Source organism: Eschscholzia californica, unplaced genomic scaffold, assembly GCF_041429995.1.
Source record: "Eschscholzia californica isolate CP2 unplaced genomic scaffold, dmEscCali1.0.p SCAF_1, whole genome shotgun sequence".
NCBI lineage: Eukaryota > Viridiplantae > Streptophyta > Magnoliopsida > Ranunculales > Papaveraceae > Eschscholzia > Eschscholzia californica.
This window is the reverse complement of record NW_028238198.1, coordinates 71841434-71984309: the sequence shown is the minus strand read 5'-3', so window position 1 is coordinate 71984309 and position 142876 is coordinate 71841434. Positions and strand designations below refer to the sequence as shown.

The 142876-nt window shown below is 35.6% G+C and overlaps 12 protein-coding genes across 34 annotated transcripts in view; 5 read left to right on the top strand and 7 right to left on the bottom strand.

The window, feature by feature from the left end:
• Positions 1–2863, top strand: part of LOC147568866 (hydroxyacylglutathione hydrolase 2, mitochondrial-like) — a 5927-nt gene extending 3064 nt beyond the window's left edge. The window contains exons 5-8 of one of the 2 annotated variants that reach the window (XM_086655284.1): positions 939–1039; positions 1352–1426; positions 1541–1639; positions 2573–2863. In XM_086655284.1, the coding sequence (XP_086511410.1) occupies positions 939–1039; positions 1352–1426; positions 1541–1639; positions 2573–2719 (422 nt within the window). In that variant the 3' untranslated portion in view covers positions 2720–2863. Of the gene's footprint in view, positions 1–935; positions 1040–1351; positions 1427–1540; positions 1640–2572 lie in introns of both variants that reach the window. The other variant, XM_086655282.1, reaches the window with a different exon arrangement.
• Positions 2864–7990: 5127 nt separating this feature from the next.
• Positions 7991–13141, top strand: LOC147568865 (Basic-leucine zipper (bZIP) transcription factor family protein). The gene is made up of 4 exons (XM_086655281.1): positions 7991–9052; positions 10874–11006; positions 11434–11518; positions 12500–13141. The coding sequence occupies exons 1-4, from the start codon at positions 8400–8402 to the stop codon at positions 12889–12891; spliced, it is 1263 nt and encodes a 420-aa protein (XP_086511407.1). The 5' UTR covers positions 7991–8399; the 3' UTR covers positions 12892–13141.
• A 38883-nt stretch (positions 13142–52024) lies between these two features.
• On the bottom strand, positions 52025–56451 carry LOC147568864 (cell cycle control-like protein (DUF572)). 2 transcript variants are annotated; one of them, XR_015231130.1, is made up of 5 exons: positions 56293–56451; positions 55367–55910; positions 53344–55267; positions 52832–52911; positions 52025–52557 (listed from the first exon to the last, which is right to left on the bottom strand). XR_015231130.1 is itself a non-coding variant. In XM_086655280.1 (4 exons), the coding sequence occupies exon 1, from the start codon at positions 56218–56220 to the stop codon at positions 55387–55389; it is 834 nt and encodes a 277-aa protein (XP_086511406.1). In that variant the 5' UTR covers positions 56221–56330; the 3' UTR covers positions 52025–52557; positions 52832–52911; positions 53344–55267; positions 55367–55386. The 2 variants fall into 2 exon arrangements, 1 of the variants encoding a protein (XP_086511406.1); XM_086655280.1 differs by having other exon boundaries at positions 55367–56330.
• Positions 56452–78819: 22368 nt separating this feature from the next.
• Positions 78820–87864, bottom strand: ETFQO (electron-transfer flavoprotein:ubiquinone oxidoreductase). The gene is made up of 18 exons (XM_086655277.1): positions 87134–87864; positions 86021–86097; positions 85339–85445; positions 84459–84540; positions 84242–84350; positions 83808–83854; positions 83627–83701; positions 83133–83249; positions 82841–82909; positions 82186–82278; positions 81988–82090; positions 81678–81802; positions 80739–80788; positions 80574–80640; positions 80043–80122; positions 79607–79735; positions 79447–79513; positions 78820–79038 (listed from the first exon to the last, which is right to left on the bottom strand). The coding sequence occupies exons 1-18, from the start codon at positions 87543–87545 to the stop codon at positions 78955–78957; spliced, it is 1893 nt and encodes a 630-aa protein (XP_086511403.1). The 5' UTR covers positions 87546–87864; the 3' UTR covers positions 78820–78954.
• Positions 87865–88510: 646 nt separating this feature from the next.
• On the top strand, positions 88511–92315 carry LOC147568862 (ENHANCED DISEASE RESISTANCE-like protein (DUF1336)). Of its 2 annotated transcripts, none has more exons than XM_086655279.1 (4): positions 88511–88668; positions 89718–89765; positions 90527–91506; positions 92042–92315. In XM_086655279.1, coding segments are annotated over exons 3-4 (966 nt in total). In that variant the 5' UTR covers positions 88511–88668; positions 89718–89765; positions 90527–90541; the 3' UTR covers positions 92043–92315. The 2 variants fall into 2 exon arrangements, with proteins under 2 accessions (XP_086511405.1, XP_086511404.1); XM_086655278.1 differs by having other exon boundaries at positions 88567–88668; positions 89718–89886.
• Positions 92316–94866: 2551 nt separating this feature from the next.
• On the bottom strand, positions 94867–96041 carry RBL13 (RHOMBOID-like protein 13). Its single transcript, XM_086655276.1, has one exon. It carries the CDS (start codon positions 95889–95891, stop codon positions 95079–95081), a length of 813 nt encoding a protein of 270 aa, XP_086511402.1. The 5' UTR covers positions 95892–96041; the 3' UTR covers positions 94867–95078.
• Positions 96042–98635: 2594 nt separating this feature from the next.
• Positions 98636–101176, bottom strand: LOC147568860 (Cytochrome b561/ferric reductase transmembrane with DOMON related domain-containing protein). Its single transcript, XM_086655275.1, has 4 exons — positions 100555–101176; positions 100045–100450; positions 99192–99484; positions 98636–99035 (listed from the first exon to the last, which is right to left on the bottom strand). The coding sequence occupies exons 1-4, from the start codon at positions 100729–100731 to the stop codon at positions 98805–98807; spliced, it is 1107 nt and encodes a 368-aa protein (XP_086511401.1). The 5' UTR covers positions 100732–101176; the 3' UTR covers positions 98636–98804.
• Positions 101177–103287: 2111 nt separating this feature from the next.
• On the bottom strand, positions 103288–108676 carry LOC147568859 (RNA-binding ASCH domain protein). 2 transcript variants are annotated; one of them, XM_086655273.1, is made up of 13 exons: positions 108172–108676; positions 107653–107920; positions 107334–107539; positions 107188–107248; positions 106920–106968; positions 106703–106757; positions 106540–106627; positions 105583–105701; positions 105025–105150; positions 104606–104699; positions 103884–104038; positions 103490–103715; positions 103288–103388 (listed from the first exon to the last, which is right to left on the bottom strand). In XM_086655273.1, exons 2-12 carry the CDS (start codon positions 107861–107863, stop codon positions 103656–103658), a joined length of 1224 nt encoding a protein of 407 aa, XP_086511399.1. In that variant the 5' UTR covers positions 107864–107920; positions 108172–108676; the 3' UTR covers positions 103288–103388; positions 103490–103655. The 2 variants fall into 2 exon arrangements, with proteins under 2 accessions (XP_086511399.1, XP_086511400.1); XM_086655274.1 differs by lacking the exon at positions 108172–108676 and having other exon boundaries at positions 107653–107949.
• A 1207-nt stretch (positions 108677–109883) lies between these two features.
• LOC147568858 (fanconi anemia group D2 protein) lies at positions 109884–111481 on the top strand. Its single transcript, XM_086655272.1, has 3 exons — positions 109884–110035; positions 110141–110221; positions 111161–111481. Exons 1-3 carry the CDS (start codon positions 109922–109924, stop codon positions 111170–111172), a joined length of 207 nt encoding a protein of 68 aa, XP_086511398.1. The 5' UTR covers positions 109884–109921; the 3' UTR covers positions 111173–111481.
• Positions 111482–111505: 24 nt separating this feature from the next.
• On the bottom strand, positions 111506–116988 carry LOC147568857 (uncharacterized). 2 transcript variants are annotated; one of them, XM_086655270.1, is made up of 11 exons: positions 116586–116988; positions 115900–116069; positions 115145–115278; positions 114314–114507; positions 113922–114203; positions 113733–113791; positions 113605–113641; positions 113426–113497; positions 113152–113302; positions 112924–113067; positions 111506–112479 (listed from the first exon to the last, which is right to left on the bottom strand). In XM_086655270.1, the coding sequence occupies exons 2-11, from the start codon at positions 116060–116062 to the stop codon at positions 112060–112062; spliced, it is 1656 nt and encodes a 551-aa protein (XP_086511396.1). In that variant the 5' UTR covers positions 116063–116069; positions 116586–116988; the 3' UTR covers positions 111506–112059. The 2 variants fall into 2 exon arrangements, with proteins under 2 accessions (XP_086511396.1, XP_086511397.1); XM_086655271.1 differs by lacking the exon at positions 116586–116988 and adding an exon at positions 116275–116302.
• A 3943-nt stretch (positions 116989–120931) lies between these two features.
• On the bottom strand, positions 120932–131589 carry LOC147568856 (uncharacterized). 18 transcript variants are annotated; one of them, XM_086655256.1, is made up of 12 exons: positions 130815–131589; positions 130423–130571; positions 128336–128434; positions 127170–127273; positions 125886–126814; positions 125694–125816; positions 125495–125583; positions 125200–125400; positions 124009–124410; positions 123570–123650; positions 121713–121979; positions 120932–121201 (listed from the first exon to the last, which is right to left on the bottom strand). In XM_086655256.1, exons 2-11 carry the CDS (start codon positions 130543–130545, stop codon positions 121935–121937), a joined length of 2196 nt encoding a protein of 731 aa, XP_086511382.1. In that variant the 5' UTR covers positions 130546–130571; positions 130815–131589; the 3' UTR covers positions 120932–121201; positions 121713–121934. The 18 variants fall into 18 exon arrangements, with proteins under 18 accessions (XP_086511382.1, XP_086511384.1, XP_086511379.1 ...); XM_086655258.1 differs by having other exon boundaries at positions 130423–130562; positions 130815–131575; XM_086655253.1 differs by having other exon boundaries at positions 128321–128434; positions 130423–130562; positions 130815–131001.
• A 5406-nt stretch (positions 131590–136995) lies between these two features.
• PEX13 (peroxin 13) lies at positions 136996–139934 on the top strand. Its single transcript, XM_086655249.1, has 5 exons — positions 136996–137191; positions 137787–137993; positions 138410–138546; positions 139133–139225; positions 139337–139934. The coding sequence occupies exons 1-5, from the start codon at positions 137182–137184 to the stop codon at positions 139559–139561; spliced, it is 672 nt and encodes a 223-aa protein (XP_086511375.1). The 5' UTR covers positions 136996–137181; the 3' UTR covers positions 139562–139934.
• The last annotated feature ends 2942 nt before the right edge of the window (positions 139935–142876 follow it).

Genomic DNA, 142876 nt, shown 5'->3' with positions numbered 1-142876 from the left:
ACGTAATGAAACTAGGAATTAAAAATTAACAATAAATAGAACCCTTAAAAGTTTTTTATTACTAGAATGAAGCTATAAAAACAGAAACAAGTACTTTCTTGCTCCCCTCTGGGTTTGGGGAGGCAATATCCCTTGGACGAGTGACATCACTTAGTCTTCTCTTCATTGATATCGAAATTAATGGATCCTTGCCTTGACACCCTTGGCCTGCACAAAGAGGTGGTTCATGAGAACAACTTTGTACGAGAAGACTCTGTATGTTCTCATGATTTCAGAGGCTAATAATGACCCTGTGTACGATTAAATATCTTAATAACCACATTCTAACCGGATTTAGCATGTTATATAAAGATGGCCATGCTATTTAAGGGCTTATATTAAACATTTTGATATGTTGATAAACTGTCATGTCGTGTCACTGATTGGTGTACTTATCTGTTCCGATGATCACTGTTAAAGCACTTCTTTGTTGGTTTTTCTTATAACAAGAGAAAGAATAACTATATTTAAAATGAGGGAATTCACAAGTTGAAGAATAAAAGACCAAGAGGCCACACCTCAAAATTAAGAAATCACAAAGTTGCAAGTATGGCCTCCCAATTATGAGTGAAGTCCCTAACTGCCTAAGTGTCATATATAGTGTCCAATTCTTTCTCTTAGCCCAAAAGAAGATTACCAAAAGAATCACCATCTTGATGTTGTCCAAGTTCACCCTATGTCCTATCACCCTTTAGAATTAGTAGTATTTTAACCTTTGAAATACCTCACATCACCGCATGAGTAATGAAGTTCCAAACTTCCAAAGCTCCTTGTGTTTGATTGTTGCTTTGGTTATATATGTAATTCTTGTAATATTGATAAGTGGTAAGAAGCATCAGATCTGATTATATTGCACTTACTTGCTATAGTGTCTTCTAATATTTCATTTTCCAAAGCAGGCCATGTTAGCTACTATTTTCCTGGGAGTGGAGCAATATTTACAGGAGACACTTTATTCAGCTTATCATGTGGAAAACTTTTTGAAGGAACCCCTGAGCAGGTTAAACTTTCTATTAAAAATATGCAAAAATATTATTTTGTGGTCCCGAGTCCCCGGAAGCCTGAACAAATTTTCCCAAATGTGTGAGATGCTGACAGTCTAACCTATTGTTCTCCCAAAACAACCATTGCAAGTAATCCTTGATATAAATACTTTTTTGCAGTCGTTCCCAGCGTCCACTGTTCCTGATCTGAGTGGATATGTTCTTAGTAATTTTCTTTTTGATATGGAAAATATGAAGTAGATATCTCTACGTACACGCGTATCATCAGGTTGCCTACTTCTATCGTAACATCTGGTCTTGTTTTGTAGATGCTAACTTCTCTTGAAAAAATCACATCATTGCCTGACAACACAAATATATACTGTGGCCATGAATACACATTGGTATGTACTTCTTTAATTTTTATTGAGCTCTTCTCTCCTCAGTTATTCTAAGTCACACAATTCTCTAACTACAAACAATTGTGAAGCTTGACTGAAAGACATCCCTTTTGACAGAGTAACTCAAAGTTCGCGCTGTCCATAGAGCCAAAGAACATGGTACTTCAAACGTATGCTAAACAAGTGACTAATCTCCGGACTAAAGGCTTGCCTACGGTAATAACCTAGGACCTCTTCAATTGGTATTTTGACATATTTTGGTTGGCAGTAACATAACCAGAAAAAAAGAATTAAACTCTTTAATAAGTTACAAATACAATAAATGATGTTCCCTGGCTCAGGGCCCAGGACTCAGAATTTCCTATTTTATATTTAAAGCTATCACTTATGTTTGTAGAATATAAAAGCATCTACTTCAGCAGGATTACTAGTTACTGATATCATATCATTTGATTTCCTTTTCTTGATATTCGGTCTGCATCTGGATGAGTTATATGGTTTCCCACAAAATTTTGTTCCTTCCCTACAGTCTAGCATTTATAGAAGATAGTAGATATGTAACATGAATTTTTCTTTCTAGAATTTTTGCTATACCGGAACTCTGATACTTGGGTGTCTCGCATTCTTTTTTGGGTTAGTCCGTTACTGCAGTCATGGCAGTCTTCTGTGAATACTAGCAATGAGCAAGAAATTGCCCAAGCAGAGCAACTTTAGGACCATAAAATATACTCTAGGTTAATGCATCTTGTATATAATGTGATAGGGGTGGTCGATTAATAGAAAGATGAACCTTACTAATTAACGCAATAGTGTGTGTATCATATATATATATATATATATGATACATCCAGTTGTCGTATCTGACATCTTGTACTTGTCAGATAGTGATACCCATCTAGTGTCCATGTTACATAGGAGATAGGTGTAAAGAAATAGCCAAAATAGTCACCTTAGAGGATGCCAGGTCAATATTAAAGAGACCAAAGTCAATCAGCATGATGACCTGCTTTGGTTGGGTTGCACTGGGTTCTGCATACTCACCCCTTTTACGGTTTAAACATATTAATCTTGGGTTTGTTTACTTGGAACACCACCTCTCATTTTGATTAGTTTTACACTTTTACGTGACTCTCGGGTTTGCTTTCTCAGGTTCCGACTACTCTGAAGATAGAAAGGTCATGTAATCCATTCCTACGCACAACAAGCATGGAAATCCGACAGGCTTTAAAAATTCCATCTACTGCAACTGATGCCGAAGCATTGGGGATCATCCGCAGTGCAAAGGATAAGTTTTGACCTAGTAACAGCTTCGTGTTTAACTTTCATGGATTCAGCTTATTTGCGTAACAAAAAAAATCACCATTGATACATCCTGTACAAAGGTAATGTTACAATGGCATAAAAGCCAATGGCAATAACAACTTAAATATTTGAACAAAATGATTCGCTTGTTTATATTTATTTTTTTGCGTACGTGCGGTCATAACCTTTTGGAACTCTCCGTTGTATCTCCATTTTTTCCTGACTAGTGGAGTATACTAGGTGCAACTTGGGCAGGTTTAAGTCGAGTTCAGTGTTCCTTCAGTTATTCTTTATGTTGATGAAGTAGATAGGCAACTTTGGACGATCTTTTATGACAAATGATGTGTTCATTTTGAGTCGGTCAACCTTAACTAGACCACTGAGTAAGATCTAAAGCAATCTATTTTATTTTCTCTTACAATTCGGTAAATTTTACTCAAGAAAATGTTGGATTTTGGTTATTTTAGGTTCAATTAGATCTAACTGATTTTAACTGTGAGGTTGCTGGATATTTGACTCCAGTCAGGTTGAGACAATGGGAAAGAAAGGAACACTGGAGAGAATTCCGTGCTTATACATGTATGAAATATTTTCACAAACTGATTCGTCGTGAGAGCATTTTCGACTGGGCATTCAACAAAAATTCTAAAACTTTTAGTGTTTAATTAAGATTCTCTTTTCTGAATGCCAAAGGAGATTCTCTTAATTTTTTTGCCTCTAACAGATATCTCTAACAAAAAATTTCATTTTCTGAATGCCAAAGAAGATTCTCTTAATTTTCTTGCTAACAGGTATCTCTAACAAAAAATTTCATTTTCTGAATGCCAAAGAAGATTCTCTTAATTTTCTTGCTAACAGATATCTCTAACAAAAAATTTCATTTTCTGAATGCCAAAGAAGATTCTCTTAATTTTCTTGCTAACAAAATTTCATTTTCTGAATGCCAAAGAAGATTCTCTTAATTTTCTTGCTAACAGATATCTCTATCAAAAAATTTCATTTTATAGAAAGGTCGATTCTGAATTTTTTTTAGTTGACCAGTACATAAATACACTAAAAAATACACTTTACATTTAGAATGTTTTTAGGATTAGGACAATCATTACAAGATATTGATACGTAATAAATAGATAATACAAAGGTATATCATGATTTATGAATTGAACAAAATAATGTAACCACGGGATCTAAGTCCCTTAAAGGCCATCCTAAATAATCTAAAATCAATTACTTTATTTATATTTAATTTCAATAAATTTAGAATTCATATTTCCGTAAAATCGAACAGGGAACCTATATATTGTAGAGTTTGTATACAACCACTAAATGAAGAGGTGGTGGAATTAAAATGTCCTATTGAAGATGATGTGTGTTCTTCTGTTGCAACAGAGATGATGTCAGTTTTTAATAAAACTTGGCTAGATTCCATTCTTGAAAGCTATTAAAAGTTATTTTGCAATAGGAGAACAAATAAGTATCTCGTGTAAGTTTAGGAACATAACTTATTATTATTATTATTATTATTATTTTGCGAAAAAAATATTGACTAACTTTTAATTTTGTATTCATTTATTTTTTGGGATTGTAAAGTGGGAGTTTAGAGAGTTATATTAGCTACTAACCAGTTTTAATTTCGAATAAAAATTTCTTTCTTTGTTCATTAGTGACGGTGCCCGACCGACCGATACCCAGGTTGCACGACTATCAAAACGGTCACGAACGGGTACTTTGTTAGAGAAAAATCCGAAATGTCCACTCGTTTTGTTCGGAATTTCGGATGTCCGAGTGGACACTTAGAACTTGTGCCCGTTCCGTCTGAACTGGTTGAGTTATTGTTTGTTTTCCGTCCGTCTGGACCGGTTCCTACCCCTACCGGAGCTTGACCTTTAGGAATAATGAAATATATGATTCTTAATTTCTTTTATATTGATATTAACAGGTGTGATTTCTTTTTGCAATAATATTTTTTGTTGCTTCGCCTTCATTAGTGTGTGAAGTGGCAAAATAAATTTTATTTTAGTTGCAAAATTTGGAATTTCAACTTATTAATGTAATAATGGAGTTTCACTTTCGAGGTCTTTGAAGGAACGTGATATTTGGAAACCCTTTCTTTTCCCCCGAAGTTCTTTTTATCAAAATTTTCTCTCTAAATTCCTCTTTTTTTTTTAAAAAAAAAAACTCTTGATTCCTCTTAATCCACTGAAACCCTTACTTGAAAGATGTCTTGATTTTTCCCTATGAAATCTCGGTGTATAATTGGAAACCCTTTCATTTTTTAATGAAGTCTTGAAACGGTGGTGAATCGGCAATAAAAAACGTGTCGAACTCACTATGTAAAGTTGATTCGAGGTAATTAAAATATTCCATTTTACAATTTCAACTTTTCCCTATCCAATTGATTTCTTTCTTTGCTGTGATTCTTTGTTTTTTTTTGGGACGAAAGGGAAAGAAAGGGTTTAATTTAGCAAGGATTTTGGAGAAAGTTTCCATCTTTAATTTTCCCTCACAAATCTCAAGTATTTATGGTGACGATGGTGTTTGAAGTCGACAATAAAAGGAGTTGATCAATTGGACTACAATTGAATCAAATCTACTCAGATTTCAATTCAATGACACTTTAAGATTTCAGGGTTTTAGCTTAACTCTTCACTTTCTCATCCGTTGAACTTCAATTGAATCAATTCTACTCAGTTTTCTTGTGAGTACTCAATACTTGCTTTGATTCTTCTTCTTATTCTTTTTTTTCTTAAAGTTGATGGTGAAATTATTCTCACCGATTTTTCCTGTGTTTTTATAGTACTATAAAGATTGACAAAATATCAGTTCATTACTTGAAGAAACAACAACCATTAATGACTAAATTTCATCCAATATATTTCTTAATGTTCAAAGAATCTGTATATGACAATTTGATGTTCAACTTGATTTCTTCATAATTTCGTTGAATGTAACTGATTGATCGCATAGTAAGAAAATAATATGTAAGAATATAATATAATAAAAATAAATATCATAATAAAATCTAAGAATATACAAAAATAAATTTTACACTTTAGTTACAATAACGTAATGCAACCAGGGAAAACTAATAAAAGATATAAGTTATAGGAAATCACAAAATATTATAAGAATCTGAAAATTACAAAATAATTCGATTTCGCAACTTGAAATGATCTCGCTAATAAATACAACACGAAAATAGATGAAAGTCAAATGTAAAAAATGATAAGGATTAATTGATCAAACAAACAGAAGAAAAACTTTTTTTTCGAGGAATAAACTCTAAATTTGATGTTTTTCTTTTTTTTGATACTTGGATTTGTTCATTTTAGATAAAAAATATAATTATCCTCGACTTTCTTGTAATTAAATTTAACAAGGATTAACTCTATTTTGTCCCTAATTTGTGACCAACTCGTCGTTTGCATGGCCTCCACAAGTGTACCGCAATTTGATTTGGCACCTAAAGGCAAGAAAATTTTAATATTTTCCCTAAATACCTTGGGGGCCAAAATGAAAATATCCTAAAAAACGTTGAGGCTGCCTCATCTCTTTCTATCTCTATCTTCGATTTCATCACTTATCTCTTCCATTTCATCTCTCTTGCCACCTCATCACCTTGGCCGACGAAGGAGAAGGAGAAGAAGAAGAAGAAGGAAGGAGAAGGAAGAATAGAGAGAAAGAAGAAATGTATTATTTATGTTGGAAGATCGACGAAAAATTTGACTACGACGACCTTCGTCGGAGAAGTTAGTGAGGTGACGAGATAGATGAATTGGAAGAGAACGGGAGAGATCAGATGACTTTAACGTCTATAAAGTTTTTGAGAACTAATTCCATTAAATAATTTAAAATTGTTTTCTCCGTATTTGACAAAATTGGATTAATAACTTTCGACTATATATTGCTAGCCAAAATGTTACCAAAATTGCGTAAAAGAATTCACCTAAGGTGCTGTTTGTTTTTTTATTTTTTCAGATCTGAAATCTGAATTGGGACTCAATTTAGATTTCAGATTTTGTTTTTCAATTTAAGCAAATCTGAAAATTTGGCTGAATTTGACCAAGGTCTGAATTGGCTGAAAAACCCCCCAAATATTTCAGACTTCAAAACAAGTCTGAAAAAGTGGAATAATTTCTGAAATATGTCAAATGACATTTCTGCCCCTTTCATTTTAGAATTTATTTCTCAACCCACCAAAGCCACCACCCACAGACGACATCACCACGCACCACCGGCAAACCCACCACCACCACCACCACAGATTATATCACCACCACCACCACCACCACCAACCGAACCACCACAAACCACAGTACATCACCACCAACCAAACCACCACAAACCACAATACATCACCACCACCACCAACCAAACCACCACAAACCACAGTACATCACCACCACCACCAACCAAACCACCATAAACCACAGTACATCACCACCACCAACCAAACCACCTCAGAGACACCACCACCAACCGATCTCGTAGTTCTTCAACTGATCTTACTCACGCAATTTAGGGTTTATACGAATCTCCCACTTGATTTTGGTCAAGATGAAGAACTTAAAACTTTATTCCGAGATCACGTCTGAGCTTGATTCGGAGTTCAAAGAAGATGAACTTCTCTTGCTTTCCGCAATCGATATTGAGCGAAATCGTTTGTTCTTTGTTTCTTCTTCAAATATCATCTATACTTGTCAAATTCCTTCCTTTAAGGGAAGTTTTTCAAATCCATCACTGAAAAATTGTATTTTTAATAGTAACCTTGTACTAATTTGTGGAACTTGTTTATACCAGAAAGAAGAGACATGGGAGAATAAGCCATTTGTAACTGAAATGGAGATAATTGATTAAGAACTAGGTGATTCAATTACTGCTATTGATTATCTAATGGAAAAAGAAGATGTTAATGAAGTTGTTGGTAGAGTTGATGGTGGTGTTGAGAGAGGAGGCATGAATTAGGGTTTCCTTAGGAGGCAGGAAATAGGGTTTTCTAGAGAAAGGAATTGGGGTGAGAAAGACGGACAGAGAGATAGGGTTTTAAGTCTAGGTTCTGTTTGTTTAAAATATGAGGTAAGGGTATTAGTGTCAAAGTATAAATTCAGACATAATGATTCAGATAGGGAAAACAAACATACTAACTTGTGAAACAATTAAGCCAATTCAGATTCAGCCAAATTCAGTTCAGCTAATTCAGATTCAGACATTAAAAAAAAAAAAAACAGCACCTAGTATCATGTATTCTGCATGATCTTCACCAATGAATAATCTCGAGATTTGTGTAACTAATCTCTAGAGTAGATTGTTGATGATCCTGAGACACACAGTAACATTTGTTCTTCCTTGGAAAACTCGGAGAAGCTTCATTCTCTCGCTTCAAATCTTCTCTCTGAAATATTTTTCTATATATATATATAGAGAGAGAGAGAGAGAGTTTGGGAATTATTCTAGGGTTTGACACTCGTCCTAAACCAATCTTGCTTACCTTTCAAAAGATTTGTACGCGGGAAGAGTTCATATCCTCGTTGATTCTCCAAAAGTTTTCGACTTTGGTGTTTTATTCAAGGTGTGTGCATTTCCAATGAGTTTTGATCTGTTCGATTATCTAGGGTTTTGTATCTGAACTTCTGATTTGGAGGGGTGTATAGCAAGAAATTTGTTGTCTTTTTTAATGGAGAAAGATAAATCCCCAAATCAACATCATCATGGAGGTGGTTTACCACCTCCATCATCATCATCTTCAAATCGTTACTCTTCATTTGCTTCATCTTCAAACAACTTTGGAACGAAAAATGAAACTTCTTCACCTTCATTACCACCTCCATCTCCATCAACTACACGAGAATTAGGTCATTTCAGTCATGATATTAGTGGAATGTCAGATTTGCCAAGGAAAAATTTAGGGCATCGAAGAGCTCATTCAGAAATCATTAGTCTTCCTGATGATATCAGTTTTGATAGTGATTTAGGTGTTGTGGGTTCTGGTGATGGTGATGGTCCTTCTTTATCAGATGATACTGAGGAAGATCTTGTTTTCAAGTACATTGATATGGATAAATTTGGGTCTTCTTCTGCTACATCAGGTGAACCATCTGGTGCATTAGGTCAAACATCAAATACTCAATCAAATGAAATTTTGGGAGTTGGGTCTAGTGAGAGACCAAGGATTAGGCATCAGCATAGCCTTTCAATGGATGGGTCGACTTCAATGAAGCCGGAGATGCTAATGTCAGGCTCTGAAGGTGCTTCTTTAGCAGATAAGAAAGCTATTTCTGCTGCTAAGCTTGCTGATCTTGCTCTAGTTGACCCTAAGCGAGCTAAGAGGTAATCTTTGTCAATTTTCTTTTTATGATCTTGTGTTTAAGGTATAATAATTTGTTGTATACTTGGTTCCACTTGGTAGAGTAGAAAGATGGACTATTGTCACATGTACTAATTAGTTTTGTTGAATTATGGAAAAAAAACATCACATTAGTTTGTTGGCATATTAAAATATCACCATTGGTTTACTATTAGAGTATTAAATGTTCGTATGCATGCGGACACCCGGTGAACCGCCAATTTTCGCATTTATGAATTTTCAACATACCAAGTGGAGCGCTGGTTTATCAATACATTTTACAGTATAGTGACAGTTTCTGACGTCTTATGTACTTTAATTAACTGAAGAGGAGAATCTACTAGGTAGCAGGTTATAGCATTTATAAGTCGGATACTGCTAGATTGATAGGGAGTACATTGCTACATACTCTTAAGTATTATGTAGATGCGGAAATCTTTTGAGTATTAAATGTTCGTATGCGGACACCCGGTGAACCGCCAATTTTCGCATTTATGAATTTCCAATATACCAAGTGGAGCCCTGGTTTATCAATACATTTTACAGTATAATGACAGTTTCTGACGTCTTATGTACTTTAATTAACTGAAGAGGAGAATCTACTAGGTAGCAGGTTATAGCATTTATAAGTCGGATACTGCTAGATTGATAGGGAGTACATTGCTACGTACTCTAAGTATTATGTAGATGCGGAAATTTTTTGAGAAAAAAAATGTAGGATCCATTATGTGGAACTGGAACCTATGCTTTAAAAGTCCCCGCCTAGGCATCGCCTGGGCCCCGATCACACGCTAGTCCCCATGTGGCCGCTCGACTAGGGTCAAAAGTTCTAGTCCTTTTAGAGAAGCGAGTAATGCGGCGCCTGAAGCCGACTAGAGCCGACTAGCCGACTTGGCTAGGCCCCGAGTTACTCGTTTATGGGTCAGGTAGGTTTTTTTTTAGAAACGAGATTTTCCTAGATCTAGGTTTCAAGGGTTTTCCCTTCACTCCTTTAACAAGAACTAGCTCCAATCCTCCATTGCAAGTAAAGTTTCCCTCTCTATCATTATGTTTTCTTCTCTTTCTCTCTCTAACTCTCTAAGTATGTTCGACCTTGTTTATTATCTCTCTTTCTCTCTCTATACTCTAATTGTTTCTACATCTTGTTCTTATTTCTTTCTCTAAGTAAGTTCTTACTTCTAACTGGATAAAATTAGTTGATTTATTTTAGAACTTCCATAATTAGTTGATTTTATTTATAATTTTGTATTTCTAATGTATAAACCATATTTATAATGGTAATAATTTATAGTAGTATAATAATATATGCAATTATATACATACATATATATATATATATATATTATATGTATTTATATTTTAAGTTTAACCGATGAAACCCGACTGGTCCCGTTGTCATCCCGCCTAGTAGCTAGGCCCGGGTCGACCGACTAGTCCCGATTTCCGACTTTTTGAGCATAGACTGGAACATTGGTTGGTCAGGTTGAAATGACATAGTTTGATTTGAGCAAGATATTACCCCTGGTAGACCTCTTATTTAGGTATGTGTCTGTGGGCATCGGTTTCCGAACTTATTTCACTTCTACATGAGATTAAACTTTAACATCTGTGTGTTAAGCGTTAAACGTTATATTTCTAATTTGATCTCTACTAACCTTCTCAAGGAAGAAAATGGATGTTTTCTTTTCCTTCCTGGTTTTAATTCTGCCAACCTTCCATGACCATAAGGATACAATACCTTAATTTTGGTTGTATGTCTTAAACTACTAGTCCTAACCATCTATGTGTTCATTATCATGTAACAGAATTTGGGCAAACAGACAATCAGCTGCTAGATCAAAGGAAAGAAAGATGCGTTACATTGCTGAGCTTGAGCGCAAGGTGCAAACTCTTCAGACAGAAGCGACTACACTATCTGCTCAGTTGACTATGTTGCAGGTATCTCTTATCCTTGGTTTTGCAGCACAAGAACTCTGCAAAACAGTTTCCGTCTTGAAACTTGAAAGATGCTTTAGTTAGTCCTTTCTTAAATAGCAGGGCTCCTCTTTGTATCTAGGGAAGATATGCAAATTGATACCCCCATTTATGCGTTAATGTTGTTCTGCCGTAGCCCGTAGGCTAGCCACATGAATTTGGCAAAATAGTGTGAAAATTTGTGGTCTGAACATTGTTGCTAGTATTCAACTTTATTTTGCCATATGAATGTAGGCTAACTAGAATTTTGTTCATATGGGGGCACTTCAATGTAACCCACCTAAGCATAAATAGGGCGTGAATCTTTGCAAAAATTGTCAAGATACTAAGCAGGAGCCTTAACTTAGTTCTTGTAATGATGAATGCTTTTTCAATGGCCTCTCATGGACAGAGAGATACAACTGGACTAACTGCTGAAAACAGTGAGCTAAAATTGCGTTTACAAACAACAGAGCAGCAGGTTAACTTACAAGATGGTAAGCTTCTTCATGTTACCCTTACAAGGTTCAATTAAATTAGGGGGCGGCACTCACTATAGTTTTTTTTAGATTTCTTCTTCATGTCCTACATCAGTTCAAACCAAGACTGATTTTCCTGTTTCTAATTCGTCATGTTTAAATACCGGAAATTAACAGACCCATTATAATATGGTTCCATTACTGATAACTTCGATAGTAAAACAGAATCTGGATATGGGTACAAGGCTACAAGCTTTGGTTATTTCATTGGTTCCTTTTACTTTTAAGTTGTTACTGTGATTTACATTTCTTTTAGGATGTATTAAGTTGTATATTTTTGCTAAAAATTATAGGTGCTAGTTGGTTTTGATCTTCCGTTGTAACATGGACACTGGTGTGGTATTTGGTATCTGACACCAGACCGAGATGTTCTATATATTAGTGAAAAAAGGCTAATATGGGTATAAGTTGGTACGCATATGTATACTCTTTGTCATCATTCATCAAGTCCTTACTTTTTTTACTTACAATTTGGTATATTGTGGTCTGTTTAGGATTCTGTACAAGTATGTACAAGATTTACTCACAAGTCTTACTTATACGCACCAAAGTAACCACAAGTATCCGACTTAAGTGTTACCAGAGTGTCTTCAGTGTCTGAAAGATGAAACTTTAACTTAAATTTTCAAAATTAGCTGCATCTAGACAGCATAGAAATAGAGATATCAGCTTCCGAGCCCATACTCCATCCAATTTGAAAAACATTCAGAGTAGTGCCTCTTTGGATCCGGATAAAGAACCAAACATAAAAAAGAAGCTCAATTGTGACGTGACTAGGTGATGGAAAATCCTTTGGCTGAAGCTTCAAAACAGGCTTACATAGTGACCGATATAAGGAGTGCAACTGCTTGGAAGAAATTCCTAGCTGTGAGTGTGACCTTGCAGAACTCTTCTAACGTCACTAACCCTTTTATTGCTGTTATTTCTTTTCTCTGATAGCATTAAATGATACACTGAGAGAGGAAGTGCAGCGTCTGAAGATAATGACTGGGCAAGCAATCCCCCCGAATGGTGGAGGGCCGATGATGAACTTTGGGGGATCATCCTCTTTTGGAGGAAACAACCAGCAACAATTTTATAATAACAATCACGCCATGCAAACTCTGTTAGCTGCTCACCAGTTCCAACAGCTCCAACTTCATTCTCAGCAGCAGCAACAACATCCCATTCAACTGCAGCAACACCAACTTCAACAACTCCAACAACAACAAAGTGGTGGTGGGGGAGATCTGAAAATGAGAGGGGGTGGTGTATCTTCTAGTCAGAGAGACGGTGGCAGCACATCCTTCTCCGATATCAACAACAACAACAATGCTTCGTCAAAAGACTAGGGAGAGGCAAATCAAGTGAAAGGATATATGAAAGGTAAGTTTCCAACTAGAATCTTTAGCTTGTGTCACGGGTCCATCTTTTGTTGTTAGAACTTAGAAATGTAGTGAACTTTGTTTATTATTTTTAGCTAAGTATGTTGGTTTTGAATCGTACAAGACATATTTATATGTTTATTAATAGTTATAGGTATTGAATTAAGGAAGAAACCCATCCTGGGTAGTTGGATTACTTAAAGTTTTTTTTTACAAAGATCCAGTCCAAGTTGATATTTGAGCATAGAGTAGTTTGGACTTTTGAGGTTAATCGAAGAATTTGCTCATATCAGCAAACCCTGAATGTGGACAAGTCATTGTTTACTCCGTGTTATAAGTTCAAACAATTGTGCCGAAGCAAAAGATAGCTATAATCCTGCCTGATTGTATAGATGACTGGTTCATTGGCACTGCAGGATTATGTCATCCATATTTTCTGACAATACAGAGCATGCCCTACTGTTAGTTAGGGGGGAAAGAGCCAATGCGGGCTTGTGATTGGTGACGATCTTCCAAAAATAAAGTTCCAAAAATTAGGATAAAGCGAATGGTTGGTCTAAAAGAATTTAGATTGAACTAAAAGAATTATTAGAGGTGAAAAAACTGAAGTATCTTCGCATAACATAGTAAAATTCCCAAAATATTTGGGAAGCAAATTATTTGGACCTTTATTGTTTCTTGCAATAGTGGCACAAGAAGAACCCCGGTGGAGAATGATCTGTTCATGTTATGTTATAATCCCTTTTGATATAGTTTGGTATGTTATGATACCTCTTGATATGGTTAATAGTGCAAGTAAATTTTTCTCTACATAAAAAGTAAGAGAAGAATGGGTATTTATACCCAAAGCAAAGTTATAGAACAATTCCACGTTGCATGGTGAGGTGTTGTTATCATAATCCATTAAATACACCTCATGAAGAAAATGACTTGGTAATTAAGGGTATCTCCAATGCAACATTCAACCTTAGAAATTCTAAGTGACACGTGTGATTTTTAAAGTTTTTTTCTTAAAAACTCTCTCTGACGCAGCACTTTATTTGGTTCTCTAAGATGACGTGTCGACGGTGGAATACAGATATCTCAACATGACACTTTATTTTTAGAGTGTCTTCTTGAGATATTTCTAATTGTCCAACTCATCAATATCTGGATTTCGACTAATAGAAGTCGAGTCTTCTGTATTTTCGAAATAACTAATTATTTCTTTACAAAAATAACTATGCCACGTAAGTAAATAAGCTAGGGTTGGATTTTTGCATTGGAGGCAAAAAAAAAAAAGATTGAGGATCTATATTTTCGCTACCTAAGAGTGAGAATTTCCAAAGGAACTTGACACAAAGGATAACTAGAGAGTTTTTTGAGTTTTGCTTTGGAGATGCTCTAAGTAAACCATTCATCTTTGTGCATCTTGATTAGCCAAACATGGTCAACCACACCATCATATAATACTCTCTTTTGGATGACCAGCGATCTCAGAAGTGCTTCAATGAGAATAATAAGAGAAAGATACATCTACGAAATCTCAGGGTGGAAATTGATATATACAGACTGCCTCATCAAAACCTTCTTAGAAAAGCCTAGTGCGACAAAAACTGGACAAAGGAAAAGGAATACAACATGTAGATATCTGGTATCTTTGATGTAAAAGAAACTTCACTATATAATATACTCCATATGAAAATATCATCTTTATATCGTCTGATTACCCATACATCGCATTCGGATGCCATGAACAAATTTTTTGAAGGCGGTAGGAACTTAGTGAATAAGTCTGCATAATTATATCGTCTGATTACCCATACATCGCATTCGGATGCCATGAACAAATTTTTTGAAGTAGGTAGGAACTTAGTGAATAAGTCTGCATAATTATCACATGATTGTATCTTTTGAATATCAATTTCACCATTTTCTGTAGATGACTTGAGAAAAATAACTTAAGCGAAATGTGTTTCATTATGTCACCTTTAATCTTTCCTTCCTTGATTTGAGCAACATAAGCCGCATTGTCTTCATATGTTAAAGTGACTGATTTTGTAATCGAATGAAGATCACATGAGCTTCTAATGTGATTAACAATAGATCGTACCCAAACACATCCCCTAGTAGTTTCATGGAGAGCAATAATTCTGAATGATTAGAAGACGTAGTTGGCATACTCTGTTTTCTTGATCGGCATGAGAAAGTTGTGCCCCACTAGTAAAAACATAACCAGTTTATGAATTCCTTTATGTGGATCAGAAAGATATCCAACATCAGTGTATCCTATTATTTGTGAATCATTTGATTTAGTCTTTGAGTAAAGTAACCCCATTTCGTCAAAGGTACTAAAGAATTTGTTTCACACCCATCCAGTGTTTTGTTGGCGCCGAGCTGAACCTAGCTAGTAAATTTACTGCAAAAGGAATATCGGGTGTAGTACATTAAGCCAAATATAATAAGACACCAATTTCACTTAAATATGGTACTTATGGACCAAGGAGTGGTTCACCTTCTTCCTTGAGACGGAATGTGTCTTTCATAATATCAAGTGTTTTAACCACCATAGGAGTACTAAGGGGATATGCATTGTCCATGTTAAATCATTTCAAAACTTTTTGAGTAAACAACTTCTGACGGATAAATATACGATTACTATTTCTTTCAATTTGTAAAATAATGAAAATTTTTGTTTTTCCAAGATCTTTCATCTCGAATTCTTTCTTTAAGGATTTTTTAGTTAACATACCAAAAAGGAGGGTGTTAATGTGAGTAAGACCCATGCTAATTTGGAAATAAGTTCCCGGTCCAACGCGTCAGATTTTGGTGGGTCCGAGATAAAAAAAAGTACAGCAGGAATTGGGGGGAATTGTGCCAACTATTTTAATACCCCTAATCCCCTTTTTATCTTTATCTTCTTTATATCACATCTACATATCTCTCTAAGAAATTTATACAACTCTCTCTTCTTTGTCTCTCTCATCACACTCTCTCTTAGTAAAGCAAAGAAGTTCTGAGTTGTTGGGGTCCCTCCTTATATAAAAAAGAATCCTAGTTGAAATAAGATTTCCCTTAATCCTTATTTGGGGAAAAAATACAAACTTCTATTTTTTCAAGCCTAAAAAGGAATTCCTATTTCTATTGATAAACCTCCTTATTTGTCATTATAAATAGGGAATGAATGGGATGAAATTATTCATACTTTCAAGTCAGAAAGTATCCTCCCAGTTGGGAGAGTTAGTAGAGAATCCTTTCGAATCATATCCTCTCAGATTAGAGAGAGATAGAGAGGTTGGGTGAAGAATTGTGTAACCCATTATTTAATTATAGTGGAAGATTTCTGGATCAGGTCCCGTGGTTTTTTACCTTCTATCTTGGAGGGGTTTTTTGCCACGTTAAATAATCTTGGTGTCTCTGCTTTTATATTCGCGTCGTTTATATTCATATTCCTGAACAAGCTAATTAGGTTATTTTTCCTAACATGAGTTTCGATTAAGTTCAGATAAGATGATTTTTTGTGTAACGGTGAAAAATTTTAATCGGTGATTTCAAAGCAACATATCTAAATGGGAAGATGCAAAGAGACTCATCATCTCCTTTTTTCTCTTTCAAACTTGCTCCCAATCAAATGGTGTATGATTTTGCAGTGATTGGAATATGATATGGTTCTTAAGATCAAGGATCGTTTATAATCTATAATCAATTTCATATGGTTAATTTTTTATTCAGCTTCCGGACTTGAATAAGGAGGTATAAAAGTATCACATCCTTCACCTTCATCATCATCATCATCATCATCATCATCATCATCATCATCATCATCATCATCATCATCATCATCATCATCATCATCACCATTAATGAGATTAGCAAATAAAGAGCTAGGGGCAGATCGACACCTCATTAACCCAGAGTTTAATTGTTGCTGATTTTGATTTTGAAATTGTTGATTTTGTTGACGCCTATGAAAAAGATTAAGGTCCATGGAAACTTCTCCTCCTCCTCCTCTATTACTATTGTTTCTTTGAAAATCTCTTCCTCCTTCTGATGGATTTTTGAAAGTTGATGACTGAAACAAAAGGTTCATGTCCTTTGATGAAGTTTGAGAACCACTATACATCACCCCCCATTTGAAAAAAATTTGGGGATCTTCGCTTTTACCCGCTATTTTCTTTTTATTTTTTGACCCATATCGAATCAAATCTTATATATCTAAAAGCTTAATAAAAAGTAAAACAGTACAAAACCCTAGATCCCAATCCAAATTTTAACATCAACCCTAGATAAGGTCACGAATAAACAAAGAAGAACAACAACATAAACAATTAAAATTCGAGTATATTATGCACCGAATGTTCGTAAATGTCTACGTCTACTGAATATCATAACCAAATGACAAGTACATAAAATAATACCCAGTACATAACAAAATTCTCAGAAAATTATCAATACAAAAGTGTCGAGTACATAATCATATGACCAGTACATAAAGCAATTCCCGGTACAGAAGAAAATTCCTGGTACATAACCAAATTTCAATTTGTGCAAAATTAGATCTGAGATTGCTTAAAAGATTTTTAGGTTCTAATTAATTTGTCTTGATTTTCAGGTAATTTTGATTTTCTGCTAATTTCAGTCGGTTTAGTTGGTTGAGGTTTTAGCAATGGTTGATTGCCGAAGTTTAATTGAATTCTGCAAAGCTTTTGAACAACATTTTTTCCAAATGTAATGTTCATGTTTCAGTTTCTTCTACAATTTTTTATTTCTGTCCCGCGTAGCTGTATATTGTACATTAGTCCGTTCCAGTTATAACTCTTTTCTATTTGGAGAAAAAAATATATGTTTAAAAGGAAATAAAAAAGTAAAAAAGAGAACATATGAAGAGTGAAAAATCTAGAGAGTTAGGGAAAATGAACAAAATTTAGAAGGAATGTTTGATACATTTTTAGTAAAATAGTTTACGTTTTGAAAGCAATGTTTAGGACAATTTAGAAGGGAAAATAAATTATTTTATGTGTAGTACATTCGCACATCCCGTACATTTCAAATTTCCTGCTGCATGGTAAGAAGGCAAAGTATAGAAAAAAGTTATATTATGCATCGTGCATTCGTAAATGACCAGTAAATATCATATGTATTCGCATGTTTAGATGATTATGTTATAGTACATTGGCAAACATCCCGTACATTTCGAAATTCCCGATTCATGTTAAGAAGGCAAAGTATAGAAAAAAGCTATATTATGCATCGTATATTCGTAAGTATCGTGTACATTCACAAATGTCCCGTACATTCAAAAATGTCCCGTACATTCACAAATGTCCTGTACGTTTCAAAATTCCTGGTTCATGTTAAGAAAGCAGAGTACATAAAAAGTTATACTATGCATCGTAAATTCGTAAATGTCCAGTAAATATCATTTATATTACCACATTTAGATGATTATATGAAATATAATTATTTTTTTTATAGTACATTCGTAAATATCCAGTACATTTCAAATTTTTCTTGTGCATGTTACGAAAGCATAGTATAGAAAAAAGTTACATTATTCACCGTACATTCGTAAATGTCCAGTAAATATCATATATATTCCCGCATTTAAATAATTATGAGAAAATTATTTTATTTACAGTACATTTCAAAATTTCCCGTACATTCGCAAATGTCCAGTAAATTTCAAAATTTTCTATTCATGTTAAAAAGGCAATATATAGAAAAAATATCATATTATGCACCGTACATTCGTAAATGTCCAATAAATATCATGTATATATTCCCGCATTTAAATGATTATATGAAAGAAAAATTGTTTTATTTGTAATACATTCTCTAATGTCTAATACATTTCAAAATTCATTTGCATGTTAAGAAGAGAAAGCATGGAAAAAAAGCTATATTAAGCACTGAACAATCGTCAATGTCTAGTAAATATCATATATATTCCCGCATTTAAATGATTATGTAAAAAAAAAATATTTTAGTTATAAATATTCCTGACTGTACAAAAAATTACTTTATATGAAAAAAAAGTTATATTATGGGCATGTATGTTTACACGAGGAACCTTTTTAAATGTACAACAAATATCTCTAATAACTACTTTCCTATTAAGTAGTAACAGAAAGAGAATTTGTGAGAGAAATTAGGTGAGGGAGAACGAGTTTTATGAGAGAGAACTTAGGTGAGAGAAAATTTGAGAGATAAAGTAGAGAGAGAATTTATGAGAGAGAAATTGGAGAGAGAGAAGAAAAGACGTGAAAAAGTAAAAAAAAAGAGAAAAGTTAAGAGAGAATGTACATGTGTTGCGTTAGAAATGAGAGAACGTGATGGAGAACCAGTTTTGTGGGAGGGGCACTTTTCCGTAATTTCGAAAGAACAATACCCAAAATGGTATTTTCACCCCTTCTGACTTTATTGGACCTGCATCTTATTTGTTCTTAGCAGTGGAACTGCATCATATTTTGAGACAAAAATTGGGCCTTTTGCCCAAACCCTCTTTCTTTAAATACTCTGCAGCCTTACAGACATGTTTAACTGTCTTAATAATATTGATGTCGTCGACATATATTACAATTATAGCAAATCCAATATATGATATCTTAATTAAGACACATGGGAAGATAAAATCATTTACATTTTCTTCTTTGATTAAGTTTTCACTTAGGCGAATGTTACCACATTTGCCTAGATTACTTTAACCCATACCAAGCACGATTTAATTTAAGTGAATACATGGCGCGTGGTTTTTCGGCAGGTAATTTAAAGCCACCCACAACTTTCAAGTAAATATCAGTATCGAGATTGCCATACAAATATGTAGTAACTGAAGGATATATCCGTTCGGTCTGAAGGAGATGCCCTTCTAAAAGAGTGTCGTTCGACCAAGATAACAATGGGTCCAATTTGTCGTTAAGATAACGATGAACTTATCCGAAAGATTATCAGTCCGTTCCAATTAGGGGTCGTAATGTTTAGCTAAAAGCCGCTTACAATCGTCGGATCACTTCGGTGATTCACAACTAACATAGATCGGATCCTACAACGGGTTACACCAAAGAGCGGTGGCTTAATCGGAGAGAGTTGACTAGTGGGAGTGTGGCTATAAATGGATATGATCCAGTTTATTTGACGCAAAAAGATATAAAGAAACAAACTCGAAAGGGAAGCCCGAAAAAGTGTAAAACCCACTTTTGGGCCGATCGGATCAATCCCAATAATAGGTTGATGATAACTGACCAAAAGAAAGGAGTGGGCCAGACAGACTAAGCCCATTAAGGGGCTAACTCTGGCCGACCATACTATTAAGGGAATTCCTAATGGGAATCCTAGGGTTTCCAATCAAATGGGACTATGGTGTTTATCTTTTCTGGGATTCTTATTGAAACCTAATTCGACTGGAATTCTAATTAGGGTTTCTCTATATAAGGGTCATTAGAGAATAAAAAAAGGTGTAGAATTTTCTCAAAGAGAAAATCATCTCTCTCACACATCTTCGAGAGAGTGTTTTAGAGGAAAAGCTCCCATTCTATCTACCTAGTCAAAAGAAGATCAGTTCTTCTTCTCAACCTTCAAGAAGGTCCTAGCTGATAGTCAAGGAGGGAGATTAAGTCAACTTGCTCGGGTGTCTCAAGTAATGGAGCGACAATTGGAGCTCTCATCTTCTGGATAAAAGCATCGGAATCAAATTCGAGGCAAAACGAATTCAGGTATTCATCTTTCACATTCTAGTTCATAGTTAGTATATGCATGTGATCTTGGTAGCTAGAGTTAAACATATGATGTTCGAGATCTCGCTTACAACGTTAGTTAGGTGAATAGGTAACACCATAACCGGATGTTCGAATGTCAGAAGTTGCGATTCCCGTCTATCCAGAGCCGATAGAAAAGGAAAAGGAGGTAGAGATGGAAGATCTCGAACAACCTCCCGCGCTAAGCGAACAGGATTCTCAAGAAAGCCCTCAAGAAGTTGAGAATGTCGCACCTGTTGTTCGAGCCCCTCGTAGGTCCCCAATGAACCTCGCACCTACAAAAAGCTATGACGAGCCCAGACTCTGAAAAATGGCTTAGAGCCATGAAATCCGAAATGGAATCCATGTCTGAAAATCAAGTCTGGAACTTGGTTGATTTGCCCGATGGAGTAACGCCTATTGGATGCAAATGGATTTTCAAGATGAAAACAGACAAAGATGGAAACGTTAGCGTTTTCAAAGCTAGACTCGTGGCAAAAGGTCACACACAGGTTCATGGAATAGACTATGACGAAACCTTTTCACCTGTTGCAATGCCTAAATCCATTAGGATTATTCTAGCAACTGCCGCTCATTACGATTATGAGATTTGGCAAATGGATGTTAAAACCGCTTTTCTAAATGGAAATTTAGAAGAAGATGTGTACATGACACAACCTGAAGGTTTTATGGACAGGAAAAACGCTGGAAAAGTTTGCAAACTTCGAAGATCCATTTATGGATTGAAGCAAGCAAGCAGGAGCTGGAAACTTCCTTTCGACGAGAAGATCAAAGAGTTTGACTTCTGGAAAAATGAAAATGAGTCTTGTGTATACAAGAAGGTTAGTGGGAGTGACCTAGTTTTCTTGGTCCTGTATGTAGATGAGATACTTTTTATTGGAAACAACATCCCGATGCTGGTATCAGTTAAAGACGGCCTACGAAAGTGTTTTTCGATGAAAGACTTAGAAGATGCAGAATATATTTTGGGCATCAAGATCTATTGAGATAGATCGAGGAAGATAATTGAACTCAGTCAAGAAACTTATATAGATAAGATTCTTGAGAGTTTCAAGATGAAAGACTCTAAGAGAAGATTCCTACCCATGACATATGGCACGACGCTTAGCAAGACTCCAAGTCCAAAAGACCCAAATGAGCAAGCACCCATGAACAAGATACCTTATGCTTCGGCAATAGGATCCATCATGTATGCCATGATTTACACTCGCTCAGATGTCTCATATGTCCTAAGCATGTGTAGTCGTTACCAATCAAATCCAGGTGAGACACACTGGACCGCAACCAAGAACATCCTGAAGTAATTGAACAAGACAAAGGATCACTTTTTGGTCTATGACGAAGAAAATGAACTAATAGTGGACGACCATGTGAATGCGAGCTTCCAGGCAGACAAAGATGATTTCCTGTCGCAGTCGGGCTATGTCTTTTGATTAAATGGAGGAGCAGTGAGCTGGAAAAACTTTAAACAGACCACTGTGACATACTCTACCAAAGAAGCAGAATACTTAGTCGCTTCGAAAGCAGCCAAGGTAGGAGTTTGGATCAAGAAGTTCATCATAGAACTAGGTATCGTTCCTAGCATTGAAAAGGGAATAACTTTATATTGTGACAACAATGGAGCGATGGCCCAAGCCAAGGAACCGAGGGCACACCAGAATCTAAACATATCCAAAGAAAATACCACGTGATAAGCGAGATCACAGAGAGACAAAATGTGGTAATTTGCAAAGTATATACAGATGACAACTTAGCAAATTCGTTAACTAAACCACTACCTCAACCCAAACATGAGAAACATAGAAGCGACATGGGTATAAAGCGTATCGGAGAATGACTTTAATCGTGTAACCGGTTAATAGAAAGTCTATGTAATCAGTTACCTGCATTCAGTAAATGAAATTTTAAATTCCGTCATTAAATGATTTAGTATTTAATTGACAGTCCAAAATAATGAAGCACCTTAAGTAAGATTATCAGATACGTGATCTGGTAAATGTAACCCTACTAAGTGAACTTAGAGTATATTCATTATCAAGTCCTTAGTATAGGTCATTACATGGACAACAATGATTCATGAAGACTAGCATGTGAGATTGTCTGACCAGCGCAGTTTCATGGGCTTTAGGAATATGATATTCAAGTCAACTATATGGGTGTGTGATTGGGAATATACACTGGATAACCCAAACATGAGAGTTCTTAAAGTTAAAGATAAACATCATGAACTCTCATAGGCAAGATTGGAAAGATTCCTTAAACATGAGTACTCCACTCATCTTATGTAAGGAACGTCGAAACTCTAGTGCTGTCAAACGTCGCGCCGTAAAAGGAGGTTATAAAAGCAATCACTGGGCTAGACATAATAGACATGAAGTTAAGTGGGAGTACAAGATTGGATAATGTCCCCCTAACAGAGTTATAGGGAAAGTGTCTCTAGGCCACTTAAGGAGAAGCAACTGAAAATTGCGTGGCCACGCTCAAATGGATTAACAGGCTTAATCATTTGTTTTGACAGTTGCTTTCCAGATCAAGAAAGTCTGAAAAGGTATGACGTACCAGATGAGATGCGACGCGACGTGGGAATCTAGCATTGCACTTGTTCTAAGGACAAGTAGGAGACTGAAGGATATATCCGTTCGGTCTAGAGGAGATGTCCTTCGACCAAAGTTACAATGCGCCCAAATTTTCAGTTACGATAATGATGAACTTATCAGGAAGATCATCTAGTCCATTCCAATTAAAGGTCGTAATGCTTAGCTAGAAGCTGCTTACGATTGTCGGGTCACTACGGTGATTCGCAGCTAACATAGATCGGATCTTACAACGGGTTACACCAAAGAGTGGTGGCTTAATAGGAGAGAGTTGACTAGTGGGAGTGTGGCTATAAATGGATATGATCTAGTTTGATAGACACAAAAAGATAGAAAGAAACGGGCTCGAAAGGGAAGCCCGAAAAAGTGTAAAACCCACTTTTGTGCCAATCGGATCAAGCCCAATAATGGGTTGATTATAACCGGCCAAAAAGAAGGAGTGGGTCAGACAGAGTAAGCCCATTAAGGGGCTACTCTGGCCAACCACTCTATTAGGGTAAATCCTAATGGGAATCCCAGGGTTTCCAATCAAATGAGACTCTAGTGTTTATCTTTTCTGAGGACTCTTATTGAAACCTAACTGGACTGTGATTCTAATTAGGGTTTCTCTATATAAGGGTCATTAGAGAACAGAAAAGGTGTGAAATTTTCTCAAAGAGAAAATAATCTCTCTCACACATCTTAGAGAGAGAGAGAGTTTTAGAGAAAAAACTCTCATTCTATCTACCTAGTCAAAAGAAGATGAGTTCATCTTCTCAACCTTCAAGAAGGCTCACATTCAAGGAGGAAGATTAAGTCAACTTGCTCAGATGTCTCAAGTAGAGGAGCAACAATTGGAACTCTTATCTTCGAGATAAAAGCATCGGAATCAAGTTCGAGGGAAAGCGAATTCAGGTATTCATCTTTCACATTCTAGTTCATAGTTAGTATGTGCATGTGATCCTGGTAGCTAGCGTTAAACATATGATGTTTGAGATTCCGCTTACAACGTTAGTTAGGTGAATAGGTAAACACCATAACCAAACAGTAACCATGTCCATTAGATATGCCATATAGATATGCATTGCGAGTTCTTCTAGAACTACAAGACTTATCAGATACTTAAATGTAATTGCATCCATGACAGGAAAATATGTTTGCTCATAGTCGATTCTAGGTATTGGTAACAAACCTTGTGTTACAAGTCTCGCTTTATAACGAACGACTTCATTATTTTCATGGCGTTTTCTGACAAACACCCATTTATAGCCAACAGGGTTGACATCTTTGGGTGTCAGGACTACGGGTCTGAAAACACTTTGTTTACTAAGAGAATTCAATTTTTCCTGAATTACGTCTCTCTATTTTGGCTAATTAGATCTTTGTCGACATTCCTCAATAAAATGTAGTTCAAAACCATTAGTCTCTTCGAGAATCTCAGTAGCCACTGCAAATAAAAATATATCATCGACAACTGTATCATGTTTATTCCACACAACTCTCGTTCTTGCTTAATTTATAGAAATCTCCTCATGATTAGGTTCTTCAACCTTTATAAGAGTTTCACCTTCTTTAAGGGTGTCATCCTCTTCAAAGTCTTTACTCTCTTCAAGAGATATTTGTTCAGAGAGTGTAGATCTTTTATTAATAGTCTCTTCCGGAGTACTATTATTTTGTAACATACTCTTTATTTTTCTAGGAGTAGTATCTTTGGAGTTAATAGGTCGTACACGCTTCTAATGTGTCTTAGATGATTCATTTGCTATAGAATTTTCATATGTTTTCTTATGAATATCAATTTGTGCACGAGCATTTGCAGCAGGTATATATGATTCAGTTATCATTGCTGCATCATTAAATGCATCTAGTAATTTATTTGCAATGCCTTGGAAATGTATTATTCTTTTTTTTTTACTTCTAGATCAGATTGATTTGTATAAGGATCAAGATGAGATAAACTGGAGTCTTTTGAATGCCAGTTTGAGATTTGGATCAAGTATGTCTTGACTTTACTTTTTACGTTCATGTCGTCAACATAACGCTACATCTTTTTGCCGATATGTTCTTCGAAGAGTTTGTTTACTAGTCCTTTATATGTGGTTTCGGTGTTCTTTAGACCGAAAGACATCTGCCCTTAACAATATAAGTCTCGATTGGTTCGAAAAACAGTATGTTCTTGATCTAACCAGTGCATGGCTATCTAGTGATATCCTGCGAATGCGTCCATGAACCTAAGCAACGCGTGGCCTAATGTAGAATCGACTAATTGATCAACGAAGGGCAATGGAAAATTGTCCTTAGGGAAAGATTTGTTGAGATCTGTATAGTCGATGCACATTTTCCACATATCATTGTTCTTGGGCACGAGCACGACATTGGCCAACCAATCTAGGTATTGAACTTTCCGTATTACCCCGGGCGCCATCAACTTATCTACTTTCTTTTTTGGTGTGAAGTTCATTTTCTTCTGTTTAATTGGTCGGTAATCCGCCTTGATGTTCAACTTATGAGTAATAATCGATGGGTCGATTCCTAGAACCTCGTGGGACCCAAAAACGAATACTTGTCGATCTTCCTTTAAGAATTTACTCAATCCCCCCTCAGTGTGTTGTCGATGTAAGTGATCTCCGTAGGAAAGTCTCCAATCTGTACGGGAACAATTATGTCTGTCGTCCTGTCCACTTTTCTACGAGGATTGAGCTTTATCGGTTTTTGAGTTTTCTTGGTGTTTTCTCTTTGAAGACCTACCTCTACTCTGTTCGAGTCAAATTCTATGTTGGTTGGACCCTCTTGGTCGGTCGATTCAATGGTAGCTTTGAGCTCATTAACTGTATATTCTTGTAGAGACATCTCAAGTTTTTGAAATAAGGTTTAAAGTAAATAAAGGGTGATTCTGTGAAGAATCTAGTTAAGGTTCGAGTTACCGAACGTTGGTTAGTTTGCTGGAGTCGGACCTTGTTCTAGCGTCAATTTGTTGATGTCAAAATTGGTCAATCTAGTATCAGTTAGAATGATGAGAGTGTGATGCTGGATCCCGCTTGATTGATTGAGACTGCTTCCTTGAATCTCGCCTTCCTTCAATGAACTTGGGGCGAAAACCTACAAAAAACTCGAAAATCCTCTGACGCTCAAGACATTCAGAATGCCTTGGAGTTAAAATATGGAGTATTGAGCGAACCTCTGTGATGTAGAAATCATTCTTCGAGGCGATTTGAATACCTTTTATAGGTTGTTTTTACCAACTGTTGATAGGCGGTGTGGTTGAGGCGGTTGAGATCCACTGTGTTGGATTAAAACTACAATTTCGCAGTCCTGAGATATCAGGATATCCCATATCTTGGATATTTAGAAGTTACCTTTGTTCAAGGATTCCCTATAGATTAGGTTTCCCAAATGATAGATTCTTTAGGAGATGTTTCCTCCTTATGGACTCTTGAAGCCCAAGTTAATTAAATATTTAGATCGACTAGATCTTTGGTCAGATCTGGGATTAAATCGGTAAGCTTAAGGCATGCTTCTACCTCCCCATTTTTCATGATTAAGGTATTCACCTTCCTGGCGTGGATCCCCTAGTCTTCTCGTAAATCCTAGAACACACCTGATTATATTTGAGGTAGGACATGGCTGAGGCGTCTAACACGATCGTGTCAGCCTCACTATTCTGGCTTAGGTGGCGGACCTCTTAAGCCTCAAGAAGCATGTTGACTTGATACGAGTTGACCCGTTAGATTTTTGGTATTTTCTTGACGTTTTGACTTTATTCAATTGAGAACCATTTTTTAGATCATCAAAATCAACAAAAATAAATCAAACAAAATGTCTAGACAAATAAGCAATAGAGTGGAATCATATAACAAGAACTAGTATAAGATCAGAATATGCCATTTTCTCGTTAATGTTCTGAGGTGGAATTTCCACTTCCATAAGAATACTGGTCAAAACTAGTCATGAAATTATATTAAAAATGAGATTAGGATTCGCTGACAAAATTTTCAGTAATGTATTTTTTAAGTTTATATAGATTTTCAGTCAAGAATTATGTCAAGTAGGTTGTAGAGGCGCCCTCTCAATAGTGGTTCAGTTAGAAAAGTTTTTTCTAAAGAACATCTCACCGATAAGAGCATCTTTAAGCGTCATGTCTCTACATTGACATATTCTGGGTATTTTTATTCAAAATTACTGCTCAAGTTTTTATATTTAGATCTTTATTATTCTGTTAGATTTATATCTTCTAATTTCTATTAGTTTTATACCTATTAACTTACCATTTTTATTTAAGAACTTCTAAAGTTACTAATTTCAATTTTAGGTATAATACAAAATAACTAACAATGCAAATATATCATAATAATGATATTACAATACACTACGCCAAATTAAGAATATTTCAATCAAAACTATTAAATGTACTTCTCTGGTAAAATCTTAAGTATATTGTTATATTTATTTTTATCGTTGTTCTAAATTTTTTTATTTATGTTAATTTATAGTAAGTTAAATTATTAATTAAATAATATTAATTATTAGTTAAATAATACCGATTACTAGTCAAATATTATTCTTTATTAATTCAAAGACTAATCAATAGTTTTATTTATTAATTATTTTAGTTATCTTACAAACTAATATTATTAATTAGATTCTTTTGTTGATTAAATGAATAATATTAATTAGTTTTTATATAAACTTCTAACAATCGATAACATTATTAATTAGAATGGAATAATATTATTAGTTAGAATGAAATTTTATTTTTTTGAATTATCAAATTAATATTATTTATTAATTAAATAACAAAATAATTTTTTAAATTAAGTAATAAAAGAATTAAGTAGAATTGGTTGCCTCAATGTCAAAATTTAGGGTGAATAAAGGGAATGGAGAAGCGCATTCTTTTAAAAACACGTAAGTACACCATTAACGATAATAGTAGCAACATCCCACTTGACCAAAGCGAAACATCTACTATAGGTAAAATTAGACTCTTTTATTGAATGAATAAATAATATTAATTAGTTCTGAAATAATATTATTAGTTAGAATGAAATTTTATTTCTTTTCAATTATAAAATTAAATAATATTTATTAGTTAAATAATAAAATATTTTTTAAAATCAAGTAATAAAAGAATTGGTTACCTTAATATCAAATTTCGGGATGAATGAAAGGACTCGAAACGCGCATTCGTTTAACATTTTGCAAGTACACGATATAGATATAATAAAAACAAAATCTAGCTTAACAAATATAGACTCTACTACCCTAGATAAAACCTCTATTATAGATATAATTAGACTCTTCTATTGGTTAAATAAATAATATTTATTAATTTTCAAATAAACTTCTAATAATAGATAACATTATTAATTAGAATGGAATAATAGTATTAGTTAGAAAGAAAATTTATTTTTTTTGAATTATAAAATTAATATTATTTATTAATTAAATAATCAAATAATTTTTTCAAATCAAGTAATAAAAGAATTAAGTAGAATTGGTTATCTTAATGTCAAAATTCGGGATGAATTAGTACTCAAGAAGCACATTCGTTTAACATCTCGTAAGTACACGAGATAGATATAATAGAAGCAACATCAAGATTAACCAATACAAACTCTGCTACCTCAGGTAAAACCTCTATTATATTGACATTCATCTTATTAATCAAATACTACGATGATCAGAATATGACTCTAAAAGTTAAACCCCAACTTATCATTAAAATGACAAATAAGTTAATGTCTGATTGTCAATAGTTTTATCTAGTAATAAACAATAACTAATAGCTTATAATGTAATTAACATCGAAACGTTAGTAAAACCTCCATAAAAGCTAGTCAATTATTTATCTACATGACTAATTTATAAATGATGTGGGAGCGCTACACACATAAAATATTTTTATATAATTTTTTACTTGTTGACTCAATTTTATTAAAAGATATTAAAGTATGAATATAATATGTATCATTTTTAATCTGAGTGAGTTATCAAGTCACAAATTAAGTTAAAATCTTTTGTGCAGTTAACATTGATAAGAATCATATCAATATCATATTCTTTAAAAAGATTTTTTTTGCTTCATAACTTTTAATATATTAATAAGTTTATAACATAAAATTTTACGGCTACGAAACTACTCAACATTTTGTACTCCAACCCTTTGAATTTGAGTAACCTGGCCTCCAAGTCTCCAGCTACACGTAGGAGTGTAAATGAAGTGTAAATTTAAGGGTTATTTTCCAAATGGCCCCTTAGTTTATGACCAGCTTCCTGCGCAGCCCTTAGTTTATCGAAAATACCTAGGCGACCCTCTTTTACTGTTACCATCCATTGACTATTCACTTTTTTTAAGAGCTCTCACAAATACCCTCATTTTAATTCTTTCACATAAACTCGCTCTCTCTAAAAATCCTTAACCCCAAAAGCTACAACTATCACTCCCACCCAATATCCAGATAGCACTAATTCTTCTAATAATATGATGATTATGATTAATAACCCTTGTACATCATTGTTATCTTCTTTTTCTTCATTTGTCCCAAAACATTTAATCGTGATGAAATAAAAAGATTAACCATGAATTTATCATCATTTTCTTCATTCATCAAATTCAACTTTTTGGGCTCTTTAGATTCATTTAATTAACCTCTTTGGTTACTGTGATGAAAGAGGTAAATTGAAATTCTTTATTTTTTGTCAATGGGTTGACATTATTTATGATTTCTATGGTTCCCATTATCGTTTTTTTTTGGGGTTTCAATTGAATATCTTCGTATGAATGTAAACCTCGAATCATTCTTGGTGATATAAAATCATCAACTATACTTCTCCATGATCAAGTAAACCGTAAACTTTATGATTTGGGGTTTTCAAAAATAGGGATTTCTTCAATAATCATGTCATCTTCAATGAATCGATTAATGGTTCTCGTGGTTACATGGATCCATTATAATTTTGGAGATGATGGCTGGCATTGAAATTTTTTTTTGTTAAAAAAAAAGATTTTGACTTCAATTGTTGGTCCAATATTTAAAGATACAAATAGGGTTAATGAACTGGCTGATGAAGAACCCCAAATGTGGGAGATTTTGATATTATTAAATGATGGGGTCTTTGTGTTTTTCTTTGATGGTGATTAGTGAACAAAGATAATTTTTATATTATTTGTTGTTATGACAAATGTTGATGATGAATTAATTTTTGGCGATTGTTGAAGATTGCAACAGATTCACAAGATGATAATTGCACAAAGATAACAACAAAAGCAACAAAAAACAGTAGGAAATAACAGGACACAAGATTTACGTGGTTCGGCGTTAAAACCTACTCCACGGGGCAGCAACAATCAATCTTCTTCTTCACTAAACAGGAACAGTTTTACAGGGTTACTCTTAAAGCAGAGAATAATTCAGAACATGAAAATAAACCACTAGTAATTACATATATATAAGCACTTGGTAGTTTTCACAAAACAGTTTCTAAACTGCACAAAACTACCACCCACTCCAACAAGGCTTCACACATTGCCTTAAAAATAGGATATTTCTCAACATTCTCCCACTTGAAGACTTGTTCTCTTTTAGTGCGACGAACGATTCTTCAAGTTGCTGTCCAAACGTTACATCTCATCAAGTAACAACAAGCCCGAGAGGTTTCATGCACCTCTCAGACTTCTCTCTTGCAACCGGCTTCGTAAAGATATCTGCAAGATTATCATTGGTACTGATTTTCTCTAAGGAGACCTCTCCATCATCAACAACTTCACGAACAAAATGATATTGAACATGTATGTGTTTAGTCCGAGCATGGAAAGTTGGATTTTTAGCCAAGTGCAAAGCACTTTGACTGTCACAATATACTGTCACCATATTCTGCCCAAATTTCAATTCACCAAGCAACCTCTTCAGCCATATAGCTTCTTTACATGCTTGTGTTGCTGACATATATTCAGCTTCTGTGGTGGATAAAGCAACTGTTGACTGCAACTTTGATTGCCAACTAATTGCTCCACCACCAAGAGCAAAACCATAACCTGTAGTTGATCGAGCTCTATCCTTATCACCACCAAAATCTGCATCTACAAAACCAACCAATTTCAAATTTTTCCCACCATAGGAAATAACACAATCAGAAGTGCCCTTCAAGAAACGAAGAATCCACTTCACGGCATCCCAATGTTCTCTACCCGGGTTTGCCATGTACCTACTAACTGCTCCCACTGCTTGGGCAATATCTGGCCTAGTACATACCATGGCAAACATCAAACTCCCTACTGCTGATGAATAAGGTACACGAGACATCGCTGCCTTCTCCGCTTCCGTGCTAGGAGATTGCCTAGAAGACAACTTATAGTTAACAGGAAATGGAGTACTGACTGGTTTAGCATTCTCCATATTGAAACGACGGAGAACCTTCTCAACATAACTCTTTTGAGTTATCCAGACTTTCCTGTTCTTTCTATCTCTATGTACTGTCATCCCAAGTATCCGATTCACAGCCCCCAAATCCTTCATCTCAAATTCCCTAGCCAAACGAGCTTTTAAGTTAGCAATGCTACTTTTGTTAGCACCTGCAATCAACATATCATCTACGTATAATAACAAGATAATGAAGCTACCATTGTCAATATCACAAACATAAGCACAATGATCAGCTTCACACCGACGAAATCCCAAGCTCACAATGAAGGAGTCAAATCTCTTATACCAACACCTCGGCGCCTGTTTTAAACCGTACAGAGACTTGTTCAACTGACAAACCAGATTCCCTTTATCTTCTTCTACAAAACCTTCGGGTTGAGTCATATATATTTCTTCATCCAAGTTGCCATGCAAGAAAGCAGTTTTTACATCTAACTGCTCAAGTTCTAAATCAAAAACAGCTGCCATACTTAACACTATTCGAATAGTAGTCATACGAACAACTGGAGCAAATATTTCGTTGAAATCAATACCTGATTTTTGAGCATACCCTTTGGCAACTAAACGGGCTCTGTATCTTTCTACATTCCCGTTAGCGTCTTTCTTTAGTTTGAAAACCCACCTGCAACCAATTGCTTTTCTACCCGGTGGTAATGTTACCAATGTCCATGTATTATTTTTATACAAGGCTTCCATCTCCTCTTCCATGGATGCTCTCCAAGAGCTAGCATCAACAGACTCACATGCTTCTTGATAGGAATTAGGTTCACGATCATCAGCAACACATGCATAAGTCGTGTCGTAGTCTTTTAACCATGTAGGAGAATGACGAGGTCGATCTTGTGTTTCTTGCATTTGAGCAAGTGGTTCTTCTACCTGCTCTTCACCAACATCATCTTCATGATTTTCAACAGGTTGGTTGTTTGAATCAGCACCCAATTGTTTCTCATCTCTTTTTGCAAATTCAACTTCAACACTATCTATCTCATGTACATCAGCAACTTTCTGTTTTTGCATAGCATCTTCATTAAAAATGACATCTCGGCTAATCACCAACTTGCGGGCAGTAGGATCCCACAATCTGTACCCCTTTACTCCATCTGCATAGCCAAGAAAAATACACTTTTTGGACCTCACGTCCAATTTAGTTCTCTTCTCTTTTGGAACCCACACATAGGCATCACAACCAAAAATCCGAAGGAAAGAATAATTTACAGACTTACCAGACCATATCTCTTCCGGAACCTTGTAACCAAGTGCTGTTGTAGGAGATCTATTTACTAAATAACACGATGTAAGAACCGCTTCTGCCCAAAAACAATGCTCCAAACCAGCAGCACTTAGCATGCTTCTAGCACGATCCATAAGAGTACGGTTCATACGTTCAGCCACACCATTTTGTTGTGGTGTGGCAGCAACAGTCCATTGCCTGTAAATCCCATGCTCACTGCAAAAATCCTGAAAATCTCCAAGATACTCTTTTCCATTATCAGTTCTCAAGCATTTTATTTTCTTTCCTTTCTGATTTTCAACCAAAGCCTTAAACTTTTTAAAACATGCAAATGTGTCAGATTTCCTTTTAAGCATATAAACCCAAACTTTTCTAGAATGGTCGTCTATGAAAGAAACAAAGTATAGTGCACCTCCAAGTGACTCAACAGTGGCTTCCCATGTATCTGAATGTATTAGTTCTAAAACATCCTTACTTCTAGAGTTAGACTTTGAAAATTTAACACGATGTTGTTTACCAAATAAGCAGTCTTCACATAAATCTAACTTAGAAGATTTCAGACCAGGAAGTGAGTTATTATCAAGGAGTACCTTTAAACCACGCTCGCTCATATGACCCAAGCGTTTGTGCCATGTTGTTGCCAATTCAGATTCTGCATCTGCAACAATTGCTTCACCGGCTACGGTATCTCCAATAAGACGATACAAACCACTGATTAATTCCCCTTTCATGACCACAAGTGCCCCTTTACTTACTTTTAGTCGTCCATTTTCTCCAGAAAATTTGTAACCAGCTTTATCCAAGACCCCCAAAGATATGAGACTCTTTCCTAGTGCAGGAACATGTCGAACATTAGAAACTGTACGAGTACTTCCATCAAACATCCGGACTCGGACATCTCCAATTCCAGCTATTTTACATGGATTATCGTCACCCATGTAAACAGTACCTCTATTACACACCGCATAGGAGTAAAACCACTCTTTATGTGGTGTCATATGAAACGAAGCACCTGAATCAAGAATCCATTGATGTATCAACTCGCCACATCCTATTGCTGACAACACAACACCATCTTCAGAAGAAGTTCCATCTTCAACTATATTTCCTTGTGAAGTTTTTGGTTCTGTTTTTTGTCCTCGCAAATCAGCTTTTGAATTTTCCTGATTTGCTTTCCGTAGTCGACAATCTCTTCGTAAGTGCCCAGATTTTTCACATGACCAACACTTTACTTTCTTATGTCCTTTAGATTTGGATCTGGATCTATCCCCATAATTTTTTTCAGTCGATCTACCTCTTACCAACATTGCATCGCCTGAAGAACCTTGGCCTGATTTTCGCCTAGACTCTTCGGTGAGTAATGCTGACACAAGTGCATCCATACTGAGAGATGTACTGCCACTTAAGTTCATAATCAAACCATCCCATGAATCAGGCATTGAACATAACAAAAGGCTGGATTTTTCCTCTTCTTCAATCTTCACGTCAACTGCTGCAAGTTTATTAATCAGAGTATTGAAGTCGTTCATGTGTTCTTGCAATGAAGCTCCTTCCTTCATCCTTAGATTATATAATTGTCTACGGAGAAAAACTTTATTTGGTAAAGATTTTCCTTCATACATGTTTGTCAATTTGTCCCAAATGCCCTGTGCAGTTGTTTCTCCAGACACATTGAACAAAACAACATCATCTAAAGCAAGTAGAATATCTGCCATTGCTAAACTATCCTTTTCTTCAAATACATCTTCCTTCATTTCAGGAGGTTTTCTCTCTTTTCCCTTAATCGCAACTTCACAACCATCTTTCACCAACATAGCTTGCATCTTCAATTTCCACAATGTAAAATTTGAACCATTGAATTTAGGGATTTCAAATTTTGAAGACATTGTGTAGATTAAATCACAACCAAAGCTCTGATACCAAATGTTGAAGATTGCAACAGATTCACAAGATGATAATTGCACAAAGATAACAACAAAAGCAACAAAAAACAGTAGGAAATAACAGGACACAAGATTTACGTGGTTCGGCGTTAAAACCTACTCCACGGGGCAGCAACAATCAATCTTCTTCTTCACTAAACAGGAACAGTTTTACAGGGTTACTCTTAAAGCAGAGAATAATTCAGAACATGAAAATAAACCACTAGTAATTACATATATATAAGCACTTGGTAGTTTTCACAAAACAGTTTCTAAACTGCACAAAACTACCACCCACTCCAACAAGGCTTCACACATTGCCTTAAAAATAGGATATTTCTCAACAGCGATGATGATGGAGAATTTGTGATGATGAACATCTAGGGTCATTCTGATGATGATGAATTTTAGGATTCAATCCTTAATGTTGATGATGAACATTTCGGTTCATCTCTGCAAACTGACAAATTCATAGCAAAATAGAAAAAAACCAACATCAAACTCTGACTTTTTTTAAATAATTTTAGAGAGAGGAAGAGAGAGATTCGGACATGAAATTACAGTTGTACGAAGAGCTCTACAACCACCACAACTAGGAGAAAAGAACTCAAGAAGATATAAATGGCTTTACGGAGAGAAAATCTAGGAAAAGAAATAATGGGAGTGAAGAGAATGAGAGTTTACTATTTGGTAATAAATAGAGGGTATTTCTGGAAAGTTTTAGAAGAAGTAAACAATCAATCAACAGTAACAAAAAAAAATTGGGTCATTTAGATATTTTCGATAAACTAAGGGGCTACGCAGGAAGCTAGTCATAAACTATGGGACATTTGGAAAATAACTCTAAATTTAATAGGTAGGCGAAAAACTAAGTTTACATATGTCGAAGAAAATCTTTATTTGTTAACAAAATTGAATCTTGTTGAAGTAATGAAGAAAAGGTCTAGGCAAAAAGTTTTCATATCTCACTCAAGAAAAAAATTCTACAGTTTTTCGAGAAAAAGATGTTCTAAGGTGTTATTTAGAGATAGGTCGACGTTTTGGGGAAATAAGAATGTTTTCCGGGATGCATAGACTTGGTCAAAAATTGGTCAGCGTTAGTTGACCAACTTATTCTTTAATTGCTAAGGGAAATAATTTAGAGTGGAATCTTTAGGTTTTTTTGTTGTTCCCTCAACTTCACCAACATTTTTTCTTGACTCCGGTTATGGTCGCTGGCAAACAACCATTACCGACGACCTTTAGTTTATCCGAATATCATCCACCATTACTACTATTAGTTTTCCTTATCTTCTTTCGGTTCTCTCTTTTTCCTCCCTATCTCTCTATCTTCTCCCCCCTTTTATACTCTCTCTAGTTTTTCCTTCTATGTTTTGGAGGGGTAGGACAGGTTGGGGAAAATCTCCAACCACTTCATACTGGTTTGGGATCCCCCAAACCGGCTCGGTGTTGGAGGGATTCCCCCAAATCCCCCAACTTGCGTATTGGTTTGGGATCTTTCAACCCCAGTCACTGGTGTGGGTGATCCCCAAATCGATTTTCCGGCGAAGGGACCATCTATTCGTCGGATTAGATAGAGAGAAGGGAAGATGTGGAGGGAGGAGTAGAGAGAGAAAGGGAGAAGGGGGAGTAGAGAATAAAGATAAATGGATGTTGTAGTTTTATTGGAAGGAGAGAAGAAGAAGATGAAAAAAAGAAAAGAAATCATGGTGGTCAGAGTTAGAGGTGGTGACCGGAGTTAGTGGTGGCTGGAGTTGGTGGTAAGGATGAGGAAGAAGAAGATGATTTGTTTTCCTTTAAAATTTTGCACCTTGAGAATTCGTCAAAATTCACATCTTCCGTTTAAAATTTTCTACCCCGAAAAATATTCTTATTTCTCAAAACCCCGACCATTCAAAATAAGATGTTAGAGCATCTCCAATGTAACACTCAAACTCTAAATCTTAGAGTATCACATAGGAGATTTTAGAGTTTCTCTTTAAAATCCATCTCCAATGCAAAACCCAACATGAATCTCTAAAAATGATGTGTCAAAATTTATTTTAGAGATCCTCAAGAGGACACTCTAAATTTAGAGTGCCCTCTTGAGGATCTCTAAGTGCCACATAAACAAATCAGTTAATTTTATACCAAAATATAGGTTTTCAGAGTTTCTCTTGAGTGTTGCACTAGTAAAAGCTTTCCAACAGAGTATCTCTAAATCAGAAGCGAAACCAGGATTTAGAGCAGGGACAGGCTGAAGGTCGAAGTCTAGAAAAATCACCTAAATCATTCGAATTAGATAAACTTAATGAATACATTAGATAGTTGTCGTTGTTAGAAGTGCCTTGATCCAAATATATCCATAGTAAGGGAACTTTTTAAATTCATTAGAGCAGGGACGGGCTGAAAGTCGAAGTCTAGAAAAATCACCTACATCATTCAAATTAGATAAACTTAATGAATACATTAGATAGTTCGTTGTTAGAAGTGTCTTGATCCAAATATATCCATAGTAAGGGCACTTTTTAAATTCAGTATAAGAAAAATTGAAATTAAGATTTTATTTTCGAAAATCTCATTTTCGCGCAAAGAAACTGCATATAAATAATTGTGTTTGATATGTGGGAGAAAAAGAAATAGCAAAGAAAAGATTTGTATTAGCTTAAAAGAATTTTTGTTTTATAAGAGAAAAGAATATATATAATCCATGTATAAACACCCCCTTAAACTAAAAAAAAGTATTAATTAAGAGCATCTCCAATGCAAGACTTAAACTCTAAATGTTAGAGTGTCACATAAGATTTTTTAGAGTTTTTCTTCAAAATCCATCTCCAATGCAACACTTAACTTAGATCTCTAAAATGAGGCAGCGGTAGTTATTTTAGAGATCCTTAAGAAGACACTCTAAATTTAGAGTGTCCTCTTGAGGATCTCTAAGTGCCACATAAGCAAATAAATTAATTTTACACTAAAATATAAATTTTTAGAGTTTCTCTTGAGTATTGCATTGGAGAAGGCTTTCAAATAGAGAATCTCTAAATAGCCAAATAGGAAAGAGACCATTTAGAGATCCATTTTTTACACTTGACACATAAGATTTTTAGAGTTTTTCTTAAGTCTTGCGTTGGAGATGCTCTAAGTTCCCTCTTCAAAAGGCATATATAGATAAAAAATAAAATCATGGGAGGGAGTTGAACCTGTGTCTGCACAGTTGGAACCATTGAAACTTTACCAAGTGGCTAAATAACATCAAGCAAATAAAACAGGTTTGCTCATAACTATCACTGGATTTACAATTTTTTCACACTTAAAACATAAGATTTTTAGAGTTCCACTTATAGCTCCGCCCCTGTTCTAAATGGCCAAATAGGAAATAGACCATTTAGAGATCCACTTTTCACACTCGACACATAAGATTTTTAGAGTTTTTCTTGAATTTTGCATTGGAGATGCTCTTGATAAGCGTAAAAAGTAGTTTCAACATCACCTTCTCATTGATAGAAGGTTTCGAACATTTTTTAACAACTTCTGAACTCAGTTTTGTTGGTTTACAATTTTTTAACAACTTCAAAACTCAGTTATTGGTTTAGAATTTTCTTATACAAAGGGTGCTGGTAAATGCACCCGCCCCAAATGTTCTAAGCGGGTGGGGCTATTAGCAGACGACCCAACAACTCGAAAGTATATAGGCGTCGGAGATTTTTAAGCACCCAGCTTTAACCGTTCAATCCCTAACGCCGTTTGGATTGGAGTTCGGTTCTGACTCATTTTTCTCTCTAATAGATCCCAAAACCTCTCACTCATCTTCTTTCTTGAATCTTGCATAAATTTTACTTCTCTTACATAAAAACTCTTACAAGTTGAGAAGATGATACATATGGTGGTGGAGTTGAAGGTGATATGGTTGGGGAAATCAGAGTTGGTGATTTTGCAGGAGATATGAGTTTTGTTGAAGGGGATTTCATTGGAGGGGTGAGTTGTGGTTTTGATGAAGAAGGTGATTTGGAAGGGGAAATGGGGTTCGAGGAATTCCTAGAGGCAGAGGGAGAGAAAATGGCTGTTTGTGGGGTAAGAGAATAGAGATTAGGATAAGCTTGGTGGTTTGGCTGCCAATCACAACTGATGAGAGAGAAAGATAAGAGAAAATGAGTTCTTGAGGTTTTTGGTGAAAGACACTGTGACGTGAGAGAGTGTTGATGGAGGCTTTTGGTTGCCATTACAGAGGGGCAGACATTATTATTCAAACGAACTAGAGGGAAAGGATTTTTTTTTTCTTCAGATTGGACTCCAAGAGTCATTACATTTGGTCGCGGCTTTGGGGAATAAATTTTATAAGGAATAAATTCTCTAGAGAATCCATGTTTTTTTTACATTCTCGTGGGAATATTTTATTTTAGTCCAAAAATTCACTCGATCAAACATTGCTCCCTAATCTTCATTTTCTTTATCACATTCACCACCACTATCCTAACCACCACTATTTCGGCCACTATTGCCGCCTCTTCTCTTTCCCCTCTAATTCACTGCTACTTTCTCTCTTCTTAGAGGGTGTTTGACTTTTTAGCACTTATAACTGCTAGCACTTACTAAGTGATTATCATCACTTAGTAAGTGATATCACTTGTAAGTGCTATGGCGTTTGTTTTCCATCATTTCTAAGTGTTTGATTTTTATTTTTATATTAATTTTAAATGTCATAAAAATGAGAAATTGTCTATTTTGACCTTGAAATAGTTACATTTTAGCATTTCATGCTAATTCATTATGGTCGCGAGTTGGATACAAGATAATTACGATTTATAAATACTTTGTGTTGAAAATATTAACCTCAAATAATTAAGAATTATGAACGAGAAAAAATTTACGTTGCGTCATGGAGTTTGGGTGGTTCCGTGATTAATGAAGGAAGAGATACGAAAAAAATTAGGAGAAAAGCTTAGGTGAAGGATGAGTGAAGAAGGAAAAGAGTCATCGCTAAAGTCATAAAAATTTTTTTTACTTATCAATTGTTTAAGATTTTCTTTTTAGTTATAATTATATTGGTAATTATTATATTCGGAGAAGGATAAAAATGTCTTTTTTAGCACTTAGAAAGTAAGTGCAAAAAAATAAGCTCCAAGTTGGAGCTTACTATTTTGCACTTACTTTGACCCCACTTACAAGTGATATTCACTTATTAAGTGAAAAATCAAACAGCCTAAAATTGCCGGCCCGCACTTATTAAGTGAAAATCACTTAATAAGTGCGAAAATCAAACACCCTCTTAGTTTCCGCCTTCGATAGAAATTAGATTGTGGACGAGACTCCTAGTCCCCCATTGTAGTTCTACGTACTACTCTTCTTCTCTCACTAAAATTCTTTTCTCTCTCTACAGCAGAAGAGAAAGTGGAGGTGTATCCAGTGATGGAGAGACAGGTTCAACAATAGCTTCTTCAAACATTTCAGAAGCATGATCTCCATTAGGGCTTCCATTAACTTCTGACAAATTCAAATCACTTTTCTTCTCTACACTCTCGTCCCCATTAACAATAGCCTCATGTAAATCGTTTTTCTCTGACGGTCTTCTTCATGAGGCGTGCCTTCAGGATTACCATTAATGGCTTCCTCAAAAACATCATCACCTTCAGAAACACTTCGTCTCTGAAACACCTGAACAATGTCATCAAGCAATTTCAATTGAGATATTCCACCATCAACTGTCAAAGTTTGTACTTCAGAAAGAGGTCTACCAACGCTATCTACCCCATTTTCCATATAAACCTTCTTCACTTGGAAACCCTAAAAGAAAAAAAAAACACCTAAATCCACAACCATCAATAACTAAGATCTGAACGAACCCCTAATAAACTAAACAATAATAAGTCAAATTTAATCAATAACCCATTAACCCCAGAAACAACAAAGGGTATATAACAGTTATAGAAATGATAAAACCCTAAAAATGCATATGAAAGATAGACTGAATCTTAAGAGATTAAAAATAAATTATTAGTTCACGGATCTGAAAAATCCAATCACCTTATCAAATTTAGGGTTTTGAGATATCATTTAAAAGGTTTATGCCATAAGTAAACAAATAAGATTGACATGAAAATCAAGAAACTAAAGAAATAATGATAAGAAGAATTCGCTTTTTAATTTCTCTTTTTTCTTCTTCATATTTCCGTTCAGCTAATAATGCTCTGATGTCAGGTATCTCTTCAATCTCTACCTCAATTAACCCCCTTTAGTTCTCTTTATAGCTTTTTCTTTTCTTCTGCTTCTAATTTGCCGATTTTTGTATCTAAAACTATCTAAACTACCTTATCTATATGTTGGAAAACTTATTCTAGTTCTGATTCTAGGGTTGGTTATGATCATTTTCTAATATGGATTTTTATTTTCTTGTTGAATATAGTTTTAGTTATAAAGAAAAAATAATAAGAGAATACGAGAGATGGTGAGGGAGAGATAGAGAGATAGGGAGAGAAGATGAAGATTAAGGGGTAATGTTTGATCAAGTCAATTTTTGGACTAAAAAAAATGGTTATTTCCCAAATGGCCCCCAACTTTGTGACCAGCTTCCCGCCTGGCCCCTTCGATTAGCAAAAATACCCATATGACCTCCTTTTTTCTGACACCGTTAACTTTCCGTTAATCTCTCTCCTCCATCTCATTTTCTCTCTCTGCCACATCATTTCACAAGCCACATCATCGTCTTCCCCGCTGGGTTCGCCGGCCAGAAATTCGGCCGGCCGGCGATCTTAAATTTTTTTCTCTCTCTAAAGAATGTTTATTTCTCTCCTCTCTCTAAGAACTCCGACGAAGGGTTCCTTCGCCGGAGTTCTTAGAGAGAGAGAGGAGAGAAATAAAAAAAAAAAAAATTTAGTTTGAAGGTCGCCGGTCGGAAATTTGGCCGGCCGGCGACCTCTGTCGGAGAAGATGATGAGGTGGCGTAACAGATGATGTGGCGTGAGTTGGCAGAGAGAGAAAACATGAAGGAGGAGAGAGTGTGACGGTGTTATAACGGAAGGGGGCCATATGGGTATTTCTCGTAAAGTAAGGGGCCAGGCGGGAAGCTGGTCACAAAGTTGGGGGCCATTAGGGAAATAACCCAAAAAAAAAATATATGCCCATGAGCCAATATTTTTTGACAAAATTTTTATTCCCTAGAGAATTTTTTTTATTCCCCGGAGAAATTTTATCCCCCAAAGCCGCGGCCTTACATTTTAATGGCATTGATACATCATGAATATAATATGCAATACATCATGAATTTGGATAAGCACTATAACCGTCAATAAGACATCTTAGGCCCTAAAGGCCATATAAAGACTCTTAAGACCATTCTAGGGGGTCTGAATGACCCATCTACTCGTACCTCTACTTTGTTTAGTGCCTAAATTATATGAGATAAATCTTGATGGCGAACTGCTTCCACTGAGATTCGATCTCAGGACCTCATGAACTTAAGAAGGAGGTTTCCAACCACTGCACGGGTAGTGGACAGAGAAAGATAGAATTAAGTAAGAGAGAGAAGGTTGTTTTGGAAGAAATACAAGGATGAAGGTGAACTTTACCCACTGGGTGCTTATAGATACCTTCCGCCAATGATCATTGACCCCAGACAAGAAAAACTCTACCATGTTATAATATTTTGGTGTGGTGCTTTGAGCATCATCCTTTTAGAAACTCTAAGACGAGTTTTTTTTTTATGAAAAATCTTGTAATTTGAATTTAAAATCTAAATTTTGGAGATCATTTTACTCCCAACTATGACAACTTACCCAACTCAATAATCCGAATTCAAGAGCACGTTAAGGGCGCACATCATAACCCGCATCTTGTATTTTTCGGTCACCACAAAGGAATGTAATTTTTCGGATTTGTACTACAAGTTTGTCTTAAGAAAACACTACAAACTCTTTCAAATTTTTCGGATTTGTACTACAAGTTCGGTCACCACAAAGGAATGTAATTTTTTGGATCTTGTAAAGAAAAAGAATTTGGATGTATCCGATTAAGGAAAACGAAGAAGCCATCATTCCATTCTAGCATGATTAGAGCAAACAATAGCACTTAGAAGGCTCAGAACATGTTCTTGTAGATTTTTCATATGAATATATATATACAGGAAAAACTGGGGGAAGAAATCTACATGAAAGAGTATCGGGGGACCAGCACCGCCTTCTGCCTTCGGGAACTGTCCACTGGATGTTTTGATTAGGGTCTTTGATGTCACAGGCCTGAAAAATTCAATGGGGGAAGAAATCTACATGAAAGAGTATCGGGGGGCCAGCACCGCTTTCGGCCTTCGGGAACTGTCCACTGGATGTTTTGATTAGGGTCTTTGATGTCACAGGACTGAAAAGTTCAATAGTAGTAACTATTGTTTGCTCTAAATGTCACCAAATGCCCAGATATCATAAAATAGAGCAAAGAGTAACTTTAAAACATGACAGGAAGGCATAACCAAAGGTAGCTCATGGTCCCCTCTTAGGAAGGATAATATGTATAAATTTTGTGTTGTTACTCGAATATCTTCGGCCCGAGGATGCTTGTTCGAAGAGAAAGTGTGTTTTACCTTGCAGTAGGGCAGTTTTGGGCATCATTAATGATGCTATGCCCGGCCAATCTCCTGACCGGGGTACTTGGACGGGCATGATCTAGTGAGAGAAAGTCAAACACTTTCTCTCACTAGATCCGAACCGGCCAAGTACTCCATCCGGGATTCCGACAGGGCATAGCATCACGGTTCGGTGGGCATTTATTTGGATCTTTTGCTGGCCTTCGTCATCCGAGACATACCTTATTGAAAGGCAAAAATAACACAAATGTAAACCATATGGGGAGAGACGTGATAACTCAAAATGAGAGTCTGAGATATGATGTAAAATTACTCTTATACACGTGGAGCGGTGCGGGTCAGTATCGTGATTCGGGTCCGTCATATTTTGGGAGATTCATAAGTTCAGGTATTTTCGGACAGGGGCGGAGCCAAGAATATGAGTAGGGACGAGTTGAATATATCAAGCATTCACAAGATTTTTCAATTTCTATACAATACATATTGATTCAGTAACTACAAATATTCATGTACTTGAAAAATGTCGTTCAAAAAAAGAATTATATAAACGATCACAATCATAGTGCAAAATGGGCATTATTTGATCTATATCTATCTTTTGGTATAAAATAGACATTAGTTGTGTTTAATACTAATAGGAATCTTTGTACGAAAAAAATAAAAATATAAAAAATTTCAGTACAACCCTATGAGAGGAGAAACATACAAAAGAATTAAACCTTAAAATAATGAAGAATTGTATTTAAGTCATTGATGTTAATAAAAGAACTTATGGTGCGTTTAGATGACGGAATCATGAATCTGCAGATTCATGAGTCCTTCGGATTCATGAATCCCAGTAATATTTTTTGGTTTGTTTGACAACTTAAGAATCATGTGATTCATTATTATTTGAGTATTTTTAAACACTTCTTTTAAAAAATATTGAAGAAACGTTGTTCTCGAAACAATCTTTGTCAAATATCAATTCATTCGAGAACCCTTTTTTTTCTTCACAATTTTTTTTCGAAACTTGTTTTTAATTCTTTTTTCGAAAAACCCTTTTTCCTGAAAATAAATTTTCTCCCGAAATTATTAGTTTTCGAGATCCAGTTATTTCGGCAACCGAGGTTTTATGAAACCTTTTTTTCCCGAAAACCGACATTTTCGAAAAAGAAAAAATGATTTTCGAGAAAGAAAAATATGTTTCGATAAAAAAACGGAGTTGGAGAAAAAACAGTTTTCAACGGAAAATTTGTTTTCGGAGGAAAAAAATAGATTTTCAGAAAAAAAAATATTTGGGGAAGAATCCATTTTCGAGAGAAAATTCGGATTTTGGGGAAGAAAAATGATTTTCGGGAAAAACACTTTTTGAAAAAAAAAATGATTTTTGAAAAAAAAATTTAATAATTATTTGGAGAAGGAAATGTTTTTTTTATTGATTTTTAAGTTTGAAATATAGGTTTATTAATCCAAATCCTAAGGGGTAGGGTGAGATTTTGGTCAAATACAAATTTTAAAATTAGGAATCCTTAGGATTCTTGGTAGAAAAACAGACCAAGAATTCTAGATTCCTAATCCTGCAACCAAACACACGATTAAGTTATAGTCATTGATGTTTACTAAAAGAATACATTGGTGGTGAGGCGAGTCGAACACTGGATCTCCCAGGCAGAATCCTCGCGATTTGCCAATTGAGCTGCTAAAGTCTTCTGTTAGTAAGTTCAACACAAAATACAAGTTACTGGTAGGAAGACCCGGGCTCAGCCCACCAGTAGCTCCGTCCCTGTTTTCGGGTCCCTCAGTCGGGCACGAGTGTTCATGTTCGTGTTGCTCCTACAAAATGCGGGAGAGATATTGTGATGTAGTAGAAACTAAACTAGCACAACTTCACAAAAAAAGACTTTTTTGTTATGAACAATACTTCTCATTACTAATTAAGAGTGCCATTACAATAAAATTGAACCAAAATACAAGGGACATTAGTCCAAGACTTAGATCTATCCTTTTTCCGAGCCCCATTTAGCAAGCTTGCGACGTGCGAGTTTAGAGTTCTTTTGGTATGGCTGAAAGTGGCGCTTTCCAACTTGCTTACGATCTTCCTTAATTATTTTGCTAATATGAATCAACGATTGCCAGTGAATATTGTGACGACGATTTTTGAGATGCCGGATTAGGTGGATATTGTCGCTTTCTAGGATTATCTTTCTGTGGTTATGTTCTTCCGCCCAGGAGAGGCCATTAAGGATTACTATAGCTTCACTTTCTTCAATATTCATTGCTCGAGCATATGTAACTGATGCTGCTATGAATTTAGATTCTGCATTGTGGACTATAAGACTAGTACCAATGTCCGAGGCTATGTAAGAAAATAGCCTAAAATCCACTTTCTTTTTTGGGAAATTAGTATGATCCCTTCACCTCTAATGTCCAATTAGGTATGACTCATTTTTTTATTGGAAAGGAGTAAAATCCCATTTTTCGCACCTAAAAAGTACGAAAATAACCCCACCCTTATGATATTTTCTACTCTTCCTCTTACATCCCTACCATCGCCATAATACTCTAATTTTAATCTTCCCGTGAATTTTTATCTAATTTGTAAGCCCAATTAATATGTTCTTTTCTAACATTTTGATTTTTCGTTACAGTGGGAAACATCAACTTTAACATAAAACAAAGAACTATTGAGAAGTTAAATTTTTGTTTAGAATTTTAGGATTTTTATTTGTCGAATTTTTGTTGTTTATTAATTTTAAGTGATAGGTAAATGTTGCTAGTAAAGTAGAAGAAGGGATATAAGATAAAAAAAAAAAAATAGATATGAGAAATGAAGTTTCGTCGGCAGAACATCGACGATGTTAGCATAAGAACAAAGAGACATAAGAAATTAAAGAAAAAAAATAGAAAAACAATAAGGATGTGGCTGTTTTCGTACTTTTATGCGTAGAAAAGGGGGTTTTGATATTTTCCAGTTAAAAGACGGGTTAATAGGACATTAGTAGTGAGGGGGTAATGCTAAATCCTTCCTTTTTAATTATAATTAAACGAAATGGCTCTACCTTAAAAATCAACTCCAACCATGAAGGAACTTAGGCCTAAATATTGTGCATGTGCGAAGCACATGTGTGGTATTTTGTAAGTGTGCGAAAAACGTGTGATCTGGTGCATGTGCGAAACACGTGTGTGAACTTTTTTTCATTTTTTTTTTCAATTCACATTTTTGTCACATCTAACCAACCACTTTTAATTACATCTACCCAACTAAAATTTAATTACATCTATGAAATTAAAATTTTATTACATTTATCAATCCAACAACCCTTTTAACTGATTAACTTTCTCTTTATCTGTAAATACAACCACCTTTCACTACATACTCATCCAACTTCTACTCTTATCTTTGTTTCCATCTCCCGCTTTTATCTTCTTCATTTGTTTACAATGAATAACGATTTTACGTTTAGGGTTTATCTCGCTGAAACGAGATTTACAACTCCTTAAGGGTTGTTCTCGACCGCCTTTGCATTATAGTCATCGGTAATTTTTTTCCAAAAAACTTTAAACTTTTGATTTATTCCGGTCACCGCATCATATATGAGTTTCAAATAAAAATTAACAAGTAAAACATCTTCTTCTTGTCTCTACGTCACTCGTAGAGCTTTTCTGGTTCTAGTCGGGACATAAGTATAATCACAAGATTCATTGGAGGTTATTTGTGGGCACATTTGATGGGTATCATCATTCCCTAATTCAACATTCGAGAAGTTAGAAGATATCATTTCCAAAAACACCTTTCGTTGGACATTTGTTGCACGTTTTGAGGATCCATTATATGAAGAAATAGATAAATTGAGAGACAACGAGAAAATTATGTAAGAGATTAAAGAAAATGAGAGAAAATAAGAGACAAAGAGGCGTGTGTAAGTTATGTATGGGTAGATCCCTATAAATAGGAAACCAACCCACATTTGGACCGTTGGATGAGCCTCAACAGTCCAAATTTACAAGATTTGGTCGGTGGAACAGATCCAACGACCACATCTGGCCCATCATATGACCATTGGGCTCCCAACAACCATATCCTGACCGACCCGAAATGAGCACAATCGACTGAGATTCTCTTTGGGCTTGAGCTAAGCTCAGCCGAAGAGAAGTCGGTCTAACGACTGGAGGCTGAAATTTGAAGTTATTAGCCTCAACCCAATAAGATTGGACTTGCTCTAACAAATGTACTGCTATTGGAGTCTAAATAAAAAAGAGTGATTGACAAAAGGTCCAAAAATATATGGTCAATAACAGAAAAGTCCAAGTAAAATATATCAGGTCTAAATTGACAAAAAATGTGATGTCAACATATTTCCGCCCCCAAAAAAAGTTATCTGTTTGGTACCTAGAAAATTGTACAGTAACATATTTGTCTTTGATTCATCACACAACTTATAGCTGAAAACGTCAGATTTCTCCAATGCACAGTACACTCAAAATGTGATTATTTCAACTAGTAGTTTGCCTGACATAACTCATGTGCGCCTGATATAATCCATGTTATCTCATCTCTGCACCTGACATAACCTATGTGAACCTAACAGTAACCCATATAAGTACATGTAATTTACATTTTACCTAACATAACCTATGCGACAATCAGACACAAATAGGACACCTGATATAACCCCTTGTTGGCACCTAGATCTAACATTTCAATACCAAACTTGACGTGTAAGACCGATTTCTTTTTTCTTTTCTTTTTTTTACGTGAACCTTATTTTCTTACTAAAGAGTTCCTTTTTTGGAGCAATGGCTAATAATAAATGCCAAAAAAATGGCTCATACTTCCATATAATGAACTGTAATTCACGAGAAAAGTGAACACTAGTCAAATATGTTTTGAATGACTAAAAGGAGCTAGTTGGTTAAAGGGACTGGTTGGTTGTTAGATCTACAATGTGTGATGAGTAATCTGGGCCATCTATTTTATCCAATTGTATCTATAAATACATTGGAGTTATTCATTTGTAGCTATCATCACTTTTGAGTAAAACAATTTCCCGAGGGTGTCATCTAAAAAGAAATTTGAGTATTTTATAAAAGTGAAACAGAAATCCTTAATTGAGTTAAAGAAATGTACCAATATATTATACATACATAGAATGGGTGGGATTTTGGAGAAAACTAATCAAAATGGATTCACCCACCAACATCTAAGCATCCACATACTTAGCGCCATCACGTGAACCGAATCGCTGGCTCGAGTGGGATCCAACTAATCCCGATTACTTATTCAATTAAACCCTTTCACCCAGAGTCAGTTTTGTCTTGTGGGCAGTAGTTTTGAACAAGCTCCCAACGTTAAACATGCTTCGTGATAATGACATGTAGCTAACTAACTGGTATGCTAGGTGCAAGAAACAAGGGGAGTCCATAAGACACCTATTCATCCATTGCGAGGAAGCATGGAAGTTGTGGTCTTATTTCATTCGGGTTGTGGGTTTCAACTGGTGTTACCCAAACTCAATCAAAAGTCTTTTGGATCAATGGGATGAAGCGAAAGTGAAGAAGTCAAGAAGGGACTTATGACGTCTAATCCCATTTGCGATCTGCTCGTCGATTTGGAAGGCCAGGAATGATGGTATTTTTAATGACTGTGAGAGGTTTTGTGGTGAAGGTAGAAGACGTTTTAGGGCTTTTGAACCCAGGGTGGGCGATAAGCTTTTCATATTTAGACGTTTTAATGGGTTTGAATATAGTAGATGCAGTTCAAACTAAGATGTTAACAAGAGTAAAAAGTTTTGAAGGTTTTTTTCATCTACGAAAACTTACAGTTATTACTTGAGATTTCTTTAAAAGAATTATGAAATTTATGGTTACTAGTTTTGACCATTTTTTAATGTTTTTGGTTTACAAAATATAGTAGATGCAGTAGAGACATATTTATGTATTCGTTTATGGTTGAGACCTGTCTAGAATCAAAAGTCATATGATCTGTAGCACCAGAATCAATTATCCAAGTACTATTCGAAAATTGTGTAGACATACTTAAAGTTTTGCCTACATTACCTGTAGTGGCTATCGTCGATGAAGCTTGCTTAACAGTTGGATCTACAAGGGTCTTCTTAGAGTTTTTCTTTCGATTATGATCCCACCATTCTGGATAGCCTAATAGTTCATAACAATGACTTTTGGTATGACCAATTTTGTTGCAGTGTGTACACTTATAAGTAATTTTGTCAGATTGACCAACAACTTTAGCAAAATTTGAATTTGCCTTATTGAGAGTCATTATTGCGGAAGCATCAGTTGCCCTTCACTTTAGCTAAACCGGAAAAACAAGATGAAGATGAAAGGCTCTTCTCTTTCAATCAATATAAATTCCCAAACACAAATTTAAGACTTTTGGCTCTGATACCAAGTTGAAATTGATCAAAGAAATTGTTTTATTCCTTGATGGATTACAAAAGAAATATAAGACTCTATTTATAGAGTTACAATACTACTAGTTTCTAATATTTTACTAGTTTCTTAATAGTTTATACTAATATATTTACTAGTTCCTAATTCTTACTAGTTTCTAATATTTGATATTTCCTAATATCTATTATATGGGATATCTTAATATATAGAAAGATATTTCAACAGTGTTATTAGTTTTTTAGCGAGAAATCTTGTAATTGGAACCTAAAAGTCATTTTAATCGCAGTTTAAAATTTTCACAAGTTTAACAAGGAACATTGAAGTTCAAACTTTATACTAGAGTCAGCATAAAAAGTTTTTTCCTTTCAAACAACCGAACTCCCTTTTGATCTCCATATAGAAAAATGACTAATTTTTTATCCATCCACCCAAATCGTTCATTTAGACATGATTAAAGCAAACCATAGCACTTAGAAGGCTCAGAACATCTTGTAGATTTTTCATTTGAATAGATCAACATCAGCTGATGCTCAAGTTTGATTGATTTTTGATACCTATTTAAATTGATAAGGGGTATATAGCGATACCCCCTCATCCCTAATGTCTAGTTAGCAATACCCTTTTTTTATCAGATACTAGTGAAATTCTTTTTTTTACACTTAGAAGTACAAAAATACCCTTATCCTTATTGTTTTATCTGTTTTTTTCTTCGATCTCTTATATCTCTTTGATGTTATGCTTACCAACGTATTTTCATTTCTCATACCTTCTTTTTTTTCCTCTTATCCATTTTTTTCTAATTTACCAATAATATTTGTCAAAAATTTAGAATTAATAAAAGGGGCGGTAATTATAAGGCCCAAAATAGGAAAGTTAAAGAGAATCAGACCCAATATTAAATAATAATGAGGAAAAAACCCAGTAGGTAAAAATACAATTTTACCCTTTAAAATGAAATTTTCCGACCAAATCAACGTCAAAAACAATTTTGAACATTTCTGAACAATTATTGGTTTGCTCTCAACAATTTTTGTAAATTTCTGAACAAATCTTAGTTTGTCTCAACAATTTGAAAATTTCTGAACAAATTCGTTTTTTGCTTAGACATTGTTTTGCCAAAATATTTCACATAGACAAACTGACACAAACATTTTGGCTACAACATTTTTCGATTTGTCTTGTGAAAAATAATAGTTTTCGCATTTTTTGTTTTGCTTTCGACATAAATATTAAGACTAAAGCATTTTTTATTTGTCCTTTACAAAAATTAAAATGTTATGCATATTATCCTTTGTATTTAACAAATCCGTTAACGAACAAATAGTATTTTGACTAATACATTATATATGTTGTTAAGAACATAATTACATATGTCGCCAACATTTTATAATAAGTCGGGACATTATTATAGATATTGTCAACATTTTATAACAACACAATGATATATGTTGTCAACATATAAGGGTAAAAATGGAATTATGAAAAAAATATGTTGTCTTGTTAACAACATAATTATATACGTTGTCAACATTTTGAAAAATGTTTAAAAAATTGATTTTTTTTTTCACATTGTTATTTTTGAGTGGGTTTTTTTTCCTATTAGGGTCTAGATTTTTGGTTTTTCACTCATTCTTTCTTGATAAAACACAGCAATTCAAAAAAAAAATCGTCTAAGAAAAAACTTTTATCTTCTCATTTGTTTTTTTTTGTTTTACGTTAAAATTGATGTTTCCAAGTGCAACCAATTTTACGTCAAAATTAATGGTTTTTTAAGATTTGTTGTTCTTTCTATTAATTATAACTCGTATACATTCCAAAAATACAAATGGAAATCAAATTTATGAATTGGTACGAAAAATTTAAAAGTTAAAATGAAATACTAATTGAACCTGCAAATGAGATTAAATTTTTTTTAGAAAGACCGAAATTAGAGTATTATGTTAGTCATGAACTTACAAGCTAGATAGAAAAATTCATGGGAAGACCGAAGTTATAGTTTTATGTCGTTCGTAGTGATATGAGAATGAAAAAAAGAAAACATACTGTGTGTTGGATTATTTTTGTACTTTTAAGTGCAAAAACATTGGGTTTCACTAATATCCAATTAAAAAAAGAGGTGTCGCTAATTGGACATTAGGGACGAGGGGTATCGCTAAATTCCCCAAATAGGTATACAGGAAAAAGGGGGGGGGGGGGGGGGGGGGGGGTCAAAGGCCTGAAAAATTCAATAGTATTAACTAAGTTAACATATACCCAATGGCCAGAGATCATAAAATAGAGCAAAAGAGTAATTTCAAAATGGACAGTGAGGCATACCCAAGGCAAGGCAGCTCATGGTCCCTCTTACAAAGAATAAAATGTGTTGTTACTCAAAAATCTTCTGGCACAGGGATGCTTGTTCAGGGGAGCAAGTGCATTCTAGATGGTGTCTTAGAACTTGCATAAACAATATTTACATAATTGAATCTTCAAACTTGAAAAAATTACACGCAACCTCAAATAAATCGATAGGGTTACCTTGCAGTGGAGGCAGTTTTGGGCGTTCATTTGGATCTTTTGTTGGCCTTCGTCATCAGGGGCATACCTTAATTGAAAGGCAAAACTAGTGCAAATGTAAACAATATAATATCGACAGATGCATGATAATTCGAATTGGGAGCCTATGATACGATGTAAAATTACTCGTATATACGTGCAGGGCAGTATCGTGATTGAGGTCCGGCATATTTTGGGAGATTCACAAGTTCAGGTATTTTCGGATCCCTCAGATGGAGATGACAGACTGACCATGCTCCTGATTCGTGTTGCTCCTACAAGAAACGAAAGAGATGTTGTGATATCAGAAACTAAGCAAGTATAAGAAAAGACTTAAACACGGACATGTATGCCGACCTTTACGAAAAAACACAGATATGTAAGTGACTACGAAGGCAAGAAAAGACTTAAACATGGACATGTGTGTGACTACAAAGACAAGAATTCACGTTACACGGGTTTGGAGTGGTGATTTCTTGATCAGACTACTAAATTATATACAAAAGATTGATAATACGGACAAGAGAGATTCCAAGATATTGTGTGTACCTATATAGAGAAATAGGTGCATCAAAAGACACCAACCAATCTGTCTTTGAGTACGGAATTGGGTTGTGCGAAACCGCAGGCTGCAAATGCGCGAGGATACCAATTTACTAACTATCCGCAGAAAAAAAAATTATGTAATCTAATTCAAGCTACAAATGTCGAATGGACAATTACTAAGTTCGAGTTGGACAAATTATTGAATTACGCTGTTACCTATCTAAGTTCGAAAAGCAAAATTTTCAAATACAATCAACAGTGAATTACAACTGATTGGATCTGTGGTCCCAAACGAAGATCTTAGTAAGTCGGATGAGCTAATGGTATATGTTTTTTTAGTAGACCCACATAATTGGATACCTCAATCATCTGATGGCGTAATCTCTGTGAGATGACGGCGAACTTGAATATTGGTACTACAGTAATAAAAAAACACAAGACCCGTCGTCACAAACAATAAATCCCACAAAACTGGTCAATAATTTCCGAATGTGTATCATATAAAAAGTTCTTACGTCTGTTGCTTCATGATCAGGTTTTCCATGATTCACTGTTAGTGGAGATCTTCCCTTGAACATGTAGCTTCCAAAGAGAACACTGTCATTAGAGAAAAGAAAGCAAAGGGAAATATAGATTAGTTAAGACTGACTTATAATATACTGCTGCATCGTGAGATCTTAATGTTTTAATGCCGATAAAGCTAATCCTGAAATCAAACCATATTCAAATGCCAGCAGGAAAAGGCAAAACAAATAGAACATGAAAACGACAAATGAAAGCTAGATCTCACAATACCAGTCCTTTTCTCATGACAGAGGTTACAAATCAGGAAAAAGAAATTGCCTACCCAAGAATGGGCAAAAAGAAGATGTGGGTTTCTTGAAGGAAGAAAATTATATCAGGATATTGATCCTTTTACCAAGTTCATTAATTGTGATTTCCTTCTAAAGGAAATTATTCGTTCAGATTTTAGTTCATTATTGATGAATAGCAATGCTAAAAGAAAATGAAAAAAAAATATATAGGGTATGCTAGCTGCAGAATCTGCATTTGGGGGGTACTACATGAAGGCTCCAGTACAGGAACATATTCGGACAACTTACAGAAGTTGTTGGTGTTCTGCAGATTCATTTAGCAGTGATTATTGCATGATAAATGGTTTATTTATAGGAAAAAAAATAAACTCCATTTGCTGAAATAAATACTGAAGATAATAAGAACTTTGTGATCTAACATTCTAACCTGATAACAAAATCATGTACAAAGCATTGCCCAAATGTACATAATTTATTTTTTTTTGAAAATGAATGACCTTACATCTTTCTGGTGTGTGTTCCCAACCGAATGGAATCCGACAATGGGAAATATATTTCAAAAGAATTGAAATATGTCTGATCCAAACTACAAACAAGAACGGCACAAATAAAGCATGCATTGTGAATTGCGAACATCAACTAAAACGATGAACTTAAAGCACGAATTTCGACCATTACATATGGGGGAAGAACTTATATTCCAAATTTGAATGACCACTAAAAGAATTCAAATATACTAAGTAAAAACTGTAAAGGCATAAAGTATGAATTAGATTAAGTAAACCATAAAATAAAAAAATTTAAACAATAAGATTAAATTAAAGGAGAACAAAAAAGGGTACTTTACATACAAATAGCGGGTCCTAATTGTGCAGACCATGTCTGCCGAACTTATGAATCAAAGCTCCCCAATAAGCTGAGGAACCTACAAAGGGTAACTTCTTAAGTGGAAGAGAATCGTCTGTACACTAAGGATGGTTGTTTCACAATTGGCTCTTTTGTTTTTGAAAATAATATTGTTCCTGTCCTTCCAGATTGCTTACAACAAAGGATTATTTTCCTTTTCTGAGGTAGTCTTAAGGGACTCCATTGGGTGATGACTGAATGAACACGGAACGGGCGAAAAACAGCCAAATAGAATAAGCTTCCTTGCAGTGGAGCAAAAGACTGTTATTGGTCTCTCCACCCTCTTTGCATCAAACACACCCATCAGGGCCTATCCGGGCAGCTCATGGGTCTCTACAAGGCATCTTAATTTGTTAATTGGAAGTATAAACTTCTGGTGTTACTCATAGACAGTAAATCAACAGTAACGGATAACATTGAAGACATCAAAAATGTCTTTTGACCCAAGGGTACTATTTTGAGGAGCGGGTGCATTTGTAGATGCTGTTGTAGCACTTGCATATATTTATGACACTTCAAATTAAAAAAAAAAAAACATGAGTCCGACCTCATGTAAATTTGTCAGAGTTACCTTGCAATGGAGGCAGTTTGAGCATTTATTTGGAACATCTGGTATTGGCATCAGTCATCATAAAAAACTACCCAGACAACAAAGGAAGAAATATAACACAAAAAAGAACATCAAGAAATGCTGAATAAAGCTACCATAAAAAACATACTAAAATCTTTATAATAAAGTTCAAATTTAGAATGTATGAAAAGTCAAATAGAAATACTTGAATGTGTACAGCTTACATGAATAAATTCCATTTCCTACTGGAGAAAAGATGGTTCACTTTAATCGGAATCGTAGTTTTGTAGTAAGGATTCTAGTCCTCCTAAACTCACTGATACATTTGGAGTATTCTCTACTTCGCTACATACTGTGTGGGATTTTTTTCTAATTGAGACCTGAATAGATGTAACAGGCTTATTTGAATTCCTACTTGTTGTCATAGCATCTACCGAATTTTGAGAAAGCTTACGCCTTTTAGATGACGTTTCACCTATTTCTGTCGAAAACTCATCATTAATCCGACGACCTTTACCAAAGAAAATACTTCTTACAAGTGCTTCATCTAGAGACTCTAGTTCCTGCTTTTCCTCATCTGTTCTTGGCCCCTTCAAGTTCTGAAGCATTGAGTCGAAGCTAACTGAAGAATGTCTCGATTTCATTGACTTGAGTTCATCAAGTACACCAACTATATCCATCTCCCTCTTGGAAACAAGACTCCTCTTCTCTAAACATTTCAATCCATCTTCATACCTCTCTTCCTTTCCTACTTCCTCATCTTCTTCTTCTTCATAATTTCTAGTAGCACCTGATTCAACAACATAACTTGAGGTTTTAGGGTCAGTTTTCATTATCAATTCAGCTAAGCAATTTCTACATCTAAAATAAAATCGAAAAATTTGAATCATCCCCAGATATTTTTCCCCAATTATATCTTCCTTCCTACAGTTAAATTTTGTTCCTTTATTTATGTAATCTCCGCATGTTTTGCAGCGGATACTAATGGGGAGCATGAATCGAACTTTAATCTGATTGTTAGGGTTTCTTCTCTTACGTCCGAGTTCTGATGGAACGAAATTGGGCGGGTAGTACTTGTTCAAAACTTTTCGTTCTGACATTGTTTCTCTAGGGTTTTTCGAAGAAAATCGAAATTGCAAGAGGAAGGAGGAGAGAGAGAGATAGACTATTACCTCTGAAGAAAATCGAAATTGTGCTGGTTCGTTTTTGTTGTTTCGATCGATTGATCACGGGGGTTTCAACTTTATATTAGAAACTTATCGCTGCCCCTTTCAGAAAATAGAAACTTCCTCATATTAAAATTTAGGGTGATTTTTCTTCTCTTGGGCCCTTTTCAGAAAATAGAAACTTCCTAATATTAAAAAAGAAATTTCTAGATGTAAAGTTTTGGGTGGAAAAATATTTTGTTTTTTCAACCCCTGCCACCACAATAAGTTCCAAATGACAAGAAACTTAGAAACAGTAAATCACGAAAAGAAATGAAACCTTAAACAATCGGTAGAACATTGGAGTAGTTGGAGAAGGGAAATGTATTTTTATTCTTATATCAGCCATCCCTATAAGAAATTTGAAACATTATTAACAATCAGAAAACGAATGTTCATATTGTAATTGTACCCAAGAGAGAGAGAATTTAAATAGTAAAAGGAACACTTAATTAACCAAACTTAGTTATAAATTCATGAGTATATTATTCTCAACTCAACTTACATGCAAAAATTAATGAGAGGAATGGTGTATTTATAGCAAAAGATGTTGGCAACGTGGAGCATAAAGATGGTAAGTCCTACATGATGTAGGCACCTCATGCTTGTCATCCTAGTGACTCACCCAACAAGTAGGCACCTCATGCTTGTCATCCTAGTGACTCACCCAACAACACCACCTCATGTTTTCTCCCATCTTATCCTTGAGAAGCTTTAGGGGACCTGCATGGGCCACACTACCAAAGTCCCATAGCAACATTGATCTCTAATATCCTTATGGGCAGCCACATGTAGTATAACACTCCCCCTTGGATGCCCATCACTTGGAATAATTGTCTCATTAAAAACCTTGTCAGAAAAACCCGGTGGGGCAAAATCTGATGAAGGAAAAGAGTACAAATAATAGATTCCGAGTGACGTTGGATACGCTAAATACTGCCTCGTTAAAACCTTGCCAGAAAAACCCATTGGGACAAAAACTGGACGAAGGAAAAAGAGTACAGAGCGTAGATAGAGATACATGAACCTGCACATGATAATAGACTCCCCCTGATGAATATCATATCTTGGAACGATGTAGTCTTACATCATCAGGCTATTCAAGCTTCGCATTCCGATGCCATCTACCAGTTTTCTGAACGTCGTAGTAGGCAGAGACTTGGTGAACAAGTCAGCATAATTCTCACACGATTGTATCTTTTGAATATCAATCTCATTATTCTTCTGGAGATGATGTGAGTAAAACAACTTACGGGATATGTGCTTAGTCCTATCTCCTTTGATGTATCCTTCTCTGATCTGAGCGATGCAAGCCGAATTATCTTCGTGAATGACTGTGGGAGATTTTGTGATTGAATCAAGACCACTTGAGCTTCTAATGTGTTCAATAATGGATCTACGCCATACACATTCTCTTGTTGCTTCATGGAGAGCAATAATTTCTGCATGGTTAGATGAGGTAGCGGGCATACTTTGTTTACTTGATCGCCAAGAGAAAGTTGTACCACCACTAGTAAAAACATAACCTGTTTGTGAAACTCCCTTATGTGGATCAGAGAGATATCCTGCGTCAGTATATCCTGTTACTTGTGACTATCGGATGAATTTTTCGAATAGAATAACCCCATGTCAGTAGTTCCCCGATGGTATCGAAGGATATGTTTTATTCCCATCCAATGTCGCTTTGTTGGTGCCGAACTGAACCTGGCTAATAAATTTACTGCAAAAGAGATGTCAGGTCTAGTACATTGAGCCAAATATAATAAAGCACCGATTGCACTTAAATATGGTACTTCAGAACCAAGTAGTGCTTCATTATCTTCTTTAGGACGATAAGGATTTTTTATAGTATCTAGAGATCTGACAACCATTGGAGTACTAAGAGGATATGAAGTGTCCATGTGAAATCTTTTCAAGACTTTTTCAGTATATAAATTTTGATGAATAAGTATGCCACTTGTGCTCCTCTCAATTTGTAAACCAATGCAGAATTTTGTTTTTCCAAGATCTTTCATCTCAAATTCTTTCTTCAAATATTCTGCAGCTTTTGAGACATCTTCAACTGTCCCAATTAAGTTTATATCATCAACGTATATTGCAATGATAGCAAATCCAATATTTGATTTCTTGATGAACACACATGGACAAATCGGATCATTTACATAACCTTCCTTGGTCAAGTATTCACTGAGACGATTGTACCACATTCGCCCTGATTGCTTTAAACCATATAAAGCTCTATTAAGTTTAAGTGAATACATGACACGTGGTTTTCCTTCAGGTAACTTGAATCCTTCAGGTACCTTCATATAAATATCAGTATCTAGATTGCCATATAGATATGCAGTAACAACATCTAGTAGATGCATATCGAGTCCTTCTTGAGCGGTTAGACTGATTAAATATCTAAATGTAATGGAATCCATAACAGGAGAATATGTTTCCTCATAATCTATCCCAAGTTTTTGTAGAAAACCCTGTGCCACAAGTCGTGCTTTGTAGCGAACGATTTCATTATTTTCATTTCGTTTTCTTAGAAAAACCCATTTGAACCCAACTGGATTTACATCCTTGGGTGTAAGGACCACTGGTCCAAAAACACTACACTTATTGAGTGAATCTAGTTCTGCCTGAATTGCATCTTTCCATTTCGACCAATCAGGTCTTTGTCGACATTCCTCAATAGAGCGTGGTTCATAATCATCATTCTCTTTCAGAATTGAGGTTGCCACTCCAAAAGAGAATACCTCGTCGATAATTGTTTCATTTCGGTCCCATACTTCCTTTGACCATTCATAATTTATAGAGACTTCCTCATTGTTTTGTAACAGTGCCTCATCAAGGGCTTTACCCTCTTCAAGGGGTATTTGTTCAGAAAGTGTTGGTGTATCATTTATAGTCTCTTCTAGAGAACTATTATTTTGTGATTGGTTCTTCCTCTTTCTGGAAATTGTATCTTTAGAACCAATTGGTCGTCCACGTTTCTGACGTGGCTTAGACGACTCATTTGCTATAGCAGTTTATCCTGGTCCTTCAGGAATATTAATTCGTGCACGAGCATTAGCAGCAGGGATATATGATTCAGTTACCCTTGCAACATCATTAAATGCATCCGATAGTTTATTTGCAATGCTTTGCAAATGTATTATCCTTTCTACTTCTAGTTCTGACTGACTAGTTCGAGGGTCTAGATAAGACAAACTCTCTGTATGCCAACATAAATCATTTTGTTTATTATCCGATGTAGACGGATTTTCTCCCCTTAATGGTGGGAAAATTGTCTCATCAAAATGACAATTTTCAAAACGTGCGGTAAAAGTATCACCTGTCATAGGTTCGAGATATCTTATAATAGATGGTGAGTCAAAACCAACATATATACCTAGCCGCTGCTGAGGTCCAAATTTAGTACGTTTTGGAGGTGAAATAGGGATATGCACCGCACACCCAAACACACGTAAATGTGTAATATTTGGTTGATGACCCAAAACATGTGTAACGGAAAATAACCATTTGCTCTAGGCCGAAGACGGATCAAAGCTGCAGCATGTAATATTGCAGATCCCCATGCCGAAATAGGCAATTTAGTTTTCATCAACATTGGTCTTGCAATTAGTTGTAGATGTTTTATGAATGATTCTGCTAGACCATTCTGGGTATGAACATATGCTACAGGATGTTCAAGATTAATACCAGCTGCCTGACAGTAAGCATCAAATGCTTTTGATGTAAATTCTCCTGCCCCATCAAGACGTATCTTTTTGATAGGAAAATGAGGAAAATGAACACATAGTCTAATAATCTGAGCTAGTAATCGTGCAAAAGCATTATTACGTGTTGATAAAAGATTAACGTAAGACCATTTGGTAGATGCATCAATTAATACCATAAAATATCTAAATGGTCCACATGATGGGTGAATAGGACCACAAATATCTCCTTGAATCCTTTCCAAAAATTTAGGAGATTCTATATGAACTTTTGTGAAAGATGGTTTTACAATCAATTTACCAAGAGAGCAGGATTTACAATTAAAATTCTTAGTTATCAGAAACTTCTGGTTCTGTAATGGGTGTCCTTGAGAATTTTGGATTATTCTACTCATCATGGTAGATCCAGGATGTCCCAAACGATCATGCCAAAGTGTCACCACACTAGGGTCGTAAAGCTTCTGGTTTACGACAACATATGATTCAATCGTTTTTATCCTTACAAGATACAATCCAGATGAAATAGTCGACAGTCTCTCTAAATCATGCTTCTTGCCAGAAGTATTTGAAGTAATATATAAATATTCTTCATTATTTTCATCTCTAGTCTCGATGTGGTAACCATTTCGACGAATGTCTTTAAAGCTTAATAAATTTTTCAAAGACTTGGTTGAAAACAATGCGTCATTAATGGTTATTTTCGTACCATGTGGTAATATTATAGTTGCTCTACCAGAGCCTTCAATGAGACTAGATGAACCAGCGATTGTTATCGCATTAGCCTTGTATAACTTCAAGGTCTCAAAATATTTATTGTTTCGAAAGATAGAGTTTGTAGTTCCGCTATCAACTACACATATATCCTCATCATCCTTTGATATTGTCTTTCTGTAATCCATACCTTATGTACACAAAAATAAGACATAAGATTATAACATATTTGTATTATATGAACATGACAATATATTACACTAATTATTTAAGAAACAAAGTAACATATACAAATTTAACACTATTCTGGGAAAATTTTGTCAAACTCTTCATCAAGTAGTTTGTCAAATTCAGCGGGAGGTAGATGATCAAAGCTACCATCGTATATATCTCTTTCGACTGCTAGGACACAATCTTTTGGAATTTCAAGATTACTGCCGTAATCAACAGGAAATAACTCGATTTCTGATTCAGTATGATGAATTTCAACTTCATCAACTAGAAAATCAGACACATCCATTCCAGTGTTATAGGATGAACCACCTATCTCCATCTGGTTCATTTCTGTACTGGACGTTGATTTCTTTAACGACGCTTGATAAAGATCTACCAGATGTTTTGCAGTTTTACAGGTCCTTTGCCAATGACCTGTCATGCCACATCTATAACATGATTTAGTTTGCATTTCAGATGGTTCATTTAATGCCCTATTTCCTTTGTCTTGTCGACTAAATGGATGAGGTCTAGTATTCGAGTTATTGTAACGTCCTTGACGACCACGACCGTAACCACGACCACGTCCACCAGAGTGGCAGCCACCATCTCTGTTATTCCAATTTTGACAATTCCCACGTCCGCGCCCTCCAGAGTGGTAGCCACCATCTCTGGTATCTATTTGGTGATCGTTGCCACGATCCACAGAGTGGTAACCACCATCTCTGGTATTTAATTGACTTGACGATTGTTGCCACGATCGCCAAAAGGTGGTAGCCACCACTTCTATTATTTCTACTGCGATCGTTGCCACGATCACTTTCTGCCAGAACGGTTACCACCGTCTTTAGCTAGTATTTTTACCGTGATTCTACAACGATCACGTGATTTAACCGGTTGTTGGGAAATTGTTGTTACAATACTAACTTGTTAAAGAGACAGTGGGAAAATATAAAATATATTAGATAAAGTACTACAAAACAAACCTTATTAATTTATTCTTCCTTTATTAGAATTCATGATATTACAAGAACTATGAACTTTCCATAATCTTCTTGAGAGATCTGCAAATTTGATATTGGTTAGATTTGACATTATGAAAATTAATAAGACAACTTACCTCAATCTTCAGATAGCCTTCAATACAATCCTTCGTCTATACCCTTAAATCTCTTTACTCGAATCAAGAGACTATCGTGCTGATAACGTATTGTAATTGTACCCAAGAGAGAGAGAATTTAAATAGTAAAAGGAACACTTAATTAACCAAACTTAGTTATAAATTCATGAGTATATTATTCTCAACTCAACTTACATGCAAAAATTAATGAGAGGAATGGTGTATTTATAGCAAAAGATGTTGGCAACGTGGAGCATAAAGATGGTAAGTCCTACATGATGTAGGCACCTCATGCTTGTCATCCTAGTGACTCACCCAACAAGTAGGCACCTCATGCTTGTCATCCTAGTGACTCACCCAACAACACCACCTCATGTTTTCTCCCATCTTATCCTTGAGAAGCTTTAGGGGACCTGCATGGGCCACACTACCAAAGTCCCATAGCAACATTGATCTCTAATATCCTTATGGGCAGCCACATGTAGTATAACAGTTCAAGATTTGTTGCACTAAGAATTTAAAAATGACAAAAGTAAGAATATATGATAACGGCCTTGGGAGAGGTCCCAACTAATTTGTTAGGATTTTCATTTTTACCTTATTTATATTTTACGTCCATTGGTTTCCAATAGAGAAGGCTATGCATAATCGTTTTAGCTAGAGAGAGAGATCGGAAGAGATCTTCGTTTTTCTCCGACGAAGGATCCTTCTGTCGTCGGGATTCCTAATACCATCTAAGTAAAATTCGTTTTCGTTTTCGTTTCTTGACTTAGTTTTATATTTTTTACCACCCCCGGTTAGAGATGATGGGGAGAATGTTAGTATGGGAAGAAGATTCATCTTCCATTCTTGACAAATCTTCATCAGATTCACCATTATCATTGAATATTTTCTGATGACTATGACTTTTTCTGCGTTTCTTCCATCATATCGGCATATTAAAAAAGGATCAACTGCCAATTTATTCATTCAATTGTATTATCATTTTCCTCATATAAAATGATTTAAAGATGTTCTATTATCATTTTCCTCATATAAAACGATTTAAAGATGGTGTGTGGTTTCCATGAAGTGATAAGATTGAGATCAAATAACCAAAAGTGAACAAAATTGTGATATTATCAAGATGAAGGTTGGTTTTCTTGGAGATTACAGGTTGATTTCATCACTGTCCGCAAATTATTCAGGAAGTACAACCTTTGAACTATGCAGAAAAGTAAAATTAATCTGTATTACTGAGATACTTTTCAATATTGTGTTTGATAATCTTAATGACACATCAAAGAGGGCATCGCGAGAAAAGTTGTTGTATTCGATCAACTGCCTCGGCTTGACAATCTCTAGACCTCCCCATATTAAGTAGATGTATAGTATTCTCTGATATCCCAGAGGTCACAAATTTGACTCATGAAAGAGATTTTCGTCGCTCTCATGTAAAACATTTGTAGATATATGGTATAAATAAAGTAGATAACCTTGTTGGTCTTATTATGGCATTTAAAGGTCTTTTTATGGCCATTAGGGCATCGCTATGTCCTTTAAAGGTCCAAGTATCTATATAGCAATAAAGAGCTACTTCAATCATGATGTCGTAATTTTGATTTTGGACTCACTTAATGTAATCAATGAAGGATTTATCCGTTCGGTCTGAAGGAGATGTCCTTCCGAAGGAGTGTCCTTCGACCAAGGTGGCAATGCGATCAATTTGTCAGTTAGGATAACGATGACCACACGTAAAGATCATCCAGTCCGGTTCAATTAGGGGTCGTAATGCTTTGCTAGAAGCCAACTACGATCGTCGGATCAAGGAGTTGATTCGCGGCTAACATAGACCGGATCCTACAACGGGTTACACATAAGAGTGGTAGCTTGATCGGAGAGAATTGACTAGACGGGAACTGGCTAAAGTTGGATGGGATTCAACTGGAAAGGCCGAAAGGGTCCGAATGGAGATTCGGGACAAGATAGAAGGAAGGCTCTTTGGGCCGGCCATGAGATGGCCGACCAGAGTAAGTGGGCCGGCCACATAAGGCCCATGGTGGGCTGCCCTGGCCGGCCACACTTAAGGGGATTATCAAAATACCCCAAAAAGGGTATTTTGGTAATTATCTTTTCTGTGACCCAGAAAATAGAAAACCTAATCTGAATGAGATTCTAATTAGGGTTGGTCTATATATTGGGTCAGTTGAGAACAGAAAAGGTGTGGATTTTTCTCTAAGGAAAAATATACAGCTCTCTCTCTCTGAATATACAGCTATTGGAGAGAGAGGAATATAGAAAAAAAAGCTCCCGTTCTATCAATCTAGTCAAGAAGAAGAGTTTTTCTCAACCTTCTAGTAAGTCCTAGCAGTCTGAAAGGAAGGGAGATCAAGTCTATTCACTCGGTGTCTCAAGTAGAGGAGCTACAATTGGAGCTCTCGATCTTTGTATGCGATTGGAATGGTTCGAGGGAAAAACGCGTTAAGGTATTTATCCCTCTCTAGTTCATTGATTAGTTTGTGCATGTCGATCCTGGGCAATCTAGTGTTAAACATGAGATGTTTGAGATTCCGCTTACAACACTAGTTAGTGGCTAGGCCATTCAAGGAAACTACCCTGAGTACCTGGAAGAGAAAAGAAAAGGAATTATGAATTCCGATTCTTGTATCTTTGTTGACTAAGTTAATCTAGCAAGTTTTGTAGATTTCCTTTGTGGAAATAACATACTTGACTAAAAGAAGTGAGGATCCAAGAGGGAGCAGAAGCAAGATGGCTAAGGATGCTGAAAGGGATCAAAGTCTTCTTTTAGACACTAATCTAGGTAGAACTTAATAAGAGTTATTATGTTCTGCTAGAAACATCAGATGTTTTAAAATAGTGCTAAATTAACGAAAGGTTCTTAGAGAACCAAGAGCATTAACAATGATACGATAGGCTATAATCAAAGGATTCGGAGAGGTCAACTCATGTTTTGTCATTGGTCAAATTGACATAAAACACATGAAGAAGATCCAATGGTATGGATTTCTGAGTCTAATGATTTTGAATCATACGACACATGTGAATTTTGTTCAACGTGGCCATTTGACAAAATCGCCTTTTAGAAAGGAAGAAAGGGCTAGTAAACTAATAGTTTTTGTACATACAGATATACGTAAAACTATTGGTACACTAACTAGAGTCAACCTGAATCCACTTGACGAAAATATAAGTCATTCGATTGGATCGAGATGATGAATATTTGAATCAGAAATTTGATGACCATCAAAAGAAGTTGAGAAATAGTTTTTCACCTTGCTCCACAAACACATCATATGGATGATGAGTCTAGTGGGAGTAATCGAACATGTGAGACATGAGTCGATATATGATGGGTTAAGGCCAATCTTCCTAACACTTTCTAGGATATATTCTCAAACACGGTCGTTCTTCCTAGCTAACCATATTCCGTCAAAAGCTGAAAAGACACCATAAGAGTATGGGTTTGGAAGGGTTCCAAAAGTGGTCTTTTCTGAAGGTCTATAGATATGAAATGTAAATGGTTTCCGAGAACCAAGTTTGCATATCAAGAAAGAATATTTATTTATGGGATAAATAAATATTGGGGATTCTTCCACAAGCAATCAGAGAACAAGGTGGTTGTTGCTCGTGGTGGTGTCTTCCTTGAAATAAGAGTTATTTCAAGAAGACAAGTGGGAGAAATATTAGATATCGAAGAAATTCGATCTGAGCAACAAACTGACACCGTTGTACCGATGTCAGAAGTCGTAATTCCTAACTATTCTGAGCCGATAGAAAAGGAAAGAGAGGAAGAGATGGTAGATCTCGGAGATCCTCCAGCGCAGGGCGAATGTGATTCGCAGGAGAACTTTCAAGGAGTTGAGAGTATCTCAAAGTTGCTCACACCCCTTATAGACCTTGAAAGCTCATAAATCTGTCTCAGAGGATGGAGATCCGGCTGAAGAAGAAAATGAGCTAGCTACACAGAAGCTGTGACGGAATCGCTCCGAAACATGGCTTGGAGCCATATGATCAGAATGGTATCCATGTCTGAAATCAAGTTTGGAACTTGGTCTATTTTGCTTAAAGGAAGGGTTCCTGTTAAGTCCAAATAGGTTTTTCAAAGTGAAAAATAGACAAGGATGGAAACATTGGTGTTTCCCAGAGCATGACTAAAGATCTAGGAGTTGAAATCTTCGATTCAGCAAAGAATACAAGAGTTGTTTTCTTTGGGAATGAAGAGAAATCTTGAATTTAAGAAGTTCAAGAAGGTTAGTGGGAGTGACCCAGTTTTCTTTGGTCCGGTATGTAGACGACATACTAGAGATTGAGAACAACATTCTGATGTTGAAAACAGTTTAGAACTGACTCAATAAAAGGACCACATAAAGGTGAAATGCTTTTGGGCACCAAAGATCTATGGAGATGGATCGAGAAGGTGATAAGACTTGTTCAAGAAAAGGTCTTGAAAAGTCCAATGTGAAACACTCAAACGGAGTATTTCTACCCAAGTCTCATGGCACACAACTTAGCAAGATTTAGAATCTGAAAGATTCTGATGAGCAAGCACGCATGAGAAAGATGCTAGATCGGTCATGTGGGACATGATTAGCATTCGCCTCGACGTCGCAAAGTACTTGGAGTATTTATGGTCGTCACCAATCAAATCCAGATGAGTTGATCTGGATCACACAATGTACTTGAGAAGAACTTGTGAGATCTCGGTATGAAAATAAAAGGTTGAAAAGTCATATGTTGCGAACTTCCAGAATAAGATGACAATCTTGACTTGGAAGAACAGTGAGCTGGAAGGGTTCCAGGCAGAGACTGTTGCAAACTTTACAAATAAAAGAAAAATAGTTAAAACTTGGGAAGTTTTAATTCAGTATGGCGATACTGGAGATTATCATTGGATGATAACAAGCAAAATCCATATAGATTTGATCTATTAACTAAACTGTCACCTTGACTAAGTATGGTGGTAATACTAAGGTCATAGGCATTAAGCTTTCCTGAAAAAGCTTAGACTAGTAAACTTGGGGGTGTAAGGAGTTACACGGGAAGGCTCAAGATTTACAAACTCTTATTATCAGAAATAATTTAATTATTTCGTCGTTAAATCGTGGTTTAGTATTTAATCGACAGTCCAAAATAATGAGGAATTCCAGGTAGGTTTATCAGATACGTGATCTGGTAAATGGAACCCTACTAAGTGAACATGGAATAGATTCATTATTTAGTCCCTAGTCCAGGTCATTGCATGGACAACAATGACTCAAGAAGACTAGCATGGGAATTGACTGATAGCGCAGTTCCATGGGCTATAGGAATATGGTATTTAAGTCAATTACATGGATGTAGATTGGGGAATCTACATTGGATTAACCCAAAGATGAGAGTTTTTTTCAAGGAGTTGAAAAAGGCGTCACAAACTCTCATAGGCAAGATTGGAGAGATTCCGTAAACATGAGTGTTCCACTCATCTTATGTAAGGAATGTCGAACTTTGGTACTGTCAAACGCCGCGCCGTAAAAGGAGGTTATAAAAGCAGCATACTGGGGGAGACAGGATAGACATGAAGTTAAGTGGGAGTACAAGACTGGATGTTGTCCTCCTATTAAGTTAGGTATAAGTATCTCCGGGCCACTTGAGGAGAAGCAACTGGAAAATGTGTGGCCGCACTCAAATGGATTAAGAGTTAATCATTTGAATTGACAGTTGTTCTCTGGATCAAGAAAGTCTGAACGGTGTGACGTATCAGATGAGATACTAAGCGACATGGGAATCGAGCATTGCACTTGTTCTAAGTACAAGTGGGAGACTGAAGGATTTATCCGTTCGGTCTGAAGGAGATGTCCTTCCGAAGGAGTGTCCTTCGACCAAAGTGGCAATGCGATCAATTTTTCAGTTAGGATAACGATGACCACACGTAAAGATCATCCAGTCCGGTCCAATTAGGGGTCGTAATGCTTTGCTAGAAGCCAACTACGATCGTCGGATCAAGGAGTTGATTCGCGGCTAACATAGACCAGATCCTACAACGGGTTACACATAAGAGTGGTAGCTTGATCGGAGAGAATTGACTAGACGGGAACTGGCTAAAGTTGGATGGGATTCAACTGGAAAGGCCGAAAGGGTCCGAATGGAGATTCGGGACAAGATAGAAGGAAGGCTCTTTGGGCCGGCCATGAGATGGCCGACCAGAGTAAGTGGGCCGGCCACATAAGGCCCATGGTGGGCTGCCCTGGCCGGCCACACTTAAGGGGATTATCAAAATACCCCAAAAAGGGTATTTTGGTAATTATCTTTTCTGTGACCCAGAAAATAGAAAACCTAATCTGAATGAGATTCTAATTAGGGTTGGTCTATATATTGGGTCAGTTGAGAACAGAAAAGGTGTGGATTTTTCTCTAAGGAAAAATATACAGCTCTCTCTCTCTCTGAATATACAGCTATTGGAGAGAGAGGAATATAGAAAAAAAGCTCCCGTTCTATCAATCTAGTCAAGAAGAAGAGTTCTTCTCAACCTTCTAGTAAGTCCTAGCAGTCTGAAAGGAAGGGAAATCAAGTCTATTCACTCGGTGTCTCAAGTAGAGGAGCTACAATTGGAGTTCTCGATCTTTGCATGCGATTGGAATGGTTCGAGGGAAAAACGCGTTAAGGTATTTATCCCTCTCTAGTTCATTGATTAGTTTATGCATGTCGATCCTGGGCAATCTAGTGTTAAACATGAGATGTTTGAGATTCCGCTTACAACACTAGTTAGTGTATAGGATACACAAAACCCTACAATCAAAGTCATGTAAGATGTTTTGATTTATTTTACTATTAATGAAATATAAGTTTCTTCTGAGAAAAAGAATTTATCTTATTTATAGGGTATCAATACAAATTGTGGTTGTTGAATAAGAAATAATATTGAAAATTATTTGGGCTAATGTTACTAAAAATAAATTAATCCTCAAAATTGTGGAGTAATGTCTTTGATAAATACGACATGCTTTCGAATATGGATTCTTTTTTAATCATTAGAGTGAAGAGATAAGTTTTTTTTTTCTTGAAAGAGCCAACAAATAAGTTAGTTGTGCATCTACTTTAAAAATCTAGAGGTCATAGATCTGATAATCGATATGGAGTAAATCTATCATTTATTGGTTTGTGTTAAAAAATGGGCACAGGTCAAATATGTTTTGAATGACTAAAAGAAACTAGTAGGTTGTTAGATCTACCATTTATGATATATATATAATGAGGGTCATCTATTTTTTTTTGTAATTATATCTACAAATACATTGGTGGTGTGTTTGGACGACGGAATCATGAATCCGTGGATTCATGAGTCCTTCATATTCATGATTTCACGGATTCATTAATCCAAGTAATACTTTTTGGTTTGTTTGGCAACTAATAAGAATCCTATGATTTATTATTATTTAATTATTTTTAAACGCTTTTTTAAACAAAGAATTGAAGAAACCTTTTTCTCGAAACTCGTTTTTTCAAATATCGTTTCATTCAAGAATTCGCCGTTTTCTTCCTAAACTTTTTTTTTCCCGAGAACAGCTTTTCCAATTTTTTTTTCGTAAATAACTTTTTTTTTTCAAAAATAGTTTTTCCTCAAAAACCCTTTTTCGTGAAAAAAAAATTCCCCAAAATCTTTTGTTTTCGAAAACCATTTTTCGGTAACCGAGATTTCACGAGACGGTTTTTTTCCACGAAAATCATTTCTTTTCCCGAAAACCGTTTTTCCCAGGAAAAAAGATCTTCATGAAGCAAAAACTTTCTAGGAAATTTCAATTATCGAAAAGGTGGTTTTCGAGAAAAGAAAAAATATTTTTCGAGAAAAAAACGGGTTGGAGAAAAACAGTTTTGAAGGGAAAATCTGCTTCCGGGAAAAAACCGGATTTCAGGTAAAAAAAAATTTAGGGAAGAATTAGCTTTCGGTGGAAAAAACAGTTGTCGTAAAAATCAAGTTTTGGAACAAAAAATAATAATTTTCAGGAAAAACAATTTTAATTTATAGTTATTATTTTGTGAAGAAAATATTTTTTTGTTGATTTTAAATTTGAAATCTTGGTTTATTAGTCCAAAATCCTAGCAAATCCTGGGGTAGGGGGAGGGGGTTGGTCTACTACAAATTTTAGAATTAGGAATCCTTAGGATTCTTGGTAGCCAAATAGACCAAGGATTCTTGATTCCTACCAAATCCCACTTTTGATAAGAATCTTACTTAGTAATCCTGCAACCAAACACTCCATGAAGTTTTTCGATTGTAACTATCACCACTTTTTAGTAAAACAATTGCCAACAGACATCACTGTACAAATTTAGTATTTTATACACGTGCAATAGAAGTAGGGCTGGGAAAACGGTCCGGGAACCCGGGGTCCGGCCCGTTCGGCCCGGACCGTTTTTACCCGCAGCCCGAGTCCTACCCGAGCCGGGCATACCCGGCCCGATGGCTCGGGCTTATTGGGTCGGGACTCGGACATACCCTCAATTCCGAGTCCCGGCCCGTTAGGTCCGTCCGCCACCCGCCTGCGTCAACCCGCCCGCGTCAACCCGCCCAAATCTATTATAAAAACCCTCCTCTCTTCAACAAAGAAACCCTAATATCAACCTAACTTTCTCTCTCTGCCTCTCTCTCTTAGCCGCCTCCTCTCTCTACTCTCTCTCCCCTTCTCATCTATTCAACACCATTTAGTGATGTTGGTTGATGAAGTTGATAAAATCCATGAAACCCTTGTTCTTGTTGATGAAGGTGAAGATGTGGGTGTTGATGAGTTAGATCTTCTTCTTCTTCTTCGTTTTCTTCTTGATGGGGATGGGTCTGATGATGATGATGATGAAGCTGATGATGATATTGATGGGGAATGACTTATTCATCACCTTTCCGAGTATCTTGAAATGTCCGATCTCTTTAGGCGTGATGATATCTTCTGTTTTTTTTTTTGTTGAACATGATGATATCTTCTGTTAGTCTCTGTAATGGAGTTGCTTATGATCAATCTAGTATTCAAAAATGGCTTGATAGTGGTAATAATATAATACATTTTTCTAGGGGTGGGATCTAGGGTTTCAGAAATAGTTAGGTTAATTAATAAAAAAATCTTCCCAAAAAAAAAAGAAAGGAAAAAAAAAGAAAGAAAGAAAAAAAGAAATCTCAAAAACCCGAGCCCGTCCGACCCGAGCCCGTTGGAACCCGCTCGGGCAGCCGGGCTCGGACGGGCTACGGGCACTTCAATTCCATGATTCGCCCGGCCCGATCCGCCCGACTCACTACCTCGGGCTCGGCTTGTCCGAGCCCGATTCGTCCGAGCCCGGCATTTTGTAGCCCGAGCCCGACCGCGCCCGCCCGATTCGCACCCCTAAATAGAAGTCTTTAATTTAGTTAAAGAACTGTCAAAATATATACCTAAAAGAACGGGTAATATTTTGGAGAAAACAAATGAAATTAATTTACGAATAGTCATTCCTTTATCTTTTAGTAGTAACTACTCAGTAATTATAGATAGAAGAAAACAACCAAATAATATATCCCATGTTTAGAGCATCTCCAATGCAAAACTCAAAAAAAATCTCTATTTTTGTAAATAAATAATTAGTTATTTAGAAAATGTAGAATACTCCAATTCTATTGGTTGAAAATCAAATATTGATGAGTTGGACAATTAGAGATATCTCAAGAGGACACTCTAGAAATAGTGTCCTTTTGAGATATCTTTATTCCACCCTCGACACGTCATCTTGAAGATCCAAATAGAGTGTTGCATTGGAGAGAGAGGTTTTAACAAAAAAACTCTAAAAATTATGTCGCACTCAGAGTTTCTAGGATTGAGTGTTGGATTGGAGATGCCCAATTCATAACTTTTTCAGTTCAAACAACTAAAACCCCCTTTACCTCTATATAAAAATGACCAATTTTTTCTCCCTCCATCCAAACATTATACTCAACTTCTTCCATTGTTTAAAGTCGTATTTCTTCTCAACTCTCGTCGAATTTTCTTTCTTCCTCTCACCAGACTCAAGACCGTCAGATGTATTTCTCTATGTTCCATCACGTCTTATGTTTACACTATCGTATAACCCATATCTCTAGCACAGTAGAATTTCTTAGCCACGTTACTTAAATGAGCACACACTACCATCGTATAACAAAAAGAAGGCCCGATAAAATTCTCCTAAACTAATCTAACATCAACTTGTACATTCATAAAAGATCACTGTAAAAAAATGTCTCAAAATTAAAATGAAGAAAAGTGATTTAAGGAGATAAACAATGGATAGTTATCTTAAGAAGATTTAAGGAGAGAATAGTGGGTAGATATTTCACTTGCTTAACCATAAAAGTGATTCTGTGGTGGTGTTTTAGGATGGGGATGGTGATGGAACGATGGTGGTGGCGATGTGATGGTGATGGCGGTGCGACTGGATCGGGTTCAATAGGGTGGGGCTCAGTGATGGTGGAGTGGTGGTGGGTTCTGTGGTGTTTTAAGGAAGGGGGTGGTGTGGTGGTGGTGGTGGTATGGTGTGGCGACAACGGCGGTTTTCCGGCGACGCGGCGGTTTTCCGGCGACGCGGCGGTTATCCGGTGACGGTGGCGGTTCTCCGACAACAAGGCGGTGGATTTTTCAGATTTACTGTTATCTTTTGTCGAAATTTACGGTCTTTTCATTCTCGATCTTTAGGATCTTTTGTCGGCCTTTAGGGTCTTTTGTTTGAGCCGGTGTCAAGTCAATTTCTGTCCCTTCATGAGGCACTTTATATTCGAAAGTTCTATGAACTTTACTTATATAACTCTCATGAAGTTGAGGAGAAAAATAACAATTATCATCCTTGTATCATTGTGATGTTTATCACTTATTAATGGATATGTTTCCCTTGGATTCAAAAAAAAAACCATAAAAGTGATCAGTTATCTTGAGGAGTTTCTAAATTAGTGGAAGGAAAGAGGACAACAAGAAAAATGGTACGTTGTCAGAAGAATTAGTAGGGATCACAATTGCTTCCTCCTCCAAGACAATGTCTCTAACCTTATTTCTCCTCCAAACTCAACATCCTAAAAAATTATTGCAGTTCCAAGAAAATAGACATTCTTGTGGGACCGTAAACTTTAAAGCCCTGGATCTTTTACGAGACTACTAAAGTAGTTCCATGCTTTATGGAGTCAAATTATCATTTTATTCGACTTAGAAGACCTACACTTAATCCCTTAGATGAACTACTCTAAATGTGTACTCACTTTAGACTAGAAAAATTTACCATGTCCTGAACTCTGAATGTTTGAAAAATTCCTTTAGTTCTTTTCTTGTGAAGGATGTTACCTTATGTCAATACGTTTGTTTGTTTGTTCTACATTTGTAATGACGGTAATACCTTACATTCCTTCTTTGCCCTTTCTCTGTAAGTACTGGCCCGATGAGCACTTTCATAATTCTCTCATGCTTCACTGTTTCTTCTTCTTACACACAGTTAGAAACGAACCTCATTAAGAGTTCACTTCTCTTTCTGCCCGTTATAGCTAACCTTAAATTGACCACATTGTGCAGGAAGAGTATTCAATACCAAATGCACGAGTAAGGCCTCATACAATTAGAGATTTCGTGCCTTGAGTTTTGAAGCTATATGAGACACCTTCATGATGTACTACCTTATGTTTCCATTGCTTTGGTATCTTATAGAACTCGGGTTCGTTAAAAAAACATTCATATTTTTGTATCGTCATCCTTATCATACCCTTTTCTGATTTCGGCAAGGAAATCAATGGCCTCAGCTACCTCGACAAAATTTTCGGCAAGAATTGCCGATGTAGGATACACATATAGTTTAACTTCACAGAGAATGGAAAAATCATATACGTGCTCACATACAAAAATTGACTTTTTGGAAATAAATAAGTATGGGTTACATCCAAGATACCGATCACAACACTATTATCAAGTCTTTGGACAGTAATATTAATTTGTAAGTGGTACCTTGTTGCAGGAATCAAATGTTAACGATAAATCTTGTTAAACAACAAGTTCATCTTTGGATAAAGTCATTGTTCACACGGAAACCTAATAAACATCACATACATTTATCACCACATGTGCATATGTAATTCTGCAAAAAATATTAAACTTCCTTTGGGCCGCATAATATTCGCATGAGTTTACACACACACAACTGGCTCCAACATTGTCAAAAGCTAATCCACACAAAAGAGACCACTTTGGCGACGTTTTGCTTCAATTAGTTCTATCAAATGTTAGATCATTTTCATTCGAGGCATGTACCCATGAACTGTTATTGTTACTTGAAAAAGTTCAAAAAGTAGTGTCCAAACAGACCACTAACTTAGTATGATTGGTCTCATTTAGTCAAACAAGTCCGACTGAACTCAATCTTTATAACTCGATGAAATGACTTTTCTATACGTAAAACTTGTGTGACTTATTTGAAAAGTATAACCTAAAACTGACTTATTTAGTTAAAATATAAGTTTGTCTGACCGAGTCAAACAGACCTGACCTCGGTGAAACTGTCTAACCTCCCTATAATAAAAAAAATTAGGGTTATTTCCTAAATGGCCCCCAACTTTGTGACCAGCTTCCTGCCTGGCCCCCTAGATTAGCAAAAATACCCATATGGCCCCTTTTTCAGTTATCTTTAACTTTCCGTTACTCTCTCTCCTCCATCTCTTTTTCTCTCTCTACCACATCATCTGTTACGCCACCTCATCATCTTCTCCGGTGAAGGTCGTCGGCCGGCGACCTTCAAACATAAAAAAAAACTTTTTTTCCTCTCTCCTCCCTCTCTCTCTCCAAAAAGAAAAAAAATTTCTCTCTCCTTTTTTTCTCTCTCTAGATCTGGTTCTTGAAGAACCAGACTGGACCTTGAAGAAGGTCTCATTTCAGACCTTCTTCAAGGTCTGTTCGGACCTTGAAGAAGACCTTGAAGGAGGTATGTTTCAGGCCTCCTTCAAGGTCTGTTAGGACCTTGAAGAAGGTCTGAAATGAGACCTTCTTCAAGGTCCAGATCTGGTTCTTCAAGAACCAGATCTAAGGTCTCATTTCAGACCTTCTTCAAGGTCTGTTCGGACCTTGAAGACCTTGAAGGAGGTCTGAAATCAGGCCTCCTTCAAGGTCTGTTAGGACCTTGAAGAAGGTCTGAAATGAGACCTTCTTCAAGGTCCAGATCTGGTTCTTCAAGAACCAGATCTAGAGAGAGAAAAAAAATATTTTTTTTGGAGAGAGAAAGAGAGGAGAGAGGAAAAAAGTTTTTTTTTTATGTTTGAAGGTCGCCGGCCGAAAAATTGGTCGGCCGGCGACCTTCACCGGAGAAGATGATGAGGTGGCGTAACAGATGATGTGGCAGAGAGAGAAAAAGAGATGGAGGAGAGAGAGTAACGGAAAGTTAAAGATAACTGAAAAAGAGGACCATATAGGTATTTTTGTTAATCTAGGAGGCCAGGCAGGAAGCTGGTCAAAAAGTTGGGGTTCATTTGAGAAATAACCCAAAAAATTACCTCTTGGTTTAAAAAAAAAAAAAAAAAAAGAAATTACCTCCACTTAATGGAGCAATATGTGCCCGTGAATTTCCCACTCAAATGTGGGGGTTACTAGACTCCCCACATTAAATGGGGGCGTCCCCTTGAATACCCCACTTAATGTGGGGTTCAACTAACCGCCCCACATTGAGTGGGTTATAATTTTTTTTTTTTTGTTGAGGTGAGTGGGTTATAATTGATGATCGAGAAGTTTTATAAGATCTCTCCCATTTTGTTAAAAAACCTCTCTGACTCTGCGAACCATTTCACTTGATAAATAAATAAATAATCATTGAGGGGAGGCGGTTTAATAAAAACAAAGGGCCCTATAAAATCTCCCTTAATGATTAATGCTCCACACTAGTGGGGCAGTAAGCTAATTCATTATTATTATTTCTTTTTAATTATTAATAAAGACAGAATATATATATATGAATGTGTACAAAAATTTCAATCTAAACGAAACTAAATTTAATCGAAAACAATAAAATTATACTATTTTTATCTAAATTAATAGAACACCATGATCAATCAAACTAGTCAGTATGATCAACTTTATTTTAACATAATAATGAATTTGTTCAATAGGAATAAATCAGATATTAGAGAAACAACTCAATCAACCTTTATTGAAAATTAGCCGAACCATATTCTAGTCTTAACGGAACCAAATTCATTTTAATTCCAATCGGTTAAATTACCATGGACTAAAACAAATATTATAATCTAGGTTATGCACAACAAAATTCCCACTGAGTTCAACTGCATAATAAATTATAATTTCCCTAACAACACTACATCTTTTTCTTATGATTATGAATATCATGAAAATCTCAAAAAAAAAAAACTTCATAATTTTGGACCTTACATTTCTTTTATCCAAAATAATTTTATCAAACCTTAACATGACCGTATCCAAGATCAACTTTTATATGTCAACAAAGAAAAAAAAAAAAGATCAACTTTTATGAAAACATCATTTTCTTTAATTAAGATCGTAAAAAAAAGCTCTAGCCATTTTAAACTTGAGTTTCTTCATCCAAAATGAATTCTACTTTATTTTATCATGATTTTGAAGACCACAAGTTCTTCCAAAATCATACCGAACTGTATATTTTTAACGGAAAACAACTCATAACCTTAGTATTCTCATGATCAAGAAACTCAAAACTTCGTAATGTTATCTCCATGAGCCTAAAAATGGAGTTGCTATGATACCACTTGATAGAAAATTTAATCGTATAGTCATAATCTAATCATGCTTCTAAGACGGTTATGATCAAACAAAATAACAACAATAAACGTATAGCATAAACTCCATTAGATTCAAAGAGATTAAAGAAACATTAGCGGAAGCGTACCTTTTGATACATAGTCTTATGTAATTGAGTTGATTGGGTTGATATGAATGATCTTCCATTTGGTTCTTCCTCCCTTGGAATTCTCTTTGTGATGAAGGGATGTCACACAAATTAGGGAGCTTGAGAAGAAGCCCAAATGGGATCATAACTCCTATTTATAAACTTTTACTTCTAATTTGGCCCCTCATTAAATTAATTAGAAATCACTTAATGGTCTCTACACGTTTACTTATGACACTTTGATACCTTTGGTCAATAGTTAACCGAATTAGATCACCATTTGACTTGACCATACTTTAAGATAGCCACACAAACACCTTTGCATATGTGAGCCCACATATGTCGGATTTTTCCTTGAGTTTGATCATTGTCTTGCATATTAGTCGACTACTAATCACATCGAAACAATATATTCAATGTAATATTTAGTTTATATCTTTACTCAACTAAATGGTCACATTAATACTGATATGTTCAATGAGATTGATGATGATCGTAAACAAAAAAATTTGTGTAAATTGGGGCAATTAATTAGTCCATCAACTCACGGCAATCATTTTCTTTTTATAGGATTACACGACATTCACGCAAATGGAACAAAACCACATATCCAATCTATAGTTACAACTATAAGATTGAGAAATAACTCTAATGTTATTTCATGATGAGTTCTTATAAATCTCACCCTTTGATTAGTTTTCTCCAAAATCTCACCCATTATAAAAAAAAATCAAACTTATTTCACATTTGCACAACTATGCTCTTTGGATATAGTTATACTCCAAAGTGATGATAGATAGCTACAAAACAATCAAACTTATTTCAAATTTGCTACAATTGAATAACTTCATTGTATATATAATATGTAATTGGATAAAATAGATGGCCCAGATTAGATATCATATTTTGTGGATCTAACAAACAACTAGTTCCTTTTAGTCACACCAAACATATTTGGGCAGCTTTTTCTCGTGAATTCCAATTCCTTTTTTCTTTTTGTTGGAGAGAATTCCAATTCATTCCTTGAAACTTTAAACATTTACATGGCATAATGGCATTTGTTATCATATTCCTGCCCCCAGTACAGATGCCATCCGGGCTTTGGCCCAAGTCAAATAAGGGCCCAAATTTAGGAGGTCATGGATTACAGTGAAAAAGACAAGTCATTGGATGTTTTGATGATCTTTCTAAAGTTTCGACTAAAAAAGATGTTATTTTCCATTTAAAAAAAAAACAAAAAATGATGTTTATTGATATTCACTAACAATCTATGTCCTGTATCCATTTGAAAAATACTTTGTAAACACTTCTCGATGAAAAAGAAGAATATTGAGAAAAATGTTATATACACTTGCCATTTCTACCCACCACACGCACATCGTATTTGACTTCAACAAAAATCACCCTATATGTGAGTGTATATAACAAAAATGGCAAATGCATCTAAAATTTCCCAAATATTAAAGGGAATTTTTATACACTAATGATTTTTACCTGCCACTCAGTCACTCGGAGATAAATAAAGAGAAAAAGGAGGAAAGATTTGGAGGGATATGGCACGCCGGCCCGGTGGTGGCAGCCAAAGCCCGCCGGAAAGTGGTGTTGGCCAGAGGTGGTTGTGAAGATGAAAGTTTTGTTAAGTTTGTGGTTAACCAACTCGAAACCAATTGACAAAGAGTGGAGGGGATCTAGAAATATTCTCGGTTACTAGATCGTCCTTCTAAGATGTGAAACTATTCTTACACGCCCCATTACGTGTAGCGTTCTTTGAGTCTTAACACGAGCATTTTTTTTTCTTTTTGAAGTAACATGGAACACGTGTGGTTTTAAACCTATCATGTATGGGCCTAACTTTAATACCATGTTAAGTTTATGACCATCCAACTCAAAATCAATTAGCAATAAGGGAAGAGGATTTAGACATTATATTCTTCGTTACTGGAACACGTTCTTCTTGTAGATATTTCATTTGATATATGTACATGAAAAACTGGAGGAAGAAATCTACATGACTGAGTATCCAGGGCCACCACCGCCTTCGGGAACTGTCCACTCGATGTTCTGATTAGGGTCTTTGACGTCACAGGCCTGAAAAATTCAGTAGTAATAACTAAGTTAACACATAAGAAATGGCCAGAGGTCATAAAAGAGAGCAAGAGTAACTTAAAACAGGACACGAAGGCATAACCCGAGGCAGCTCATGGTCCCTCTTCGTAGGATAATGTGTATAAATTTTGTGTTGTTACTCAAATATCTTCTGGCCTAAGGATGCTTATTCGAGGAGAAAGTGCCTTTTAGCTGGTGTCTTACAACTTTTTGCTTTGACTTGTCAGCCTGCCTCGAACCCTTGGCCTCTAGGGTGGAAGACTAAACCTCTTACCACTCCAACCAAAGGTTTTTGGCGTGTCTTATGACTTGCATGAACAATATTTACATAATTGAATCTTCAAACTCAGAAAAAATTACACCCAACCTCAAATAAATTTATAGGGTTACCTTGCAGTGGAGGCAGTTTTGGGCGTTTATTTGCATCTTTTGCTGGCCTTCGTCATCCGGGACATACCTTAATAGAAAGGCAAAAATAGCGTAACTGTTAAACAATATCGACAGATACATGATAACTCAAGTTGAGAGTCTAAGATATGATGTAAATTACTCGTATACACGTGCAGGGCAGTATCGTGATTCGGGTCCGGCATATTTTGGGAGATTCACAAGTTCAGGTATTTTTGGGTCCCTTAGACGGAGATGAGGGGGCTGATCATGTTCGTGATTCGTGTTGCTCCTACAAGAAACAAAAGAGAAATTGTGATATCAGAAACTAAGCAAGCACAACAAAAGACTTAAACACGGACATGTAAGCTGACCTTTCCAGAAAAAAAAACACTCAGACATGTAAGTGATTAAGGCAAGAAACGACTTAAACATGGACACATGTGTGACTACAAAGACAAGTAAAGACTTACACGGTTATACCCAAACAAAGAATTCCCGTTACATAGGTTTGTAGTGGTGATCTCTGAAGCTCAGACCACTAAACTTTTTATATACAAAAGATTGATAATAACTACAAGAGAGATTCCAGGATATACCTATATAGAGAAGTAGGCACATCAAAAGACACCAACCCGTCTGGCTTTGAGTATGGAATTGGATTGTGCATACCCGCAGGCTGCAAATATGCGAAAATACAAATTTAGTAACTTTTCGCAGAAAAATATTGTGCACTCTAATTCGAGCTACAAATGCCGAAGTAGACAATTATTAAGTTCAAGTTGGAGAATTTGTTGATTTATGCTGTTAACTATCTAAGTTTGGAAAGCAAAATGTTCAAATACAACCAATGAATTACAACTGATTGGATCTGTGGTCCTACACGAAGAGCTTAGCTAGCCAGACAAGCTATTGCTATAACCTTTTTAAAGAAGTCAAGTAGTCAACATAATTGGATAGGTCAATCATCTAATCGCCTAATTTCTGTGAGCTGACTATTTTAAAATGTGGTGCAAACTTATATATGAGTACTGTAGGTAATGAAAAAAAAAAGACCCATAGTCACAAACGGTAAATCCGAAAAAACTGGTCATTAATTTCCAAATGTGTATCATATAAAAAGTTCTTACATCTGTTGCTTCATGATCAGGTTTTCCATGATTCAGCGTTAGTGGAGATCTTCCCTTGAAGATGTAGCTTCCAAAGAGAACAAAAACATTAGAGAAAAGAAAGCGATAGGAAATTTAGATTAGTTACGACTGATTTACAGTATATGCTCTGTGGTGAGATCTTACTGTTCTAATGCAGATACAGCTAATCCTGGAATCAAACCATATTCAAATGCCTGCAGAAAAAAGGAAAAAAATAGAACGTGAAAAAAAAACGAGAGTTAGAATACCAGTCCATTCCTCAAGGCAGCGGTTTCAAATCGGGAAAAAGAAATTGCATGGTTCAGAAAAGAGGTATCTGGATTGATATGGTTAAAGAACGTGCCTTCCCAAGAATGGGCAAAAAGAAGATACGGGTTTCTTGAGAAATATTATATCAGGAAATTGATCCTTTTACCAAGTCCACTAATTGTGATTTTCTTCTTAAGGGAATTAGTCATTATAGTGTTTGTTCATTATTGATTAAGGTGTTACATGTCGGATGGCTTGGAAATAGAAATGTTGGTGTGGACTTTTCACAAAATCCACAGAAATGACGGAATTATGATGCAATTCTTTGTCACAAGATTATTGATCAATAAAAAGGTATAAAAAAACATATTACACTACTCTAACAACAATTGATTAAGGTAGCAATAGATACTGTAGTGTTTTGTTAGGCGCTGATGTTAAACAGCAATGATAATAACACATAATTCATAAACTAGATATACAAAACTTGGTTGTTGAATGACACGCGTCACCATCATTATTGGTTGAGCACCATAAGAACCATCTAGACTATGACCAGTATAACTCAGAGCTCCCTATCGCAATGTTGATGAGGAATTAATCTCACTGATTCTGTAGTTATATCCTAATTACTAAAATGTCGAAATATTTCAGTGGTTTTCGTAGAAAAACTTGCATAATTTCATGTAGGTGACATTTCCTGTCCACATCTCTCGAAATCGAAATATTTCGCCTAAATGACCGAAACATTTTGATTTGTGATACCTTGTTATCGATGAACAGTGCTGAAAGAAACTGAATATATATATATATATATGTGTGTGAGTAACAAACCGGACGGTAGTTTCGAGCTTTATGGAGTTCTTCCCAGACCCACGACTTCTTTAAGTTGTCCCAATATGCTTCCATGCTGGAACCTTCATGTAGTACCCCAAAAGCAGATTCTGCAGCTAGCATTCCTGCAAAAAGTAACCTTAATTTAGCAGTGCTATTTCATAAGTAATGGTCGAGAAATGGTATATTTATAGCAAAAGAAAGAAACTACATTTGCTTTGATGAATACCAATGGTATAAGAACGTTTGTGACCTACCCGGATAACCAAATCAAATGAAGAATACATCTATTTGAGAAAAAAAAAATTACCTGACTTCATTGCGGTGTGTGTTCCCTTTATTTTTGGCACATTTAGAAAGCCAGCTGAGCATCCAATAATTGCTCCACCAGGAAACACTGGATGTGGAATAGACTGAAATTTAACTATAATCATAACCCTATTTGCATATGCAACAATAAACTAAGTTGAAAAGAATATCAAATAGACAAAGGATATGCTTGATGCACCTGAAGACCGCCTTCATTCAAAGTTCGAGCACCATACTGGAGAACGGTTCCACCTTCTAGAAGTGGTCTAATTGCAGGATGGTGTTTGAGTTTCTGCCACAATGGAATACCACATTTAGGAACATTTCAGAAGAATTCGAACTACAAAGAAAAACTACCATATTACTAAAAGCATGAATTATGAATTGAGAAAATTAAGTAAAGTAAAATAATGAAGTTAAATCATGAAGTTCGACAATGATGTGCGGATTAAGAACTTATATTCCAAACACTTAAGTTAAAAGACCATCCAAAGAATGCAAATATTCCATCGTAAAGACAACGATGCATGAATTGAGGATACTAAGTAAAAGAATGAAGTATGAACCACAAAATAAAATCATGAAGTAGGAATTGATAAACTATGTTAACCGAGCAGTCATGAAAACACAGATTTAGGACTTCTACTCCAAAATCTTAAAAAGTAGGAGTAATTGACGATCAAAGTACTAAAAGAAACTTTCTGTTAATGAGGACATTGGAGCCAAAACAATAAGAAAGGGTACCAAAACAGAACTGTGGGGAGGAATAGGATTTATTCTGTCAACTGCAGATTGTTTGTATCATGATAATGGTGCGTTATTCATGAACGATGACAACTAATAATTAAGTTTACCTGGAATTCCTCGTAAGGGCTTAAGAATGGGTTCTTATAATTCAATGCAACAACAAGACCAAGAGAAACCTGCAATCAGCAAGAGAAAACTTTATAGCATCAATTTCAAAACCAAGAAAACTGATAATTATTGCATGCACAAGTGTCATGAACAGAGTCATCTAAAATTTGGGATGTTTTAATGTTGACATAAATTATTGGAAGTGAAGAATAAATAGATAAATAACAGCATCATGAAAATTGTCTACTCCAAGGAAATGAAAGTAAGTTAGAAGTTTCTTGGCTTAAATACCTGTCTATCATTCATGTGGTATAGGAACGATCCCCCATATGTCTTACTATCCAATGGCCAACCTAAAGTGTGAAGAACAGAACCAGGTTCGTGCTTTGTTTCATCAATTTCCCAGACCTGGATAAACCACATCAAGGATATATTACAACTTCACTAACAGTTCAATAAGTTTGAAGATCATTCAAACACCTCCTTTTGGACTCCTTTGCCTGAGCCTTGAAGTCTGAAGATGTGCATGCTTGTAAGTATGAAATTCAAGAAGTTGGCTACCCACATCGCCTAGATTTTTTCCTTTTATGCCCCCAATTACTCTGAGTATCTTTCTATCAAACAGGAAATAATTGCAATACTCGTGCTTCTGTATGGAGAGATTCTCTTGATGCTTTCAGAGATTAAACGTAATATTGGCACAGAAACAAAACGAGATCTAATAACCTAGGGATGGGATCAAATGATGTATATGGTCTTGTAAACTGGATCATGGAAAAACTTGCCTCTTTAATGCCCAAGGCATATGTCTGATGTTGTGCCTGCCCTTTCTCTCTCAGTTTGTGATCTCTTATAATTTTCTGCAAGCATAATGAGAACAAAGCTTTCAGGTTCCTTAGCTGTGATGTTGGAAAGAAATTAGAAAGAAAAGACAAGATCTAAATAATGAAAAGAATTCCAAGAAACCTCTGATAACGACCCCCGGCAGCCTTCAGCTAAAAGTGTAATACGTCCTGCACCATTATTTTAACACATTTCCTTCAGAACAAAAAGAAACTGCAAAAAGTTACTACTGCAATACTTTTATTTAATAGAAAATAAAAAGAATCAAACTCTTAAAAAATCCTAACATAACATATTTGTTAGATAGACAAACAACAATTGAATTAAGATATCTGCAGCAAAAAAGAAGTTACTGATAAACTATATCAACTATGGCTATTATTTGGTGAGCAGGCAAAATATTGTGTATGCGCAGATAACAACTTGGATGGCTAAGATTACCCAATTTAATCGATTTTTGTGCAATAAAAGATGCTCAAAAGGGGCCCTATAAGTATTATCATGATTGACGAGTAATTGGGTATTCTGACAAAACTAAAAGAAGTGAAGAAGCCTGCCTTTTAATTCCACACCACGCTGAAAATTTTCCCTTTTTGACCCATCTTTAGCTACCCCCATGTCATTAGTTCCAATGCCAATGACTTCGTCGTTTGCATCATATAGGACCTGTGGAGTTACATAACTATAAATATATATATATATAGAGAGAGAGAGAGAGAGAGAGAGAGAGAGTTATGGAAACATGAAATATTCAGTAATCAAACATAGATATACCTCGCTAGCTGCAAAGCCTGGGTAAATTTCAACTCCCAAGTCTTCAGCTTTATTTCCCATCCAACGTACTAACTGACTTAAACTAAATCGTTACGAATGAAATCGTAAGAACGCAGCCAAAATGGTGCAATAAGGAGCACAAACAAATGTCAAAGATATATATATATATATATAATATTTGGTATTTTCTGATATCAAATGGGACTAATCAAATATCAACTTCAGATCTGGTAAAGCATTTTTTTAGTTATAAAAAGGTAACCATATCTCCACTGCTACTAGATAAATCAATGGAACTCTGGTTTTATGAAAAGAATAGCCACGGCTAATATGTTTTTTTGTCCTAAACTGAGACATTAATAATTAAAAAAAAAAAAACCTTAAACATTATATATCAGTGAAGTGATACCCATTCAGAAGTAAGAACCAAATCAAATGGTTCGAAAGGAAATGATTTTGTAATAGGTTAGATGAGACACAACAGGTTTAAAGCATAACAAAGAAGAGGAACACCAAATTCTTACTGACCATGAGATGTAAATCGATTTCTAGGTTGCAACCCGATTGACTGACATGAATATGCCCCACTTCAAGTTTATATTTATTTGCTTTAAAAAACTATTTTACTTGCTTTTACTTTAATTACTTCCAATCACTGCAGTTGCTTCCACAGTTCCACCTACAGGTTTATATTACTATGCATAGTGGTATCGGAAGACAAGAGTCGACCCAAAGACTTTCAAATTGTCCAAATTGAGCTGGAAAATTAGTGCAGCAGTTCAAGTATAGTCCAAAAAGGAAAGAAGTCAAATGGGGCATCATTAAACTTCATTATCCTCGGTGATAGTTAAAGAGATAGAGTAATCACGTCGTGACTGACCTTATGACGTAGTTTCCTTGGTTGTGAAATGGAGAAGGGAGCGGGAAAGAACGGTCCTTTGTGAGAAACAAAAACTTATCGGAAGTGACTGGAACATTAATTGGGGCCTGCAGATAGTGTTGGAAAAATAATTATTTAGGCATATAATTACATGATAATTGTAGTAACAGTAGCAAAATTAGTGAACACCTTATACAAGAAAAGAAAGTATCTCAAACCTTAGTTATTTGTCCTGTCAATATGTTGATCTCTAGGTAAAACATTGTGCCTATTAAATGACATAGATAATTCATTTTTTTGTTGAGTACCCGGACTATCTGTTATTTTACTAGTCTAGTACTCATAGCAATTACCAATTTTATCACAAAAGGAGTGGAACTTTATAATAAAAACAAAATTTCTTCAAAAAAGTTAACCCTTTTCAAGCTACCTTGCTTTCAAATAAACTAAAGGTTAAACTGACTAATATGAAAAAATTGGTATTCATTACATTGATACATTTTAGAATTAAGATAAAATGAGGTCGTGCCATACCATTTCACTTCTAAAACTATGATTTGGCATCATTTGGAATGGTGCTAGATATGACTATAACTACTTGTCATGTCCATCAGGAAAATCAGGCATGTAAGACATCATGTAATAACATATCAAGAGTTCAAGACTAGTTTATAAATTATACCTCCTCGTTTTTCCATTGCGGGAAGAGTTCATCGAGTGCTCGCGGCTCAAAAACATTCCCTGATATGATGTGTGCACCTGAAATCGAAGAAAAATATTAAATGTAACGTGAAGAGATCATGGATGAAAAGTTGAATTCATAAAATACCACGTATTCTGCACAAAAAGGCATAGCACTGGTATCTGGAATAAACTAATGGGCAGAGATCATGGCGCATCACTTAAATTTAAAAACCCATCACACATATCGGCATCCAAGAGACACACAATAAGCTTAGTAATTACTACTCCTCACCCACTCGTCCACGGCTCTCACAGACTCATCCTTGTTAATATGTGTTCGTGTGGGTGGAGGTACTTATCAGAATTCTACTAATCATTATTTTACCAAAGAAAACCTTTATGGTTAACGTTCACGACGGTCCCTTAGGTGCATACTCCTTTGGAGCTCCGTTCATGTGATGATCACATGATTCACATTACACATAATTTAAGTTCGTCAAATGGCATGCACCAAGGGACGCACTGAGACATGTCACAATCAAAGTATCAAACCATGCTCTTACTCTTCCCATTTGTTGCACAATAATATCCCTTCAAAGTGTAACGGGTGAGAAGCCGTAACTTATAACACGAGATGATTTTATTTTTATCATCAACATCCTTCTACCCTTCGCTAGGCTCACCAATGTATCCACGCTAGCAATATAGTCCTACCAACCCCTTGAATTCCACTTATATATGTTTGTTTGTTTTACAGGCCAACTGTTCCCTATGCCCATAATTTGGCTAGCATTGGGCATCAATATAGTAACACTATAGGTTTAACTCCTTCCAAAAAATACCCCAAGCTCAGTAAACAGAAACTAAAATCTACCCAAACTCTTTTCTTACATTAAATTCAAATACCCGGAAATCATCTTCCAACATTGACAATTGTAGTAGTAGTAGGTTCACTAATAACTTGACAAATTATAAACCAATCAATACAACTTAATGAAAGGTAATTAAAGAAATGTGACCATTTTTCTCTCATTTAGGGTAAATTAAGAAAGACAACAATGAAATAATCAACTAAATAGACATGCTCAAATTCAAGTAATTCAAAACTTACCAACTTCTGCTCCTTTTTCAACAACACAAACAGATAAATCAACATCTTTTTCACGACAAATCTGTTTCAAACGTATAGCTGCTGATAATCCAGCAGGACCTGCTCCTACAATTACAACATCATAATTTATCGACTCTCGATTTGATTCACTACTATAACTTCTTGATTCTCCAACAAATGATTCTACCCGCAAAAACCCACTTCCATTTTGGGTCGAATTTAGTGAAAATGTTCGATTTTTTGTTAATAGAAATGAAGAAGATGTGAAGAATCGTTGAGTAAATAAAATTTTGGTGGAAGTTGAAGTTGTTGATTTGGAAATTGAACTTCCAGTTTGGGTTATGAATGGGTATCTGAAATTAGGGTTTTTTAGTTTGTTTAATTTGGAGGGAATTGAGATGAATTTGTGCATCGTTGTGATTTTGTTCTTCTTGGTCTTTTTTTTCTATTTGGTTGCTATATAGAGTCCATTTCGATTGTAGAGACTAGAGAGAGAGAGAGACTGTTTCACGCAAAGAAGAGAGAAGTTTAATTCTCACGGCGACATTTGGGAAATTCTGGATCGTTGATATATATACATGAAAATTATGAATCGTTGATATGTATATGAACAATCCTCTTGATGTTATTATTGGAACAATGATGACTTGAGAGGGATAGGAACGACACCTACTTAAGCCTTATCATTTAAGAACACCATCTAGGACAATCTGTTAACTAGTCACTTGGTTGAACATCTACTCGGGAAACTGATATTACTCGATCAAAGAATTTAAATAAGATAAAGCTAAAATAAAAGATTTGGAAACTTTAAACATTACCGGGAGGGCCCAAGATGCTTTAATAATAGTTATTTTAGGGTGCTTATTAGAGTAATGATTTATCTTCGTAGTATATATTCAGGTTGTGTTCATGCAATGAATGTAAAACACTTTTAGAGTCTCACGTTTAAAGAAACAAGACACAATCAGGACAAATTTGAGTTGCTATTAACTTATGTAGTGTTTGGATGCTAGTGATGTGGTCTGTTTTGACAATTTACTATGTTTATGGCATTAATGTGTTACTAGAAGTGGAGTTCAATCTTTTATAACCAAAGCAAACTTATAATACGTAAATCCAAGTACATCCGAATAATAAAACCAATCAATTTCGTTAAAAGGATGTTTTCGGACCAAGCAAAACCAGTGTTAGTTCCGCTTTAGTTGGATAAATTTGGACATAGGTGAACTCTCGAATGCCCACCACTGTCCCAGTTGACTACCCCTATAAAAAGCTACAAAATGAGGGGTAAATTTGTCCTTCTCCACCATAGCGTCGACCTCGAGACTCATATGGGGCATTCTCATGAATTAGGCACATAACAGGGACCAAAATGAAATTATCCTAATCAAATGGTGTACAAACTTTTTGCTAACTAATTTCAGGACTCCAAATTAAATAAAAGAAGTCGGCAAAAGTGAGAGAAATAACGAGAGAGAGAGAGAGAGAGAAATTTCCATCTTCTGATTGGAGCTGAGAATTTTTCTCAACAGGTTCGAATTTTCTTTTATATTTTTGGTTTAATTTTGCGATTTTGAAAAACCCTAACAAATAACTATCTTCTAATTACAATTTGGTATTCTTTTATTTCATTGCTTGTTCGATTTCTGTTTACGTTTTCTGCAATAACCTAACCGTAAATATAATACTAATAGGTATTGCTTTTTTTTCCTGGGTTTTCTTTGTTGTGATGAACATTAATGGCTTAACTAGGTTATAATCTGATGATTTTTTTGTGAGAATTTGACAGTTTAGGTTATGTTAGTCCCAAAGTTTAGGTTAGTAGAATTATTGAACCTTTTGCGTCCTAACTTTTCCCTGCCAAAAGCCCAAAACCCCCCAAAAAAAGATACAAATTTAGGTAATTTTGGGCAGACAATAGAAGTTTCGAATCGAAAGAAAAGAAAAAGGGTTTCTGATGGATTTGATGATATGGATTTGATGATATGGGTTTAAGATAATAAACTACAATAGAGTTATGTGATGCACCTGAAATAAGTTCCTCTAATCTTTTGTTTGAATGTGTCGGCCTTGTTGTTAGGAAGCGTGAATAGTTTCAATCATGTAGTTGAATCTGTAATATTGACATGGATAGAGTGTCGGTGATGGACACTGACTTGCCGAGCAGGAAAAGGGGAAATGCAGTGTCTCTGGGGGCATACTTTTGTTAGTTATTACGGTTCATATGTTCACTTATGATTTATCTTTGGCATCAAGCATTCTAACATTTGACTCGCATTATCCCGGAGTGGTGCTTTATGATCTTAACACGATTATGTTCGAATATGCACTTGATGTGCATATAAGAAGTCACAGTATTATGTGGCCTTCCAGTGTCCGCCAAGCGTGTTCTAGTATTGGATACACATATTTGTGTTTACGGGTGTCCGACATGACAAAAATCAGTAACCGGATTTTCCCTGTTACATAGTTTAATCTTATACATAACTTTGATATCCTAGTATTGTCACATTTTTCATGATTTGGATCTTTTATCTCTCGGTGACTGATTTTGCAAAATGTAAATTCTTTCATGTGCTAGGGTTACCTTGGGGACTTCTGGAAGTTCGCCTGTACAATCGAATCCGGGGTAAGAGCAAGATGATGGTTGAGTGAGAAATTATATCTGGAGAATTCCTTGGTCCTTTATAAAGCTTGGTCTTGTTTATATTTTATCTACATCCACGTGACGAATGAAACACATCTGCAGCGTGGGTCTTACTTTTTTAATTCTTCCAACAAATTGATACAGAAAATCATGAGTTTTGATTGGATTTTTACACCACGATTGAGTTGAAAACTAAAAAATGGTTGGACTCAAACAATGTAAAAAACGTTAACCTTTTTCCATATCATTCAAGTGCAAAAAAGACTTGCAAATAGTATAGAATAATTTGCAAATGGGACTTCCTAGCTCAAACTAGTGTATTGGATTTTCCGGTAAGCTAAAATACAAGGTAGATCAGAAGGGGTGATTTGCCGAAATAAGATTAGCATGTTCCCAAACACTTTCGCTTGCTAAGTTTATAGTATTGATGTCACACTGTCAGCATATTCACTGGCTCATTGATCTAGGCGACTAGACCTTTGACAGCTCAATATCGTTTGAATTCATATACTGATGGTCCAATTTCTTGTCCAATGGAAACTAAAACAATGCTATTCCTTTCAGTTTAGTATGATTATTTCAACTGCAAACCATGTAAGGGATATAGTATTTGTAGCGTTTTTGGAGTAATTAGTGTTCGCTTCATCTAAGATTATAACGTTCATCCAATTTATGATCACGATGTTTCTAAATTTTGTTTAATTTCTTATCTAGACTGCTATTTGACATGTCTCTGTAATCAGGTCTTTCATTTGCATATGGCTACATCTGATGATGGAAACGATAAGCCAGAATGGATTGAGAGAGTGAAAGCTGAAGGAGCCGTTCCACTTCTTGAACCTGATAACTGCCCGAACGGTTGGGCTACTCCACCAGGAGACAAGTTCATGGTTCGAGGACCAGAATATTTTTCTTCGCGGGTTAAAATTCCTGGTGGTGAGTACCTTTTAAAGCCTCTTGGATTTGATTGGATCAAAGGTGCTTCTAAGATTGGAGAGATCTTAAATAATCCAAATAGCAGAGTTAGGAAAGCTCTCGACGAGCAATGTCCGATGGACGCTAAACCTTTCGTTTGGGCTTTTAATCTGCAATTGCCAAGTAAAGATAACTACAGTGCTGTTGCATATTTTGTGGCATTAGAACCTATCCCAGATGGATCACTAATGGACCAATTTCTGAAAGGGGATGATGGTTTTCGAAATTCAAGATTAAAATTGATAGCAAATATTGTCAAAGGTCCATGGATAGTGAGAAAAGCAGTTGGTGAACAAGCGATCTGTATTCTTGGAAGAGCCGTTTCCTGTAAATACTTTCTGGGGGAGAATTGTATCGAAGTTGATGTAGACATTGGAGCTTCGATGGTTGCAAATGCAATCGTTCATCTAGCATTTGGTTATATTACAACTTTGACAGTTGATCTAGCATTTCTCATCGAGAGCCAAACTGAGCCAGAGCTTCCAGAGCGAATTCTAGGGGCAGTACGTTTCGCAGAACTGAACCCTAACTCTGCTCGTCCATTTGAGCATCCATCTGAACAGAGCACTACGAGTTTGCAGTCATCTCTTACTCTGCGCAACCGATTGTGGAACTCCATTGGACAAGGCTTATCCAACCTCAAAATACATCAAGGTGCTCAGGATGATTCCTCAACTCCAGTCTCAGCACGGGCCTGCAATGGAACGACTCATGACGAAGACAAACCCCAAGATACCAAGAATTCATGGTATGTTTAATAATTTTGCAGAGTTATTGACCATTATCCTTTTCTAGTTGTGTCATTATATACTGTTTATAGTGTCTACAATCTACGTTCTCTCCACTCGTGGACTATTGGTTTTGAGATGGATGCCCAAAATTTAATATGGTATCGAAGATTCAAGGCTAGGCCTATACGCGATAATTTAAAAAAGGCACACGTCTCCACGTCACCCGAAAAGAAAAGAAAAGAAAAGACGTGTTAGACTAAAAAAACCCACATGTGAGGGGGCAGGTGAGAATAGTCCCACAAATAAAAAAAAGTTATCTAGTATCCAAGAGTATAATGTCTAGGTCCTCTCCACAGACTTAACACTATTATAAAGGGCGTTCAACACCTCCCTTAAGACCAAATAACAAAAATTGCGCTCGACAAGAAAACACCTTAATATCCGGATATAGCTTCTTTTGTACACAATGTTCGATCTTTGGTGTAACATCATTAATGTAGTTTTTGAGTTATAAGATGTTACTTGGTGATTGAAATATCTTTACTTTTGCAGATGAACACCATGAATTAGTCTGGATTACTCGGTGGAAAAAAAAAGACAATTGGTGATTGATGTTCTAATGATGGATAGAGCTGGAAAGATCCGTGTGTTGTACTATAGTCATAACCACTCTATTTGATTGATGGTAATTTTATAGGGTTAATTGAGAGGCATATACTTGTTCTAATTTCACCTGTCAATATCATTTGATCACTAACTTTGAGTGGTTTGTTTCTGTTCTGGTTGATGATTGAATATACGAGAAGAAGGAAAACAAGTAGGAAAATTCATGATGTATGAGTTGAAGAAGTGTTTTTAGAGACGAGCCAAAGTTGGATAAAATTTCTCATGGCTGACCAACTCTTGTTGATTGTGGTAGCTGGTATGTGGAGAAATATAGCTTGCAAAGAGGGAGAGAGTACTTCAGAGTGAAGGATAGAGTGCTAAGGGAAAATTTTCAAATTTGTCGTACTATGTCTTAGGTTTTCAGGTTTTCATTAAACTCCCAGGCTTATCGTTTGCTCAACCTAAGTGTATACAGATCTTCTCTTTATAAATTGGAGATGCTCGAAGTCATCAAGTTCTAATAATGGAGGTCTATGACACATCAAAGGAGCCTGGGAGAGCTAGAATTCTAACGTTGTGTCAGGACCTATGGACAAACGGGGTTAAGAGGCCCTCAATCTTAGAAACTCCGAGCGTCACCTATGATTTTTTGATTAAAAGTCATCTCCAATGCAATACTCTATTTGGATCTCTAAGATGACGTGTCGAGGGTGGAATAGAAATATCTCAAGAGGACACTCTATTTCTTGTCTCTTGAAATATCTCTAATTGTCCAACTATCAATATTTGATTTTCAACCAATAGAAATCGAGTCTTCTATATTTTATAAAATAATTAATTATTTATTTACAAAAATAATTATGCCACATAAGTAAATAATATAAGTTTAGAGTTTTGCATTGAAGACAAAAAAATTAAGAATCTCTATTAACGCCACCTAGGAGTGAGAATCTCAATTAGAACTTGACACATAGGATGAATAGAGATTTCTTGCATTGGAAATGCAAAACTCAAACTCTTAAGAGTGCCACATAGGATTTTTTAGAGTTTCTCTTTAAAAACCATTCTCAACGCAAAACTCAATATGAATCTCTATAATGACGTGTCAAGATTTATAATAGAGATCCTTAGAGCATCTTCAATGCAAAAGTCAAAAGAACTCTAAAAATCCAATGCGTCGAGATTCAAATGTCAATCTCTAAATTTTCTCTTTCCTATTTGTCAAGATTGAGATCCTCTATTTGAAGAACTTCTCCAATGTAACACTCTAAAACTCCAAAAATTGCTTATGTAACATTTTTTTTCATTAGAATATATGAAAATGTTGAGTTGGCATTTAGAGATATCTTAAGAGGACACTCTAGAAATGGAGCGTCCTCTTGAGATATCTCCATTCCACCCTCGACACGTCATCTTGGAGATTTGTATTGAGTTTTGCATTGGAGATGAATTTTAAGAAACAAACTCTAAAAGTCCTACGTGGCACTCCGAGTTTCTAAGATTGAGATTTGCATTGGAGATGCTCTTAAGAAGACACTCTAAATTTAGAGTGCTATTGAGTTTTTCTAAGTGCCACATAAGCAAATCGATTAATTTTATGATTAAAGTATAAACTTTTAGAGTTTCTCTTAAGAGCATCTCCAATGCAAAACTCAAAAAAATATCTATTCGTCCTATTTGTCAAGTTCCAATTGAGATTTTCACTCCTAGGTGTCGGAAATAGAGATCCTCAATTCTTGTATGTCTCCAATGCAACACTCTAAACTCTTTTATTTTACTTACGTGTCATGGTTATTTTTGTAAAAAAATAATTAGTTATTTTGGAAATATACGAAGACTTGATTTCTATTGGTTGGAATTTAAATATTGATGAGTTGGACAATTAGAGATATCTCAAGAGGACACTCTGAAAATAGAGTGTCCTCTTGAGATATCTCTATTCCACTCTCGACACATCATCTTTGAGATCTTAGTTGAGTTTTGCATTGGAGATGATTTTTTAAGAAAAACTCAGAAAATCCTATGTGGCACTCCGAATTTCTAAGATTGAGTTTTGCATTGGAGATGCTCTAAGTAGTGCATTAGAGTAGGTTTTCTAATAGAGTATCTCTAAATGGCCAAGTAGGAAAGAGACCATTTAGAGATCCAATTTTCACACTTAGACACCTAAACCTAAATTTTTTAGAGTTTTGGGGAATGTTGCACCGGAGATGCTCTAAATACACTGGGATCCTTCTTCAAACCTGCTCCTATTTTGAGTTCAAAGATAGATAAATAGACACATCCCATTGCACAAATCGGCCCATGACACATGAAAGAAGAGCTGAAGGAGGTCGAGCTTCAAGCCTCAAATATAAGAGAGCATGGGAGGAAGGAGCATCGTCCCATCAGCGGACCTCCGCTCTGAATTTTTTTTTTAAGTTCCTTGCATAAAACCTAGCCAATCCGAGCTCAAACTCAAGTCACATAGTTCCATCTGCATCCCAGAAATCTGTAATTTTTTAGCCTTTTTTTGCCTGGAACAATTTAAGCATGAAATAACAAGTCTCTAACATCAGTTTGTCTTTTCACTAATCTCGCCCACATTGTTAGAAACCTAACCAGTCTGAGTTGTATTACCGCTGTCATTCTCCATTTAGAACTCTTCAAAGACAAATCCAAACAGTGTAATTTCATGCTAAAGTTTTCATACTAAAAGAACTAAATTGGTATAACAAAATGCAAGCTATTTAGACTTAAATTAGAAATTTACACTCGTGAAGAAGATCACGGACAGTAAAATATAGTCTAAGATACCATTTCAATGGAGTCACACGTCAAATACCAGTGGGAGGAAGACATACAAACTTACGGTTTCGAGCAAACGCCTAGAGCATTGACAAAACATTCCCAATAAACAGTCACATAGAAGAACTACTCCAAAATTTCCATTGCCATTTGACCAATCCTTCTTGCAGAGAAACTGCAGATTTTTCGTCTTCAATCAAACAATTTCATGGGCCAGTTGTGGAACTGCACTCATCTGCAGAGTTCTACCGTTCCCAGATGCAAGAAACCCAGAAGGAAATGAAGGATCTGTAACAGATTCAATTTCAATAAATGTGAAATCAAAAGCACCCGATTTCTTTAAACTAAAGATGAACACAGATACAATCCATCCAAGCATTGAGAGAGCCCAGTAATTGTTCATTCCATGTATCAAACCCCACGCAATTGAGTACCCGACAATAATCCCAGATAAATGACCAAGAAAGCTTGCTTGTGGCACAATTATTGAAGTAAATATGAGGGATTCAAATGGAGCGAAACTTATAGGTAGTGAGAGAAACCCGAAAAGATTAAGCTTCGAAGAAGGTTGTTTAACAGCAAGTATGGTCATCCAACCAAACACAACACATGAGTATCCAACAGCTGTAACTCTTCTGAAATAATCCAACTTAAACTTCTGAATCAAAATATGATACGACCCCAAAACTAAAACCCCAGACAACACTATCAATACAAGTGTATAATGAAGATAAAATTCGATTCCAAGACCGATATGACCTAATTTCTCGACAACCCCAAGACTCCAAAGAGCACTCATATTGAAAACTAAATGAATAACACTTATATGAGAGAAAGCTGAAGTTATAATTCTCCAATGATGTCCTTCAATGGCTGATTCATAATTCAAACCAACATGAGAATACCCAATGTTTTTCTTCTGTATGTAAAACCAAATTGCACTACAAATTCCTATAATACAACTTGTTGCAGGTTTTTCTAAAATCTCATATATTAGTGGCCTCCCCATGTTAAACCCTAGTCGAAATTCCGAATTTCAAATCGATACAATTTGAAAGAAGTTCTATATTAGAAAAAACTCAAAGCAAATTTCAAATTTTTGTTCTACCCAAATCAATACCTTCTCTAAATCATTGTTTAAACTCAGTTAAATTCTCAATATTGTCTTCTAGAACAATCAATAATACCACTGAGGAACTAGAATTCAGTATCTCCCAACCTTAACCCCAAAATTAATAGCATAACAATTCGTATATCATATCAAGTATAGATCTTTAACTTGGGTAATTTTCAAAATCACAGAAGATATCCCCAATTTCAGAAAATTTAGATCTAAACTAATGTGAACTTTCACCATTTCATGTAAGAACACCAATCAATTTTATAGAAGATTTGAATGAATTTCGAGTTGCGAATCAAGAAGGAGAAATATGAACAACTATGAAGACTGGAAAACGAACAAGTGCTAACCTTTGGGTGTTATTTTACCTGAAGATATTGATAAATTTAGGGTTTCATCTGATGGACCTCAGAATCGTCAGAAATTAGGGTTTTACTGAAAGATCTTTCTCGCCTTGAACGTTACGTATTACTCGGTTCGAGAAGTTGCTTCTATTTTCCACTATACGTTTTTGCTTCATCACCGTCTAGTCTACTTCGATCTTCAAGAAGTGTCTTCATTATTATGATCAACTATTTACGTATATACCCTTCAACAAAAAATAAAAACCTATTTAGGTATGTACCCTTTTAATAGTTGTTAATTACTAGCCTCGAATAAGTGTTAATTTTTTTTTTTTTTTAACTAAGGCAAACATATTCTATTAATAAGTGACAAAATCACAATGATACATGGATAATAATTTTTATTTCTGTCCTCTAAAAATTTCATGAGAGTTACATAACTTTAAATGCAAAGTGCCTCATGAAGAGAAAGAAATTGGACTAGACACCGACTCGATAAAATGACCATAAAGGTCGAAAAATGAAAAGATCCTAAAGATCACGAATGAAAAAACCTAAAGGTCGAAAAAATAACAAAAAATAACTAAAACAACCATTGTTGATGTCACCGAAAAAACTCTGGCGTCACCGGAGAATCGCCTCCGTCGCCGGAAAATCGCCGCCATCACCGGAGAACCGCCACCATCATAGAGAAACCACCGACCTTTCTTAGATGCAAAAAGATCTTCCACGAAGACGTTCTCCTAAATAATGATTTTAATCGAAACTTAAGTAGTTTTAATGGATTCACATTTTTCTTTATCTTCTCGTCGATGACAAATCTTAGATTATAAAAATCATGGTAACTACTAAGCTGGTTTAAGCCATGGAAGTACAAATCTAGTTGGTAGGTGCATATACTTGGAACTGCGGAGGTCCCAAGTTCGATCCTATGGAAGCAGGAGCAGGGCCGACCCAAGTGTTTAGGGGGCTTAAAGTAAAGTTAAAGTTGGGGCCTTTACGTAATAAAAAATAAAAACAAAATTTTTTATAGTCTTTTGAAGAGAAATTGAAGCTTTAACCACCTTGAACATAAATCATATTCTTGAGGTACATCTTAAACTTTCCACAAGTTTTACTTAAGATATTGATATAAAGAAAGAGTCCAGACTAGTCAACAAGTTACAGATTACACACCGCCGCATAGTTAGTATTTCTAATTAGGGACTGATCTAACACTACAAATTTGTTAACTCATAGTAGTACTTACATTTGTTTTTCAATCATGTATTTCAACTATATTTCAACGTTAGATGTAAACCTTGTAAATGATAAGTACAAAAAACCTTTTTTTGAACACAATTGTTTTTCAATCATGTATTTCAACTATATTTTAATTTTCTAAATTATTAAACACGAAAGATATAAAACTATGTTATTATATATCGACACTTAACAAGTGAGCTAAAGACTCCAACCTTTCTCTTATTTGCTATTTTTCACTAAATATCTAATGATAGTCTTAATAATGAGGCCGTCAACTTATTGGGGCCCAAAGCAACCGCTTTGGTTGCTTTGGGCATGGACCGGCTCTGCAAGAAAGTCAAAACAGAAATATTGAACTTAGATATAATTAAAAAAAATTACGGTTAAAAACAGGTGTGAACGAATTGAACCAAAGCAGACTTACAAAATGCCAAACATTTTTGGGCCGAATCAAATGAGCTAGATGGGTCAAAGTTGTGAAGTTTTATGTCAACATTATCCATTATTTGGGGCATCAAATGTTGGTCTGAGGGTCACACCCTTTAATCATTTGACAAATGAAAAAAAAAACATACCTTTAGCAAGAAACAGTAATCTACAATTAACAAGAAACTTGCACTCATTTAACAAGAAACTCACTTTTGTGATGATCGACAATTATATACTAGAAACAGTAATCTACAAATTTTAATGTCATGTTTGGGATATGAGAATGAGATCTAATTAACGTGAGTTCGATTTTAAGATGGTGTTCAGAACACAAAAATAGATTACAAGTCACATCTATTCTCCTTCCAAACGAAAACCCTAAACCTATGGATGGGTGGTTTTGTGATTCCTATTCCGCCATAACAATTTATGTTTTTGATCGAATAACTCAGACAATTCAATGAATCATTTCTATATTAACTTAACCTAAACTATAATCACTTATAAGAATTCCTTAAACAATACATTGGGAGATGCTTAGAATGAAAAATATTAACAAAAAAAAGGACAATTGGACATCAATAAAAAAATTACTGTCTTCTAATACCATGAAAATTTAACTCCAAAAATTAACAAATCATCAAAAGGAAGGTAAAATATTTAGTTACACAAATGAATCGAGAGAGGTAAATACTAATCCAACTTATTACAAAAAGAGGGAAAATCTTTTAATAGCACACAAGAAGTGCTAGTAATTTCAAAATGGTACAAGAAGAGTATTCTACTACTTTTTCATTCTCATCCTTACTTCCAAACCAATGGCAGTAGCAACCAAGAGTCCAAGAACAACTCCATATGCAGCATTCCATCCTTTGTGCTCCTTTCCTAAATGAATTCCATAGAAAACATTTGTTGCTGCAAGTATTATTAAAACCCTTCCAATGGTAAAATGGTACCAATTCCAATATATACGGAGCTTCGCTTCTTTCTTCGGTCGAACCAAAAATGCCATCACCTATAAAACTTTCACGTTTTAATAAGGTGAACTCGGTAAATAAAGAGTATTTTGACGTGTTTGAGAACAATTTGAAGAATTATTTACTACTTTTTACTGCTTGGTTCGTGTTAAGGAGAAATAATTGAAAAAAAAAAAATATTTCACTGGACAAACCTGTAGGCAGCCGAGTACAAGGACAAAGACACCAATAGTCTTGTGTCGATCCACTTCCGCAGAGAGAACATCCTCTAAAACGAGTCCGGCAATGACACCGGAGACTCCCAAAATGAAACCACAGAGTTGAATGCAACCATGTAAATAGAACCAAAGGGGATCCTTTTCCCTTAAGTATCTAGCAACCATGGCTCCAATTAACAATAGAATTCCCCATCCTATCATATTTAATATCCCATGGCTCCTCCTTAGCTTTGTATATGGCCTTTGAAGTTGACTAACTTGGCCTCCACCTACAAATAAATTATTGTAAATCAAGTATAAACTTAAATAACAAAGCTAAAACCCTTTCTAGAAAAGAAGTCTATGTTATTACTATTACAAGGGAAAACACAATTCCAACAATATTTTCCCAAAATTCTTAACAAAAAAAAAACAATATTTTCCCAAAATAAGTTGTTAATGAAAATAGAAAAATAATCGCAAAATTGAACAATAATTCTTTTAAAAACGTTAAAGAAAAAGACGATTAGGAAAACAACCTTTATAATGATTACAAAAGGACCAAAGGTTAAAAGAAAAGAAAACTACAAAAACAATATCAAATGCGCTTGTTACGGACAAACAAAACAACTGTTATTTCTGTTATAACGCGAGATCTTAAAGCATTATTTATGACCATGAAAAAAATCCCATTCTTTAGCTAATAAAAAGGAAAACTTTCTAAAACTCAAATTAAATAATCATTAGAAACCATATATCCTTTCTTTCTACTTCTCTATCTCAAGTTTTTTTCTTCACCAAACCAAATTTATCAAGACAGAGAGAGAGGGGGAGAGAGAGAGAAACTTACCACCAGATTGAAAATTGACAGAAACAGCGACTTGAGATCGATGCTGTCTTAAACGTAAATCAGAAGAAGGAAAAAAATTCTGAGGACCAACAGAGTAAATCAATTTAGATAAAGGTTGAGAAGTATTATTCAATTGAAATCCAAGATATAATCGATTTGAATCTGATATGATAATTGCTGAATTATTCACTAGAATTAAACTTCCTTGATTTGGTAATACACTATTTGGATTTTGAGCACCCAAAAAATATCTTTGAATTGTTCCAACTCCATTTCCTGATATCCATCCAACAATTGCACTACTACCCACCATTTTTCCATCTTTTGAAAACCCAAATCCTATATATGAATTTGTATTTGGTGCTGATAATATAAAACTCCATACTTCTGGCCCTGATTGTTTATACTGCCCACAAGCACAACCAAATTCAACAAACACAAAATCAGATTTATATAAAGATAGAGAGTGAAATAAAGATAGAGAGAAAGAGAAAAAAAGTAAGTAATTACTCTGAGGATGTAATCTTGAGCAGGCCAAACAGAAACACATTGAAGAGAAGTGGTTTCAAAGGGAAGACCTTTGAGATTGAAATTGGAATTACAAGAATCAGATTGGGAATTTGTAATTGAAGATAATTGAAATAAGAAAAGAAGAAGGAAAGAAATTGAATTCATTTTCATCTTCATAATTGTTGTTGGTTATGGGTATTTGGGGAAGATGATGATGAAAAGTCTAAATAAATGACAGTTTGTGGGTTGGATTGGGGTGATATTTAATCAAAAATGGGCAGTTGTAAAAAATATTCTATTCAAATCATTATACTTTTGTTACTAATAAAATAATAATATTTGGGTTTCTATTTAATAATGACCTAATTATGAGTCCTCCTTTAAATGGTCTTAAAGCTTACAAATTACAATTTGGGAAATGGAGTAATAAAAAAGAAAAGTTTTTTGTGAGACATTTCTTCGATCATTTTAAGGAGAAATTGTTATTGGGAAATATTTTTCGGTATTTTATATTGTTTACTCTGTGATTGGAAAAAGTCTTGATTTCTCAGTTTAACTCATTTTTCATTTATATTTACTTTCTTTCGTAAGTATTAGTACTGAAGTACACGACCAGAATGTCTCTAGTACAAGTCTTTAGTTCGAATTAAAATATAATTCCATCATTTCAAAGAGAACCACCACGATCAATTATTCCTTTCAAACAAAAAAAACAAAACTACCACCATCACTGCCTCTACCCCACCTACACCATATTTGACATCTCATAGGAGTATGTTGCATATTGCCTTTAAATGGGTCTCACAGGCTTCCTTCTCTGGTAGAGTAGGCAAAAAGGTCCGAAAAATCCGTGGACAGTCTGAAAAACAAAAACATGCAAGCACAGCAAGCTCGGTCGAGTTTTCATTCTTTTGAACACTGATATTGATTTTTGATAAACTACCCACCCGAATATTGCCCAATAATCTTAATGGACATAAAATTCCAGAACCCAACCAACGCAATGAAGTGAGAGAGTAAGCATGCCGTTTCTGTTTTTGATAATATGAATTTTTCAGTGAATTTATCTCTCCATTAAAGATATACAAAAATATTTATAATTACGCAATATTATTTTTTGTTTCATATTACAAATTGTAGAGAAAAACAAAGACAACCCTAGTTAGATATTTCTTAAGAGGGGATAAGTGCTAATATTCCATTGATTAGGTTAACATAGTTGTACTAGCTTGACTATCTCAGGCTCTCAGCTTCCTTTCAGATGGGGGAATATGGGATGGGACCTTGCAAAAAGGAAACATAATAGGAAGGTGACCAATTAATAATATAGAAGGGTGGGTGAGATATAGACATCTGATTTACTTCTTTTTCTTTTTTGTTTTGTTAATTGCTTCTATTCAATATGTCATTTTTTATGTGTTAATAAATTGAACCTTTTATATTTCATCAAAAAGAAAATTGAACCTTTTTGAAGCAATGAAGAAAGGGTCTAGGCCAGAGGCTTTAACATCTAACAAGAGAAAAAAATTCTATACAATTTCGAGAAAGAGATGGACTAAACGGTGTTGTTTGGAGACATTGCTAGACTCAAAGTTTGTGTTAGTTCATCATCTTTTGAAAACTTTATTTACATTTGCAAATTTGTGTAACAAAGCTTTTAATTTGCAAACCAGATTGTTAATAAGCGTAGTTCTTACCACCAACTATATTTTATATGCCAAAGCTGAGATTCTTTACAAAAAGGAAATAAGTAAACAAATACATATTACATTCGACGTTCTTTTCTCTAAATAAGACAAAGTTTTATTCCCCATTAGTGATGGTCCTCATGGAACAAGGGAAAACCTAGATAGGTTTTAAGAGAAAATTTCAAATCAACAGCTAGAATTTCATCTTCCTTTTAAGACACAAATAAAGAGAAAATTGACAAATTAACCCCCACCTTGGATTTAGGATTCCCTCTCAAATCTACCTAGAATCTTGGATGGTATGTCATTTTCATTTTTTCCCTTATATGATCAATCTTAGTCTGGCACTATTATATTACTGATGGGTCTAGCTATTTTGGACTGATTCAATGGATTAAGTCATCAAACCTTAGGTTAGGTTTGACAATTAGCTTTAATATTCCCAAGTGGTTAAACTATAACCCAAGTCTTGATTATTTATAAATTAGTGTTTGTTAGGTAATAACTTTTTTTCAAAAAAAAGATTAACTAACCTCAAATTCTAATATGAAAAGATCTGAACATTATGATTTAGTATGTAGATTAGGTATTAGTTTTGTTGGAAAAGCATTTGCCTTTTAGATGTTTTGTTTGAACAAGAAAGAAGGTGGTGAAGTTCAACAAAAAAAAAGAAAGAAGGTGGTGAAGGTGTCATTGATTTATTATTACACTATATGAGGAAGAATTTATTTTTGTTACTATTTCCCCATTAGGTAGTAGGTTAGGTGTTGTTTATTTGTTGTTTGTTAGTGTTTCTCTTTAACGAAAGGGACATCGAATTTAGGGAAAAAAAAAGCAGACAAAGCGGTTACTTTGGACTCCAACGTCATTATGAACACTATAATGACGTGATATTGGGCATTTAGTAGTGAGGTTTGTATGTCAATGGTCCAAGTTTCAAATCCGCACTGAGACGCTTGTGCTGGTCCTAATTAGCAGATCAGGCAAGTCTAAATCAGAAAGTCCAATCAGAAGAGGAAAAGATGGCAAGTCTAAAGAATTCACATTAAACAGAATAAACTGTAAACTTAATTCAAGACTAACCTTAGTGCAAAACTTGTATTCAGATGTTCGAAAACATGGCATGATACAATCAGAAGAGGAAACCTACAAAAATCACACATGTGAAAACAAAATCAACTAGGATAATTCAAAATTCCTTTGTTTTAAACATGTATCACGATTATCATGATAATCCTGCAAATTACCGATATCTTCGTTCAAATCAGAAACCATGAAAGATGTCCGGAGAATTTTCGGAAGAGCAGTTAGCTTTTCCTTTTCTTTTGGAGGTTGAAAACAACAGATAGCTTCATTGTCTTGTAATGCATTTGTGGTAAAAGGACAGGTGAAAGATGGAATGTAAAGCTGATTTCAGTGCTTCCATCTATTTGTATGTCCATCTTCCATGTATGGTTCCAGAAATCCAATGAACTAAAACACCCGAAAACACAAATTTCAAACATCAATTTTGAAATCAGTAATATAGAAAAGAAGGCTACTTTATAGGAACCGCCATAATATATAAGTTCAGAAAAAGGGCTCGACTCAATCACTGCTCATAGAGATGTCATATAAATGAGATATAAATGACTAAATTACCTTTGAACCGTCTCTAGACCAGCGTGCACCATAACCTTCAGATACGCGTATCTCAAAGACACCGTCATATGGAGGAACTATATGGATGTTAATCCAACAACAATTACTTATGAAGTTGTTGATCATATTCAATCCAAGTCTATTTTTATTGGAATCTGAAGAAAATAAGAAATAGAGGACCAACTGTCACTAAGACGGTTAATACCATGGATACTATAATATACAATCCTTAAGGTTCATTGTTCTTTTCAAATACTATCTTCACTAATCTATCAACTCCAACTCTGCTTTAAAAGAAACTAAGCAACTCTTAATCTAACTTCCTATGGGCATCCACCTATGCATAAGGAGAACGAACCTATCCTTATCGAAGTAAAAGAAATAACTGGAATTATGTTAAGCAAGTACTCCTAGAAACACTTTCCCCAAACAAAAAAAAAGAAATTATAACAATAGGAAGCTAAATAAAATAGGATTCTCCGATCAACTTGAAGCCTAGCAATGACGAAGGTGCCTTGGCTGTCGGGTGTATATATCCATTTCGTTACACACTACGATATGATCGACCAACTATGCATCAAAGCTAATTAAGCAAGAAACTGATATTCATCTTGGAAACTGCAAGCATATAATAGGGTATAAAAATCACATAAATGAGAGTAGTGTAAAATAATTATTTACAAAAAAGAAGTGCAAGAGCATGTAAGAAAAAGAACCCTTGCCATTTCCAGTTATACTACCCCACCACCCGTCGCTGCTCCTGTTGGCATGCTTAGCTAATGCCCTCGCTCCTTCAGTCAAGGTACTACCTTTAACCTCAATTGAAAAGAAAAGAGAACATACAAGGAATATAAATATTGGAGCACAAAGTTATCTGCTTTTCTAAGGTAATAAACATACATGACAGAAGAACACAATAATATGACCATTTCACATTTAAGCTAAAAATGAGTGTCTCATGGTATCCTCGTCCACAAATAAAATTCCAGCATTTCAAGTTTGTAGTTTAGGATGCAGGTACTAGGTAGAACCTCTAGCCCAAAACCTCAATCCGTACAAAATAATGAAAATCTTGGACAATGGAAACTATTGGTGTGCATAGAAAGAACTCGATGGCAGACTGCTAAGAATGCTATCTCACATTTGGATTGTGAGGCATCATAAATGATGATAAAAGAGTTGCTTTGGGGGGAGGAAGAGCATCTGGAATTGTCCCTGCTGTATGCGCCAGTCCCAAAAGGCTTCCTATTCCCTCATAGCTCAATCCCTGGAAAAAGCAAGAGTTCAACTTCCGCTGTTATCAATGTTGTCAAAAGGCTAAGTATTGTATTGGTGTTAAATAACCCACACCACCGTTACAACCCCCTCTACCCAGCCATCCACACACACAATAGTTTTGACAAAAGTAATATTTGTGTAGACGGTTGATCGTTCTTAAAATAATGACATCTCACAAGAGAGGTATCAAAGCGGGTTGGTTTAGAACCAGCCGCCATGACCTGCAAGCTAGACCTCTAATTTGAGAACTCTGTATGCATGGTGGGTCAACCCAGTACAAGCAGAACTTCTTGAATTTCCTAGTCAAAATCAATCTGACTGAATACAGTCTGCAGTATATTACTAGATCCTATTAATGGTAGAACACTGTTTTCTCATATTCCAATAGAAAGTAATAACACAAGAATAAGATATATCTTACAGAAACTATTGCAGCAAGAGGAATGTGAGGCTGAGAGGCTGGTTTTGATACACAAATTGCAAGGACACCATTGGACTTTTCCTTCTCTTCAGAGTAAAACTTCCTGTATATTTCCACACCTGAAGAAACTATCATCACTAATTTGCAGTTTATGTTTAAAACGCTATGTAACATGAATACTCTTTATCGGTATTGTGTTCGATTCACAGGTACTCATGACGGATACTCGTAAACTTTCAAACGCTCCATGGTTAAATTGTGAGAATTAGTATGTACATCTTGTGTGTACTTAGACAAGGTCATTTCGACCGAAATATTTTGAACTTTATTTCATTGAGAACGCATTGTTAAGAGAAATGTAATTAAATTTCAGTTTCGAAGGAAATTTCGGTAGGTATGGAAATGAAAATATTAAGGTCATTTCAACCGAACTATTTCGAAATTTAATACCTTGGTTGTAAGGTAAGTAATAAAGGTTTCAATAAAAGAGACGAAAACATAGAAAACACGTTCACAGCCACATCCCATATTTAGCCTCTTCCACTCACTGCATCTGACACCTGGTAGCTGTTGGATACCAGTTCATGTATGTTGATGTGAATAGGATGTACATAAAGCTTCTTTCTATGTGTTTAAATCAAGCAGTGCCCATCTCACATAGTTAAAGAACAACAAAACTTAATAAAATCCTAAGAGCTTTGATATTTCACATGTTTTGTACAGAACGTCTAATTTCATGTGCCAACGACCGGGACAGCTTGTGACAACTTCTGACCAGATTTAGACTGTTATTTACTCTTATGTAGTTATTTTTTCTTAATCTGGATAGTTATTTGCTTTTACATGCCTCAAATATATTTAAATAGCACCTATGTCCTATGTGATATATGTCCAATAAATGACATTACTACTGAAGGTTATCAGCTACATTTAGCTCTGAAGAAATGAAGTTATTACCTTCTTCAATCGTTTGTATGCCAGGAAGAACTTTCTCAAGCCTCTCTGCATTCAACATCTCTGAGAAAGAAGCGTAACCCTTGACATCCTACAAATTGCAGACTATTAGACACGTGAGATACAAAGGAAGCACTCCCACTTCAATTGAATATCATTATATCACCTGAACTTCAAGCAAAAGACTTTTGTTGACAAGAAGCAAGGCACCCGGACGAATTCTATAGAAGTGAGAATCGGAAGGTTAAACTGCTTGCAGAACAACAAAGTTTGTAACGAACTCTAAGGACAAGAAAATTCACATTTGCATTTTCTAACATCCAAAGTCATGAAAGACAACCACTTGAATGAAAGGTAATTGAATAATTTAAAACTATTCTTACTTGTTATAATCACCCAGAGCACACCTCCCTTCAATTGATTTTCGGCCAACTATTAGCAAGTTCAGTTGTTAAAACAGAACAAATTCTTTTTTTAAATACATTACCGAAAAAAACTAATCAAACAAATACCCAAAGCAAGAAACTAAACATAATCTATTTATATCACTTCATGATATCCTTAGCCTTCTTAATAATTTTGAATTCTCAAACTAAACAAATACTATCATTAACGACAGAAAAGGCGTAAAGACTCAGAGTGCATAAATACCTTTCAGTTGAGTAAAAAAAGGTTCTTGAACATGAAGTTCAAAATCCACAGCTTTCAACATCTGAATCAAGTGTTAAAAATCATTACTATTTCAACAATTATCTTTTAGGCATTTCTATCAACCATTACCATTCTCATTCACTTACCTTTACCAATTCAGCTCCTTTTTCTTGAACCATCTTATTCCACTCCTCTTCTTTCTCTCTCAAGGAATCATCATCACCTTCCTTAATTGACATTATTGACTTAGATGTTCTCACAGTCAAAACCCCAGAAGTAAAAGATTGATGCAAAGCTGATCCTAAACCCTTGTATAAAGGATATAATGGGATTCCACCATTACTAGTAGTATCTGCAACCATTTTAAAATTTCCTGATCAAGCTGGATTTATATAACATCAATATAAAGGAAACAACTTTTAAGAGAACTTCCCTTTAACTATTACTGATGAATTTCAGACTGACCTGAATCAGCAGTGGTAGTAGTGGTGAAGAGTTGGATATGATCAGTTTTGAGGAGATCAGAACAGTATTGTTTAGATAAACCAATATCGAAATCTAGGGTTTCATCAATGAAAGAGGAGAAAATGAAGTTAAGTAACTCATTTAAACAGTCTTCTAATACAACTGGTGATGATCCAGGTGAAGAAGATTGTGGGATGACATGTTCCTCCATTATTCAAAGAGGTCTTGGTGAGAAGTAGAAGTGTATTCGGATTTTATTTATGACTTTCTGAGTGTATACCCTGACTGTTTTAAGAAGCGTTAGTGGCGTAGCCATATGTTATAGTACTACTTTTTTTTATTTTTGTTGAACTATACATAATACGTGTTATACTACTTAGTAGAGGAGATAATATTGTTCCGAAAAGTTCAGACTTGCCAATGAAGATGAAGAGAGTAATAGAAGTTTCAGAACTTTATCGAGGCAAAAACTGAAAATAAGAAAAGGTATTCTAACACTTGGTTTTGTAATCAAATGGCTAAGTTGGGTTTTGGGTTTGATGAGTTTTTGTCGAAAGATGGAGGCGAAGGGGGCGAACTAAACAAATGTTCCATAGAACCGAAAGATTACGAGATGGTATTTAAGAATGTTGTTGAAAGTTATGTTATGTAACACGAGAAGACGTGAATAAAATCTAATGAATTCAAAGGGGGAGATCATGAATCAAGTCTGAAGAACTACAAGAACAAGAGTCTTGGTTTAAGCAAGGAAGGATTGTCATGTATGAATGCAATAAAAATTTTAACCCAAGTTGAACTGCAGAAGATCAATGTCTCTATGCCGAAGAACAAGGATAACATACATCAAAGTAAAATTTGTAATAAGATGTTATGCAAACTCTAAGAGGACACCAGAGGCAACTTTGGACAGGCGGGGATGGATCAATGGTTTTACTCGAAGGAAATGAAGAAAAAGACAAACGAAGATCATGACAAGTCTCTGGTGATCGACCTCAGTAAACCTCCTCCTCTCACTCCATGACGCAATTTTTAGTTATAAAGGAGACAATTTTGATTCATTTTCTTCTGGTGACAAGGTTGTGTGGTGAGGGATGCGAGTTGCGTGCCCGTACTGGACCCCCCCACCACAAAGGGCCCATCTTTTTCTTCTATCTCCTGCATTGTAGGGTTAAGTAATCTGAAACGTTCCACTAGAAATATACTTATTATTGCTTCGACTCATATTTTCCAAAAGATGGATTCCGCTCTAATAGCTCTAAATAAATTAAATACATGCATCTTTATTGTTGAAGCTGCACTGGCTTAGTTGATTTAGTGGTTTGCGGTGAGCGTATGGGACCAGGATTCAAGTCCTACACTAAGCTAGTTTTTTTTCTTCTAATTGTTTGAGTTTCTTCTAGAAATATGTTAACAATGCCATTTGATAGTATGACAATTTGACATATTATTTGCAATTAATTTAAACATTATAACTCATAAGTTTAAAACTCTGCAGTCCCGCACTAAGGTAATTTTTGTTTCTTAAGAGCTAGCCCAATAGTTTGAATTTCTTCTAGAAATATTTTGATAGTGTAATTTGATTGTATGACCACTCGACATAGTATTTGCAATTAATTTATACATTGTAACTCATATAGGTTAACTTTAACATTTTCAAACAAATTATGTGGGAAGATACATGTCAAAACGCTATTTCGCATAACAACTCATTGAGTAGATGAAAACATATTCCAAAAACCTTACCAAAGATAAGAAGGAGGAGAAAGAAATGACGGTGGTGGGAGGAGGTGGTGATGACCGGAACTTGTGGTTGGAGATGGGGAAGAAGATGTTTTGTTGCGTCAAAAAAATTGATAAAACTCACAATTCCCTTAACAAATGTGTACTCCGATTTTTTTTCCACATTTTGTAGAAAATCTACTAATGAAATAAACTGTATATTGAAAAACGTTCTTTCACCATATTTTTGTACAAAAAGACCTTAGTAAAGTTTGACACTGGAACCTATTTTATCAGCCATGGCTGTCTATTGGCATCTAAACACTAAACACAAGCTCTTGTCCTAGTGTCCACCACCCTTTGGTATAACAGTTGGACACCTCTCTTAAGCCCGTGAGATCGATTTTATGCCTCTTTCATTGTCGGTTTAAATTAGGTAGTTATCGTGTTTATTACATCTATGCATCAAAATGACGAAACTACCCCTATTCAGTTTTGTTAATACCAATAATATGGTTTTTGCGGGGAAGGAGATTGTGAAGGAAGAAAGATGATGAGAACTCGGCTGGTTTGGTTCGGAATTGGTTTCTCAGTAGCCGGAGCTTCGATCGCTCAATTCGTCTGGAGAGATTTATCTTCTGATCGAATTGCTCTTTCTAAAGAAGTAATACAAAAAAAAAAAACCCTAATCCTTTTTTTCTCTCTATTCCAAATTTACTTTTCTTGGTTATCTTCAATTTGATGATTTTGTTTGTCTCCGGCATTATAGGTGAAGCATAACTTTGATGCCTTAGAAGCAAGATTAACTATGCTTGAATCTCTCAAATTTAAGAAGACTGAGTCTACTCAGGTAATTTTATATGATTTTTGAAACTTGGAGGTTATTCTTATCTAATTTGTTTCTCTTCTTTTGATTTAGGTTGAGTAAGAGATTTAGGGTTTTATTGTTCATATAGCTTAGAAATCTTTAGAGAATTTGAGAACAGAAACCTCTCCTAATCTTAAAAAGATACACATTTTCTAGTTGATGAATAGTTGGTGACCAAAAAAACGATATGGCTTAAGACATGAGAATTGTTTCAATCTGCTCGATCTGTAAATGGGTCATTTAACCCTGTTTATTGAAACAATTTCCCATAAAATGAGCCAGCCAGGACGAATTGTTAGTTTATTGATGTGGATTTAGCTTTTTGTGAGTACAATCAACCAAGAGCCTGTTACCATTGAGTGCGCCATGTTCTTACTTATGTTCCGTTTGATGGAGTGTGGGCAGCTAGGGTTACTAGTAGCGCGTATAGACCAAAGAAAGCATTTCTCTGTTCCGATTATTGTGAGTGCTTTTTGATAACCATGAACTCTGCCTGTTATAACAACATTAGGGTTTTTATAACTTTAATCTTATAACAACATTGGTTTGTGCTAAACTTGAAAGATTATATATTTTGGACCTTTTTGTGTTCAAGTTGAAACCTAGGGTGTTTCATTTGCTGTTATGTGTGGTCAATAAGATTTTTTCTGTTTTTACCAGTCATCCATCTGTTCGTAAAGGCTGACCCGTGGACTTTGTTACCTTGGGTTGATTTCTCTAGTCTACTTTAATATTCTTCTACATTCTCTAAACAAAGAGGCCATACTAACGTAAAAACATTTTCTTTACAAGATGGCTAGTGTTCCTCTTGCCGTTGTCTTCCTTCATTTACATATCATCGACTGGTTTTGTAGTTCCGGAATTGCAGTCAGGGGTGTGTGTGTACTTCTTACTAATGAGCAAATTGTATTTCCATTGCAGGATGAAACTTAAGTTAGAGCTGCAAACCCGATTTTCGACTTCGCATATTTGGGTTTGACTTTTACAAAAGCTTGCTGTTTTTGGTGTATTTCACATTAACAATGAGAGTATTAATGGTTTCTGTAGAAGCATTTTTGTTTTCTTAATAGGAAAATAAACAAGTTCTTGTGGCAAAAGAACATTTGATCTGGTTTTGTTGAAGAATTTGAAAGTGTTATTGTCAATTCAAATGTCAGATATCACTTTTCCTCAATTAAGTCTATGTGAGTTTTAATTTTGTAATACTTAAGGAAACAGAATCAATGTTTCTGCTTTAACTTTTTTTTTTATTAGTGATACACTATATGCAAATCAAGAACACATTGAGCTTTATTTATTAGATCACCGCAGAGTGACAGAATTTACACCATTTAACAGTGACTGAACTGACAATGCAGTACCTAACCTAAAATCTTCACGTAACTCATTTCCGTAGGATCTCTGTGGTCGTTCCTCCTTGACAAATAGGCGGAAAGAATAAATATTATGATTCTCACTGTAGAATAAGGTATAGAGGCATTATACTATTATGAACAAATTGTATACGAACTGCCTTAGTGAAAGGCATGACTTCTATGAAATTGAATGGGAAACAAGATTTAAAACCCCAGTCCTGACCCTTGTAGGCGGAAGCCCGGGAATAGACTTGGAACACTGCTAAGAAAGACCTTCCTGACGCATACCCTTTTTGCGGGTTCATGCCTCAACTCTTGGTCAATTGCTCACCAGTACCTAATTTTCATATAATCTCACTGTAATCCATTTTACACTTTCCAAATATTGGTCGACTTCCAGTTGCTTGGCTGTTCGGCTTTCTGCTTCCTATGTATGTATTGTCTATGGTTCAAACTGGTAACTAATTATGGATTCAAATTTTGTTCTGAATGATTTATACCTGGCCATGGTATCTCGGGCTCTTGAATGTTAATTCTTGTTGATTGGGGTTTTACAGAACCATTAGAACAGTGAAGTTTGCGGTCATGAGATGCCATTCTCAACCATGTGAGAATCAAAATCACCATTGTAGTTGAGAGGAATACCATTGCTGACCAAACCATCTTAGCGTACTTCTTCACTGGTTTGCACTGATGCGATAGAATCTCATTGAAAGCATCTTTAACTACTTTACACTCTACCAGGCTTTCCATGCTAGGAAATGCATCTAGTAGTTTTTGAATTGAGCTTGTATATGTCTCCACACTTTTCAAATCACTCACTGCAAATCTTCCTTTCTTGCATGTTTTACCAACTCCACTTGAACAGTTAAGTATCTGTATGACCTTAAAGAAAAGAAAAAGAAAAGGAATTATGGTTTGGTTGATGTGTTCTCAGTAAAACATAGTACAAACAATATAATGTCATTTTCTAGTGGCCTAATGTAACGTGGATTCTCCTTTCTAATACTTGTGTTAGAAACTCGAGTACCCTTGTCAGTCTCTCAGTCAGTTTGTTGTGTATAACCCGATACTTTGTGTGTACATCTTGTTTAAGTTTGCACAAAAACGTGGTACGGCCATAAAATAGCAGTCTATGTTAAAGTGCATGCAGTTTCTTTTGGAAGGTGTGCACTATGCAGCAAGGATTTGAAGAATTCAGATTCTTCACCAGATTGGAGATGCTTCATGGAGAGAAGGCCATTTCAGACCTGATGGCATTCTCGCCACTCAAGTTCTGAAAACTGAGAGGCTACAACGAATGATCTTTCTATTATTGCTTAAGCTTACCTGAGGTATATCTCCTATTCTGATTGTATTTATAGGACAATTTTCTGGTTGGTAATGGTAATCTGGTGGAGCTGTGAAAGGATTGCAGACTTGAATCAAATTCCTTGAGGATGGTGATTGCAGGGCTGATATGTTTGCATTAACCTGAAATTGCAAGTTGAGTAAGGTAAGACTTGGGAGTACATTTTTCATAGAATAGTTGCATTGAAAATAATCTAAATTTCTTACCTCATTTATGAGACTGTATATTCCTACTCTGGTGTCGAATAGGACTGATTTCGCCGAACGCAATTCATCACATGGGACAATTGAACTCAAACTGTTGTTTTGAGGATCTTGTCTGAAATCTTCCAGAGCAGTACAAGTATCACCTAGAAACCTGAAAAAGTTTAAATTATGTTTGGTTGGAGATAATTTTCATATTTTTTCTAGTTGACGAAGAACTGAAATTTTGGATGAGATTTAAACTGATGAGAAAAGAGGAAGAGGGAATGGTGGTTACTTTTCGACAGAAAAATACAATCCGAAGTATACCCAGCACATAATTGCCAATACCCAGCATAAGACAATAAGCCTGCCAATAGAAAATAAAACATGAGACATCCTGAAAACCGAGATACTCAGTTCTAGCAAACTAGACTCTTGACATTTTAGTATTTTAAAGTTATTAGATCTACTTACGTGTAAATTGCTCGGCGAAACTTCAGACACGCAGAAACTGAAAGCAGAGGAATTTCATCATGAGTATTTGAATTGATAACTTATCATATTCGTTATGAACTATATTCGACTTTATAAAATAAGCTCACCAAACAGTGTAATGATGGCAAGAAGATTCAGTGTAACAACAATGGTGGTTGTGATGTACCTGCAGATTAGATATATAAGCAGTTCAGAAAAATTCTAGGGTTCCCAGTCTTCAGGTTGATTGTATATGATTATTATCAGAAAATCTGCAGGTCTGAATGTTGAAATTGGAAGAAGGGTAGAGACATTACACAATATTAAGGACTTTGACAATCAGTTTTCTGTTCTTTTTGGCTTGTCTGCTTATTTCTGCAGCTTCAGTATCGAGCCTTGTGGACGTGGTATTGAGAAATCCAACAGCTTTAGCACCATCCTTGGTCATTCCTAAGGTATCCTGTATATTTCGCATTGCTCCTGTTACATTATATATTGTATCCGATGCACCATCTGCTGTGTCTATAATAATGTTCATTACTGTTTTCGCTTTCGAATGAAATCTCGAACTTCCACCAAGAACAACCCCTGAGGCAGTTCTGCAGAGAACATCGTACACAAAACAATGTCAAATATGCAAATGATGGAAGTGTAAGATGGGTTTCAGTTGTATTAGGGTTTAGGGTTTAAGGGTTGGTGGAGAACTCACATGGCTAGAATTGTTAGAAGAGTACCCAACAGAAGAGACCATATAGAACACTGCCTAGAGATGCAAGGTAGTTTTCGCTTATCCTTATTAGGATGGCATAGTGTTTTTGCAAGTAGAAGTACTCCATAAACCAGACCAACCAAAAGCCAAACTACTGCAATTGCATATCCATAGATACCTGTAAATATGGTAGACTGGAGAGAAATAGAAGGGAGAGGGAAAGGAAAGAAAATCACAATTGTTAGGCAACTTCCATTTTAGGGTGAGGAAATCCCCAACAAAGGAAAATGAAAAAGAAAAGGTGTTCATAAAGTTTTTTTTTTAATTTTGACTACAATCGTCATTACAAAGGCATTGATACATCGATACGATGTGATAAGCACGATAACTGCCGAATTACTAATGTGATAAGCCCAACGAAATTAAATGGCTTAAAGCCGACGAGAAATGAAATGGCCTAAAGCCCACATAAACTACTTTATTTATACCCAAATTCACAATATTCCTGTATTTGCATTTCCATGAGATCGAACCGAAGGTCAAATGACTTCCAAATTAGGGAAGACAATTAATGTTTTCATAACGATTAGTTGTTTAGTTACACAAACTAACTAATAAGAAAAGGTTATCATTATCTTCTGAAAGGCTATACGATACGAAGCATTATTTACATCATAATGATCCACACAAAATCCTTGATTTTTTCTACTTTTAACCCGCACAGGTTCAACATTCTCTACCAATTCTACTATTTTGAATGTTTCTCAGACAAAAGTGGAGCAGATGTTTTTGGAAAGATAAGGGCAGAGAGAGAGAGAGAGAGAAACTTACACTCCAGTAATGCTTGTTTCTAATGTCAAAGCCGCCTCTGTATTTCTTTAACTTATTAAGAGGATCTACTCTTATAGTATCACCAAAATCTCTTTCTTTTGTAGCATTCTTTGTTATTTCGAGCAAACTCCTGCCTAACCAAAGAATATTAAAGAAAAACCACATGAGAAATGTGTTACTACCTTATACAAAAAAATGTAAGGAACTAATATATAATATATGACAAATCTATTTGACATATTGCATGAATTGTGAAGGAAGATCATAAGGCGTGTCTAAGAGTGTTAGTCGATCAACCTCATGCATCACGGTGCATACTTAGGTTATCTTTTCAGTATCATTTAGGTAGCTCATCTGCATGTATAACCTTCTTACATGAGATTGTATGCGAGTTGATCACTAAACATCTCGCATGAGATTGCACGCAACTAATGATCTCAAATGAGAATGTATCCGATTTGATCATTAATTATGGTCAAAGCGGTCAGCCCTACGCGCTAAGAATCTTTATTCCTTTGAAGTATGACATGCATTAATATGTATTAGTTTCGTTATTTTACATTAAAAATTAACCCTAAAAAATACGAAATGTTGTCTGATTTTATGATCCTATATTAAGCCTTACTAATAGGAGAAGAGAGACGTTTAATTTAATAGCCATCAGTGTAGCTTAATATTTAATACATATATTGAGCTTAATCCAAGGTTTAGGAGGGTTTAATACTATGAAAAAGTGGACATAATTAACTTCTTACCTGGTTCAAAACTAGTTAATCCACTTATAATAAGGTGATTTGGCCTCATGTTAAAATCCTCTTCATGGTTATAAGCTATAACCTCTTTACAGTATAAGCCAAGGATGATGGGAAAGAACAAGCAAGAGTAGACACACCATCTAGGGCATTCTTTAGAGCCCATCTTTATCCTGTTAAACAAGTTTTGAAAGAGAAAAAAATGTAAGATGTCAAATTATTATTAAAAGAGACTACAAAAGTTAGTGAGAGACTCAACCTAAGTACCTAACCCATGAAGCAATCTAAAGAGATAGAATCAAAAGTAAATTGATAGATTTGAACCTAACCCATGAAGCAAAGAATAGAGAGGGACCCATACAAATATTAAAAGTATACAAGGTTTTAGAGAATTAAGGGTTTATCTAGAAATTCGGGACATTAGCCAGCAAATACATGGGATTGTATGGGCTATAGCCTATAAGGTGGTGCTACATGGAGTGATAGCGAGCCTATCTCGTTCGCGAAGTTCAGTTGGTTTCTGCATATACTCGTATTTTACAGGAAAGATTAAGGATTTAAGTAGAGAGATGTGACATAGACGAGAACTCTAGTTGTAATATGTATATCTCTTCATCACTTAACCTGGGTTCAAATAATAATGCACCAAACCCTAAAACTAGAAATGATATTTCATTACTTGAGCTTACCACAGAATTAGATATTAATAACTTAATGCCTAAACTTCATCAACTCATTCAAAAGCTGCTTCATTAATTTATAGTTTGTACTTCAAAATGATGACATGAACTTTCTTATAACTCAACTCTTAATTATTAGAACTTCAATTTCAGTAATCCATCCACCATGAAACTTCAAATTTCCTCTCTCTCTCTCTCTCTCTCTCTCTCTCAAGGAATTAATATGAAGATATCTCTCAATTCCCTTTCTTCACCAGGGACATATATAAATGAAACTCATCAATTTCAAGAAACTTTTAAATACCCTTTTTCCCTCTCTCTATCAAGGATGAAGTCTTGTTAAAGAAAAGCAGCCTTTTGAAAAAGAATTAGTATCAAATACTACAAGAATTTAACAAAACTTCAACAAAAACTAATCCAATTAATTAAAAGGATTAAAGTTTAAGAGGAGAAGATCGACCCGTCTCAAACACTCTTTATTCTTAAACCAAAACAACTACTTTTCCTAACTTTCTACACTAATTTATTATTTATTGTCGACTCATTCACGAACAACAATGCTAGAACAACCGAAAATTGAACCAAATTTAAAAGATAAATCCAAATCAACTGTCACGATTTTCGAATGGTAAGAGAAAGAATATATTTTCATCAATGTTGACCGTTGATTTTAATATTGATTTCTCTTTCATTTGACTTTCGGGGACTCGAGCATTTTTCAAACATATTTCATATCAACAACCCAATTCTTCTCTCTCCCTAGAAGTCCAAGAAAGAGAACAAAAAATAAATTTTGTGTCAAATTTAACGACCAAACCATTATGAGTATTATACTAAACGATGTGAAACGTGATAGTTACAACAAGAAAAAAATACCCATTTTCCTTCTTTCTTTTCTCTCCTTGATTTTCTCTTTATTTGTCAAAAGGTAATACTCCTACAAGAAGAGGTTGAAAAATTACTAAGTTACTTATAAACTGGCTTTTGTTTTCTAAAGCAAAATTATGTAGATGACTTTGAAATTGACCAGATTATTGGAAAACTCTTTGGTCCAGACCAATAGACTGATAGAATTAATTTCTTCGAAAATACTCATTGAAGGGATTTTGCAGTTTCTAAGTATCGCATTATGGAACAAACTTGTAAGTGGGTGGTGCGTGTCTATTAAATCAGGCCCCATTATATAGTAGTTTGAAGGTTTTGTTTCGTGTTTAAAGTATATATGTTATACTCGCTCGTCTCTCTATATAGAGACAACACATAATCGAGATGACAATACGAGCTATCTAATGTCAATGCTGTGAGATGTCAAGCCTTGGGTTGTTGGCCTTAATTGTGTTTTCTTTCTTTTGTTTGATCTTTTCTTTTTCACCTTTGAACTTTTAATATGACCTTTGCTTTTCAAGAAAATGAAAAATGATGAGTTAATTTAGTGCACTCTTGTTCCAAAAGACTAATAAGTTCATTCACACCCACATACCTCACCAAATAGGTACAAGAATAGCAATAGTAATCATATTTTTTATCTTATTTTTTTTTTTTACGATAGAATCAATATTTCAATGCGATCTTGTTCTCACTCATTTTCCTTTTGGGATACCCTACTTTCATGTGATTCACATGCTCAATAAACCATCAAAATTTCTAAATTTTTATTTAAACAATAAGATCCGAATCTAGATCTCTCTAGCAAAAAAACATAAATATTATCACGCAACCAAAGAAGATTTCAAGAAAATGCATTACAATACGTAAGTACAGTCCTCATACGTCATAGTATTAATAATCATAGTCAAATGTGTAATACTACTACTACTCAGAGGCTTAGAGCCGCCTCTCTAAATCATATTGACAACCATAATATAGTCTGAAAAATCCGAAATTTCATTGGAACCAGGTGCAAAATACAAGAACCAGAGTGAATATGAGATGACCCTGATGATACAGTTAAATATGAGAGTTCATGCCTAGCCTAACTAAGACAAATTAAGTCAAACTGGAAAGTCCAAGTTTGATCACAAAATCATTAAATAAAGGTCCCCATTTTCTTCAATATTTTATACAAAAAGCCTAGATAGACCGTTTCTAGAGACCGTCCCCTAGACCGTCCCATCCAGTTGGACAAAAAGCCAAGGGATCCCACATGGGTTTTCAGGATGATCAAAAAGTTAGAGAGAGAAAAAATTGTTTCTCTCTCCAACGTGGACATTAAATGGAGACTTGCAAATTAAATGGAGGTCCCAACTTTTTCTCTCTAACGGTCACCCCCTCTCTAACGGTAAATCCGTTTGGAAGGTTAACTTTCGATCTCGGCCTTTGATTTTTTAAGGGCCGAGATTGAAAGCCCTAAACTGAATTAATTCTTTTTTTATTGAGATAAATTTGGGAGGTGCAATCCTAGTCATTGAATTTTGCCGCCCAAATAAAATTAAAAATTTGCCGCCCGTACCCCAAATTGCTGGCCACGTGACTGCCCACCACCACGACTGCAACTCCTGGATTATTACATAAGATTGCACAAAACGAACCCCAAATTTTCAACGAGACTGTTGCCGACCATGACCACGATGAGCTGCTGAACCAAGATTGTTACGTTCACACACTTTTTTCATGGTCCTAGCAAATAAGAAGACCATAGCAAGAAAAAAGAGGAGGGTGAAAGAAAAGTGTATTACAAGAGGAGAGAGAGAGACGAAGTAATGTACTCTTTTTAAAGAATAAAACAACGTGGAATAACACTGTTAAATTCACATAACTATAGGGTCCCGTGGTCCGGATGAGAAGAAAGGAATTAATTTAGTTTAGGGGTTTCAATCTCGGCCCTTAAAAAATCAAAGGCCGAGATTGAAAGTTAACCTTCCAAATGGAGTCACCGTTAGAGAGGGGGGGTAACCGTTAGAGAGAAAAAGTTGGGACTTCGATTTAATTTGCAAGTCTCCATTTAATGTCCACGTTGGAGAGAGAAACAATTTTTTCTCTCTCCAACTTTTTGGTCATCCTGAAAACCCATGTGGGATCCTTTGGTTTTTTGTCCAACTGGATGGGACGGTCTAGGAGACGGTCCCTAGAAACGGTCTATCTAGGCTTGTTGTATTTTATATGCTCCTCAGAAATGTCTTACTGACAAATTGGGTAGGCCGCCTCTTTCACGGCAGCATGTCCAGCACACACAACAGAAAGTCTCAGAGCAGTCACTGATGCTATGCCCAGCACTACTCACTGAATCCTGGCCGTTGAATCCTGGCCGTGTTACTTATGGGGCCAAGATCTAGTGAGAGAAAGTTTTCCTTCTTAGATCTTGGCACGACACGTCATCCGGCCGGGATTCAATGGGGAATCGTCAGGAGTCATGACGAACATAGTGTCATTTTCCTCCGAGAGAGAGAAATTGGGTGAGGCACAAGGCCCCTGCCGAAAGGACCGTTTGTTAAGTTCTCTTTTACAAAAGAAAAAAGCAGTTATCAAAAATCATTTTATAAATAAGAAAAAGAATACAAAAAGAAACACAAATGCTTTTCTTGCTCTTTAAGTTGCCTTTCTTGACCCTCAGTTGGTGTTTACATTTTACTGTCCGCAAGGAAAAGGACACGGTTTTTTTTTTTTTGTATCGGTATCCGGTTCTTTTATAAAGCTCAATGGAAACAAAAAGTTGTTACAGTGTCCCCAAGAGGCCAAGAGTAAGGACTGAAAATGTCATTTATTTAGTGTCCAAAATTACCAAATGTCAACAAGAATTTGTATGAGATATGAGCAAGCACAAAATCTCTATTCTCTCATAAACATTATTCCGACCAAATCACCTAAAACTAAGTCCAATCATAGTTTTTTATCAACTTTTTTTTACTCGATGATTTAATATCAAAAATGTATAGTGTCATTGATGTATTAAATGAGATTATGAGTCATTACATGGATCTTTCCTCAATAAAAATACATATTCCATGAGAACCCAACAATAATCTACCTAGTGAGAAAGGAAAAATAAAGAGAGATCATGAATATGAAAAGAGTCGTTCTTCTTTGGGCAGATCAAACAAAGTTCTCGAAGTGACTAAGTTTAAAGACTGCAATCGGACATGGATACTATGTTGTTTAAATTAGGTTGTATGTATTGTTTTCATATTCGTTTTCCCATGTATCTCATTGTTTGGTTCTTTCAACTACATTGATCAGTACATATATCTCCAAGAAGAATCCAATAATCGAATAAACCTAAACAAATCATATTCTAGACACAGTAAAGAAACAGAAAGCTGAAGTCAACCTAGATATGATTTTTTTTTTCGATAACGGAACATTTAACTCTTCTTTTAAGAGCAGTTAAAGTTCATCAGTAGATAAATGGAGACAAAACGAAGGTAAACGAGATATGTCTTTCACCTCCAAACTCTATAATACAATTTAGTATGATTTTGGAAGCTATCTAACTGTTTTTCTCTTTTTTGTAACAAAAATTTGAATATTCACATTTTCAGAAGAAAACTGGTACATAATTCCATTTGATTCTACATATTATATTGCATTTTTGCTAGTTACCTGTAATTGTCATTAGTAGCATCTCTGTGATCCGACTTTGCTAGTAAAAGTGTTCATTCTTTACCAGAGAATCTTCACCTGATTCACAACTGGAAAAACGAATTCCATAAGCATGATCAAATCCATCGTGTTAAAAGCAAAAAAAAAAAAAGAACAATCAGGATATATCATCTTGGATTAAAATTTGACTCGAGGATGTTCATGATCACGGGGATTGGATTTTTCACGTTTAAGTACAAATTCCAATATTTCATGTAAGCGAAGGAAACCTTATACGAGTAGGACTTTGAAGAGGACGGATCTAAGTGGCCCTTCCGATGACATTATTGGCACACAATCATGAGGTCTTTGGGAGGCACTCTAAGCACGTCTTTCATCAAGGGAGATTTTTTCAGATATGAAGTTCGATAAATTAAAAAAAAAATGAAGTGGTTTTTCATCTGAAAAGGAAAGTAACTGGCTTGCAATTTATGTCTGAAATTTAAAGACGGAATCATGAGTCTAGAAAACATGCACTTCCTTCGTACCCTAATGCTAAGATTTTATACCAAGTATTGTCCATGTATTATAAAAAGAAATGTGAAAGAGACCGTAATTTACCTTGAAAAGGATGAAACCATAATCTTCAAAGGGATGAATGGATGATTATTACTCCTGATTCAGCTTCCCATAAGAAATGAAAATGGCGAGGTTCTCTCTTTGATATCACTGTCGAGATGGAAGGGTAGAATATTTTACCAACTTCAGGTGCCACAATAGGAAATGCAGAAATATCGGTTCCGAAGAACTCTTCCTTGTGCTTGTGAATGGCATGAACCTAGCCTACAACCGCTCTGAACGGCTGCTTCTTCTCTTTTGCTTCATTACCTGGAGGAAGAAAGTAAGAAAACAGGACTTGAGCTTTTATTACACATCTGACGAAAGGGGCACAAATATGGTGTTGATACCTTACATCTTAAGGGCACAATTCATTGAATTCATTCGGTTAGATACTTACTTAGATCATTAGATCACTTTTAGAAATGTAATCCTGAAAAGGCCAAAAAAGAAATATGTTGCTTCCGAAGTTTCAGTTTTTGCTGCCAATATATGGACAGAAGAATCCTACGTGGACGCAAAATTAGATCCACAACTGGTCGAGTATAATATAGGGCAACCTAATTGAAGGACCTAAAGTTAAATATGTATACTTTTTGCTTCTTATTCTTCTTCATCGCCACCACCAATCACTAGCGTCCTCCATCAACCGCCCCCCAAACCTTACTTTCAAACTCTGGAAGATGAAGACTTACCTTCATCAGACTCTGGAAGGTGAACGAAGCGCTTCGTCTGAGCCTGACAGAGGGTTTCGTCGGAATCTTCGGCAAGAGTGTAAAATGACCCTCCATTTCCCCTGCTCTCTTCGCTGGAAATCAGGTTATTATTCACAAAGAAGGCCCTTGCCCAGATCTGGATAGTGATGATGGAAGCTTCAAATGTTTCTTTTCAAATTGATTGATGTTGTTACCCTGGATGGTTGTGGTTTTCTGGAAACTGATGCAGAAATCAGTGATTTATTTTCTGTTCTATCTTCAAGAGGGCCAACTCCTACACCTTCAAATTTCTAAGGACAAAATTCTGCACCAGGTATATGTTCATCCAGGTGTGGGTTCCATCACAGTTTTTCCTGCAAGTTCCTACCCTGTACCCAATAGATCTGTACGAGAGTTTGTGATGAATGCCCCTAGCCCAGATCTGGGCAAGAGCTTGTGATGAAAACCCCACGGGTTTTCAGATAAACGCATGAAGAGGGGAGTTGAAGGAGAAGATGGTGGCTGTTGATGGTAAGGAAGAAGATGAAGATGGCGGTGGTCGGTATTGGTGATGGTCCTGGTGGTGGTGATGAAGATGAAAAAGAAAAACGACCTATTGAACTTTAGGTCCTTCCGTCCATATATGGGAGGTCAGAGGCCTTCATCTTTAGAGGTTTTCTTAGTTTGTAAAATAGACAAGAGTTACAATATCTAATACCACATTACCGTCATGTTTTGTACAACTTAACTGCAATTTGCAGTTTTGTACTTGGATCTACTCTCTAGTATTTGTTTTCATATCAAGAAGAAAATGCTATAATCATCAAGTTAGAGACAGTACTAGACTTTCTCTTTCACCAGGTCATCTATGTCAATATCCCAAGTATATCACTGAGAAATGACTACTCGGGAAGAATACTCTTCTAAAGGTAAACATGTAAGCAACAAAGAAATCTTCAAAAAGTTCATCAATTTGTCGGTGCTACATACATCGGTTTTTGGTACATCATGCTTTAATTCTTATATCTAAACTAGCAAAAATTAACATGAGGTTATACGGAGCAATACCCTCTAATCATTGCAATATCGTAAACCATGGGTGAAGCTAAACGAGGTCGAGGAAGGAATTGTAAACACAGATATCATGATAAAACAGAAAACTAACCTTATAGTACTTCCTCCGAAGTTTGATGGCCATATGTATGCATCTAGTTACACTAATATCCAGCATATTTTCATTGAATATCTGCAAGATGTTGAGCAAGAGTAAAATCAGATTATGTCTCCGCCAAAACTGCCACATAGTAAAAGATTGAAATTGCACAAGAGTCTAATTTCAGCCTCGGAAAAGGAAAAGGATCACTGTAGAAATCCTAAGAAATGAAATAAGATATAGATAACGTCTTAATCGGAAGAACTCGATTACCAAAAGCCACTAAACAAGTGTTATTGATCAAACAGTTTGATTCATATAACTAGATTAGTCATTTGACAGTTGCAGATACAAGAGATAGTGGTGATTGATTCTCACTAAATTTTATAAAATACCAAGAGACTTTGATGTAATAATATATTAGAATTCAGACGCAATAAAATGCACCTACCTTTATCAAATCAAAAAGTGAACGTGTTTCTTTAATAATCTTGTTGCGGTTAATGATAAGGATAGCTGCTACACAGAAGACGGGTAATTCATCATTGCAATTTCTTGTTGAACTGACTAAAGTACTATTTCCCATGCAATCCCTTAACCAAAAATTCCTGGTCAAGCCACAAAAAGGATGGCTAACTGCTGATTTTATCCCATTGTTATCAGAGACGGAATTTTCTACGATTCCGTTTTTGAGTTGCAATTGTCCTCTCTCACTTGAAATTCCATTACCCTCTATAATCTCTTCTCCTGATTCAGAACTAGAATCCCTTGGAAACTGTATGACCAGTGGTTGAAGACAATTTTTCTCTAACTCTTGAGATACTGATTCATCAAAATCGGCAGCCCAAATCATCTAAAGAGTTGCAAAAGCAAATAGAGGTTATTTGAAAATTAATATTCTGACCAATAAAATGCAAATAACAAAGGAAATTATTCTAAAATCTAAATGCAGTAAGCTTATATCTCATTTACTACACTCAAATCCCATTGCTCAAATGCTCAACTACTATAAATCCATGCTTACAAACGAACGCCTACCGTGTTTTGTTCCGCAACAAGTAAACAAACTTCAATTATTCACGTGTGAGGACAAAAAAAAACTATGTCTAGGTATATACTTATATTCATCATAATGTGTGAGAATAGACACCTAGACCAAGGAAAGTTTCACCAGGACCTCTCCACCCATCGACATTGGTTTTGACTTGGATCTTCACAGACTTAATATGTATCAGAGCTAGGCCCACACATGATAGACCAAGTGGCCGTATGCGCTCCACCTTACCCCCCAAAAAAAAGATGATAGGCACAAATAACCCACATGTGATGGGCCATGAAACAATAGTCCCACACCAACTAAGGGAAGACTCATAACCAATAATATAATATATAGGGCTTCTCCACTCAAAGCCCATAGGAAATTGGTTTTGAGTTGGATGTTCACAAAGTTAACATTAAGTAAGTTGATATTTTAAGATGAGACTTTGTCATCTGTGAAACAGGATGTAATGAAATTTACAAGACGGGAGGGTGTATGGTCATACAAATTTTGCTTTCAGAATAACCCTGGGAATGTCTAAGAAGAGAGTTTCTTCTGATGTGCATTTTAGAATGGCACAACCCACCATGAAGACAAACATACCTCCCACATGCGAAGCACCTCACTGAAAGATAGCTCTCGACGAAAAAGAATCAGCAGCATACGGAAGGCAAAATGCAGGCTCTCAGCACCTATTAGTGACAGGTGCGCAAATGTTTCTTTATCTGTCAGTTCCAATATCCGCCACAGAGATTCCAACTGCTTCATTACTCCAGTTGGCCCTTCCGTCTGAAAATTTTCACGCTGGAAGAATGCAAGTACACCCCATGGAGGCAAAATGTAGTCAGACAGACAGTGATAAATGTGTGGAAACAAAATGATTAGGTTCCAAGAGTACCATTCTCCTTAGGAGCATCTCAAAGCACCAAAATGCATCTGCATTATCCTCATAGAGAAAGACGAAAGGAGACAGCAAGTCACTCATACCTATAATTCATATATAAAGTTACAGACTCGTTATTATGAAGTCCAGAAATGGTATTAGAAAATTAGAATCATGGAAGGAAAACAGTAGACAAAAAAGACAGATCTACAACCTTGGCAGTATCCAATAGAAGGATCAACCCATGCATAAACAGCAAGAATATCTGACATCCTCGCCATATTTTTCGCATCCTCGTAGAATTCAAGATCACTATCCGTTCTTACCACATCAACAACTGAAAAGGATATATATAAGCAACAATGTCTAGTATATCGCTTCAACAGAAAGTATATAACTGATTTACCTATTTGGTGAAGCGTCCAGAGCCATTCGGAAACTCTGCCTTCAGTATTAGTCTCTGTCTCTCTTTCAGATGTTGTTGTCTTCATAATCCCCGTTTCCTGTGCATCTGATATCCTCATTGTGTTTAGTTCAGATCTATGTGTGAAGTTTCTTGACTGTTCTACTTTTTCATAGGTATCTGAATCAAACACCTCGTTAGCAGAAGTTTCAGATGTTGTTGTCTTCATAATCCCTGTTTCCTGTGCATCTGATATTCTCACTGTGTTTAGTTCAGATCTATGTGTGAAGTTTCTTGACTGTTCTACTTTTTCATAGGTATCTGAATCAAACACCTCAGTAGCAGAAGAACTGTCACATGAGACATCATTACGTGAACCATTTGATTCCATAATTAGATCTACATTGTTACTAATTTGAAAACTATACATGTTCTCATCCTCATCTGAAATATTGACTTTTAGCTTGGTAGACATTCTGTCCTCTCCAAACTCTATTTTATCACTATCACTACTTTCTGGTAAATCTGTGACTACGTCAAAATAAGTCTCAGTCTCGTTTTGTGAAACAGGAACTTCCATCCCTTCTTTTGGGGAAAAGCAATTGAATTGACCCGAATAAAATGTGGCACCTGAAGAGTCATACCGAGCACTATCCGTGCTTCCTCTGACAGTGAAAAGATAAGGTGGATCACTTGAACTTTCTGTTTGACATGCGTAAGACACATCTGTACAGTTATTACTCCAATCAGAAGCCTCTATTTCAATAGTAGCGTCGTTAAAACCTGATATTCTGACATCTTCCTCTTTATTACTATCTCTAGAGTCAATCTTGACATCCATCACCTTGGACCCCACAACATAAGCAAGAGAACCGGTTCCAATGCTTGAATGCATCTTCTGGCACTGCTTGATTAGATCCTTGTAGCGCTCCCTGCATGGTTGATCAAAGTATTAAACTAGATTTTTTATACAAATTCAGAGAACTTCCTAACATATCGGATAATCGGAGTTCATTTGCAATCATAAGAATGTTGAAGTTTGAATATCAGAAGAATTCAAGTCAATATTGATCATGCTTATATGCATCTCCTTGGATCATATATATATAGTAGTAATAGTACCCATCAAGCAGTCAAGATGAGAAATCAGTAAAGAACTTCTATTTGACACAAGGAAAACAAGATGATGTCTGGATTCATTCAATATGCAAAAAAGAAACATATGTGAGTAAGACTATTTCCAACTGACTCGTGTTATGATACAGAAGGAATATGGAAGGGTCCAACCTCCTAGCCATCCTTAGTCTCCTCCGGTGCTCTGTCGTGCTGCCCAGCGTATAGCAACCGAGAAGAAATTCCCATACTTCAGCTCGTATGGATGGGTCCACACCCTATACGTACAGAGTAATAGAAATAAAAGTGTCAGTTAGAGAAGTGCTAGAATAAGAAAGTTCATAAGTTAAACAATAAAACTCATTTGATAAACAACATAAATTAATTTTCAGCAAGTAGGAGCATATGACTATGAAACATCTACAGCAAAGAAAAATCAACAAGCATAGAAGCTTCCACCTGCGGAAGATCACAAAAATTACAAACTGAACCTGAGATTTTGAGAAATATCATGAAATCCGTCAATTACTTGGGTCAATGAGATGTACGAATGCTCAATGATTTCCATATAACACAAAAGTTGGTTTGCCATCTTAAAACTCAACCAAGTTGGCAACATGATACTAAGGTAATCAGGTATTAAGGTTATAAGGGCACATGTTGGTTGTGAACTCGTGTGTGTGTGTGTGTACCTAAGATCTTGAAAAATATCATGAAATACGTTAATTACCTTGGCCCATGAGATCTACGAATGCTCCATGATTTCCATATAACACAAAAGTTAGTTAGCCATCTTATCACTCAACCAAGTTGGTAACATGATACTAAGGTAATCAGGTAGTACCGTAGTAAGGTGTCTATGTGTGTGTATGTGTGTGTATGTGTGTGTCTGTGTGTGTCTGTGTGTGTGTGTGGAGATTAATGGTTAATACTTAATAAAAACCAGAAGGGACATTGAACAAATGTGTCTGAAGCTTGGCTTAGTTTGCTGTAAGATATTCTAAACTCTACTTCTAATTTCGTTATTTTAGAAACTAGCGTTGAGAAAAAATGCATCACTTGACCTGCTTCCCAATATGCTTCGAGAAGTAACATCTAATGAAAAACTGCTTTCTTATTTTATCTATACACAAAAGCAATCTGAAAGCCAGCCTGAATAACTACAAAGATATCATTTTGCAATTACTAGACAAGGAGAGAATATGAATCTACGAACTGACAAGTTTAAGGTCGACAAACTATAATATTTGTCACACTGGGTCGAAAAGATGGAAGTAGACCCGACATTTGGGTGTGTTATTCTCGAGAAGTGGCATAGATATAACTGTTAGACAGCTTACTCCCAAAACAATCAGCTTAAGAGCCTTTTGGAAACAAAAAACCTTCCCATCACTGTCAAAATTGGCTCGCCACTTTTCTTCCTTTAGCATTTTGATTCTCTGCATCACATTAGATAAACCAATTAGATAAAATTTCAAATGCTAAAAAATGTAATGAGTACACACAGAAGAAAAACGAGAAAAAGCAATTTAAACAAAGTATACAATAGAGACTAGCACTAATTTAGTTTACAAGCAGGTCAGAGCCTTCAATAGTACAATGAAATATGAATGAGTTGAGAAATCTATAGAGGCGAGCGACCTTCCCACTAAATCATATCTATAGCTTCTAATCTCTTTACTCGATAAACAGACCGAACAAAACACCCTGAATATTCACATCCAGTTGATCACTTTCCATATGGTATTCTAGGGATCAATTAGTGTTCATGTCCAACCATTCTCTAATATATGGTTAGTGTAAGACCAAAATTTTTGCAAAAAGTATGTGTAACAAGTTTTACTCCCTCAAGACTCTAGTTTCACAGGTTTTGCATTTCATCCAGAAAATTGGCGTAAGCAACCCCAAAAGGTGTGTCATTGATGTCATGTGCAGTGGAAAAATCATTAAAAAAACACAAAATGTGACGTACACTAAAATAACATAACAGCTTGCAGCCACGATCTTAGTGCTCGTTTGGCTGGACTTCTCTTCCTTTTCATGAAAAGAAAATCCACATAAAATTGTTGAAGGAATGGTAAACTCAGTAGTTGGCTCCAACTATCGACCGCATAAGCTAAAAGTCGGCTCCAGAAAATGTACCAAATTTTTTTTCTTGTTATCTTAAAAGCCATTGATAAAAAAGGAAGGTTTAGTCTTTTACTATGTATATGTTCTCTAACAAAAGAACGTATATAACATGGACACTCTGCTCTCTACTCCAAAAGAAATGAAGTATTGTGACCATGATCGATGACAAAACTGAGTTACATTAATTGAACAATACTTTTGCTATTTATTCGAAGTTTCTCCAAGCTATGCGATAAATTCGGCATCTCATATTGTAGAAACTAGGAAGTCGGTAGTGACTCAGGTGAGATTTGCATGTGAACCCTTTGAGTGTCCATTGACACCATGGTTGGTGGCACTTGCCGACTCCCCCTTATGTGCTCGAGTGACGTTTAGATCTAAAATCACCCTTTGGGATCATCTTTCGTTGACGCCTGTTTTTAACACGGTTTCTTCTCGAGTTTATTCCGGCTCGAACGGCACTCGCTGAAATGTAGACGTATGTATAATACGAGCGCCCCATTCCAACTTGCTTACATATAAATCACTCATCATATAGTCTGACGAGTATATGACCTCGATAGCATATATCCTCCAGTATGCCTAATCATTCACATACGACACGTTTGGTAGTTCATATGTGCTAGGGGGTTTTCGTGAAATGAGTTTGTTCCTTAATTGACGATAATTCTTCTCGCTCTTACTCAAGGGTCTCGGATCCATTGTTAGTTTGTGAGGAGGCTTGTCACTAGCATCATACGGTTTCAACGTACATCCATAAAAAGCACTTAAAGGCCCCAAATAATATGCATTTTATTTAATTTACAAAAATGGAGTTGACATTTCAAATAGATATCAAGTGAAGTCAGAAAAATAGACAAAAGGTTTGCAACGAAAGGAGTAATGATACTTGTCGCAATAAGTAGCCCCTAAAATCTCTAGCATCACAAGGTATTCATAATATCCATGATATGAACTAAATAAGTTCAATGTTATTTTGTCTCCGTCTATAAAGAAATTGAAACATCGAACAAGAATACATACATTTACAATTTCTACTTCGAAAGTGTCTAGTTTACACAATTTTATATTCAAATCCCAAAATAACGTTGAAATTGCAGCTTCTGAACTGATATACACGACATCGACAAACGTTTACAACTTAAACTCCATGTTGAGGATTAATTAGACTTTAATCAGTAATCTTTCAAAATCTACTTTTAATCGTTTTTAACTCCAATCTATTTGCAAATTTGAACAACAATGCACAAAATAATAACGAAATTAACCCTAAAAAACTCTCTAATTTTAAATTTACCTTTTCAGGAGATTGACGGAGACAAGGCTCTCCAATATCGCGAACAATAGAACCAACACATTGAAGATTCATAGAAGCAGTATTTGAACAGCTCCATTTATTATCATTTCCATCAAAAGACATAATCAAGGTCTTAATCACTGTTCATCCTAAAAACAAATCTCAAAACCGATTAGAAATCAAATAGGTCAACTAAATCTGAAAATAATTGCAGTTTCAGACTAAATTCTTTAACCAAAGTATGACCTAATTCTAAATCTTCTAAAGAAATGGATCTAATTATCTTAATCTAGAGAGAGAAAGAACTGATTGAGTTTCAATAAAATCCAGAGAGAGAGAGTAAATAGATAATTATAAGATCAGATTAAAATGTAGAGAGAGAAAGTATTGACCTGAGAATAGAAAACAGTAACGATCTCTCCGATCCAGAGAGAGCTCAAAAATTTCGACGCCATTAACAGTGACCGTTTTCTAACGGGGTTGGTATATTTGTGGTAGATTCCAAATTAATGGAGAAGTTTAGGGAAATTCTAAATGGCCCCCTAATTTGTAACAACTAGATGTTTTAGACCTATAATTTGTACGGTAGACCTTTTTGCCTCCCAAACTAACGGTTCCTTCACTTGGTCGTTTAGTACTTTCGTTTCTACTATTTGGATTTTTTTATTTGAATTTTCCATTTCTTAATAGATTTAAAATTGCAGCAACCTAAATGTATGAGTTCCATTTTTGAGGTTCTTTCGATTGAAAGAGACAAATTTCTTTTGTAAAAGTTATAGATGTTGAAATCAATTTATACATGACTTAAAATACTAAGAAAATTTCAGCCTAAATAGACGAAAAAAAATATATTTTCACCCAAATAGAGATACTTCTTAAGATACTTGTGGTGTAACTTTGGAAGAATATTGTGTCTCTTGGTAAAGAGTGTGAGTCAGAGTATGGACACTTGTTTCGCTCACGAAAATGAATGATTTGTGGTCAGACATCCCAGTCCATGGTGGAAGATTTCAGAAGAGGTATTATTAAGAAAACTTCAAAGAATTTGAGAGCTTGAAGACTATTCCTTGAAGAACTATCTCGGATGAATCTATTCTATTTAAAAAAAAATTGTAATTATATTGTACTTGTACAGTGAACCGAGTCTCCTGTTGAGGGATTTCTCTCATTCGTAAGTCCAAAAGAGAAATAAGCATATAAGAGTGCCTCTTTTATCGGTAAATACACCTTCTTTACATGAGAACCCTTTCGATTTTTGCGGGTTAGAAAGCACAATAATGGAGACACTTATAAAACTTCCCTTCTCTTTACCGTGAATGTCTAAATATGACAAACCATTTGAACGTTGTGACTCTTTACTTCCGTAATAAAGATCCAACGAGTAAGAGCACCTCCAATGCAAAACACAAGAAAATCTGTATTTACGTGTCAAGTTCTAATTGAGATTTTCATTCATATGTGACGAAAATAGATATTTTCAAATCTTTTGTCTCCAATGCAAAATTCTAAATTTATTTTATTTAATTACTTATGTAGCATAGTTATTTTTGTAAAGAAATAATTAGTTAATAAAAATATAAAAGACTTGGTTTTTATTGGTTGAAATTCAAATATTGATGAGTTGGACAATTAGAGATATCTCAAGAAGACACTCTAGATATATCTCAAGGGGACACTCTAGAGATATATCAAGAGTGTCTTCTTAAGATATCTCTATTTAACTGCCTCCACATCATCTTAGAGATCCAAATTGAGTATTGCATTAGAGAGAATTTTTAAGAAAAAAATCTAAAAATCCTATGTGACACTCGAAAATCCTAAGATTGAGTGTTGCTTTGGAGATGGTCTAAAATCTATAGACGTTATATAGTTCTTTGTCGTGTTGTAGAATTTATTCTTTATTTGTCACGTTATATAAATTTAGTAGCTACTTATTATAGGTTGATAGAGATTTGTACTATTTATTGCTTTTTAGATACCATGTTTTCAAATTTTTAAACCTAAATTTATTTAGAAATTGCTTAAGTTTGCCAATAAGTGGAATGTCTTATGAACTAGTTTTACAAGTTAATTTCGGAATACAATTATCTCTTAGGCTATGCCCCTTATTAAACATGTCTAGTTGTTTCATATTTGATAAAGATATAAGAGACATGTCCCTTTAGTGAATATGTTGGTTGTTGAATCTTTAGTAGAGATATAAGAGACATAATGTGGAGCTCGACTCACAGGTTTACGAATGAAATGTAATATTAATTCATAGGTTTACGAACGAGATATAAGGAAATTTTAAAAGCAATGTCCACATTTGTTAGAGGCAATCCCGCTAAAAACAATCCCTATTTTGGTTACAGACAATGTGTGTTTAGGAAGCAATGTTTAAATCAGTGTTTGACCTAACGACGTCAGATCCTCTTTACCTTGTTTCTCTCTCCTCTATCTCCGACAAAGTGGGGAGGAGCACAAAATTTCAAATCCTCACTAATTTTTTATGTGCGCATGAAATTTGAGTTTGGGTCTTTTTGGGTAAGAATAATGGAGGAAGAAGACATGGATATCGCAGCTGGGTTGCGGTCAGAATCTTTTGTTGCTATGTTGCTTCCTTCTCAATTTATTAGAGTCTTTGGTGAAACAGTATATGATTGAGAGAGCAACTTTAGTGTCAAATACTGCAATATTGATTGGGTTTTATGGTGGTGAAGATGGAGAAGAGAAATTAGCGGGAACAATTGAGGTTTCTTTTAATAAAAAGGGTTCCAATAATTCTCCAACTCCAACTCCTCATAAATATTCACCATATATTTTTACGGTACCGTGGATGATTTGGGGAAACAATAAAACTATCCAGGTACAAAGTTTTGGGTGCATGAAAACAAAGTCTTTTCCAAGAATTATGTTTCCTCCAAACACTTAAAGTCTTTCAACTTCTTCTTCCCTCTTTTCCTCTCCCACTACCACCATCTAACTCCGGCGACCTTGACAAAAATTTCAGTGTCCACTACCATAAATTATGGCTATCTCCACTACCAAGTTCGTCTCCTCTCTCTTTCTCTCTCTCTCTCTAACTCTCCCTCCCTCTATTATTTTTGCAATCTAAGTTTCGGCGACCTTCGCTGGAAACTCGATTGGTTTCCAGACGAGGAGTCATCTGGAAAACCAAATGAAGCAACCTCCGCCTGGATCTCAAAGAACCAGAGCCAGGCGACCTTCGTCTGGTTTTCAGACGAAGCAAGGGTTCCTTTTTCTGAAAACCATACAAAGGGTTCCAGCGAAGGGGTTCCTCCCTTCTCCGTACTTAGAGAGAGCGAGAGAAAATCAGGGAGAGGGTTGGAGAGAAAGAGAGAGAAAGAGGAGGAGAGGGTGGTCGTCGGCCGTCGTTGACAAAGAGTGGGCGGCGACTCTGCCGACAACACGGGACGTTGTGTTTAGGTAAAAAAAAATTAAGTTTCCACCCTTTAAGATGTTGCACCCCAAATACTTTTCTTATTTCTCTGAATCACCCACGTACCATTTGTAACACGAAGGAACTTTTTATTTTTTTAGTTAACATCTGGTTGGGAATTGTCAGTCGACGATCTTTGTCGGAGATGTCACTGCCTCTAACCAAACTTGGTCAATTTATTTTGACCAAGTCTTGGGACCAAAATACATTACCTTTAACAAAAAAATACATCGACTTATAATTTCCCTTATCTTATGTCTATACATTCTTTAATCTCCCGAAAAATCAAAGTGTTGTTCAACTTCTTTCTTAGTTAACTTGTACATTTGAACTCCGATTTGACTTTCGTCTTCGTCGTCGGGTTCACAATTCACTCTAATTTTGATTGGACCACTGACTTTGACCAAAATGACTAAAGTAACATTGGTACATAATGACCAAAATACCCTTGAGTTATTTTTCTTCCGTTTTAGGTATCATGAGGTGAAAATGTGGAGATTTGCTTTTTTATTTCGAATTACATGTCTAGCTTCATGTACGTCACCTGCACAAGAAAATCACATAAATTATTAGAAATAAAATCTGAACAAACTAACTCGTCGAAGGTAAACAATCTAAATGTGACATTTTCAAGTCACATCAACATCCACAAACTTAAACGTTGCTAGTCTTCGAGCAAACAAAATAAAATAAAATTTTAATTCACTTTCGGAGGAATCCCGGTTGCATTTGGCATGTGAAATAAGTCGTTAAACCCCTAGATTACTCCTAGAGGACGAGTGTTGTCTCGTGAAGTTTTCCGTAAATGACATTCACAAACATCATGATTTCGAATACACAAGGGTTCATACATGAAGTAGATAAGAGTGTTATCATGCAAGCAGTTTAAACAAGTCAATGTACAGGCAATTATTTTGTCGTTATCGATCATGTTTTAGTAATGAACTTTGATTTGGGAAATTTTTTTACTTGTCTAGTTGTATTGGGCTTGGTGTTATTTGATTTATTGACGAATCACGTCTTAAAAAAAGTAACCGTGGAATAATAACATGCACCTCTTTTGTCGTTATTGATTCCGTTCAAGTAGTTATGAACTTTTGATTTTGAAAAAATTCTACTTGTCTTATTGTATTAGACTTGGTATTATTTGATTTATTGATGAATCACTTCTTCAAAAAAGGAAAATTGTAACCGTGAAAGAATAACATGCAGTTATTTTGTCGTTTTTTATTTTATTTAGGTAGTTATGAACTTTTGATTCTGCATCAATTTCTACTTGTCTTGTTGTATTGGATTTGGTGTTATTTGATTTATTGATGACTCACTTCAAAAAAAGTAACCTCAGAAGATTAACAAACAATTATGTTTTCATTATCGACCGTTCTGGTAGTTATGAACTTTTGATTTGGCAAAAGTATCTACTTGTCTTGTTATATTGGACTTGGTGTTATTTGATTTATTGATGACTCTTACAAAAAAATTGTGGAAGAATAACAGACAACTATTTTGTCGTTATCGATTTCGTTCTAATAGTTATGACATCTTGATTTCGCAAAAATTTCTACTTGTCTTTTTGTATTAGACTTCGTGTTATTAGATTTATTGATGAATCGGTTTTTCGAAGAAAAAGAGCAACCGTGGAAGAACAACAAGCAGCTATTTGGTCGTTATCGATTATGTTCTAGTAGTTATGAACTTTTGATTTAGCAAAAAATTCTACTTGTCTTGTTGTATTGGACTTAGTGTTATTTTTTTTTTTGTTGAGGTGACTTAGTGTTATTTGGTTTATTGATGAATCACTTCTTCAAAAAAAAAGTAACTGTGGGAGAATAACATGCAGCTATTTTGTCGTCATTGATTGCGTTCGGGTAGTTATGAACTTTTAATTTTGCATAAATTTGTATTTATCTTTTTTTTTTTTTTTTGATGAAGATAAATTTGTATTTATCTTGTTGTATTGGACTTAGTGTTATTTGATTGATTGATGAATCACTTCAGAAAAAAAAAGTAACCAGACAATTATGTTGTCATCATCGATCTGTTCTAGTAGTTATGAACTTTGGATTTGGCAAAAATATTTAGTTGTCCAGTTATTTGATTTATTGATGAATCACTTCTTAAATAATAATAATCGTGGAAGGATAACACACAACTATTTTGTCGATATCGATTCCGTTCAAGTAGTTTTGAAATTTTGATTTAGCAAAAATATGTACTTGTCTTTTTGTATTATACTTGGCGTTACTTGATTTATTGATGAATCAGTTCTTCGAAGAAAAAAAAACCATGGAAGAATAATAGACATGTATTTTGTCGTTATCGATTTCGTTCTAGTAGTTATAAACTTTTAAGTTGGCAAAAATTTCTACTGTCTTGCTGTATTAGACTTGGTGTTATTTGATTTATTGATGAATCACTTCTTCGCAAAAAAAAGGTTAATTCTATTTTGGCCCCTAAAGATAATCAACTCACCAAATCAGCCCCCTTAAGATGACTAACTTCCATTTTGGCCCCCTTTGATTTTTTCCGTCAGTCAACTTTAACTGTTGAGTTCCCTTTGTACCCCTCTCTTCAAAACTCTTTTCCTCTCTATCCTTTGTCATTTTAAAACAATTATTTTTCTTCTTCTCTTTTCTCCCTCTCCTCCCACCATCACCACCACTTACTCCGGTCGGCCGCAACCATCCATTCTTTATTCTTGTTCTTTCTCTCTGCTTCCCACCCTTTTCTTCTCTCTGACAACTATTTTCACTCTCTACTGTGTTTAGCAAAATTGAAACCCAAACTTGAAAAATATGTAAAAGAAAATACTAAAATACCATTTTCGTTCTCTCTTGCCCTAATCTATCTACCTTGTCGACAAACACTGGTAATAAATGCGGAGGAACGAAAGGTTCTAATTTAGGGAACACATGGAAGAAATTGATGGGCCTTTCTCTTTATTGATCTCAAGTAATTGGCATAGAAGGTATAGGAACTAGTACGACCTAAAGGACGATGAAAGATTGAATTTGACTAAGGGAAAAGATCAAAAGGGATGGTCAAGATGAGAGCTGATCATCTTTAGGGGGTGTTTTTGGTGATTCGATTATCTTTATGGGGACAAAATAGAAACAACCCAAAAAAACAGTAACCGTGTAAGAATAACAAGCAACTATTTTGTCGATTCTGTTCTAGTAGTTATGAAATTTTGATTTGGCAACAAATTTCCACTTTCCTGTTTTTCCTCTCTCTCTCTCTTTCCTAAAAACTCATCTTCTTTCTCCTTCTTCTTTAAGATTCATACCACAATTGCATGTCTCTTCTCTCCGTCCGCCATGGCTCAAGGTTCCCTCTCTCTCTCTCTACCTTTTCTTGATTATCTTCTTCTTCATTTTAACCAATTTTAGATTCTTTTCTTTTCGTTTTGAATTTTGTGGTGAAATTTGGTATATTTTCTTCTACTTCTTGAATTATATGTGATTAGTTTAAAGGTTTTGATAATGAATTGACATAACTATTCACTGATTTGTCTGATCAGTCTATTTTCTGGATAATGATAATCTTGAGCTTAACGATTGAGTTGTTGATGAATCTTGTTTGTGATCTTCTAATGACGAGTTCAAATTCAATGAGAGAGAAGATCTAATTAGGTCAAACATTTTGTTCCATTTTCTTGTCTATGGATGATGATCTAACCAACGAGTCTTAATAAGTGGTGAGGGAAGATTTTTCATGATTTTTCTTTTCTCTGGAATTTAGGGTTTTTCTACCAGTTCTTGTTGGCATGTACAATTTAGGGGTTTTTCTAGTATTGTAATAACTGACTATTTAGGGCATAATTTGCACTGGGAATGTACTAGTCTCAATCTACAGGTTGTTTTAATGATATTAATACCTTCTTAATCATTTTTTTTTCGTATCTGTCTTTTTTCTATTGAAGGTAAAGTTCCTCCACCAAAACCTTGGGAACGCGTCGGCGGGCCATCTGGCCCCGCACCTTTTCGACCCCCTTCAGTTGGTAGCACAAGTGCTGTTGTTGAGACTTCGGGAACTGCAAACCACGGACAAATTGTTCCACCAGCAAATGCTAACCCAATAGCTCCTGTGTGCAGGCCAGTACCACCAAGGCCTTGGCAGCCAAACTATGGTAACAACAACATTAAGCTTAACACTGATTGATGGATATACATATTTCTCGCTTGTACAATATAGATGATTAAAGTTTTCTTCGTGACATTTCTTGACATGTATATCGTCCTTTTAAGAAACCAGACATTTGAAAATCAAAAAAGTTGCCCTCATATTGATCAAATCAGTAGTAGTCTCGTATTCTGCATGGAGCCTGTCGATGGTGATTCACAATCATATACTAATCGAACTAGATGTTTAAAACAAATGTATAGGCCCTTTTTGAGGATGATATACACTGCGAAGAACACGTATTTACACGAAATTAGCCCTTAGGTTGTCTCTGTGTGTTAGTATTGATCCTTGTCCGACGCTAAAGTGTAAACAGAATTTTCGTTATATAGTGGAGATTGATTTTTCTACTATTCAATGCAGGCGTTGGCTTATATAATAATAACATGTTTAGAGGAGGGTTTGGTGGAATGTATGGTAATAACACATATGGTAATAATACATATGGACAACAAGATCCAAATAATCCTTCTCCTTCACCATCAGGATTTTTGGGTGCGGTAAGATACAAATCTTCTTTTGTTTCTACTGTTCTCATAGAGCCTTGAGAGTTGACCTAACTTTTGATATGCTGTACGATATACTTTATTCATAGGTGTATTACTTTATATATGCTCACTCGCTGTTCCGCTGAGGCACGGGGCATTATTTGAAAACTACACTCCACATGTTCAAGTGCCAGTTTAACACCCCTAAATTCTTTTCGCAATCATTACCTTTCTACTGCCCTGCAACTCGATGATCTTTAGGATATTTCCCATCGAAGCATTCGATAGCCTCTCCTGATTGTTGCTAGAACATTTCCTGTGGAAGTGATTAGGGACTGGTGAGTGAGTAATTATTAGCTATTTAAATCTCAGCTCGGTGAATGGCATTGGCTAGTGAGTAGTAGTCTGAATAGGATGATTTGCGGTAGCTCCCTCTAACTAAAGGTTTATCCAATCGTTTCTAGTTCAGTTGTTCGTCCATATTCTGTAGATTTCAGACTATTTCAAGGGACACAAATACACGATAATGTATGATTAGGTTGAACAATGTCTTTCTTCTTTTGCTATTATTGATTAATGAACTTGTATTGTTTTGAAGATGCAAGCTGTACTAAATGTTGTTGGTCAGTTTTCATTGCTCATGAATCAGAACTGGCAGGCGTTTAATATGATCCTGCATGGACTTGGCGAGGTACATTGTCATCTTTCATGGCATTTTTTCTTTATCTGAAATCATTTCAGTGGTATATAATTCAGTCTATTGTTCTTTTAACATTTAACTTTGGTTATATTACTTATGCAGTTTTCCGAGAAAACAAACATGTTATATCAGCTTGTAGCATTTGTGTTGAAGCTTCTTGGGTCTAAGTTTAAGAAAGTAAATGCGCCTACACCTAATGGGCTTCCTGAACAGCAAGGTGGCCAGATTGCTGGGCAAAAGGCGGTTGCTCCTGTACAAAATGGGCAAGGTGGTGGTCAGGTTAAAGGACCAACTCCTGCGCATTTCGAAAATGTTTGGGGTCAGTGATGCAGTTTCAGATGTAAAGACAAAAGAATGCATTCTCTTCTATAAGTACTAGCATGAAGTATAATGATTCTTCTCCCCCAGTTTGTACTGAAAGTCTTCGATCTCACTCTCTCTGACTCTGTAACAAAACTCCGGTTTTTTCATTGGGAATGAAGATGGAAGAACAAAAGCTGGAGTTTGGTATTCAATCCAAGTATATATAGAGACTCAAGTCAAATTTACAACAACCTTGTTTTCATGTTTCTCATTTAGTAGTAGGTGTAGTCGGTGAACACAATGAGAAGTTAGATTCCAATATAACGGGAAATGAAATAAGACGCCCTAAATAACAATATAAGATACAAAATGAAGCAATAATGGTACTACCAAACGACATATACTAGCTTGTTACAACAAAAAGCAGACCTATTATCGTGTTACAACAAACAATTGAAACGGCATGCTTTAGTAGCATTTTGTGTTTAAGTGTTGGTGGAAAAAAACTCCTGAAAGAGAACTCATAAGGGTTTGGGCTTAGCCAGACTGTGTAGGCAACATAAGGTGCTCAAAGGAGGGGAACTTTTTAAAGGCGCCACTTTGTAAACTGTAAAGCTTCCCCAACACCATTAATATAGAAATATGTCAAAAGCAATCGAGATTTACTTGAAGTGTTGGAAGGTCCACTCCACTCGGCCAAACCGAGTGGACTTGGTCCCATAGGAATCCTATTACAACTAGGATTCCTTAGTAGTTAGGATTATAATTAGATAACCATTATAGAGTTTAGTTATTTTCAATTTCCTCTTTTGTATCCTATATATACATAACCATACATAATTGTACAATCAAGTTATTGTGTAATAATAAAAGGTATTTTACCTAAGTATTCATCCCTAGCACTAATAACTTGTCTCTCTCCCTCTCGGTTCAACCGAGTCTTCATCTTCTTCTTCTCCCACTCGGCTTCACCAAGTGTGATCATCTTCATCTTCTTCCACTCGTCATCTTCGAGTGTCTACTCGGTTATAACCGAGACATTAATCAAGTCTCTCTCTCGGCTTCATCCGAGAGTGACAATCATCAAGGTATTTATATTTTCACATGGTATAAGAGCCAATTTTTTTTAAAACCATGACTACTCCCGAAACAACTTCGGAAACTACTCAAGTTCATTATACTTCTAATGGTGGCCCGTTTGATGTTCACCATTCGGATTCTCCAACCACCATTGTCATCACACCACTTCTAACCGGTGATAACTACAACTCATGGTCTCGAGGTATGTCAAAAGCTTTAAGAGCAAAAGGCAAACTAGGTTTCGTAGACGGAAGCATCGACAAACCCACCGATCCTAATGAATTAGAACAATGGGGAAGATGTAACGATCTCGTTTCTAGTTGGCTTATTAATTTGGTAGACCCACCTCTTCGATCATCAATATTATATGATGAGACGGCATCCGATATATGGAAAAATCTCTTTGATAGATTTCATCAAACCAATGCTCCTAAAATCTTTCAATTAAAGAGAGCTATTTCTTGTCTCAAACAAGAGAATTTAGACGTTTCTACGTATTTTACACATCTCAAGGCTCTTCAAGATGAACTCAATTCCTTGCTTATCACCGAGCCTTGTATATGTGGTCATGGTCGCTCTTTGGTAGAAAGAACCAACCAAGATAGAGCTATGGAATTTCTTCAAGGTCTTAATGACCGGTTTTCATCAATTCGGAGTCAAATTTTGTTGATCGAACCCTTCCCATCTATTCTTCGTATCCACTCACTTATCAAACAGGAAGAAGTTCAACAAAACCTTGTTACTCCCATGAATATTGACTCAAATACTGCTGCCCTTGCCGTTGGTTCAAACTCATATAATCACAATCGTGTTGATGGATCGGATAAACAAAGAATCAAGCGACCACGACCATATTGTGACAATTGCAGGATCCATGGACATGACGTTTCAACGTGCTTCAAAATCCATGGATACCCGCCTAATTACGGTCAAAGGAACCGGACCCGGGCTCGGCAAGAACCGATGGCTGCTTCGGTCACGGACCAAGTAGGACCGGGGGTGCCTACAGCAACATCTCTCACCCCGGAACAATATCAATCGGTTTTGGCTTTATTAGATCAACACAAACTACCCACAACCTCTATCCGTCTCAACAAAGATCCACTCGTTAATCTCACCGGTAAGTATACCTCCTCTTTTCATCCCCCTTGGGTTATTGATTCCGGAGCCGCTAAACATATATGTTCGACTCTCTCTCGCTTTTCTTCATATTCTATTGCACCTCCCGACCTATACGTTCGATTACCCGATGGTTCACGGGTTAAGGTGCACCATATTGGTTCTATCTATTTTTCAAATAGATTTTATTTACAAGATGTGCTTCATATTCCATCTTTTCAATTTAATCTCATATCTATATCTCAAGTTTCTGAATCCCTTGGTTGTACCGTCTTGTTTGATAATGACTTATGTCTTTTTCAGGACCGAACAACGAGGACAAAGATTGGGCATGGTAGTCTTCATGACGACCTTTACTTCCTTCGCACGGAGCATCCCATCCTTTCGGTTTCAAGTTTAGTTCGAGATAGTTCTAGTCATGAGTCTTTTGTTTTATGGCATAAACGTTTAGGCCATCCTTCTTTTTCCCGTTTTCAATATTTTAATTCTAAGCTTCCATGTATGAATTTTGGTTTTTTATCAAATAAAGTATCATGTGAAGTTTGTCCACTTTCGAAACAATGTCGATTACCTTTTCCTACTAGTACTACTTCCTCCTCTCATATATTTGAGTTAGTACATGTAGATTTATGGGGTCCCTTTCCGGTTCCCTCCACCTCCGGGTGTCGTTATTTCTTAACCCTTGTCGACGATTTTTCTCGTTGTACTTGGATATTTCTCATTGGTTCAAAATCGGACTCAAATACGATAATTAAAAAAAAAATTAATTACGTTCATACGCAATTCGATTGCAAAATTAAAACAATTCGATCCGACAATGGATCCGAATTCATGAATAATTCACTACAAAGTTGGTTTCTTGATAAAGGGATTACCCACCAACGTAGTTGTACTCACACACCCCAACAAAACGGGGTTGTCGAACGAAAACATCGCCACATTCTTGAGGTGGCTCGTTCTTTACGCCTTCAAGCTCACCTCCCTCTATCCTTTTGGGGTGAATGCGTTCTAACCGCCGTCTATCTCATTAATAAATTACCAACACCCATCCTTTTAGGAAATTCACCACATGAAGTCCTCATGGGTACTCCTCCGAATCTTTCCCACTTACGTGTGTTCGGATGCCTTTGTTTTGCACGT

What these genes read in the sequence shown, in the direction of transcription:
- ETFQO (XM_086655277.1), bottom strand. Translation starts at nt 87,545, where the DNA reads ATGCACAAATTCATCTCAATTCCCTCCAAATTAAACAAACTAAAAAAC. An exon ending in CGCAATGGAAAAACGAGGAG is followed by an intron (nt 85,446 to 86,020) that starts GTATAATTTATA and finishes CACTATCTGCAG; the next exon opens with GCCCCAATTAATGTTCCAGT. An exon ending in GCCCTTACGAGGAATTCCAG is followed by an intron (nt 82,279 to 82,840) that starts GTAAACTTAATT and finishes CCATTGTGGCAG; the next exon opens with AAACTCAAACACCATCCTGC.
- LOC147568859 (XM_086655273.1), bottom strand. Translation starts at nt 107,863, where the DNA reads ATGGAGGAACATGTCATCCCACAATCTTCTTCACCTGGATCATCACCA. An exon ending in TACTACCACTGCTGATTCAG is followed by an intron (nt 107,540 to 107,652) that starts GTCAGTCTGAAA and finishes AAATGGTTGCAG; the next exon opens with ATACTACTAGTAATGGTGGA. An exon ending in TGATGCCTCACAATCCAAAT is followed by an intron (nt 104,700 to 105,024) that starts GTGAGATAGCAT and finishes TTTTCAATTGAG; the next exon opens with GTTAAAGGTAGTACCTTGAC.
- PEX13 (XM_086655249.1), top strand. An exon ending in GCCTTGGCAGCCAAACTATG is followed by an intron (nt 137,994 to 138,409) that starts GTAACAACAACA and finishes TATTCAATGCAG; the next exon opens with GCGTTGGCTTATATAATAAT. An exon ending in TCCTGCATGGACTTGGCGAG is followed by an intron (nt 139,226 to 139,336) that starts GTACATTGTCAT and finishes TTACTTATGCAG; the next exon opens with TTTTCCGAGAAAACAAACAT.
- LOC147568860 (XM_086655275.1), bottom strand. Translation starts at nt 100,731, where the DNA reads ATGAAGATGAAAATGAATTCAATTTCTTTCCTTCTTCTTTTCTTATTT. An exon ending in CTCAAGATTACATCCTCAGA is followed by an intron (nt 100,451 to 100,554) that starts GTAATTACTTAC and finishes GCTTGTGGGCAG; the next exon opens with TATAAACAATCAGGGCCAGA. An exon ending in TTGTACTCGGCTGCCTACAG is followed by an intron (nt 99,036 to 99,191) that starts GTTTGTCCAGTG and finishes AAAGTTTTATAG; the next exon opens with GTGATGGCATTTTTGGTTCG.
- LOC147568858 (XM_086655272.1), top strand. Translation starts at nt 109,922, where the DNA reads ATGATGAGAACTCGGCTGGTTTGGTTCGGAATTGGTTTCTCAGTAGCC. An exon ending in GAATTGCTCTTTCTAAAGAA is followed by an intron (nt 110,036 to 110,140) that starts GTAATACAAAAA and finishes CCGGCATTATAG; the next exon opens with GTGAAGCATAACTTTGATGC.
- RBL13 (XM_086655276.1), bottom strand. Translation starts at nt 95,891, where the DNA reads ATGGGGAGGCCACTAATATATGAGATTTTAGAAAAACCTGCAACAAGT.
- LOC147568857 (XM_086655270.1), bottom strand. Translation starts at nt 116,062, where the DNA reads ATGGGCTCTAAAGAATGCCCTAGATGGTGTGTCTACTCTTGCTTGTTC. An exon ending in ATTAACTAGTTTTGAACCAG is followed by an intron (nt 115,279 to 115,899) that starts GTAAGAAGTTAA and finishes TTCTTTGGTTAG; the next exon opens with GCAGGAGTTTGCTCGAAATA. An exon ending in TATACAGTCTCATAAATGAG is followed by an intron (nt 113,068 to 113,151) that starts GTAAGAAATTTA and finishes TTGCAATTTCAG; the next exon opens with GTTAATGCAAACATATCAGC.
- LOC147568856 (XM_086655251.1), bottom strand. Translation starts at nt 130,545, where the DNA reads ATGTCTTTTGATGGAAATGATAATAAATGGAGCTGTTCAAATACTGCT. An exon ending in TCCGTCAATCTCCTGAAAAG is followed by an intron (nt 128,435 to 130,422) that starts GTAAATTTAAAA and finishes AATGTGATGCAG; the next exon opens with AGAATCAAAATGCTAAAGGA. An exon ending in CTGGACGCTTCACCAAATAG is followed by an intron (nt 125,817 to 125,885) that starts GTAAATCAGTTA and finishes TATCCTTTTCAG; the next exon opens with TTGTTGATGTGGTAAGAACG.
- LOC147568865 (XM_086655281.1), top strand. Translation starts at nt 8,400, where the DNA reads ATGGAGAAAGATAAATCCCCAAATCAACATCATCATGGAGGTGGTTTA. An exon ending in CTCAGTTGACTATGTTGCAG is followed by an intron (nt 11,007 to 11,433) that starts GTATCTCTTATC and finishes TCTCATGGACAG; the next exon opens with AGAGATACAACTGGACTAAC. An exon ending in GCAGGTTAACTTACAAGATG is followed by an intron (nt 11,519 to 12,499) that starts GTAAGCTTCTTC and finishes TTTCTCTGATAG; the next exon opens with CATTAAATGATACACTGAGA.
- LOC147568864 (XM_086655280.1), bottom strand. Translation starts at nt 56,220, where the DNA reads ATGTCAGAACGAAAAGTTTTGAACAAGTACTACCCGCCCAATTTCGTT.